The following is a 129854-nucleotide window of genomic DNA, read 5'->3' on the forward strand; positions in this document are numbered from 1 at the left end:
TACCATATCATATTATGTCCATGACATCGACCTTGATATTGTAACATGACATCGACCCGACAAAGATTTTGATCTTTTAATTGGAATGAACAATAAATGTGATTATCATTGAAATTTAAATTACCCAACATTCTCCACAATTTACGTTAATTGGTGTATATTCCCATCGTTTTAAGGGGGCACATGAGAACCAAACTCCTTTATCATGCAGGAAAACTTTCTGTAATTTAAATCAATCAATGGCATGCAGGGTCAAAATAATTAACAGAAAATAATCCAAATTACACGTGATGTACACAAAGCTTATTCAACGTTAATGAAAATGTAGGGCGTTTAAGCTTTATTAATAAGAGATATAGGGCGGGGTAATTGCTTTCCAAAAAAATAGCATAAAATTAGGAACATAATTTGTCAATGAAGTGTGGAGTAAGGATATATTTCATGATGTAAAATATGTGATGACGATATCGGGTGATTCTTAACAAAATAAACCAACATAGAGGTAGGATATATTTTATGATGTAAAATATGTGATGACAACGATATTAAAAATAGGGAAAAATTGATACTTTTCTTTTAAATTGAGTTTTATTTTAATGATGAGACAGTGGGTTCTAGAATTTCAAATCAAATTGTAGCTTTTAAAGAATTTAATCAGGTATAAAACTGTTTGGTGTTGGACCTAAAAGGGAATAAAAAAGCTTCTTTAATATACCAAATGAAAGTATTGATAAACGATTCTTCATGGTTTATATTTTTTAGATTTTAGTTAAGGGAGCATGGCTAGACATCCAGAACTTGTGAATTTTTACTAAAGAAGAACTCGAGCCTATATTGCGGCAATGCAAAACAAGATACATGAATGTATCAAATTAATTTAATTAACTTAAGCATGCTTCTTATATTAACAATTGAATGATAATTCTGTCATGTTCACAGTTTGAGGAGCTTTCCAATCACATTACTTTCGATGATGGATACATATACGCAAGTGATCTTATTGCTAAAGTATCCAACATTTAAATGACACCGATAGTTTTGTATGTTTTTTGTACTTAATCATTAAATCATTCACCGCTTCAAACAGTTGCTCAAAATTCTTAAAGAGTTTGATGAGGAACAACGTCGAGGATTTATACAGTTTGTGACTGTGATGCCTCAACTTTCTTTTGGAGGACTTACATCTCTGGACCCCAAGTTGAAGGTTGTCTGAAAGGTGTGTGAACAAATTGCAAACATGTCTTAATTGTGACTATATGAATAATGATTTTATGTTGTTTAGCTAAATCTTGTGCTTGTTTTTAACAACTTCCACCCACTGAGTTACATAGTGTGATGACTTTAACCTATTTAAGCTACCTCCATACAAATCAAAAGTACATGTCATTTTTTGTTCTATTATTTCCTACTTATAAATCATTAATTTTGAGTCTAAACATTCTTTGATCGCTATTCATTTTCAGGTAATAATTTTTCATGACATTTCTTGTTAAAATATTGGAATATTTGGTTGAAAAAGTATTTCTTTGCTTATTGGAATATTTGGTTGACAACGAAACGTTAAACTTATATGTTTGCAAGTATAATTGTTTATTTCTCTTGTTTTCTAAGGTCTTTCATTTGCAACTTATGATTGGTCTAACTCTTTGTTTGTCTCAAATTATTGCGATTAATTTTACCAAATAGCTAGGTCCTCCAAAGGTTGACGATACTTAATCAATTTACCCAAATGGTTATAATTTGCCGATTTATTTTCAAACCAATAAATCATCATATAATACTTGTCATTGCCTTTTTTTTACCTTTGGTATCTTATCTCGTGGTTTTATTTTGTGGAACTAAATTCCACAATTTATTTTTTTAGAAGTTTAATAGAAATAAGGATAATCTTCCTAACTTTAATCAACCATCAATTGGTCTAAAGTTGTAAGCAATTTGAAATCCATAAGTAAGTGATATGGGGTTCAGCCCTGACAAGTGTGTGACAAAATTTGATTGGGAGGAAAAATCTTGGCCTATCTAATGTATTTCTTTTGTTAATAATATTTTTATTTTTGATGCAATGCTTTTTTCAATTAATGTTATAGGTTAGTATTTTGTGTGTTTTCTTTTATTTATGAAATTCATCAGTTTTTAATTGGTATTTTCTAATTATACACACACACACACACACACACAAAGAGAAACATGTGATCCAAATATGTTAATGAGTTAATGTTTTGTTATCTTTGTGTTTGTGCATCAATTCGTGTAATGAACTAAAATAGTGGTTGCTTATATGGTGGATGAACAATCAATATAAGTGGGGTGGAAGCCTCGTGATTGTGCTATTTGTAGGGGGTGATCTAAGTAATCTATGTTGATTTTTTTTTGGTATCTTTTAATTTGAAATTCTTAAACCAAGTTAGTTGAAGGAATTTCTTGTTTCTTGGTAGCACAAAGCTAAATCAATGTTTGATAACAGTCTTGAAAGTATATTTTATCACCATTGAGAGAATTTGAAAGAAAAAAAATGACATACAACATGCCTCTGAAGGAAAAAATTAACTTAAAAACTTAAATGTTAATGGGAACTTCTACGGTACACTCGCAAATTAAGGTGTATTGGTATTCTTGCTTCAAAACTCTACAAATTAACCATCATTTTTATGAAATAAAGAGCTATTTGTTGATATTTTATTATAAAGTATAAACATAATTATAGCAAAAATTGTAATTTATAATCATTTTATATCCCACAAAAATCATTTTATAGTTAATATTCATTATCGTATGACATGTATGACTTCAAGAGTCATATTTAATACATGATAGTTGTGGAGAATAAATTCAAGAGTCGTGCATGTAGTTGGTTGGTGGTGTTCTTCGTGATTGATATACATGTAGCTGATTATTGGTGTTTTTTAGTGATTGATATGCATGATTGCAAAAGACATATTTAAGACATGACAACTTGGAGAAATCAATCGTATGTGATTTATCTAATAATCAAAATTTATTTTTTAATTTAAATTTGATTATATATTATTTGAGTTTCCATTATTTCTCTAATTAAAATTTGTAACGCTTATTAAATTTCTAATTTAAAATTATTAATTTTACATTAAGTTCAAAATTAAATGGTCAATCAAGAGTATGTTAGTTTGATCTTTAACTAGAAAAAACCTAGGTATATATTTTATTGGAGCCTAAATTAAATATAAATGAAGTAATGGTGACACGCGCGGGGGGGGGGGGGGGGGGGGGGTGGGGGATATAGTAACAAAAAATCCAAAGTTTTCATTTGAAATAACAAAAAATTAAATCGATCGTATGAAAGAATTGAAAGTAAAAGTATTGAAACAAAATTCAATATTTAAATTATGTTGAATTCAAATAACAAAAGTTTAGTCCGATGAGGAATCATTTAGAATTCATTGTTTTTTTATATGTTGTAAATCAAACAATTAGACTGTGTCGTGTATAATGCCACATGCGTCATTGAGGTGGCGACCTCGATGGTCCTTGTCCTGGCCTGGTTATATAACCTTCATGTGTTATTCTCAACAGACGTAGTTTGATGGTCTCTCTAATGAATAACTGGGCTGGACTTTTTCAACTCATATTGGCACACATACGTATTTATTTATCCATATTAGTTAGAATCTTAGCGATTTTTTTAAAAGCTTAACCCAATTAAAACACTAAAAACAAAACATTTCAACTGGTTCTATTTCACATAACTCAATATGAAACAAATCAATATACACCACATGCAATCCAACACATCAGGATACGAACACAAAATCAATTTGCAAAAAAAGAGGTGCATAAATGACAAGCATCGTACACCCTAGCTTGATTTTTTAAATTCTAATGGTGCATAGTTATTACTTACATTACTTACATAATTTTTTTTTTTTTAAATTTAGCATTCTATTAATGACAAATACGCATATTAGAAGATAATGTGAAATTTTCCTCTTTATAAAAAAAGAATGGAGTTTTCTACTAAATAAAATAGAATTTACTCATGGTTGGTGATATACTGTAGTTTGATTTTTGAACTATATTGTCTTTCCGACCCAATTATAAGCAAAAATTATATACTCAATCCGTTGTTAATTATAAATAAATTTGACTTTTTAGATTCATTCAATTAATGATGTATGTGAAATTTGCTTATTGTTAGTAACGAATGGAGTGCTTCCCATAGACTAGTGAATTATAATAAAATTACATACTTTCTCTGATATATATATATATATATATATATATATATATATATATATATATATATATATATATATATATATATATTCTAATTTATTTATATCATTGAGAAATTAATGATTTTTCCCACTTATAATAAAACCTGTGTGGGGAAATTCGATTGATTTCAGATTAACAACATCGCCAAGGGTTAGGGTTAAACAATGGCGAGCGGTAGTAGTAGAAAATCTCGAAGACGAAGAAGATCCGATGATGACTCTGCATCTGATTCCGACTCCGACCACCGCCGGAAAACTAGTCGCCGGTCACGCCGAGATTCAGATGATGATTCAAGTGACGACAACGATAATAGAACTGGAAGAAAGAAGAAATCTTCCAGAACAATCACAGAAGAGGAAATTTCACAGTACATGGCTAAAAAAGCTCAGAGAAAGGTCAGCTTCAATTTTCATCGCTTATTTCATCATTTAATTTCATATATTCAATTTCATATGTTGAATTTCTGATTTTTTTTTTGTTCAGGCTACGAAAGTTGCTAAGAAATTGAAGACGAATACAGTATCGGGTTATTCCAATGATTCTAATCCATTTGGTGATACTAATCTCAATGAAAAGTATGTTTTTTTTTTCTTCTATGGAAGTTATTTTTATTGTTTGTTAATTGAGTTAAATTTATGTTAGATACTTTATTATATAAGTCTATTTAAATATTTCAGATAAATACTGGTCGCCAATATGAAGATATATATGATTTATAAACCTAAAAAATGTTATTTTTAGGTTTGTTTGGCGTAAGAAGATTGAGCGCGATGTTACTCAAGGTGTATCAATTGATTCCTTTTCTGTTAAAGCTGAGAAGAAAAGACAAGTAGAAAGGATGGTATGTATGCATTTTGTTTTGCTTAACTTTACTTTTTGTGTTTATGTTTCTCCATATATGGTTAGTGTTCTGAATTTAAGAGTTTCAAATTGAAGCGGAATCGGCTATATTTTGTTGCTTTTTCTTCTTTAAGCTTTAGCTTAATAGGTGATAGGTGATATTTCATACAAGCATGACATAGGTAGATAGCAACAATAACCCGAGTATGTTTGGATTAACTTATTTGAGCTTATCTACTGGGATAAGTACTTGTGAGTTGTGACATTGTTTGGGAGAACTTATGTAAACAGTTTATAGACTATAGAAAGCAGTTTGACACTATTTTATCTTGGGTTATAGAAATAACTTATTCATAAGCGCTTATGCTATTGGCTGCAATATAAGCTGTTTATCCAAACAGGGTTTAGGTCTGTTGGAAAAAAAATAGAATTAACACTAGGACACAGCCCACTCTACTAATCATACTGCTGGACAACACTCGTTCTTTAAACCTCAGGAACATGTCCCATGTAAATTCAAACAATTGAGAAGCTTGAAATAATAATAGCATAAGTACCACTTTAAATACCTAGACCATCTATGCAAATGTTTTGACGAACTTCTAACCCCCTCAAGATTTGGGTAATAATAAGACGGTAGTTAGAGAAGTCATCTTACTAACACTACTCTGGTAGTTGAATTGTTGCACCAAATTTAAGAGATTGACTTTATTCCTACATATTTTCCAACAGTAGGAATGTTAACCTTGTCATATAACCTATCATTTAATACATGCTTCACTTTAACATTCCATGTATATTTCATGGGGAAGGGTTTGATAAATACATCTCTGCTTTGATTTTACGTTAGGACATGACAATGGTTGGTGGGTCGGAAATAATTTGTATACGGACTTGGTGCTCAATATTATATGAATCTCAGAATCTGTACTACCTTTTGAAAAAATTTCAATACTTTTTCGTGAGAATGTATAGAAAAGTAGTTAAAGAAAACAATAACGATTGAAATGTTTTTCACTTTCTACACTAAAAACAGATTATGAAAACAAGTTTTAAGAACAATCGGATGAAAGATTGACATGAATCACTTTTGTTTTAGGGTTTGAAAGTGGTACACAAACAGGTTGTATTTTCAATTTTTTTTCTTTCATTTCTGTAGTACGTGTTAGGTACTTGGTTCTTACTACCCAAGTTCCTATTAATGTTGCCTCTGGTTTCGACTGGTGTACACAAAATACTATTTTCACCATTCATTTAATCCCTGCACTTTCTGAAAACTGTTTTATTTTTTGTTGAGAACTGCCATTTTCTTCAATATCCAACTTTATCATTTTAAACTGGATAAAATATGACATGCATAAAACAGTGTTATATTATTCTGAATCAGTAAATTGTTTTTACCTTCTGCACTTATTCCGAATTAATTATTTGTATTCATTGGAGATGGTTGGGTTGGGGATCTGGTTTTGTTGAGTCTATTGAAACCATAACTAGGAATAGGTAATAATAGTTCAGCTATTCATTAGTCTTCTTTAGGTAAGGCTTTGCATGTTTCTTTGTCTTCACAATTTGACTGTCCTGTGATTTGTTGCTAATGGCCTGACAACTAAATGTTCGTTGCTATGTTCTCTCAATTACAATACAGGCAGAAATTGAAAAGGTGAAAAAGAGGAGAGAGGAAAGGGCACTTGAGAAAGCACAACATGAAGAAGAAATGGTAAGTCCTCTCTCATTATTTGTTGTTAGTTAATACGTATTATGGGAAATTTGTTATGTTGTGTTAACTGTTATTAGTCTTAGCTGTCCTAGTGGCAGTGTGTTACTATGTTCTCTACCTAATCTGACATATTAGTTTAAACATGAGTCTAAGATTGGTGTCTAGTATCAGTTTTTCATTCTTGTTAGTTAAATATACTCTATTATTTCCTTTATCTAATCCCTAAGTTTCAACTGTTATAATTTTTATTTTATCTGTTAAGAAAGTCTTCTATCTAGCGAAGGTTAAATTTTGTTGTTCTTGTCTAATATGGCATACCAATTATGTCAAGGCTACATAGCAGTTCTTGTATTTGGGGGGACATTTGCAAGCCTACAAAAAAGATTGGTGTCTAGTATCAGTTTTTCATTCTTGTTAGTTAAATATACTCTATTATTTCCTTTATTTAATCCCTAAGTTTCAACTGTTATAATTTTTATCTGTTAAGAAAGTCTTCTATCTAGCGAAGGTTAAATTTTGTTGTTCTTGTCTAATATGGCATACCAATTATGTCGCCTACAAAAAAGTTATTTTCTTTTAACCACGGGCTATAATTCAACTTCCCGGTATTTTGAGGCCCAAATATAATGGCAATGTGCAAGGGTCAAGTCAAGCTTGACATAAGTGTTAGATTAATGGCGTCAAAAACTGTGTTATTTTATTGGCGTTTGACAAATTCTTTCTTCCAGGCATTGTTAGCTAGAGAACGTGCTCGAGCTGAGTTCCAGGACTGGGAAAAAAAGGAAGAGGAGGTACTATAGTTTGAGTTTGTTTACATACGTTTTTGTTTAGTATAATGTTGTCTTTTTGTTGACTTAGACCGATTAATCTGCAGTTCCATTTTGATCAAAGCAAAGTCAGGTCAGAGATTAGATTGCGTGAAGGGCGTGCCAGGCCAATTGATGTCCTAACCAAGCATCTCAATGGCTCTGATGATTTGGATATAGAAATAAATGAACCATATATGGTCTTCAAGGTAAATATCTAGCTTTTAATTCTGTTTCATTTTATTCTTTTATTCCTAAAGCTGTTTAATTATGCAACTTCGAACTTCAATATTATTGAACAAGTTAATTAATGATTTGATATATGGTACAGGGTTTGACGGTTAAAGAAATGAGTGAACTTCGTGACGACATCAAAATGCATCTGGATCTTGACAGGGCAACACCAACCCATGTGGAATATTGGGAGGTATCACACTATTTCCCTTGTTTGAGCTCTGCACATGCTATGTAATTAATAAGTTTTACCGTATCTGAAACAACATAAATGGCAACCCGGTGCACTAAAGCTCCCGCGTACGCAGGGTCCGGGGAAGGGGTCCCACCATTTGGTGTATTGTACGCAGCCTTACCATTTGGTGTATCTGAAACAACATATTCAATATAATTTCAACATACTCCCTCCGTCCCTAAATATAAGCACTTTTTGAGAATTTTTTTTGTCCATAAATATAAACCCTTATACAAATTATCAGATGCATTTATTATTATTTTTCCTAAACATACCCCTAATTAATACTACTAACTTCTTGGAATATGAAAAGTCAATATACACCAAAGTACTACAAACAAAGGATAATTTAGTTATATCCACACACAAAATACTACAAACAAAGGATAATTTAGTTATATTCACACACAATAGACACATTAATTACACTAACAAGTTTTCTTAAGAAATGTGAAAAAGGCAAAGCGGGCTTTTATATAGGGACGGAGGGAGTAAATATTTTAGTTGGATTGGAGACCAAAAAAACTAAATGACTTTCATGATCTCTTCCGTTTATTGTTTTATGCAACACATTTGGCCATTATGGTCGGCACCTTCTTCAAAGCTTAGTTAAGATTTATTGGTCACAACTTCATGTAGGCTCTCCTTGTGGTGTGTGATTGGGAGCTAGCTGAATCTCGAAAAAAGGATGCAATTGATCGAGCTAGGGTGCGTGGAGAAGAACCTCCTGCTGAGCTGCTTGCTGAACAAAGGGGTCTGCATTCCAGTGTTGAGCCAGATGTGAAGGACCTTTTACATGGAAAGACACGTACAGAGTTGGAAGCCTTACAGGCTCACATTGAGTCAGAGATGCGTACTGGTACAGCAAAGGTGGTTGAGTACTGGGAGGCCATTTTAAAACACCTCCACATATACAAGGCCAAGGTATTCTTCATCACATTATTTTCCTTTTATTCTTTCAGATGCCTTTAAATATTTGTTCTAATGCTTTATTAATTTGCTTCAAATATAGGCTTGTTTAAAGGAGATCCATGCTAAAATGTTACGTAAGCATTTGCAACGTCTTGAGCAACCATTAGAGGATGAAGATAAACCGGAGCGTGCTCTTGACATGATACCTGAGGAGGCATATACTGAGGAGGATGAGGAGGAGGATGCTAAAGGTATATACATTTTGTTTCGGTTTAGTTGTTCATTACTTTTTTATTGGCTCCATCTTTGTCTTCATCCTTACTGAAATGTGCTTGGTGTTTCTCTATGGCAGTAGTCCGTTCTGCTGATGAATCATTTTCACCAGAGCCCATTAGAGAGAATCAAGAAGCTGAAGATGAGGCTGGATCATTTTCACCACAACTGTTGCATGATGATGAAAATGAGGAAGCTATTGATCCTGAAGAGGACAAAGCTATACTGGTAATCTTTTTACGCGTGATTATTAAATTTAATGGTGATCCTCTACTTTTATTATGAGTATATAAATTATATTTTGGTACGTATAGGAGCGGAAACGTATGGCTGTAATGGAAGAGCAGCAAAAACGAATTCAGGAAGCAATGGCATCAAAGCCAGCTCCATCTGAAGATAATTTAGAGTTGAAAGCCTTTAAAGCTATGGGAGCCATGGAGGATGGAGACGCAGTGTTTGGATCTGGAGCTGAAGTGAGCCTCGATTCACAGGTATTGTTTCTTGACCATATATATAATTTGAATTTTTCTGGATAGAAAATATGCTGTTAGATAGGTTAGCTCATAAAAAAATAGGATAGAATGATTCGGAGAAGTTATAAGTTGTGGATAAGTATCATAGAGGAGAGTATTGTGTCAACTCTATTCAAATATCATGTTGCCATATTCTTCAATTACCTCTTTCCTCCTTAAAAGTTGGCACTAGATGCAGCAAATGCACTCTGAATAATTTATTTTTATATTTGAAGGATAAATAAAAATATTACTTAAATTCTTCTCATCCTTTCAACTTTTAAGTTTTTGACAATTCTGGTAAATATTGGAGCAGGTTTATTGGTGGCATGACAAGTACAGACCAAGGAAGCCAAAGTATTTCAACCGTGTTCACACCGGATATGAGTGGAACAAATATAACCAGACTCACTATGATCATGACAACCCACCTCCAAAGATTGTGCAAGGGTACAAATTTAACATTTTCTATCCTGATCTTGTAGACAAGATAAAAGCCCCGAACTACACTATAGAGAAAGACGGCGGCAATGGGGAGACATGCATTATTAGATTCCATGCAGGACCACCATATGAAGATATAGTAAGTCTATTGTAGTTTAATTTCTTCCACCGACATAACACACTAACTATTAATATTTGCCGTTAAAAAAAAATCTTATTTCCTTGTGTCTTCCATGACAGGCTTTCCGCATTGTAAACAAAGAATGGGAATACTCTCACAAGAAAGGTTTTAAATGCACATTCGAACGTGGAATTCTGCATGTGTACTTCAATTTCAAACGCCACCGCTACCGCCGATAATTTCATATCAGGCAATGGTTCACTTTCTGTTTAGCTTCTCCTTTTGATTTGAGGGAAGCTGTAACTTGCTTCCATTTTTTTTAGCAAATACGTGTTGACATCAGAGATATGTCCACAAAATCTACTGTTTGAAATGTGGCCAAGATAAATTCTAAAGGAGCATGGAGTAGTAGTATTGTACTACCCATGATTGTGATTTGATCTAAATCTTATAAATATTTTGATGTAACCATATACTAGTTAATTAGTGCATTCCGTATGGTGTTCCTTCCTAGAATATACTCGATAAGAATCTCGAGATGGGTCTCTCCGGCGAGTGATACCTAGGGATGACGATAGGGTCTGAATAGAGTACTGTAGCATTCATTTTTATGTATCAATTTTATAGAATTATTGCATATTCGTATGGATAATAACAAAAAGGGAAAGAAAAATTAACAAGTGCCCCTGCAACATTTGTTATGGAATTATAAAAGAAAAGGCTAACGTTAACTTGTACCCTCAAGGCACATGTTAAGATACTTATTATAGAAATACACATATCAAAAGACGTGCATTCAACTTCTTAAAAGTTGTTATATTATGTTTTCCAATGTAAAATTGCTCTATTTAGGTTGCTTAACATGTGTCCTAAGGGCACAAGTTAACATGACCCAAAAAAATATTCTCTTGGAAATTGTGTATTGTACATTTTGAAAGATGAAAAGGTGTTTTTTTTTTAATGCAAAACTTGACTTTTTTTCTTACTTTTAGTTTGTTAACTAGGACCCCGAAGGTATCGGTTACTAAGAAAAAAAATAAAAAATATATGCATAAGCATGGTATGACGGTTCATATCCAATATAACAATATAACAACGAAGTTTGACCGACATTTAGGCTATATTAGGGTCAGCTATGTACAATGTGATAAAACTATTAAATTTAAATTGTTCTTTGAATTATTTGTTTTGATCTAATAGTTTAATGGCTAGAAATTCACTCTTGAGGAATAAGTGGAAAATTTGAAGTTCGAAACTTGACCCTTGGATATATAATAAAATGTCCTTAAGAGAGATTGTCCTCTATCAAAAGCCATAAAGTGTTTCGCGATCGATTATATTTTCCACATGTTTAATTATGTGATGTTTTCTATGTTTATGTGTTTTAAAATGAAATGTTTTTTCTTGTATTTTTTTATATTGTATTTTTAAACACTTTTGGAATAAGAATCCACTGAAATTCCGCTATCAACCAAGTGTAATTCATTGATTAAGGGTTGATGTTAATTTGCAACATAAAAGGAAAAATAGAAAAATCTTTACACTTTGCAAAGAAAGGAGATTTTAATGAAATTGCTAGTCCAGATGAAAAGAAAGGAGGGACGCAAGTTGATCTCAGAAGATGTCTTCACTTTCCAAATTGGATTAATGAGTGTAATCTTATGGATGTTAACACAGTTGGAACTAAGTTTACTTGGAGGGGTCCTAAGTGGAATGGTTATGAGAGAGTCTTTAAAAAGCTAGATCGTGTTCTTTGGAACGTGGATTGGAGGCTACGATACCATGAGGGGTTTGCCAAAGTCCTCCCTAGGGTGCAGTCGGATCATCATCCTATTATGGTTATGCTTAATGGCGAGCCTTATTATGGAGGTAATCGTCCTTTCAGGTTTGAAGTTGCTTGGATTACTCATGATGATTTTCATAGATTACTAAAAGACAAGTGGGGTAGAGGCTCTGACTTGATTCACACTCTCAATGAGCTCACACCTTCTTTAAAGGAATGGAATCATGATACTTTTGGGAATATTTTCAAGAGAAAAAGGGAGCTACTTGCCAGGCTTAATGGGATCCAGAACAGCCCTAACTATGGTTATAGTAATTTCCTAGAGAATTTAGAGAAAGAACTCCAAGAACAACTTGCCATGACATTGTATCAAGAGGAGTGTCTCTGGTTCCAGAAGTCTCGCAGCCAATGGATATCTGATGGGGACCGTAACACTAAATACTATCATTCAAAAACCATTGTTAGAAGGAGGAGGAATAAAATATTAACTCTTCGCGATAACGATGGAATTTGGATTGATGATCCTGCGAATCTGAAAGCATTAGTGAGAAATTTTTATGAGAATTTATTCAAAGAAGATATCATTATTCGTGATTCAATAGTGTCTTGGAATACGTATCCTAAAACCGTTGAGACCCATCATGACCATCTGAGTGCTAATATTAATTTTATGGAGTGCAAAAGAGCTTTATTTGATATGGGTCCGCTCAAAGCACCTGGAGAAGATGGATACCCTGCTTTGTTTTTTCAAAAATGTTGGGATACCATTGCAGACTCATTATACAATTTTGTTAGTCAGGTTTGGATAAATCCTTCTCTCATCTCTTCTATTAATAATACACTGATTGTTATGATACCTAAAGTTGATAAGCCTTATTTTGTTTCTCAATTTAGACCTATTTCTTTGTGCAATGTTATTTATAAAATTATTTCTAAAGTTATTGTTAACAGGATTAAGCCTTTGCTTGATAATATTATCTCACCTTTTCAATCTAGTTTTATTCCGGGTCGTAGCATCCATCATAATATTATTGTAGCTCAAGAGATGGTGCATTCTATGTCCAAAATGAAAGGTAATAAGGCGTTCATGGCTATCAAAATTGACTTAGAAAAAGCTTATGATCGTCTTAATTGGAACTTTGTGGAGGAGTGTCTTAAGGAGTGTGAGTTTCCCCCTAAGCTAATCAAGATCATACATCATTGTATATCTACTCCATCTTATAAAATAATGTGGAATGGTGACAAAACTGAATCTTTTTACCCATCTAGAGGTATTAGACAAGGGGATCCTCTTTCCCCTTATTTATTTGTCATTTGCATGGAAAGGCTCTCCCATATTATAGCTGATCAGGTGGAAGCTAATTACTGGAAACCTATGCGTGCTGGCAGGTATGGTCCCCCGATTTCTCATTTACTTTTTGCTGATGATCTTCTTCTTTTTGCAGAAGCATCCATTGAGCAGGCTCATTGTGTTTTACATTGCATTGATATGTTTTGTCAATCTTCGGGGCAAAAAATTAATAGACAAAAAACTCAGGTGTATTTTTCCAAGAATGTTGACAACCAACTTCGGGAAGATATTATTCAACATACAGGGTTTAACCAGGTTAACAGTTTGGGTAAATATCTTGGGGCGAACATAGAACCAGGTAGAACTTCAAGAGGTCATATCAATCATATTATCAACAAAATTCAAAACAAGTTAAGTGGTTGGAAGCAACAATGTTTAAGCTTGGCAGGTAGAATCACTCTTTCAAAATCTGTCATCAGCTCCATTCCTTACTATCACATGCAGTATGCTAAGATCCCTAAAACCATATGTGATGAGATTGAAAAAATTCAAAGAGGTTTTGTGTGGGGAGACTCGGATCAGAGGCGTAAAGTTCATTTGGTAAGTTGGGATGTATGTTGTCTTCCGAAGATGCATGGTGGTCTTGGTTTCAAGCGGCCTCATCATATGAACGAGGCATTTCTTATGAAGATGATATGGAATCTTATCAAGCAACCAGATAAGCTCTGGTGTAGAGTTCTTTACAGTAAGTACGGTAGAAATAATGATCTTAATAACAGTATTAGCTCCCAACCTTATGACTCTCCCCTGTGGAAAGCGATTGTAGGAATCTGGGATGATTTTAAGCGTCATGTTATTTGGCAAATTGGGGATGGAAGAAGTACTAACTTTTGGCTCGATAAGTGGGTCTCGAGTAATACTTCTCTCTTCTCTTCTGCTAATCAATCTTATGTGGATACTACTATTTCAGTTAGGGATGCTCTTAATACTTCTGGTGACTAGGATCTAAATTTTTTGATGGATAACTTGCCTGTGGACATTGTTAACCAGATTTTAGCCCTTCCAACCCCTTCTGATTTTGATGGTCCAGACACTGTAGGATGGGGAGGAACTAGCACTCTCCAGTTTACTGTTCAAAGTGCTTACAATTTGCAGCAAGAGACCTCTTTGGCTGTGAGAGGTGATTGGAAGACCTTATGGAACTGGAAGGGTCCCCATCGTATCCAAACTTTTATTTGGTTGGCCGCTCATGGAAGAATCCTTACCAATTATCGTCGTAGCAAGTGGGGGGGTTGGTATCTCCCCTACTTGTCCTTGTTGTGCGAGAGAGGATGAAACAGTCATTCATGTCCTTCGTGATTGTGTGCACGCCACTCAGGTATGGCTCAGACTTGTTCCGTCTAATTACATTGCAGGGAGTGGATCTTTAACAACCTTAATAAAAAAGGGATTGGAGATAATCCTACTACTTGGCAGACTACTTTCATGACAACATGTTCGTATTTATGGAATTGGCGAAACAAATCTATTTTTGAAATAGGATTTCAAAGACCAAGCAATCCTACACTGGTAATTCAAAAGTTTGCTAGAGAAATAGAAGACAGTACGAAGCTGGTGCAAAAAAGTCCGCATCAAAAGGAAACTATATATATCGGTTGGGTGCGACCTCAGATTGGTTGGGTTAAGCTTAATTGTGATGGTGCTTGGAAGGGATCTGGTACTCTTGCAGGGTGTGGAGGGCTTCTTCGAGACTCTGATGGCAGATGGATCAAAGGCTACTTCAAGAAGATTGGAATGTGTGATGCTTTTCATGCTGAAATGTGGGGCATGTACCTAGGTTTGGACTTGGCGTGGAGGGAGAATACCACTCATCTTATAGTGGAGAGTGACTCAAAGATTTTGGTCGATATGATTACTGAAAATTGCAATTTTGGTGGAACAACTCCTACCTTGGTCAAGCGTATTCGACAACTTTTGAGTTTGAGTTGGAATGTCAAAATTACCCATACTTGGCGTGAAGGCAACAGAAGTGCGGATTGGCTTGCTAATTTCAGCATTTCGATGGATTCTCTAGATTTTCATGTCCTGGAAAATCCACTTAGTGAGCTTCAGAGTCTTTTGTTTGATGATATTTCCGGGGCTTGCATGCCTAGGAACGTTCGTTTAATTTCTTAAGTCTTCTTTCTCTTTGGGCTTTGGCCCTCTTTTGTACCAAAAAAAAAAAAAAAGAAAAATCTTTACACTATGACCGACCATAATTCTTACGCTACGAATAAACAATCTAGTTGTCACTTGTTAGCTTTAGAAACACTAATTATGCATAGATTGGAGGTGATCATAACTAGATTATAAGTTGCTCATGTACACGGGCATTTTAGTTCATCGCTTGGAATAACTTTTTTGTCGTCAAATTTATACCTATGGTGGTGACCTAAATCTAAATCTAGTCATAACTTAAAAAAGTTCCAAAATAGTTATGCATACATGAGAGCTATCTATTCACACATATACTTACGAGGCCAATAATCCTAAGCATTTACGAGTCTATAAAGTAAAGATGCTCTAAATCAGGATGAGCATCATACTCATCCTGATTCAAGTTAAGGGTAAGACTCCTAAAATCTTCACTTTAAACAAATATGGTTTTTCTTTTGTGTCACTGCTTGTAACAATAAGTTTACTAAAAATTTTAGAATATCAAAATGTTTAGAAGGAGCTTAATTAGTCGAATAGTGTTGCCATTTTGATTAAAAGGTCTTCTAAAAATACTTCTATGAAAGGAGGTACATTGACATTTTTGGAGGAAGCCATCTCATTCAAATCTTCCTAGCAAACATTCTTAAAAGGTGATTGTTCTTAGAGGGTGTTGCTCATTGTTTCAGCAAACATTCGTAGTTTTGGTTTCTATTTCAGAAATTAGCATGATACATATGCATTCATATGCTTTTATACAAGGATTGTGCATTGGATGAAAAAAATATATCTCACTAAACAAACCTAGCTACGACCTAGCATCTCTCTACTCATAAACCTTAGCGAGACAGCTCTTCATAATAAAAACGTTCTCCAAACATAATATATAATGTTTGAAAATTGTTCTTTTCAAAATCATTATCACACAGGTCTTAGAATTCTGAGTCTAAAAAAAAAAAAAAAAAAAAATTCAGAATGAGTTTGGATACTCGTACTCCATCTTAATTTGATTTTATAGATGATATTAATTAATATTCGCAAGTCGCAACTGCAGAGATAAAACTATTTTGAGTCAATTATTGCACCATAACATAGCTTTACTATTTTGTTTCTGCATATAATAATACAAGTACCTTCCAACATAGCATAAACATACTACCTAAATAGAATAAAAAAATCATTGAAAACACTATTTGATTTCCACAAAACAAAAAAATAATAATTCAATCATCAGTAGTCCTGATAAATAACAAGAGATGGCACAACTCACCACATATTTCTATGCTGCTCAGTTATAGCACAAAAGAAAATAAAAATATTTGAAGCAAAAGATAAACTTGTTTTAATCAAAACCTCATGTGCAAGACTCCACAAATGTGATTTACCATCATGGTGAAATCAAACTCTCACGGTAAATATGTTGACCAAACCCAAGGTCGTCACTTATCAAAGGATAGTCTAGCCCACCACTATTTAAGTTATATAAGTATGAGTTGGGAAGACAATGTGTTCACTAGAAGAACAGTATTTTCGGAAATGAACAGCGGCTTAACAAAAACAGACGGCTTCTCACGAGGGATGATGATCAATTTAGTCCATGACTCAACGACTCCATACTCTTTCATCAACCACACAACCCAGTGAATTTTGTTCAAAAAACACACACAAAGGCAATCACTCAAAACATGCATATTCATATCTTTGTACACGAAGTCACTGTCACTTTGAGGCAATAACACTTCCCTGTAAGTCTGCTTCTCCAAATGAAAGGAAAGAATCTCGTTTTGATTAGAATTAACACCTCCTTTAATAACTATCCAATTTAGAGTTCCACTCACAAATTTCCCTAACGGCTTGATGGGGGTGCAGGGGAAATTTGGAATAGTTTCCCAACAATCTTCTCCAAAGGTATAAAGTTTGGTCAAATAATGATTAGTATTGTGCACAACGACTAACAATGAGTTTTCGAACAATGACTTCAAAGGGTAAGAATAGATCCTGTTGCTATCCCATATATCTGGAAAAAGCAATTATTGGTGGGTCAAGCTTGGTTCAGCAGTTGAGATTTGAAGATGGGTCGTAGCGAATTGAGGACATGAGATTAGGGTTTTCCATGATTTGGACACGCATTTAAATTGAAGGAAGGAAGTCACCGGAAGTCTAAGGAGGATCTCAAGGACGAGTTCTTCCGGCAAGACAGGAAATGGCAGTTGAGTGCTGTCCTTTGCAAGATCGTGATTGAGCTTCTTATTCCTCGTCATTGCATTGCTGCTGCTGAAACAATAATGAATGAAAACACAGCAGAATTTAATTTGAAATAATAGCATAACCAATCAAATTAAACTATAAACTATATTTGATTTTATTAAATTTCATCATGATGTTGCCACATACATACAGTTAAATTATGATTCGAACTGAAACCTAGAAAAGAAAATCGAGTTGCATGAATGAATGAATGTCCTTACTCAAATACACGGCGCTTTTCAAGTAGAAGAACAGATGCTTTAGGTTAGGATTGTCACACAAACACAAACTTATAAACTATGTCTATAACGTCATTTAGGTTACCTTAGACCAATAATATATAATGAGGTGGAAAGTCTTGGTAATTTGATATAAATCAAATAGTTATGTATTATTATTTCTTTTGGATTTAATTAATTGTAGATCCCTAAACTATTTTGGAATTTTTAATTAGGTCCTTGAACTAAACAAATTATAATAAGATATTTAAACTATTTTTTTTTTTATCAATTAAGTCATTTCGTTAAATTAGATTAATGTTGACGTGACATCTAGTTAGATCTCTAAATTTATTTGCAATTTAAAAATAGGTCCCTGAACTATTGAATTATATGAAATTTGATTATATATATAATTTGAACGATATATAATTTTTTTTATATTAACAATGAAATATAAATGAATTTTTAACACAAGCACCAGCATTTTTCGAAATCGTGTATTGTTGCTCTATCTTTTTTACTTTTGTTGCTTTCTTTATCTGAGGATTCTTAATCTGCAGGATTCTTCATCTGCTTGTAATGGCGCATGGTCTTGGAGTATACTGGCTGGTGGTGTATCTGAGGATTCTTTATCTGAATGCTTCAGCTTATCCTCAGGGGTCATTGATGTTGGTATATGGTGGTGCAGTTATTATGTTAAGAGATGGTAAAGTGTGTCGATAGCTTGCATTTTTTTGGCTAAATTTGTAAGGAATGGCTAGGAATTTGCGTTTAAAATTTAAATGTATTGCCTACGTTGAAGATTGAATTTGTGTGCTATTTATTATGGGAAAAAAAAGTTATTAATTGTATCTTAATTTGTAAAATAACCAAGACTTTCAGAGAAAAAAAAAAACTAAACAGACATACGATTAAGCACAGAGGCTGAATTCTACAAAGGAAAGGATGTGAGTTAGAAATTCAAGCATGGCGGCTAGAGGACATGTTAATTAAGTTGGAGACCACGAGACTCGAAACATATATTTTGGGGTTATTATTATAGGACCGATGCCCCCGGGACACTGGTTAAGCACACCATAAAAGGAAAGCATTACTAAGAAAAAGAAACTTTTTTAACTTTTTATGGATTAATTACACAATTTTCACTACATTAATTATTATTAAATTTCCTTTTTTAACATCCTAAACCAGTGCCCCAGGGTACCGGTTAGCATTTCCCATTATTATATTATCGGTTCAAGTGTCTATTGTGGAATGAACTTATGAGCATTTACATCTAAGTTATTTATCGCTTATACCAATCAATTGATGATGAACCCCCGGTCATAAAAAAAAATAAAATTAATTGATGATGAAATGAAACATACTCGGCTATAATATAACATTCTTTTTAACTTTGGATTTTTTTTGTTATCATAAAATTCATTTCTTAAGGTAAATAAGTGGGTATTTAGAGTTCGAATCTCGATCTCTGCATTTATTATTTATTATGCAACGTCTTTACCAATATATATGTCTCATTAAATTTATGTGTAACCCATATTGTTTGGTGAGATTCATATAAATTTAGACGAATAAAAAAATATGTGTTAGAGAATATGTTTTTTTTAATAGGCTAAAATGAAATATATTACCAATACAAAATGTCCTTCCTAGCACAAGGTGTGCCCAGGAAAAAACAGCAAAAGAAAAGCGAAAGAAATAACAACTATCCGTAGCCCAACATTGTGATGGGACTAAGCCACCAACCATGGTAATTGAAAGAGAACTGAACAAATTTCTCCTTCAACCACGAGAAGGAAAGTGACTTTATTTTGTCCACTATACACATAATTGAGCATTCTTTAACGTTGAAAATTTTGTTATTTCTTTCTTTCCATATTTCCCACACAATAGCAAACCAAATGACATTCAAAATTGTGTGTCGCACCTGAGGTCCACTACCACCAAAACTGAACTGAGTAAAATTGTGTTAGAGAATATGTTGATAACACTCCTCTTATGAACTTTGAGGACAAACAAGCTAAAAATTATGAAAGAAGCACTTAGGCCTAATTTGAATTGACTTCTTTAAGCTTATACAACAAAATAAAAGCTTATTCAAATCGAATAATACTCTTTAGAGGTGTTCGCAGTTCGGTTTTGAGGCTAAAAGTTATCCGAACCACAAGATAAAAAAAGCATGTGGTTTGAGTTGGATCAGTTAGTGCGGTTTTTTGAGACAATACAATTTTTTGTTTCCAACGTGAAAATAGAGTTAAAAAGGTAAAACACAAATATTTCTAGCAATGTTTCCAACAATGTTTTAAATTTCATCCAACTGTACAATTTAATTTTTACCAAACACCATAGATCAAATTAAAAATGTGGACAAAAAGTAATCTTATTCTGTAAGAAATGTAAAAGACTAAGATTTTTTCATTCTATAAAAATTCAAGTAGCACATGAATACATTTTATCATTCTAAAATATGTTGTTTTATAAAAGTTTGTATTGTGATTCTAAGAGTATTGGTCTAGGTGACATAGGTTTAATTAGAGTTTTTCTTATGTTGCGGTTTAGTTTGGTTTGGTTGGTAAAATAAAAATCACAAACCGAACAAAACCATGTGGTTGAGTAAAAAGTGATCCGAATACATCCAAAACAAATGCGTTTTTTGCAGTTTCGATTTGGATTGGTTCGATTTGCGATTTTTCTATTGGATTTGTTTGGTTTTGAATATCGTAACTCTTGAACTCAAGTAGCCTAATCACTAGACTTACACACTTGTGGAAAAGTGATGAATCCAAATTTTTAAAGTGAAATTCTAGTCATTAGACTCAAATGAAAGTATCCCTAATAATTATCTGCTTTAATATTATTTAATTTAACCAATTAATCCTCTCTTCAACACGGTATAATTATTATGGGTTAGAGAATCCATAATAATTATATGCATTTATATTTATTTAATTTAACTGATATATCCTCTCTTCAATACCCCCTCCGTTTTAAAATGAGTGTCGCTATAGCCAATTGCACACAAATTAAGGAATGAAATAATGTTCTCCAAAGATATGATACTTTTACTAAAATAGCCTCGCTAGTTATTGGTGCATTTGTCATCATTATAAATTAAAGTACAAAATGATACTTTGGAAGTTGTGTGGATAACAATAATTAAGGGTATTATTGGAAAAAAAACAATTAATAGTACATTGAAAAGTGAGAATAACATTCATTTTGAAACAAATTATTTTTGCTAAAGCGACACTCATTTTGAAACGGAGGGAATACTGTATAGAAAGATTATGAATCCTATGGCCATCCATCTCTTAATTTTTGTGATAATAGTGCGGGCAAATCTTCCCCAATTTTAAACCTTGTGTCGTACATTTCACATGAAGAAAAGTTATCATCATAGTTTATTTGTGTTGTTTTTGAAAAAGACAATGTAACTTATCGGAATTGAGATAAGAGAAGAATCAAACTTGAAAATTTGAGAGAAACACACATCAAAATCTCAACCCAACACTGATAGGTCACTCAAGTGGGATAAATTATTAGTTAACACGTCTACTTTGTGCAGAGATATTACTAAACTACCACTTTTAAGTTATAAGATAAATTAGTATTTTTTTCTAAAAAAAAGATAAATTAGTAATATATTTTTCTTTGAAAACTCAGGACAAATTAATAATATCAATTAGGATTATGTTCAAAATAATTAAATAATTTCTAAAAAAAAGTTGACTAAAAACATATACCGATCAAATAAAAACATGTATAGAGACATCTTAACCAAACAATTGGACTCAAAAGTTTAATGAGTTCCACCATCAATGATATCGACGAAATGTTGATGACAACTCGAGTTTGATTCCCAGACAGAACAATTTTTGGTTAAACTTTACTTACTTTCAGACCGAATTTCGAATTATCCTGGTTTCTTTTCTAGAGAACCGAAATGTTAACACAAAAATATATAAAAACAACATTTGTTTTTGATGATCCTTAAAAATAAAATAAAAAACTTTGTTTTTAATGAGTCCTTGTAATTACGGATGTAGAGAGCAAGTAATGCAATTTGTTTTTAACGGCAACATCAATTTTTTTTCTTTTCTTTTTTCATCTAGTAATAAAAAACTTTTTAATATGTGTTGGCAGAGACTGAAGAGAGAGCAATTATGAGCTTCATGTAATAAACAGAAAATTGTGATTTTATGAGTGTCATAATTGATTGTATTATCAAATATTTCTCGAAATAGTTTAATGACAGCTTCTAAAGTTACTCCATGATTCCCTTAAATCATGTGTGTGAGTTCCTAACAATAACACAATTTCTGTACTGTACTGTTTTGCATCTATGTACCAGGTACTTGTCTCACAACGTTTACCATTTTTCTCCCTCTTTCTATTTCTATCTTGAAACTGATGCACCACACACATGCATGCATGTTCTTACGTCCTCTTTTTATAGCATCCGAGAATTTTAAGTTCATGTAATTATTTTGTGCAATAATTTGCAGGGTACCAAGATGGGTCAACCAGTTTTCTCCTTGTTGGAAAGAAAGAAATTGTTATCCCTTCTTAGCATTATTACCTTTGCACTGATTTTAGCATTCCATTGCTATTTTAAGCTTCCTTGTGGCAGTAACGTTCGACAACACTCTCTTGAGAGTGTTCATAAAACTATGATGGTCAACAATTCATATGCCAATTCTTCTACCACAATCAGGCCTAATGAGACTGAAGGATCTTTGGTAAAAGTTCCGGAGATGGCATCAATTTCGGAAATGAACAAGCTATTGCTTCAAAACCATTCTTCGTATCGATCTATGGTATATGAGCAAATCTAATTTTTAGTTATTTATTTTAAATTGAAATTCACCGCGTATTATTCTTGTATTTTGTTCTTACGTTGTGAACTTGTGTTAATTTAGAGGCAAAGGTGGTTTTCAGCTGTTGATCAAGAGTTACTGCGGGCCAGATCAGAGATTGAAAATGCACCAGTTGTCACTAATGTTGGAAAACTTTATACTCCCCTTTTTCGCAACATTTCCATGTTTAAGAGGTATCATTTGATTATTATTATTATGGTATTTTTCGTTTTCAAAATTGTATACAAGTGAAACTGACTCTATTCCAGCAATGTACAAATTTAATGATATTTTTGTAATATGTGAACTATATTTTGTTTCGACATTTTGGCGACATTTGTTACTTATGATTCTGATGATAAGTAAGTTCAACTGTCTTTTCTATTGTTTCTGAAATAAATATGAAGAACTAGTGATACATGAAACAATATTCTTGTCGGCGCTGCTAAATTTTCATTTCATCTTCTTATTATCCTGTGACTGTACCTAATTATCAGGAGCTATGAATTGATGGAAAAGATTCTCAAGGTGTATATATACAGAGAAGGAGCTAAACCGATAATGCATTCGCCAAATCTTTTGGGAATTTATGCTTCCGAGGGATGGTTCATGAAGCTGATGGAAGCAAATAAAGTATTTGTGACTAAAGATCCAAAAAATGCCCATCTGTTTTACCTGCCTTTCAGTTCTCAAATGCTAGAGGAAACATTGTACATTCAAAATTCCCCTAGTTATAGCAACCTAATGCAGTATTTGAATAACTATGTTGACACGATTGCCACGAAACATCCTTTCTGGAACAGAACAGGAGGTGCTGATCATTTTCTTGTTGCTTGCCATGATTGGGTATGTTTTTCCCACTTCAGAGGATGAGTCTTTTTTGTGTCAAGTCCACTAGCTATAGTTATTTCTTATTTCACTTCCAATGCTACCTTTTGTGGTATTCAAACAAAAACATGCATCGATGAACTTTGGCGGATTCACCAATCTATTTATTCTATGAAATTACAGTAATCAATCAATTTAGTCTCTGAAATTAATGAAGTCTAAAATTTCATTGAAATTGAAAATTCTCGATCATATAAATACCTTTTGAGACAATTGACAAAATTTGTCGGTCAAAAAGGGACTAATGTGATAGCAAATTTTCAATTTCGAGATCTTTTTAAAGTTTCATTAGCTAATCTCAGAGACCAAATTAAGCGACGCCTACAATTTATTATGACCCTAAATCACTGATATATTTGGACTGCACTGCGCAGGCACCTTCAGAAACAAATGAGCGAATGGCGAAGTGCATAAGATCCCTATGCAATGCTGATTTGAAAGAAGGTTTTGTGTTAGGGAAAGACACATCACTTCCTGAAACATATGTCCGCAATGCTCAGATTCCAACCAGAGGTCTTGGCGGAAAATCAGTTTCAAAGAGGAAAACTCTTGCATTTTTTGCAGGCGGTATGCACGGTTATGTTCGTCCGATTCTGTTGCAGCACTGGGGAAATAAAGATCCCAACATGAAAATCTTCGGTGAATTGCCAAAGTCTAAGGGAAACAAGAACTACATCCAGTACATGAAGGGAAGCAAGTACTGTATTTGTCCAAAGGGATATGAAGTTAACAGCCCAAGAGTTGTGGAGGCTATCTTCTACGAATGTGTTCCAGTTATTATATCGGACAATTTTGTGCCTCCATTTTTTGAGGTCTTGAATTGGAAATCATTTGCTGTTTTTATTTTGGAGAAGGACATTCCAAATTTGAAGAGTATTCTTCTTTCCATCCCAGAAAAGAAGTATCTTCAAATGCGGATGGGAGTTAAAAAAGTGCAGCATCATTTTCTTTGGCATAGAAGTCCTGTCAAGTATGATATATATCACATGATACTTCATTCTATTTGGTACAACAGAGTCTTCACCGCAAGAACTACATAGTCTTTGTGACTTCAGATGCATTCTATTATGTACATTCTTTGAGCCTCTTGTTGTAAATATTTTTCTGAATGTTTTTCCCTTTGTTGATTGGCATTTCATTGAAATTTACCATGCCTTGTGAATCAATATGGTGTGGGTGTTACCAAAAAATAAATAAATGGCATGGTGTTTTTTTCTTCCTTTCTCAAAGGTTTCTTCTCTTGGAGATAATCATGTTCAATACACGGTCGAACACTAAATGTTAATACCTCTCTTAGTCGGGATTCAAACCAACCTTGGTTCGCTAGAGTGCAGCCTCTTTCGCTAGCTTTTTTCTTCCTACCCTTATGACCATCTAGGCTTTTACCATATAAAACAAAAATGCAAGACAATTAGACGCAATTGTCAAGAGGGATAGAATAGTAGGGTCATATTGGGCAATAGTATTTGCTCCAATATCTTAGCTTACAGTAGAACGTTAGATGCATGCTAGTAACTTTAATTTTCAATATTGCTAAACTCAAAGTACAATTAGCTTACAAGACAGTATGTTTCTATTAAAAATAAGAGTCCATGATAAAAAGTGGTCACAACAGCATATCACCTACTTATTGACAATTTGTAACAAAATTTCATGAGTAAAAAAACTAGAAATTCTGAAAATACAGTAAGGTCAACAATAACATGATACCCAAATCGCTTGTTGTTAGTAGCAACATCCAAAGACAAATACACATTTGCCTCTAGTAATTGTTCATTTCCCAGCTAAGAAAAGAAGCATAACCATACTTTCTAAATTCTAAATAGAATAATAGGATTACTGAAAACACTAATTGGATTCCAATAAGACAGTTCAATCATCAATGTTACTTATAAAACACAAGAGATGGCACAACTCACCACATATTTCTATGTTGCTCAATTATAGCCCAAAAAATATCCAAAACAAAAAAGATAAACTTGTTTTAATCAAAATCCGTGTGCAGGACTTTATAGTCCACAAATGTGATTTACCATCGTGGTGATATCAAACTCTCACGGTAAATATGTTGGTCGAACCCAAAGTAGCCACTTGTCAAGGGATAATCCAACCCACCATTATTTAAGTTATATAAGACAAGTTTGGAAGACAATTCATTCACGAGAAGAACAATACCATTTTCTGAAATGAACAACGGGTTAACGCGTGACGATGCATTCAGAGATTTCCAGATGAACTTCTCATGAGGGATGATCATCAATTTAGTCCATGACTCAACAACTCCATACTCTTTCATCAACCATGCAACCCAATGAGTTTTGTTAAAAAAACACACACAAAGAAAATTACTCAAAACATGGAGCATATTTTTGCACACGGAGTCACCATCACTTTGAGGCAGCAACACTTCCCTGTAAGTCTCCTTCTCCAAATCAAAAGAAAGAATCAATTTTTTATTAGAACTAACGCCTCCTTTATCAACCATCCAATTCAGAGTTCCACTCACAAATTTCCCAAAGTGCATAGTTGGGGTACATGGGGAATTTGGAATAATTTTCCAAGAATCTTCACCAAAGGTATAAATTTTGGTCAGATAATCATTGGTATTGCGCACAACTAGTAGCACCTTATATTTGTCATTAACTTGATCATAGCCAAAGCCATAACACCAATGCACGCAATCAAGCGATGAAGATTTTGGAGAATTTTTGGATATGAACCTGATAGAAGGGTTGTATAGTCTGAAACTACGTAGAGAGCTAATATACATACACAACAACCCATTGCATGAACCTACAATATTGTGAGACATAGTGACTGTGAAGCTACCAGGTTCAACACGGGTTAATGACGAGTTTTCGAACAATGGCTTCAAAGGGTAAGAATAGATCCTGTTGTTGAGTTCACATATATTGGAAACAAGCAATTCTTGGTGGTTCAAGCTTGGTTCAGCGGTTGAGATTTGAAGATGGGTCTTTGCGAATTGAGGACATGAGATTAGGGTTTTCCACGACTTGGATACACACATAAATTGATAGAGGGAAGTCACTGGAAGTCTGAGGAGAATTTCTAGGATGAGTTCTTCCGGCAAGACAGGCAATGGCAGTTCCATTGCATTGCTGCTTAAATAAACAATAATGAACGAAGACACATCAGAATTTAACTAAACTATAAAGTATACACCGCACACAAGCAATTAATATAAAATAAATTATGATTCCAACTGAAATATACAAAAAAGAAAAGTGAGCTGCATGAATGAATGTCCTTACTCGGAAACAACACAGTTAGAAGGCGCTTATCGAGTAGAAGAACAGATGGTTTAGGTTAGGATTGTTGTCACACAAAGTTGTTACTCCCTTTGTTACTTGTTAAGTGTCTTTTTAAAGTGATTTTTTTCGTTCATATTTATTTGTGTTTTGGTATTTCAAGGTAGGACTTTTCAATTATACCCTTTGTCAATTACTCTTATCTTTTTTAATTAATTATATTTATTTGAAAAAGTAAAGTTTGTTTTTTATAAACAAAGTTTGTTTTTTTATAAACAAAGTTTGTTTCTTGTTATCTTCAAAATTTTATTACAAACAATGGTTCTAAGAAGAGTCAAAATTCTATAAATAAAATGAGTAGTAATTATTAAAATTTTCAAGTGCAAAGTAAAAGAACAAATTTGAGAAAAGAAAAATAAAAGACTCAATGAAATATGAATGTTCAAAAGGAAGAAAAAGTGGAAGAAAGTTCATTTTTCTTAGCTTTTGATTAATGTGAAGTTGAAATAATTTTTATATTGACTTGAAATAATTAAAAAAATGTGCACAATATTTAGAAAATTGACGATTGTTTGTTATGAAAGAGAGCGCGCAAAAAAAAGGAATTTATTGGAGAAAAAGATAATAATTGACAATTGTTTGTTACGAGAGAAAGATAACATATTAAATTTATTGGAAAGATAAAGATTGTGCAAAAAAAAAAAGGAATTTATAGGTGGATTAAAATGAGGGTATAATATAAAGAAAATATGTAAAAATACACATCGCTAATTTGGTGTTAATTTCCTAAAAAGAATGAGAGGGAGTATATACTAAAGTAAGTCATACATATAACTTATATCTTGGGCCAAACAAATAGGTAGGTTACCGAATATCTTTAATATTATTAGTATAACAACCAAGTCATTGACCATACAAATTTGACTATCAAATCAATCAAATTGTAGTCTGAACATCGGTTTCACCTCATTCGAAATTAATCACATGTGACCCGAATCAAATAATTATGCTATTATTTATTTTATTTTACACGATATTTTCTTGACTTTTTCTAGTCACACCCTTTAAAAAACTAGTTACACCTTGAAAAGACCAAAATACCGCTATTATGAAATAAAATTTTCAAAACCTATCTTCTTCTCTCGTGTCCTCTCAAATGATCTCTCTAATTCCATTCATTTTCCTTTATCTTCTTTAAAAACTAACAAGAATCAATATATTGTTAATTAGATATATTCATTTTGATGGTAGGTAGAAAGAACATGAAAGAACGAGATGTTATTTCTACAGATCAATCCCAACACCGCACCACACATTACATCATCCGCCACTAGTTACCTATAAACAAGAATTGATGGCTTTCTTATGTGATTCACCAAGAATGGGTAGCACTACTTGCTATAATATCATGATTGCCGCAACGATTCTAGAAGTAGTAAAGGTGAACTTAAGTTCACGTAGTTCAAGTTTAAGTTAATTGAACCAAAAAGGGAACAACCCTAGTTATTTTAAAATGAAACCATGGTGGGTACACCGAGAGTGAACAAGTCCATTTGCAAAGCTTCTTCCGAAACATGGGATAGTTATTCATTGAATATACTATGCCTATTTCTCTGAATCAAAATAATGTTGCAGAGAGAAGAAACCGAACATTATTAGACATGGTGTGGAGTATGTTTAGCAACTCTAATCTTCTTATATTATTGTGGAACGAAGCAATAAAGACTGTTGTGTATATTCTAAAATGTGTTCCATCAAAGGTTGTCCCAAAGACAACTTTTGAATTATATAAAGGTTGGAAATCGAGATTACGACATATGCACGTTTGGAGATGTCCGTATGAGGAGAGGATTTATAATCCACAATAGAGTAAACTGAACATTAGGACTATTAGTGGATATTTCATTGAATATGTCGAATGGTTTAAATGTCATAGATTTTATTATCCACCTCGTACAACTAGGATTGTGGAGTCAAGGAATGCCATCTCATACAACACATCGTGCCGTGAAGTGGGAAATCAACAACTTAACAAGGGGAATCACAATCCCCTCAACAAGGAGAACCAACGCATTACCCACAATCCCTTCAATATGGACAACTCAACCCACCTTTTATTAATAGGTAATGTAGTTATCATTTTTTTTTCAAAGATATGTCTTTTTTAATTTTGTAGTAATATTGTGCAAAGTAGTTGCACTTTGCAATATTTTACGTGGGTTGTATGCGTTCTCAAAATTTAAGACTAGGTTGGTATGATAAACCCATGTGATGACACTCTGTCATTACTTGTTTAGTAGGCATTTTTTATGTAATTTTAGGAGATTTTCATCAAGTTCATGGGAGCTGAAAGCACAAAAAGGATGAAATTCAGATTTTCAGGAAGTCCAATTCGGCCACCGATTTTCTAGCCACAGGATCCCTTTTGCTTTCGAAAAAAATCGGCCACCAAATTCTCCAGATGGGCACGCGTTTTTAATCGCTCGGCCACCGAATTGTGGGGCTCGGTGGCCGAATTTGACAGGCTTATATAAGGAAAAGTGCGTTTTCAGAATGAGGGGTCACGATTTTAGAGAGAAAAGACATATTTTGGTGCGGAGGCATTGCAGATCTGGTGGGAGATCATCACAACTCATAGTCAATCATCCAATACATGTATGAATCATTGTTTTTATGTTAGTTATCTTGTACTTTAGCTATGAGTAACTAATCTCTTTGTGGTTGAGACTTAGATGAATCTGATGTAATCCTATGGGAACCCTAATTTGTTGAACTCCTTTGAATATCAATGAAAGTCTAATTTTTATTCATATTACTTTGTGTTTAATGCTTTTTGCATGTTTATCATCGACTACTAGCCCTAGCTTTATGAATATGCAAATTGATCTTAGAGATTGAATGACCACTAACCTTGGCTTTTGACTCTGATCTAGGTAATAAGTTTAACCTAAGTAATTAAGCTAGAGATAGATCATTATTAGGTTATGATATAGGGATTAACGGACTGTTAAAACCTTCAACGGTTTCGAATTCACTTAAGAGATTAAGGGGTTGTTACTTGCGGGGAGAATTCTAGGTCAAGATATTGGGTAGAATTACTTTGTTAATATGTCGTTAAACTAGATAATCATTGCTTGAAGTAGGAGTGCAAATTACCAAAGGAGAACTTCGGAGGATTCGAAGGTCTTAACCATACTTCTCTTTAATTTCCAGAACCAATCTTTTATCATTTTTAATTAGTTTATTTATAAAAACCAATCCAACTGCCTAGGGCAACCTTGAATTTAATACATCCTTTTTTATAAAGAAATTGCTGAGTAGAAGTTAACAACAGTCCTCGTGGATTCGATTTTTAGTATTACTTCGATAGTTTTGGTTCACTTGCCAAATCTTTATCACCATGCTATTGAAAAATATGCACTTTAGAGAGAAGGTTGGTCCAATAATGTCCATTAATAAATAAGGCTTAAAACAAACTGTTATATATGTGATATTCTTTGGTCTACATACTCCGTCTTTTAAAAAAAAAAATTAAAAATAATATTTTGTTGGTTGATCTAAAGTTAGAGTTTAAGTAGCCTTATTCTTAAGCCAATTTGTTTAAAGTATTATATTTCATCGAGAGAATGACACTATAGGTAGTAGTACTTAAGGGTTCAACCAAAATGATATCAAATCTCTTGTAAATGTTAACCCATTTCGCTATACTTAACCTAATTTTAACTTAACTTTTCCCTCCACACTTTTGCATTTAATGTTTATCTAAAGTAAAATAAAATTATGTTCCTAATTATATGCTATTTTTTTGGAAATATCTTACTTATAAATGTTAACCCGTCTCGCTATCTCTGATTTATGTTAACCCGTCTCGCTATACTTAACCTAATTTTTATGAAATATTATATGACAATCATAACATTCATCTAACCTATTTTGTTACCGATTACCTCAAATATTACCTTCGATATGACCCGTGCGTTAGCACAGGTCAATGGTCTAGTTCAGTATTATATCTATCACCTAAGTCATTCATTAAATAAAAACTGTTTTTAGGCTCTTCATCAACTAAAAGACTTTGCTTTGTTTTTTTTGTTGTTGAAGGAACTAAAAGAGTTTGCTTATATCCTAAAAATGAAAAATATATGAATGCGTTGATGTTTTTATTGGGTGCTAATTTGTTCAGGAATTTTGACCAACAAAATAAAATCACCGAATGAAAATTATTTATCCATTAGTTTTTCATGTGATTTTTAGTATTTGAAAATTGATTTAAACTTTGAATAGTTTAAATTGAGCATGAGACGTTATCCTCTAGCATTAAGGAAGAGTTAGTTGACGTTATATGATCCACATCCTATGTGTTTTTAATTTTCACTGTTAAATCAAAGTTAAAAGGCTACCACCAGTAGAGGCAAGTTTTAATTTTCATTAAATAGGAAATGATTATTAATATGGAAGAAGATAAATTAATCTTGAGAAAACATTTTAGCATGTGAAGCATGCGTAATATTTGAGTATAAAATTGTAAATATTCAACCAACTCCGTAAAGGTTGATACACATATTTAGTTGCATTCAAAATTGATGAGATACAACTTTTTACAAATGAATTGAACCACTTACAAGGACATTTTTACAACGACGGAGATAACATTAAGAAGCTTCCCGAAAATCGTGTTTTCTTACCGTCCCATCTCCACTAACACTCAATATTTTTTGCGGACTTCCTTCTAGAACCTGCAAAAAAGAACACAAAAGATGCAAGATAAGGAGGTACTTTTAATCAAGGTGATATTACTACAATGTGTTAATCATACTGCCACGTCTTAGACGCGATTCAGTGGCGTCCATATGAGGCTAATCGTACATTATTATGATTTACATCGAAAAGTTGAACATGTTCAAAACAAAAATATATAAAATTAAAGCCTAATTAAGAATTGCAATGGTAAATGAAAATCTTAAATACATTGTATTATTACTCTCTTATTTACTCCACCAGAGAGTACTCTGTTAGGTGTGTCTGCAACAAATTTTGCCGACAAAACCCTTTTACTATCAAATATGTTGAGAAGTAATGCTATAAAATTCTATTAGGATATCTCCAAATCCTCAGCTGCAAAGGCATTCAAACAAGTGAATAACATGTAAGGTATGTGTCATTGTTCCATGTAAGGGCACTATTATAAAGCTAACCCTGTATAAACCATAAGTGTTAGTAGCAATATAACAGAAATTAATTCAATGTATTGGTTCTTTATAATTAAATGAACTTATCAATAGAGTACCTTTTTCCAATAGGTAAGACAACTATTTCTTCATTTACTGTAAACCTCATTTACTGTCTCCTTAAATAATCAACAGTAATTGTTCAATTATTTTAATTTAATGTATGGTCTGATGGTAGATGTATTTTTTTAAGTTCTTATATCTACAAACCATTCACACAGACACAACTCGACACTAATAATTATTTGAAAAAAAAAATGATAGTGTTGATACTAATAGTCATTTGAAAAAAAATTGATATAACAGAATATTATTACACGTGTCAGTGTGAATAATAACATGTATGGGAGACAAAACACTTTTTCAATTAAAAATGTCGTTGTTACATAATTCTTACAATAGTAGATTAAAAATGTTATGGTTGAGCTCCATTAAAGAGTGGTTGAAATGCTTTCGAGCATGATTCTAACAAATTTTTTTTGGCATGGACACAATCAACAACAAGTAAACTAAATAAAGGTGTTACATCTATCAAATCAACTTATTTGGAGGAAAAAATATATATGTAAAATGATTTGCATCAAAACAAAGAATTTGATCATTTAAACAATTTCACTATTAATAAGATAACACAATAACATTTCACATATATAATATACATTTTCATGTTTTAATTTAATTTATAGAAAATGAGTGACTTCTAATGTATTTGTTACGCCATGTCTTCCGATCAACACATCTCGTTTGGGGATCTAACACTGCATCTCCGACTAACTGGATCATATCATCGTCAGATTAAAAATGTTATGGTTGAGCTCCGTTAAAGAGTGGTTGAAATACTTTAAAGCATGATTCTAACGAATTTTTTTTCGGCATGGACACAATCAACAACAAGTAAACTAAATTAAGGTGTTACATCTATCAAATCAACTTATTTGGAGGAAAAAAATATACATAAAATGATTTGCATCAAAACAAAGAATTTGATCATTTAAACAATTTCACTATTAATAAGATAACACAATAACATTTCACATATATAATATACATTTTCATGTTTTAATTTAATTTATAGAAAATGGGTGACCTCTAATGTATTTGTCTCACCAAGTCTTCCAATCAACACATCCCGTCTAGGGATTTAACACTGCATCTCCGACTAACCAGATCATATCATCGTCAGATTTAAACCCGAACGCAGAAGAAGCAGAAAACAGCATCAAAAACAAAGCCACCAATCGGAATACACCAGACATCGGAAAGATAAAAAATTAAATTTCGATTAACACACATCAACATCAATAATCAATTTAAGATAAGTGAAGCTTAATACCTGCATTGAGATTATGAATCTTTGACACGACGCCGGTAGGGTAGAGTTTAGCAGTAAAGGTAATTTAGTAGAGTAGAGCGTTAAAAGTGATTTTGGTTGATGACGAGTGAATTGATTATGGTGAAAAAGTATGAATGCAAATTAAATAGAGAAAGAACAAAAAACTTTGATCAACACGTACGAATGCAAATAAATAAAGATTCTTTAATTGTACAACATAACGTATAACACACATTATTAATTATTTCATGGATCTAACACTGCATGAAAAATCATAATATCGTAATCATACGACCACCAGATTGCTACTTTATCAAGTCAAACAAAGAAAGTAAATAAGGTGAAAAACTAATTATAGCTACACAATCATGAAGAACAAGAAAAAACGGAAGAGAGAGAAGAAATGAAAATCTACACTAGCTAGAGATTAGAGTGATGTGGATGTGTGGAAGTTTGAAATGGAAAATAAAATGTGAGGAAAATGTAACAGAACGAAAGGGAGAAAGAGGATAAAAAAATATGTGTATAATTTTTGGGAGATTCGGTTAGTCTTGAAATTGTATTCGTACCACTCTCTCTATGCGGTTAATACCACTACACTGCCATTTTTATTCCAATCTCTCTATTGTTATATTTGGTTTTGTTAGTTTTTTTTTTTGGTGCCCGGGGTTTTGCTAGTACTACTACATATAGAAATATGTTTCCCTTAAAGAGGTGATTTAAACTTTCATTTGATTATATCAATTAGTTGAAAATAAAATTAAACATAAAAATTTAAAATTAATCAAATATCAAATAACACCACCAAAATTATTTTAATACACCACCCACCAACGAGGACAAAGTACGGCATTGTAGGAATTATAATCACATCTCGTTATCATTCGAAGTCCTAACTATCTTTCAAAGGAAAACTCAAGAACCGCAAAAGAAAATCACAAACACACACCTTACTATGCTAAACAAAACTACTAACTAGCAATACACAACATATGCAAGTTTCAATTTTCATTAAATTGGAAATAATTATTAATATTGAAGTAATAAACTAATTTTGAGCAAATTTTTTAGTTTTTGAAACATGTGTAATATTCGAGTACGAAATTGTATATTTTCAACTAACTACGTAGAGATTAATACACATATTTATTTCATTCAAAATTGATAGGATACAACATTCTACAAATGAAATGAACCTCTTACAAGATATTTTTAAAAGCAACGGTGATGGCATTGCGAAGCTTCTCGAAAATCATGTTTCCTTGTTGTCCAATCTCCATTGGCACTCAATATTTCCTGCGAACTTCCTTCTAGAATCTGCAAAAAAGAACACAAAAGATGCATGATAATGAGATATTTTTAATCAAGGTGACATTACTACAATGTGTTAATCAACCTCCACGTCTTGGACACAATTTAAGTGGCATCCATACAATGTTAATAGTATATTATTATGATTTAAATCGAAGAGTTGAACCTGTCAAAAACAAAAACATATAAAACTTAAGCCTAATTAAGAATTACAATGGTAAATTAAAATCTTAAATAGATTGTATTATTGTTATCTTATTTACTCCACCAGAGAGTACCATGTTAGGTGTGTTTGCAAAAAAAATTGCCGACAAAACCCTTTATTATCATGATATGTTGAAAAGTTATGCAACAGAATTCTATTTGGATAGCCCCATAACCTCAGCTGCAAAGTCATTAGAACAAGTTAATACCATGTATTATGGTAACCACAAGGAAAACTGAAAAGGGCAAACCTCATCACACGCTCTGGACATTAGAAACGAGGCGTCATTGTTCCATGTAAGGGCGCTAATATAGAGCTCACCGTATATAAATCATAAGTGTTAGTAAGCAATATAACAAAAATTGAATCAATGTATTGGTTCTTTATAATTAGAAGGTAATGGAGGTTCAAAAATAACCCGGAAACCCTGATCTTACATTTTTCTTTTTGAAAATAGGGTGAAAAGGGTAAGGGTCTTCCTTTAATATTGTAAACCTCATCTACTGTCTCCTCAAATAATCAAAAATAATTGTTTGCTTTAATTTAATGTATGGTCTGATGATAGATGTATTTTTTTTAAGTTTTTATATCTACAAAGCATTCACACAAACACAACTAGACATTAATAATTATTTGGAAAAAAAAATGATATAATAGAATATTATTACATGTGTCGGTGTGGATAATAACATATGGGATACCAAACACGTTTTTGATCAAAAATGTCGTTGTTACATTCTTACAATAGTAGATTAAAAATGTTATGATTGAACTTCATTAACAAATAGTTGAAATACTTTATAGCATGATACTAACGAACATTTTTTGGCATGGACACAAATCAACAACAATCAACAACAAGTAAACTAAGGTGTTACACCTATCAAATCAACTTATATGGAGGAAAAGAATACATATGTAAAATGATTTGCATCAAAACAAAGAATGTGTTCAGTTAAACAATTACATTGTTAATAAGATAAGAAAATAACATTTCACACGTAATATACATTTTCATGTTTTAATTTAATTTATAGAAAATGAGTGACCTCTAATTTATATGCCAAACCAAGCCTTCCAATCAAATATGCATTCAACTTTTTGTCAACCTAACAAACAAAATTAAGAACAAGATCAAACATTTATAAAAAATAATCAACAAACATCCATTGAAAATAAATTTACAATGTATTAAAAAGTTTACATTGGTTTGAATTTCTCGTGACTCAAGAACCTTAAGTAAATTTGAAAATTAAATAGAGAAAAAATAAAAAAAAAACTTTGATCAACATGCATGAATGCAAATAAATAAAGATTCTCTTTATTTCTTTGAAGGAAATTGTAGAACATAACATAGCACACATTATTATTTATTAATTATACCATTTTTATTCCACTCTCTCTATTGCTATATTTATTTTTGTTAGTACTACTACATATAGAGGTATGTTTCCCTTAAAGATGTAATTTAAACTTTTAGTTGATGTTTTTTTTTTTAGATTTCTTTTAGTTGATGTTATTAATTAGTTGAAAATAAACTTAATTATAAAAAATTTAAAATTAATCAAATATCAAATAACACCACCAATATTATTTTAATATACCTTCCACCAACGAGGACTTGAATAAGGTTCTATAGGAATTATATCAACGAGATAAGCCAAAGGTGCTGATAAGGTTCCTCGTCTAATGACAATTGTTGTGCTCTCCTTAAATCAAGTTGATTAAATATGGAAATCAATAAATGAAAAACACTGACTTTAGAAAACAATTTATTGTTACAGATTTCACAGATATATGTCGAACGACTTTTTTTACAATATATATTCAATAGTGTTGGTTGAATATATAATATACAATATCACTAAATTTTGCATGTATTTTCACACAAAAAATAATACAATCTCATAAAAAAGTTTTTAATATTTATAAAGTATAAAAATGCAAATTAAATATTGATAAAAAACGAAAACTAAGTTTAAAATAAAATCTTAATGAATAAAAATATATATTAAATTAAAAAAAATTAATGATGGTGGATCGACAGTAAAAAAATTTTTTGCATACACAACCAATCAAAACATTTAAAAACATTAAAAATTGTCATATCAATTAATGTTTTTAATTATGTGACAATTTTAAATGTTTTGATTGGCTGTGTGGGCAAAGTTATTTTGAACATTTTAAACATTTTAAACATTATTACATTTTAAAAAAAATTATTACATTTTAAACATTTTAAATATTACTTTTTAATATTAATTTAAAATGTTTAAAAATGTAATAAAATCTTAAATTTATAACAGTTTTTTAGCATACCCTTTTATTTATTGTGGGTTTAGATAAATTGGACCTTGTATTTTATATTGTGTGTTTAGATAAATTGGACCTTGTATTTTATATTTATATAAGTTTTATAACTAATAATATTTTTCCCCTCAAACCCCTCAAAATAAAAATATTTTTCTCCTAAAAAAACTAATACTTATATCTTTCAAAAAATCGCTAGCGATCCTATACAGTGCCAATAAAAAAATTATTTCCTTTAAAAAATATATTTATAAAGAATAAGAAAAGGAATGAGATTTTAACCGTTAGACTACTTAAAAAAAAAATTAGAGTTAGAAGAACCAACTCAAACTAGTGGAATGTAATTTAAATGTAAAGTTAGGGGGATTGTTTTTTTTGAAAGAGGGGGGGATTGTTTTTTTTTTTTTTGAAGGGAGGGGGATTGTTTTGTTGTCGTGTTATATTATTGCTACAAAGTTTTTATCGCATTTTAATGGTGATTAATGTCCATCAGAGAATCAATCGGACGAGTTCTCCTTTTCAATTGAATTTCTTCATACATTTAATAAGGATCAAAAACCCCATCACTTGCTTACGTGTCTAAACGACAAAGTGAATGAGTTCACAAGACGGTTGACATATTTTAATGGATTTGGCTTATGTGTTTTCTGCCGTGTATTCCACTAGGCATTGCATTTTGATTGACTAAGCTTGTATTCGTGAGGCTTCCTCTCGCGAAATATAGCAATGCTCTTCTAGAAATTGCTTTAGTGGCTTCTAAGTTATTCAACCAATCGAAATGTATCTTTCGATTGGGTTATTTTTGCTTGCGGAACCTATGGAACAAAGTTATCTTCTAATAGGTGTTTTCACTAAATTCTAAGCAATATATGGGGCCTATGAAAAAATATATTTGTAATTTTAATAGTCAAAATAGCACTCAAGAGCTCAGCTTAGAAGGCGTTTTGTACTCCAAGATGGGCAACATTTGCATTATGCGTAATCAGTGCTGCCATTACCAATACAATAAGCTTTTTGTGAAGCCATAATTAACTGCCTCTCCCATCGTGAAGAAGCAGTGGAGCTTGAAAGAATTATGCAACACATTATATGAGTTAATCACATAGCTTTTGACTTATCCCACTCTTCTAAAGTATAAGATATTTTTTTCCTTAAAAAGTTTTAATTTCCACACGTAATCAAGTTTTCCACCATAAAATTAAATCATATAGTATATAGCGTCAAAGTAACTGGTTAACCATAATATGAATTGAAATAATCAAGTATTTACAGGTAGGGATGGGAATAGGCCAGACCGGCTTACAGGGGCCTAGGGCCTAGCCTACGACAGGTCAGGCCAGGCCAGACTTTTTTCTTAAATAGAGAAGGCCTAGGCTTTTTTTTAAGCCTATTTAGCTTAAAAAGTCAGGCCACATGCCTCTCAAAAAGCCTCTTAAGCCTATTAAGCCGGCCTATTTAAGTAATATGAATAATATTATTTATTATTATATTTTATACTTTGAATTAAAATATAAATTTGTAAACTTTTTCAATAATTTAAGCTTTATTAGTATACATTAATTTTTTGCATATATAAATGTATTGTTATAAAGTAGAACAGAAATATGATACAATATATAGTCGAATTCCTTAAAACCTAGTGTTGATTACCAAAAGAGAGTTTAATTTAATTGAACTATTAGTTCGCTAGTCCATTTAAACTTAGATCACATTGCATATTTAACGATGTTCACAAGATATAGGCTTTTAATCAGGCTAGCAGGTTGTATCAGACTTTCAGAAGGCCAGACTCAGGCCTAAAAAGTAGGCCTACGATAGGCCGCAGGCCAGGCTTAGGCTTTAAGAAAATATGGCAGGTCAGGCTTAGGCCTTGCAAAGCCTAGCTCGGCCTAGCCTATTCCCATCCCTATTTACAAGTCATTAGCAAAATCATTTTTAGGGATTGTGAGTAACATGGTATCAAAATAATTCAATAACCACTAATGAATTGATTAACCAAGTGTGTGCAAGTCATTAAGCATATCCTTTGTAGTGGTTTTATAAAACAGAAATTAATTATGTAAAAAAGTTGATAACTCGGTAACAATGAACTGAATTAAGTAAATTTGCACGTCATTAACCATATATTTTTACGGATTATAAAAAAAAAAATCAATTTTGTCATAAAATAACAATGACTCAGGAACACAAAATAAACTAAATCAACTAAGTATTTAAACGTTGTTAATTATGTGGCATACGTGAACAATATGATACGATGTCAACCATATAGTGTCGCTAATTCGAGTCAATAGTCCTCCAGGAGAGGGAACATGTGGGGAAAAAAGTTAGCAAGTGGTGTATATTCATGATTTATTGGTTTGATTTTTTTTTTTTTGTGGAGAATCTAGTATATATATGTAAATGATAAGTGATGGGTGATTGATAAGTATCCATGACTTTAGGTTAAATAAAAAAAATCAACCTTTGGAGGACTTTTATGTAAAAAATCGCACATAATCCTTCATGGATTAGACTAATCATAACCATGGTGGTGCTTTCCTGCTATAAGAAAATGAAATTTCCATTTTAAAACTTTGAGTGAAAACACTTTCCTAAGTTGCAAAAGGAAGACCACTTTGGAGGACAATACAAACCATTCCAAATATTCCAAATTCCAATACTTGCATATACTTTTGAATAATATAGTTCATACTTTCTAAAGAAGATGGCATATGATTCTAATGTTTCTTTGTCATCCAATCAAAACCAGTTTTGGAATCACTTTAGCTCCTTTCTCAGTGGGCTGCACATTGTCTTTCAAAGACTCCATTTGCACGTTGTTACATATCAATACAGCCAAGTTTTCAGCATAAATAACCAAGAGAAATGATATTTTCAAAGACAAGTTTGACAACAAAAATCAACAACAATTTGAAGGGTTAACGCCATTTAAATACATGGTTATTTATGTTGAATAAATGGTTAATAAATATAACAATGCATCACAACTCGTTCATCGTCAATTGAACATAATTACGATTTTAAATGTTATTAACCAAAATGTTCAGATATTGAAATATACAGGATATCCATTATTACCAACCAAAATATGTTTAAATATACATGATTTTTAGGTTTTCAATTATACATTAGCACAATTTACGTCAAATATACACTTGAAATTTTTGGTTAATGAGATTTAAAATTGTAGTTAATGTTATGTGGATGGCTGATGAGTTGCGCCAACTTGTTATTTTTATTTTTATTTTTCGGTCGAGTAGTCTAGTGGCTAGACTCACATAAAGTATGGAGAAGTGGGGAATTTGAGGTTTGAACTCCGACCCCTATATATCAATGTCCGTAGTATTACCAACTGAGTTGCACTTACTGCGGCAACTTGTTATATTCATTAGTTATCTACTAAACTTAATATAATATGTATTGGAACTGAATTTTTTCTGTCACAAATAACACAGCTCAGTAATTAAATATTAGGCTCACTATTACACAATACACTTATTATTATCAAACAAAAACCACATTATGTATACTTCACTCTTGATCTTCAATCCTAATTATGCATAGGAGGCGTTCCACAATATCCCTCATACTAGGCCTTTCAACTTTTTTCTCCTTAAGACAATCATGTGCAAGCTCCCAAAAGAGTTCTATGCTTGTGATCAATTTACTACTTAAAGGTTCCACAGATAGAAGAAGCCTTTGATCAACCACTTGCATGATTGCACCATTGCTTGCATATTGACTCACATGAATTACTAAGTTGACATCATCTTGATCACGAGAAAAGTCTATTGCTTTCTGTGAAGTCAAAAGCTCAAGTAGCACAACTCCATAACTATAAACATCACTTTTATCAGTTAACTGGTAGTTTCGGTAGTATTCAGGATCCAAGTACCCTAGTGTTCCCTGAGCACAGGTAGACACATGACTAAGTCCCGGGTTAGCCAATCTGGAGAGTCCAAAATCTGAAACTTTTGCGTCGAATTCATCGTCCAATAGTATATTTGTTGACTTAACATCTCTATGGTAAATAGGGGTGTGTGCAGAAGAATGCAAGTAAGCCAATGCTTCAGCTGTTTGAAAAGCAATTTTAAGCCTTTTTTTCCAGTCAAGAAAATTTGGATACCTACCATGGATATGGTCATATAGGGTCCCATTTGAGATATACTCATAGATCATCAAAGGCTGCTCAGATTCCACACAGCAACCTAAGAGTCTGACAAGGTTCTTGTGATTGACTTGAGAAAGTATTGAAACCTCGTTAAGCACTTGTTGTGTGCTTTTGAGGTTACCAACCCTGGCTTTCTTGACAGCTACAATAGTTCCATCTTGCAATTCACCTTTGTAAACTTCCCCAAATCCACCACTTCCTAAGATCCTGTCTTGAGAAAAACAGTTTGTTGCTTTCTTCAACTCTTTCAGTTGAAACATTTTGTAAGGTTTCTCCCCTCCAGTGCTTGATTTCAGCACAATTTCTCTTTCCTTGGCCTGCTTCTCCCTGTAGTTAGAGTGTTTGAAGGACTTTGTGATGATCACAAGAATCACAGCCAATGAAAAAAAAGCAATAACCACTATTGAGACAACCAAGCTGGTTTTCCATTTGGATTTTCTCTTGTACCTTACACAGGTTGCTGCAAAAGGGTCCCAATGGAATCCTCTCTTACAAAGACAACGAAAGAGTGCGTCTCTATCAGAAGGGGAACACTTAGAGTCTCTAGAACAATCACTCTGTGTCCTGCAGACAGGTTCAGGTGGAAGAGACCATTGAATCTCTAAGCCTTCCTCCCACTGATTAGGAGGTTTGTCTTGGTCCAAATGAAGGATGCTTCTGAATGCTTTGCAACCGGAACTGTGAAGGCGAATCTTGTAAGCTGAAGGCATGCCGCCGGCAACAAAGGTGCAACAAGGGTGAAGGCCACTTGCACACTCAAGTGCTCGATTTGCGTCAACATGACCTGAATTTTCCAAGTAACGATGACAAATACTAGAGGAAGAGCAGTTAAGAGGAGAAACCAAGAGGCGAGGGGAACAGTTGAAAATGAACACTGTGTTGGATGAAGTTATGTTGAAAGGAAGTGACTGATTTAACCAAATACCATTGCTTACAGGCATGTCTTGTGTGACACATGAACCAGGTAACCATGGTGGTGGCTGCAACACCATGCGCTGGATTGAAGACATGATTCTGAGTACAACATAGGAACTGCCATTGAGAGTGTCAAAGTAAAGCTTTTGAGAGTGAGGATCACAACGAAGTCTATAGAATGGATCGCCACAGTTTGGTTCCGTGCTCAAAGGGTATGGAACTTTCATAGAGCCACAGTTTGGACAAGTTTTTTGTGAACAAGTATAGTGACAGAGGAAAAGGCAAAGAAAAAAGGCATAGCTAAAATGAAAACAATATCTCCTAGTTGATTCAATAATCATTTTGCATGGATAATTAAGAGAAGAAAACTGTTATGCATTGATATGAATGCAATCAAAGAAATAAAAAGGCTATGCATAGCTACTGAAATAGAATAAAGTGGCTCCAAGAATCTACAGCATGGAATACCATAAAAATATAAATATCTATGGGACCAATTGATACTAGATGTATATGGTCATATAAATGGCTTTTGTAAATATACTCTCTTTTGTAAGATGCAAAGAGAAACGACTTTGAAACTTGCTAAACTTTGCAGAGTTTTTCTTCCTTTCATTTAAGTCAAGTAGCACATATATATAAAGAGCATATCATAGTGGATAAATTTGATTACAATATACAAAATGCTAGAAAACTAGACCATTATAATTGTTGCACTATTGGTAATTGAAGAGCCAATCCCAACGTTCGCCTATGTTTTGTTATGGTACCTGACACGTGATTCATGTGCCAAGTACATTACAGTTACACTGTTAATATCTGTTAATATCAGGGTTCAAACAACTAATATAATGTTTAAAACACATCAACAACAACCAAGTCTCATCCCAGTCGCACTAAGTAAGTTGGGCCGGCTACATGGTGAATGTTTAAAACACATGTTAAAATAATTTCCTTATCCATCACTATTACTACTATATGTCTCTATTGCTTGATCAGATGGCTATTAACAAAATATGCACTTTCTTAAGAAACTGTTATTACATTCCATTTGATAGTTGACATATATAAAAGTAGTATTTAGATATTCAAAGGTTCTAGAAAAGGTCCCCACAAGTTCAGCAGCACATGTTTAATATTGAATGGAGTGTCTATAGTAGATTAGATATTTCCTAATCAAGCATGATCAAGAATATGATTTGACACTATTTAAAGGTTGGAAAAAGAAAAAAAAAAGACTCCACATATACAAACATCTAGTTAGTCAAAATTTTGAATGGCATAAACTTTGTAACATAAGACAAAGGAAAACCTGGTCCTAGAACAGAATTAGAATCTGTTCTCAACTCACTTTTCCATGCTTAGAATCTAATCCTTTAAGGATTGTTTTCCACTTCCAGCTCAGATTGACTGACCTGCATCGAATCCATGGTGCTGTAATATTTAAAAACAAAATTAGAATTAAAAAAAAATTTAGTTAATATTAAAACACAGTGAAATAATCTGATTCATTCAGTGACACTATTTAAAGGTTGGAAAAAAAAAAAAAAGACTCCACATATACAAACATCTAGTTAGTCAAAATTTTGAATGGCATAAACTTTGTAACATAAGACAAAGGAAAACCTGGTCCTAGAACAGAATTAGAATCTGTTCTCAACTCACTTTTCCATGCTTAGAATCTAATCCTTTAAGGATTGTTTTCCACTTCCAGCTCAGATTGACTGACCTGCATCGAATCCATGGTGCTGTAATATTTAAAAACAAAATTAGAATTAAAAAAAAAATTTAGTTAATATTAAAACACAGTGAAATAATCTGATTCATTCAGAATTCTTAGTAGTTAATCGGTTTTTTTTTTTTGAAGAAGCTAAATTAGCCCATCGAAATTGGCACCAGAGGGAATTGAACCTGAGACCTTGAGGAGAAGCACACTCCCAGATCCCAAGCCAATACCATTAGGCCAACCCAAATGGGTTTAGTTAATGAATGAAATGAAAAAGAATTTTTTTTTGGACCATTTCTCGATTTGAATTTGAGTGTGTCATCCTTGCGCAAAGCCATGCTAATCTTCTCTATATCGTTCCAATTTTATCGGATGTCCCCAAAGGGACAAACAATGAGGTGGTGTAGGGTAATATAAACGCTGAAGATTTAAAACATTTAAGCGATGTGGGACTCCAGTAACAGGTACACGCACTTAAATTCTTTCTCAGTCTCGCCGATGCTTCTTCTGTGTAGCAGAAACTCTGTCACTGTCGAACACAGTAGACAGCAACAGAGCCACGACACAGACCAGCAACAAAGGCCCGAAAACCACCAAAAAACACGCAGAAAAAGACTATCTAAGGAGGCAATCCCTACGATCCCAACTCCACTCATAGAAAAGGCACGAGGGAATCTCCAGTCTTTGTAAACTCCATTGCCACGATAACACATTGACAACTAATCCTCTTTAGTCCATACACTAGCAGAGTAGGAGTGAGTTATTTGCTATCAGTGATTGAAGAACACAGTTATCCATTTCAATCTGTTTCTGAGTCATTACAGGGTGCTTCTGAATGCTTTGTAACCAGAATTGTAAAGGTGAATCTTGTAAACTGAAGGCATGCCACTAGAAACAAATGTGCAACAAGGGTGAAGACCACTTGCACATGCTGATAAGCTTCCTTTGACTAGCATTCCAATGATCCAAGATCGATATTGGTTCCCAAACCTACAATCAAAAATCAACATTGATCAATTGTAAAGTCAACCAAAGTCAATTCACAAATACAGAAAGAAAAAAAAGCTGGACGATGTTCAAAATAGCAAGGAAAAGAACAGTTGAATAAATTGAACTACAATATTTTGGCAACAAGGAAATATCGACAATCGCCGAGGACACGTTGAATCGGATTGCCTACATTATTGCATGACCCCATTATCCAATCTCGACTATCTGATCTAAATCAACAACAAAGATTATTTAAAAATTAAAGTTAATTTTGTAAAAATGTAATTTGAACAGTCAAATCTCTAATTAATGGCCAAGATTATTTACGGTGTCTAATAGGGGTGTTCAAAATATCCAGTTAACTGAACCAAACTACTAACTGAACTGTATCTGAACCATATTTTATCTGAACCACTTAATAAAGTTTTGAACTGAACCATTTTTTAAATACCAATTTAAATTCAGTTTAAAACCAGTTTTGAACCGGTTTAAGTTTATGAACCGTTTTTCCCTTTCCCTTTCCATATTCACCACTCAACTGTAACTTCAACCAACTAACCAAACTGATCGCCGATCACTCACTCCTCCTCCCGCAATGGTGACCTCCGCCGCCATCAGCACCACACTTACCACCTCCGTTTAAATTTCCAGAAAAAACAATAACCATCAGATTTGAAGCCGCTGTTTTCACTCTCTCCAATCCAATCACTTTCTCTCCTTCCTCTGATCCCTCTGTCGCGCTTTCAAAAACCAATAACCATAAACCTAACAACAACCCATTCTCCCTTCACCTTCATCTCTTTATCCAGATTCTATCATCAACAACAACAACAACAAAACGAAGAAGGTGAAGCTATGGTGGAGCAACAACAACACGTTCAATAACAAGATCTGAAACCTGCAATCACAAGCATAATTTACAGTATAATTAATTAATTACACAGAATTGCACATAGGAATGAAATGTTTGAAAATACATTCATATTCATACTCCTTCTCTCATTATCCATACATATTTTCTCCTTCAACCTTTCTTCCAATCTCAGGTCTGTACTCATTTTCCCCCTTTTCATAATTTGGGTTTTAATGGTATTGCTTTTGTTAATTTCAACTTTTACATTTGATTTTTTGTTTCTTACTTCACGGACAAAAAAATCAATTCAAGAAAAATCTGGTTCAAAATCGGTTAAAAATAAGTAAACCGGTTTAAAACTATAAACCGGTTCGACACCGGTTCAAAATAAATAAACCGGTTCAAAACTGTAAACCGGTTCTGAACCAGTTCTAAACCGAATTGGAACTGGTTTGAAAAATTAACCAGTTTTTTTTAAAGTGGTTTTAAAAACTGAATTGTATCCATTAATATGGTTCAGTTCCAATGCAGTTTAGAACCATGAACACCCCTAGTGTCTAAATCAGTGTTGTCAACTGTGGATCGTGACAGATATCAGTTTATTCAAATCCCACTGTGCAAAGTTCTATGGGGCCGTTATGCCCTCTATTTGACAATATTTTGTACTAAATAGCATATCCAAAACATTAGTGATATGCTCAAATTCCACAATGCTATAGTGCTATAGCGCCGCTATAGCCTCTCTTTAACAACACCGGTCTCAATGCATGATCCAGTCAAGGCATTGAATCTAGATTCTTAACGGAACCAGATTCATTGCAGTAACTGCGTGACACAGTCACTAGTTACTACACTCACTGATCTTGACTGTACAATCTAAACCAACATAAATATGCTTAAGCAGAAGTAATATGCCCTGATGGAACTTGCTCAAATTTGAGAGTTTCTCTTCCTTTCATTCTAGTCAAGCACCGCGCGTGCGCGCACTCACACTATATTACTAATTAAAATATACAAATGTAGAAGGTTAGACCAAAACAATTCTTCCTTGCACTGTCAGTAATTGAAGAGCCAATCCCAAAGTTCCCCTATGTAATGGTAAAACTTCTCATACATGGATCATGCACCAAGTACGTTACAGTTACACCCTTAAAATTGGTTACTGAATTCAAGGTTCAAACAACTGATTAAAATATTGAAAACATATGTTAGAAATCCCTATTACTATATGGATCTTTGTTGATCGATCATATGGTCAAATAATCTACGGTAGCATTACTATCCCTATGCAGATTTATTAATCCTTTAGTTATTGGTGAAGAATTGGAAAAAAAATGTACTCCCTCTGGTCTCAATTATAAATAAAAAAAAAACGGATTTACCTTGCACGTAATAAAATTCTGGAAAAAGGAAACAGTATGCTCAGGTTCAGGTGCTAAGCAACACACAGTGAAATAATTTGATCAATTCAGAATTCTTAGCATTTAATCACTTATTCAGTTGAAAATGATAAACAATAGGGTTTCGGCCGTTTGGGTTGGGACTTGTTCGGACGGAAAGAATGAGAGGAAGAAAGTCAGAAATCGAAAATGGCAAAAAAAATTGGACCATTTCTCGATTTGTGCGTGTCATCCTTGCGCAGGGGCCATGCTAATCTTCTCTGTATCGTTTCAATTTTATCGGATGTCCCCGAAGGGACAAGCCACAAGGTGTTGTAGGGTAATATAAACACTGAATATTTAAAAAATTTAAGCGATGTGGGACTCAAGTAACAGGTACACGCACTTAAATTCTTTCTCAGTCTCGCCGATGCTTCTTCTGGATGACTATATATCCTGCCTTAACCATGCATTGCTCCACCGCAAGTTTATCACTTATTTAACTTCATCTGCTCGTTCCATCTTTAGCTTCTCCAATTCATTCGCAATCTGTTTATACCCTTCCTTAGTTACACTATCTTCAGCCTCGATCTGCAAATGGCAAACATTGTAAAATTAGGATCCTAATAACTCCGCCTCAATGAATTAAATAAATAAATAAATAAATAAATAAAAGATTTAAGTATGTGAATGTATCAAAATTATAAATCAGCTCTTCTGCATTTCGTTAATCAAAATAGTCTTTCAACGTTGATATCAACTAACTTTTTTTCTTCATATGGATTGATATGAGAGTAAATACTTGTAAGAATTGATATGACAAGATGCAAGTATATTCTTGGATTAATACGACAACATTAATCAATTTTAACTTTATAGACTATTTTAACTAACGAAGATTACAATTATAAACTATTTTAAAATTCTGATACATTAAAAGATCATTACGACTATTAATTACACATTCAGAGATCAAAATTATTATTACCTCTTCATATTTTCACCCCATGCTAATGTAAGTAAACGTTACACACAATAAAATACAGCAAAATCAAACCCAGGAGTACTCACTAGTATTGTTATTGTTTATCTTAGGCTAAGCCTTTATCTTATATCTGAGACATGATTTAAAAAGTTTCATGCCTTTCATTTGGGTCATCACATCAGTATTGAGTTTGGCTTTATTCTATTAACTTTTGTGTGTTAATTGAATCTCACTGATAGATCATATAAAGTTATCACATGTGTATATCTCTCTCATAATAGTAGTATTAACAAAGAAAATTCTTGCTCTCTCGTGGTGGGGGCGAAGCACACTTTATTCATTTAAATATTTTAATCAATATCAATTACATCTTTTTTAAGGGGATGAATTAATTTAAATTTAAAAGTTGTCCTAGATTACTTTTCTCAAGGGCTAAAAGTTTCATTTATTTTTGTCATGGATTAAATTAGGTTTGGTGAATTTCCATGGGACTAAAAGAGTCTTCACTCTGTTATTAATTTATTATATTGAAAAAAAATATTTGATTGTTATTAAATATTTATATTTTATTTCTATTTTAACATTTTGTAATTTTTTTAGGGAATATTTTGTAATTTTTATCGATGGTAATGAAATACTCTTTTTTGAAAGAATGAAATACAGTACTTGTTTTATGTTGTAAAAAAAAAAGTACTTATTTTAATGTTTTTGTTATATCAAGTTTTTGTTTAAGGACATTTATGCCATTTTCTCTTGTTTTTTTTAAGTAGTCTAATGGTTAAAAATTCAATTTTTTTAAGGTGAATAAGTGAGATGTTCAAGGATCGAACCTCAGTCAATGTATATATAATACAATGTCTCTACAATTTTTGTTTAAGGACATTTATATTATTTTCTCTTATTTCAAACTATTAAATAATCTCTTCTTTTCACCTTTTTTTCCTCTATTTCTTCATCAACCAAACAAAGTGTAAAAAGAGTAAAGACTAACTTATTTCGATTTATTTTTTTCAAAGACTTGAGTTGAGTTTTGCATATTTTCTCATGACCATAATGGACCTTCATTTAAGATTTAAAAGGAGACTCAAACATAATCCATCATTGTTATTATGGAACGTTGATGTTATATTTTATATGAAACTTTTATTTTAACATGACTTTTATGATATTAGTATAAATAAATAAAGGGTCATGTTAACCAGTGCCCCCGGGACACTGGTTAAGAAAGCTAAAAAAGGAAAATTCAAAGTAAAAATAACACTTTTTAAGCTTTTGATGAGTTGACAACACAAGTTCCGAGCCAAAACTTTCTACATTTGAATCATTAACCAGTGTCCCCGGGGGCACTAGTTAACATTTCCCATAAATAAATTATAATTATAAATTAGATCAACCAAAAATTGATAGAATATCTGATATCACGATAGATATGTTAGAATTAAGATAACTCACAGTGATTTTTTAAAAACTACGATTTTTAACTTTTACAAAATCACAGTGGGTCATTGTAATATCAAACATTCACATAATGTGATTCTTCAACTTTTTGAAAAATGAGTCTTTTGTTTTTTGGTTGACAATATATTGATGAGTCATTTAAACTTAACTAAATGGCATGAATATGATGATTCAAACTTTGATTAAATGGACTGTTTTTCCTTTAAAATTGATACAAATTAATTTAGGATCAGATCACGTGAGACATGAAATGGTGACCGAACCATGGTTGAACCGGGCGGTCGAATCCACTTTGATAAGACTTTCAGTCTGCAAAATTTTATACGCTTCTCTCTTTCTCTCTTCACAGTTCCACACAAAGAAAAATCACTCGCAGCCTCTCCCCCTTGCGGCCGCGCGTGCTCTTCACATTCCGTCGCCGACTCTTGTGACGCTTCCAAACCCATAGGTATGTACTATCTCTCTTTCTTCAATGCGTAGTTCCAAATTTCTTATATCTCATAATTCTGTGTTTCTAGGTTTCGATTTCAACCCCAAATTTAAGATTGTCAAATTGCTGCTAATTTTTTTTTACTCCGATAATGTGCTTCATTTACATGCAATTTCGTGCATCTAAATTCTAAATAAAAGGGTCTCTAAGGGTATGTTTGGATTGCTGGTTTTAGAGGGTTTTTGAGGACAAAGTCTATATTTTTGTATATATTTGAGATTTTTTTTTAAAATCAAAATAATAACAAGATTGATGATCCAAACATACTTGTGATTGTGAGTTCTTTTGCACCTGTTATGGCATTATGATCAATGTCATGAATGAATTGTTGCTTTGCCCGAATTGAATTCCCTCTTGTACCCGGAGTGTTGATATATTTGTGAGTAGTCTAAAACATCCCCTCTTATTGAGTTTTAATGCATAATAGTGTTGCTTGCTAGTAATCTGGTCAATTTGCTTATGTTAGTTACCTCTTTTGTTTATATGTTAATCCATCATAAATTTCTAGTTAATGTCTTACAATGCAATTATGTTGTGTCAACTCTGCTGGAATTCAAAGTGTTACTTGTGATATGAGAGGTTTAAATAACTCTGCTTACTGCTTATAGGGGTGGCAAAATGGATGGATTGGATGGATATGGATTTGGATCCTAATGGATGGATCAAAAAAGGTCCATTAGTCCATTACAATCCACTATTTTTTTTCCTTAAAAAAAACCATCCAATCCATCCAATTAGAATAAAGTCCATCCAATCCATCCATTATTAGATTTTAATGGATGGATAATCCATCCGATCCATAAATCAAAGTGTATTTTTTTTTTAAAGTGTATTATTTTTTTTGATAGGTGTATTATTAATTGAAGTGTTTTATTCAAAAAAACTTATTTATGCAAAACAACTTATCACGATCTCATTTTTAAAAACAGCTTATTCAAAACAACTTATTTATACAAAACAACTTATTACGATATGATTTTCAAAAACAACTTATTCAAAACAACTTATTTATGCAAAACAACTTATTAGGATCTCATTTTCAAAAACAGCTTATTCAAAATAGCTTATTTATACAAAACAGCTTATTACGATCTCATTTTCAAAAACAACTTATTCAAAACAGTTTATTTATGCAAAACAACTTATTGAAAACAACTTATTTATTCAAAACAGCTTATTTATGCAAAACAACTTATTCAAAACAGCTTATTTATACAAAATAGCTTATTATGATCTCATTTTCAAAAACAATTTATTCAAAATAGCTTATTTATGCAAAAACAACTTATTAAAGTTACCAAGATTCATTTTTCATATAATATTGACACAATGCTTACGTATATTGTAAGATAATGGAAGAGAACAAAATACTTCTCTTTTGTGTCTGTCAAATGCAAGTCACAGATTGTGGCTTGTAATACTTCTCTTTTGAGCCTGTCTTATTCATATATCAAGTTACTACTTTGGATATATTTGCCAGTTGGATATATTTGCCAGTTGGATATAAATTTCACAACCTAAATTCAAGATTTAAACCTATGCCCATTCTTCATTAGGCCATTCAATATCATTCAAGAAACTGTAAGCATAAATCATAATCATTCTGGACCCATGGTCAAGGTTCTACACAGTAGATACTGACATAATCTATGATTTTATAACTGCATCCCTGACTTGAAAAAAGAAGAATAAAACAAACAGTAAGTGATATAAAACAGATGCACAACATAGCCCGTCTTATTCATATCAAGTTACTACTTTGGATATATAGGGTTTTCTGTTCCAGAGCATCTGGTTTATCAAATTGAATTTGAACTAAATTGTACTAAATTCTTCCATAAGGGTTTTACAATCTAGGATTATCAAATCAACACTAGCAATAGAATTTAAACCTCTAAAACACTCAACAATGATAACTTCCTCCTTGCAGGCTGAGAAATATACACTTTCTGGACCATCCTTAAAAACGCAGCCAAACATGGTGAAACCTTCCGGAAAAAGGCACATGCTTCATGTTAAATTCATAGAAGAGAAGCTTGACAGTTCCTCAACAAATTGAGGACCATCATGAGATATTCCAACTACAAAAGAAAGAAAACTCACTGAATTAAAAAAGGCACATGTTAAATGAAAAGATTATAAATAGCAAGTGTAGATACTAACCAGGAGTTCCACAAAGCCAATCATGTGAGCACAATAATGCTTCAACATTATCAGGCAAAAGAGCACTTCTGTATTTATCCAGGATTCGTCCACCAATACTGAATGAGGACTCTGATGCGACTGTAGTGATCGGGATGCTCAAGATATCACGTGCCATCTTAGAAACTTCTGGGTATTTACCCTCATTCACTTTCCAATACTCAAGAACATCTAAGTTAGCATATTGGTTATGATCAAGTCTCTCTTCATCCAAATAAGTTTGCAAATCAGTCTCTTTTCTCGAAGGTCCACACAATTTACTTTGATAATTACTAAAACCTTCTAAATCACTTGAAGGAATGATTGGACTACCTCTAACAGACCTTTGTGAAGATGAAACACTTGGCTCATTAGAAGACATGAGATATTCTTGAAAAAAAAGTTTCATCTTATCAAGAACCTCATTAGCAATTTTCACTCCTCCATCATTACCATACAACTTCACATAGCAGTATTCAACAAACTGTAACTTATATCTAGGATCTAAGATGACCGCAAAAGAAAGAATAACACTGTAGCAGCTCCAGTATTTGTCAAATTTGGTCTTCATGCTTTTGGCCATGCAACATATTTGATCATGATTATCAGATACATCATGAAAAACACATGCAACTTCCTCAAGTTTCATTTGAATTCTCCATACAGCACTAAAATAGAGGTTTGCTGTTGGGTAATTGCTACCTGAGAATACCAAAATAGAATTGAGTAGAAAGCTAAACCACATTTAATCCAAAACACATACCATCATCCTTGAATTCTGTCCTATCCTATAAAAACAGATGGCTAAACCACGCACCATCATCATTGAATCCTGTCCTATCTTACTTAAAGTTGTTCTAAACTAGCCATCTATGATTCAAAACCAAATACTACTATTACAGATAAATTAAGTCACCTAGTAAGCATACAAGCATGTAGTAAACTAATGTTCAAATTTTAATCAATAATGCTTCATGTCAACACATCAGCAAACGATGAAAAAAAATGACAGCCAAAGTGACTTCAGAACAATGTATTCTCATTGAGATACTTCGGCATAAACTGTGATTTACTCTTGCATCATTCATTTAGGCAAACCATTCCACAAAATTCATAATTTCATCAAGAGATACCATACAAAATGAATATGAATCTATGTTCCCCTGGAGTCAAATCATCACCATAGCATATAAAACTTTAAATACAAGGCAGTAACATAATTACCAAAGAAAATCAAACACGAAAAAGTTCATTGCTGTGTGAGGAGAAATAATTTGGAAATAATAATTGCTACCTGAGAATAAAGTTGTGATATCATAAAATGGCTTCAAAAAGTCAGCAATTTTTTCTGCCTCAATCCACTCGCTATCCGATAAACTCTCAAAATGAGGATCAATGTCTTGCAGGAGGGAAAATGCGTCCCTTAAACCAACAGAACTGTCAAGCATCAAATAACTGGAATTCTACCTAATAGGCATGTCTTGCCGAAGTTGCTTAGAACTTACGTTTGAGAGTTGGTCTAAACAACTTTTGAACTTTAACTTTCTTGCCTCCGAGCCTCTTATATACTTCACACACAATCTAATTTTGTCCAAAGAACCTTCAATAACTTTTATACCTTCATGAACAATTAGGTTTAACACATGCGCACCACATCGAACATGAAAATATACCCCATCAGCCATAAGAGAAGTTCCAAATGATGGATGTTTCTTCAAAATATTGACCATTGCATCATTATTGGATGCATTATCCAAAGTAAGTGTGAAGATTTTTTTCTCGATACCCCAATCCTTTAAGAGACTTACTAACTTCTCGGCCAAATTGTTCCCGGTATGAGGTGGTGGAAAGTGAAAGAAAGCTAAAACTTTTTTCTCTAACTCCCATCTCATATTAACAAAATGGGCAGTCAAGACCATGTATTGGTCCGTATTTATTGATGACCACAAGTCAGATGTTAAGCAAATTTTCCCTGGGATTGACTGTAAATAGCATTTTAAATTTTCTTTTTCACTTCTATATAACTTTAAAACATCAGCCTTAGCCGTGTTTCTAGAAATCCCCTTAGCATGAGGATGCAAAAAAGAGTGTAAATCGTGAATCCCGTCATGCTCAACAAAGGAAAAAGAATAGTTGTTCTTTACAATTACCTGAGCAATCTTCTCCCTATACTTTTCTTGATCAAGTGGTGGATAAGATGATATGTCCATTCCTTCGACACATTTCAACATATGCCTTAACAGATTTTTTGTCCCACTATCCCCTTTTGCTACATAGCTTGTACCACATTTTAAGCATCTTGCCCTTGGTAGTCCTTTCGCATCAAAATACTTCTCAAAATAATCCCAAACTATGGATCTTCTTGTTCTTTTTGTACTAGGAATTACATTTTCCTCAACATCATCAGGAACATCTTCTTGATAAGACATATTTCCTATAACAGAGTTTAACATGAGTTAAGATACTTCTTTATATTGAATTCAAAGATACAACTCTCAATGCTAAAGCATAGACATATACATACACACTGAAAGGATTTACAGCTCATAATTTAAAGATAATGAAGCCAACAATTCCAATAAAACATAATACCAAACATCATATATCGTATACATAGAAGACCTCAATCAGTCATGGAATGTAGAGCTTATACAAGATTACTAATCAAGCAACAGCCGTAAGCCTCCTTAGTACCATCAAAATTCCAACCATTCCAATTTAAATTTAAACAATTGCAATATACATAAAGTGTATCAAAAAACTTCCAAATGCAACTAATCCATTAATAAAGATAAAAAAAAAAAGGTAAGAGAATAGGTAACCCTCAAACTTTCCTACTAACTAAACCTAACATAACTCACATCCTGTAGCTATGATGAACTAGATTCGTGTATATTTACATAACTTACATTCAGTTTCATAAGGCAATTTGCAACACAGACAATGGTTTCAAGTTGACAAAAACTCTTAATAAAACATTCAAACTTTGTCAAACAAAAAACTAAGAAAACAAAACATTCTTCTCATTTCACTCTTATCAATCTTCAAACTTTGTCAAACAAACACAATCTAACATTTACAAAAATCAGTTGTTAAACCCAATTTGGAAAACGCAGCAAAATCAACTAAGAAAACACAAACAACAATCTCAGAAAACCCAATTCAGAAAATGCAACAAAATCACATTGTTAAACCCAATTTGGAAAACGCAGCAAAATCAACTAAGAAAACACAAACAACAATCTCAGAAAACCCAATTCAGAAAATGCAACAAAATCACATTACAGTATAATAGAGACTCACAAAGGAATAGAAGAATCGAATTCAGATTTGAAGATGAAGAATCGAATCGTCGGAATCGTCGGAAGAGAGGAAGAACGCAAGAATTTCAATCAATAGGAAGTAGGAACCGAAGATTCGATTTCAGATTTGAAGAGGAAGAATCGAATTGCTGATGATTGCTACATGATTTGAAGAGGAAGATCGCTGATGATTTCAGATTTCGATTTCAGAAATTAGGGTTGAGTTTGGGGAAGAAATAAGCTATTTTTTTTGGTTACGGGAAGAAATAAGCTATTATTTTTTAGTTACTAGAAATAAGCTATTCTGTGTTTAGCGTTTAATTTTTTTAATTTGTTATATTTTTAATCAAAGTGATCCATTGGATAAAAAATACACAATAAAAGTGATCCATTGGATCTTTAAAATAATTGGATGGACTAGATCCATCCATATTTTTTAATGGATGGATTGGATATAATCCATTAAAAAAAAAATTGCTTTATGGATGGATTGGATGGATTTTGTAACGGATGGACCGGATGGATATGGATTTCATGGATACAATTGCCACCCCTAACTGCTTAGAATGGTTTTTGTAATTTTATACAATTTGTGAATTGGTAAATATTTAATCGAAAAATTCAATTTCAATTGTATTTAATCGCATCAAATATTGTTAAGGAAGTAATACAAATCAAGCCAAGCCATGTGTTTTAATATTTATATTAGATGGCTTTTTGCCTTAAAACTGGATTGTGCCTTTTCTGGCTCACTACAAAGTAAGTCAGCCTCACAGACTCACTCTTACCCCCAACCCGTGGTGAGCCAACCAGGGTCGGCTGAGTTGCCATGTTTTGACGACTTCATTTCACTTGTTTTCTACATATTGATTTGATGCAAGTATTTTTTGTTAAAGTGAATTTCTTTCCTTTGTTGCCGCTCTCCTTTTCCGATGAAACCACTACTCCTATTTCGCCTTCATTGTGGTTCGCCCCTAGTCGCCTCGCCTAACTGCGGCATTTGGGTTGCCTTCATTGCAACCTCCAACACCTCATTGTGTGGCTTTGACGGGGTGGATTTAGTCCCATGTCGGTTAGACATATGGCCTGTGTAGTGTTTATAAAGCATGGGCATCCCTCACCTTACAAGCTGGTTTTGTAAGAATGAGTTAGGCCCAATATAAAATCTAAGAGTTTCAAACAAACTTGCATTTATGCAATGCCAATAATTTGTATTTGATCGCATAATTCAAATGATGATTGTTAATTAAAAATATTTCTTTAAACTTGTTGATTAATTTGGTATACGACATGCAGATAGAGGTTGGAGGAAGTTAAAAGATGCCTCCTTATGATTGCATGCTTCTATTCAAGCCAAATGTGAAAAAAGAAGCCCTTATCAGTTTAGTTGCAAGGATCGGAAAACATGTGTGTAAAAGAAATGGGGTTGTAACTGAGATTAAGAGTTTCGGAACGGTTCAGTTGGGATATGGCGTGAAAAAGCGTGATGGCAGATTTTACCAGGTGAGAGTGTCACATTAATTGTTCCTCGTGTTGTAATGCACAGTTTATTAATTTCTTTTCTTTTTCTTTTATATAATTTAGGTAAACTCGTTTCCTCTTTTTTCTGTTCTAATTAAAACCTTAGTGCTTTTCTGTTTTTGTTATTTGGGTTACAAAAAAAATAATGTGATGCATTGGAAACAGTCTCTTGTGTAAAAACAGGGTAAGGCTGCGTACAATACACCAAATGGTGGGACCCCTTCCCGGACCCTGCATATGCGGGAGCTTCAGTGCACCGGGTTGCCCTTTTTATAGGTCGATGTGAAAATGGTTGTGGTGGTATGTTAAAGAATCTGTAGAGTTGTTTCATACAGCTTTAGGTTTGACATAGATGTTGATTTGTTTGATATCAAAATAGTAAGATTATGGGGGTGTTTTTGAAACAGCTTAGTTAATTTAATAGACTATTTGCATATGGATATATATGTTGAAAAACTATGAGTTTTCAATATGTTTCCTGTTGTAAAAATTGATTTTTGGTTGGGTAGAATTAAAATGGAGACAAGAAATAAGCTTAGCATAAGCTTTACCTAAACTGTTTTTTATAAACTATCTTGAGGACAGAATCAATTTATGGGTATGTACTATGAAACTCTTCCACTGAAACAAGTAGTTATGTCATGTCATGTTCTTCGGATTTCTGAATCTAAATAAACTCTAAACAAGCTCTTTGGAAATTTCTGAGTATGACTTTTCCTCTCAATGTGGCTCAAAAATATGAATTCAAAGAACATCTTATTGAAAATTCTCGAAGTGAAGTGCTTATCAAATGTGCTGTTTTCCATATGTTGCTGATGAAGTTTCAGCAAACTTACATATCTTTTTAGTTTGAGATTCTGCTTTTGGTAAAACAGGATGAGTTACATGTTCTTCTCTAAGTTGAATGGAAATTATGCAATTGCAAAGTAATATGTTGCTGTATTCTGTTTTTAATGAATGTAGGGCCAAATGATGCAAGTAAGCATGATGGCTACTCCCGAAATCAACAAAGAGCTGCATTACCTAAATAAGGAAGACAAACTACTGCGCTGGCTTCTGGTTAAGCAGCGTGACACAAAGTTTGGGCTTGATTTCATGAGCGATGAAGGTGGATTGGAGCCAAGCAAATTCTCTCAAATAAATAAACTTGATGATGAGGATGATGATGAGGATGAAGATGATGAAGAATATGAAGTGAATGAAGAAGAAACAAAGTGAACTAAAACCATTCTGCCTCGTATTTTGTTTGTTTTAATTAGGAGAGGATAAAACCATTTTTTGTTGTATTCGTAGGTGCCAAACATATGCTTATTGATAGTGCTATGCTACATAACAATCAGACATGATTGGTGGCCTTCAAGATGTTGATTAGTAAACTGCATGCTGTCTCTTGATTTTAGACCAATTTTTTGTAACTTGGTGAAATAATTTATTAGCAAATGTGGTCTTTGAACATTTTAGCACTTGAGTTGATCTGATTCCCGAGGCATAAGTCAAAACAATTTGAATATCAACACGTACAACGAAATGTAATATTTCATGCAAATGAACAAAAAATATGAAGCAAAGAGCTACTAAGGATTTTATTGTGTTAACTCCTGGTTTTAGGGGAAATGAGCTTGTGGATCAGGATTCTTCTATGCATTCTACTCTCTCTTTCTCTAACTTGTATTTTTTTTTTTAATAAAATATATCAAAGGTCTTATAATAGAGAAGGCACATACAATGATGACTCAGATGACTACACCAAGTAGTGACCGCAACGAATCAAGACACATAATTATTCATATATTTGCACATAAATATGAACATTTTAAGCAAATATGACAAAATCTTTTTTAAAGTATGATGGCTCAATCTTCTTTTGTTGCTTGAAATGGATAGCTGAATGATTAGCAAATCATGATCATATTAGCTTGAGAAGGGTGCAGACTTAAAAAGTTTGGAAATTTTATGAATCAATTGGAGTCTCTGCTTTGATCGATTTCAATTAAATCACTATTAATCAAGAATTAACGATGGAAATGAAGGAAGATTTTCACAAGTATTGTTGGGTTAGTTTTAAGACATCTTTAGTTTTTATTAACTTTAAGAAGTTTGTTCAAAATTATTAGTAACAGGAGTTGATAACACTACGTTTTTGTTTTGTAATTCTGTTGATGCAATTTGATGTGAATTGCAACTTATTTTCTTTTATCATGAATTTTGATACATAACTGGACCCTCTACTCTATGTCTTCTTTGTTATCTGTGCCATTGATCAGCAGAAATTGAGTCATGCTTTTTCTGCTTTATAAATATTATGAGGGCTAAACTTGATAATTTGGTCAATCTTATTTTCTAGTAGTGTCAACCATTATTTTGTTCTCTTGTAATGACAATTCAATTTCTTGGCAAAACACAAATTCCAAAGCAACAACCAACAAAACTCTGTCGAAAGGCAAACTTTAAACAGTTTGAAGACAACAAATGGATTATACCACCAATCTGAAAAATACTAAATTTTTATTCCTACCCTTCCAACAAATGAACGATGATCATGACATCCGCTTGATTCGATCAACCACCTTAATTGGCAACTTCTTTTTTGAAAAGGATATCATTGCGATGCAACCAAATACAACAAGCCGTTGTTAGCCAAATTAAATGAGAAACTTGCTTGCTTTTCTTTCATTTACGCGTTGAATTAAATAAAAGAAAGTTATCGACTAACTCGGTGCTCCAACCTTCCGCCTTCGAATCCTTCCATTTAAAGATTGAATCCCACATCCTCTAAGACCTAGTGCAATTTAGAAACAAATGGCTTGCTGATTAGAAACAAATGGCTTGCTGATTCAATATCATCAAAATAGAGAACACAACATTTTTCCTGAAGAAGTCAAACTAATCCACTGAATCAAAATAGAGAACACAACATTTTTCCTGAAGAAGTCAAACTAATCCACTGAAATTGACACCGGAGAAAATCAAACAAAGATCATCCCCTAAAACTCCACCCTCCATAATTCAACCGAGTCGGTAACTTATAATAAACAAAGAATTCATTCATTGAGGAGACATGTCAATTGTTAAGCACCCGCTCTTTTTACTTGTGCAGTAATAAGTTGCTTGACACGCAAGCGAAGTCATAATTACCCAGTATTGAACAAAACTTAGTATTGATCGTGATTTTTCATACTACTTTTACTTCACTCATTTTTTTTTGAAGCTTTTGGTTGTAGAATGAATTTGAAAGCAACATGGATATAGCAACTGATATTACAAGAGCATTGAGTTCAATTAAAGTCATCGATTTGGAGTATTGAGTTCAATTTCTAGCTAAAAAGAATTTTTTTTTTTTTTTATAAAACTTTACTTAACTACAACCAAACTTCAAATTACAAGAGCTCATTTTCTTAAAAACTATAGAGTTAAAAAAAGTATGTACCCCCAAAAAAAAAATATAGCGACATGGATTTGGGTTCCACTTGGGTGAATTTCAAACCAAGAGTTGCTATATTTTCAGAGAACCAGCTCTTGATTTTCAGAAAACCAAGAGTATATGTATATGTTTGGCTATATCAAACGGCCCCTATATCACTTTTATATTACATGGCCAAGAATTTATGTGCCGCCCCAAAACACTAATATGTGGTTATGTCCCTCATATATGGTACCACCAAAAGATCCATACATTAAAGGGTCTTGAAGACATAAGAAAAGCATTATATTTAGCGACGATAAGAATTCCAATTTTTCCTTTATGCACTTTCTGAAATGAACTGATGCAGAAAATATATCTAACATGTAACTATCTTGTATTCATAAAAAGTCTAAAATGCCACCTATCTTAACTATGTTATTTTGTTAGACTTGTTTGGAAGTTTGGAGGGGACGACTTTGTGGAATAAGACTATAAAAGAGAATGGCGAAATCTTTCATATTTTTTGAGAAAATATATTCGTAGAGATTTTTTTTAGAATATTTGACAAAATTATACCCGTCGTCCTTTAACTTAATTTCATATATTAATTTTGTCATTATATTTCTTGTTTTGTTCACGATATTTTCGTCTTTTTAATTAATTTGCATATGAATTTTCAAGATTCAATCTACCATTTTATTTCAACGTGAGCTCTTAATGTTCAAATATATGGTTCACTCATGTGTTTTCATATAAATTTTAGATTTTATACTTGAAAAACCATATACAAGCAAATCCAAATGAGGAAAATGACATGAAAAAAAAAAGAGAAGAGAAGAAATTGTTATCTAAAATTAAGTTAAGGGACGATGTGGGTAACTTAGCCAAAATATGATAACAACATAAATGAAATTTGAAGAATACACGTAAACCCTCCAAAACCCTTCTCCCACATATACAACTTTTTAGTTACCAAAACTAGCACATTCTAAAGTTTTTTATTTCTTCCGCTTGCTTTTTTTCTTTTTCTTAAACCTTTCATCTATTCCTCTCCAAACTTGCAAACAAAGCTTGACAGACTGGTGAGTCCTTTTTTGAAAAAAAAATTATGTCGATAAAAATACTTGTAGACATCTTGGATTATTTTTGTATTTAATAACATTTTATTTTTGCATATTTTCCTTCAAGAATTTGTTCGTTTACTTGCTTATTTTTTATAAAGAAGTTAATTTGATTGAAAAATAAGTTAATTTGACTGAAAATATATCCACTTTTTCTTATGGTAGTCAAATAAGGTTTTTAAATAAAATATAAAATACTTAGAAAACCCAATTTGATTGAACAATATATTCCTCAAACAAAACGACAATTATATAAAGAGAAATGATATTCTAACAACCATTTTGTGACAACCTATGTGACAACTTTATCTCTCATACTCACATTATCTTTTTACTTTCTCTCTCTATTGCTTTGGTTTCCGTGTCACTGTCTACTTTTCCTTTGAAAATTGGTGGTTGTCACAAAAGTTGTTGATTTTTGGTTGTTAGAATATCATTGCTCTTATATAAATAGTAAGTACGCATAATTTTTTTATTAAATAATGTAGAGACAATACATTAGTAAAAGAAAAGTAATACTAAGACAAATTAAATAAAAAGGAGTACATAAACGACAAAAGCAACAACAAACTTATTAATTGAAATTTTAAAAGATAGCAACAAATATTATGAATCTAGGAGAGCTTTCTTTCCCATGCATGCAGATGATATCTGTCTGATTCACACCTCTTTGACACCAGAAGCATTTGATTTGTCTTCCTCAACTTCAAAAGCAGAAACAGGAAAAGTTCTAGAAAGTCCAGAAGTAGCTTTGAAAGTGATCTTACCAGTTGGTGGATCATCAACAAAAATATCAGCTACGTTAAGCCAAATCAAAAGCTCTTTGGCTTTGACACCATTCAGTTTCTTGATCTTACCATTTTCAACATAAGCAGTGACTTCAGTAGCATAGGAAACAAGTTTCCCAATCTTTTCAAATTTGTGTGTTATGCTTTTCTTCTGTTTCAACCAAACAAAACCTGTTTCTCTGTTGTAACCAACTTCAATGATGTCTTTCAATGGTAACAGACCATTGGGAAGTGAAATCTCTTTCAGAAAATCTTTGGATTTCACCTGACCCAATTCGTCTCCTTGGTATACCTCGGACTTTGATTTGATTTCCTCTGTTACCAATGACATTGTTTTGGTCTTGTTCTTTTGAAAACAAAGGTTTAAGACTCTTGTCTTGTTTTGTTGTGTGTTACAATGTTTGCGTTGGGATCATTATATAGTTCTTGACTTGTGAAATTGACCTTATTTCTTTATTTAATTACAATACTTGCCACTGTCGTTTATTAATGCGACATTTAATTATTTATCTTCCACAGCCACTATCTAAATTAGGATTTTGTTCATATACTGTATGTTTCAAGTAATCATATTTTACCTGTCAGAATTAAAATTATTCCTACTTTAGACGATTTGGACAAATCTTGTTATCAGAAAATTATAAAATAATTTATTAAAAGGAATAATATCTACTGCATTAATAATTTTTTTCATATATAATTGTAAAAATGGTTACAAAACTTATATGCACATTTTTTTTTATATGTACATTCTTTTATGCAACTTTCTATATAAATTTATTCAAATCAAATTATTTGTTTTGAGATAAGTATAATAAAGTCTAATAAATTTCTTACTATGATATTCCTAAAATACTTTATACTTATTTATCCTTTTTTAAAATTTGATAAAATTATCCAATAGTACGTGGATGATAGGGTGGATTATTTCTTCCCTATTAATCAAAGGTTCTGAGTATGAATTAAGTATGCAATAGTGTTTAGTATTTTAAGTGAAAATGTTGTCATCCACTGTGATACTACTACCTAACTTAAAATAATAATGTTAATTGATACCCAGTTCACATCAACAACAAAAATTAATAAAATCCCTCGAATAAAAGTGATAAAAACATTAATTGGCAACAAAAATTAATAAAATCTCTCGAAAAAAAGTGATAAAACATTAATTGGTTTTGTCAATAATATTTTCAATTGGTTTCTGCAAAGGGATAGTGTGTGCAATAATATAGTAAATTATTAAGTGTATTGTTGACAATTGGCAATAATTATTTTGTCAGAAAAGAAAATTGTCAATAATTATTTTCTACTTTAAATCGTCAATATGCATTAAATTATTGTCCCTTACAAATAAACTGGAATATATTATTTGTTTCCCTTTTTTGTCGAGATTTGATTCCCTTTAATAATACTCATTCAAAATTAAATATGTTCATATAATTTTTTTTTTTTACCAAATGTATAAGTTATCTTGTACAATTTTTTTTTTTTTGGTGTCCAGGATGTGAACTCTAAACTTTTATGCATTGTCCTTGCCAATTAAGCTAAGCTCATGAGGACGTACAAAAAATTCTTTAATTAAATAAAAAGAATTATTTCTCACACATTTATTTAATAGAATTTATGAGTCATATCATTTTACGTGGGATTCGTTTTCAAGATGTAAGACCCATATTAATTTCATGAACGAGTGTTAGAGAAAATGTTAAAACGTTTCTAGTGTTGTAAATAATACCAAAAAGGATATTACAGTTAATGATACAACTGATGACAAACACAACAGCCAACAAAAGCAAGTTCCCCATGACAAAAAAGAGTAATGATATTTTGACATCCATTTGATGACAACTTTGTTGACAACCTTGTTTTTCTCACTTCTTATTGGTCAAAAACAATGGAGAGATAAAAAGGAAGAGAGAGGATAACAACATCATGTGAGTATGAGAGAGAAAGTTGTCCAAAAGTTGTCAAAAATTGGTTGTCAAAATATCATTTCTCGACAAAAAAAAGGTTCAAGGAGGGAAGGTAGGTGAAGATAATTAACAAAAACGGTGTCTATTACACCGACCAAACAACACCTATCACTAGCAAACTAGCGGTGGCTGCGGTTCTCAAGGGTAAACTTGAGGGGTCAAAATTGCACATTTTAAACTTGGGGGGCCAAAATCACAATTGTAAAACTCGGATTAAAAGTGCAATTAAGCCTTATAAATATCAACAAAAAAATAGCTCTTATAGTATCCAAACATTGCATGGACTAAAACCACTATCAACAAATATTAAAGTGATTAAAAACAAAACAACAAAGACAAAAAAGATACTACATTTCAAATAAAAACTAAAAGATGTGTATAAGAAAAAAATAATAGAGTATATGAATGCTTTCAGCTGATCCCAACTTACATGTGCCATTCTAGTTCTAGTTTTGAAAACAAAGAAACCATTTATTTTAACGGCACAATGATCATCATTTGCATTTACACACCAGCTTAAAATAAATAGTTTCCAAAATCAACAAATACAAAAGAATCTCCATGCACTGGGATAATGGAAATTTTTGGAGTAACAACCATCGCACCAACTGGCTGTTTGCACCTAGCAGTTACTCTGTTTGGCTCTGGAAGCAACCAATTTCTTTCCAAACTAAACCAGGATGCCATTTTCTTTAACGAAAACTTAAATAGCATCTAAGAGTTTGCAGAAACAGTCCCTGGTCTAAACTTGCGGTAATATGTACTACCTAGTAGCCTCTTTGGGATATGATGGCCTGTCCCACTACCAAATGTACATGCCCGAAAACAGACACATAAAAGTGGCGCGGACAAATAGACTATTCTCAAACTCCTTGAATTAGAACTGAACTGCAAAAGATTACATGTGATTTGTTAGACCAACAGCAGCATGAAATATATGCAAATCATATGTCAGACACATAAAGACATATCAGGTAAGAGTATGACGAATGTGTGAATGAAATACAATCATATATGGATGAGTAAAAATAACCCTTCACATGCTCATTTGATTTTGTTGTGTGTATGTGACATGTCCTGTTTTATAGTCCAAATAAGAGACTAGCATTTCATTTTAGAGGACAATTAAGAAACAAGCCAAATAAGAGACAACTCATTCCAGAATCGGATCTTTGGGTTTCGAATTTCCTGTCAGAGATTATTATATATCTCTATGACCTTACTCTGAAAACACTCCCCCCTCTTATTCAGTTGCTTCTAAATGAAATAGTAGTCCCTTACTCCCTTCAGAATTGCCAATATTAACTCCTCGCTTCCATTGGCTTTTTGATTGATTGAAATAAGATAACAATTTATTCACATCTTTAACACTATAATGAGCACAGCAAAAATACAACCAATCCCAAACCAAGAACAGATGAACAGAAGCATACAAACATGTCCTAATCTAGCTGAGCATGATTTTCAAAGTAGATGCAGCAGAAATTAGTGTGATTTTATTATATAATTCAACGAAAGAATACTGACCACCTGAAGCAAATCAAGAAAGTTCAAATCCGGCATTTGAACTGATAGCATACAAAAGCTTTGCTCTCAAAGTGCCTGGCCGTTTGTATGTGGGAAGCTGTAATGATTGAGAGGAGGAAAATAAAAGCGTAAGCAATTCAAATGTATGACAAACAAGGGATTGTCTAAATGAACCAACACTTTTGTCTGAATGACTTTAAAGTTTAAATCACCAAATGGCTGTGTTTGGTAAGTGGACATCCAAAAGTCCATACATATTTTCCAAGCCTATCTAAATGACATTTTTTATTATGAGATCATAAACTTCAAGATCCCCGTGTTCCATACATCTAACTCATACCAACTGATGTATAACCTTGCTTTCCAATATCTCATTGCCAAATCCCAAATACCTATTTCGTAGATGTGTAGAATCTATCGTGCTAAATGTCTCGTAAAGTATATGGTATGTGTTCTACTATTAGTTCTTTAGTAGTACCTTAAGGGTATTGTAGCAAGTTGAAGCTGATGGAAGCCGCTCTACATCTTGTCCTCCAATTGTCGCCCAAAGAGGGACATCGCATGCAACCTAGGTAAACAAATAGACCCAAGTGATAATATACAATGAAATCAAGATATTTTAGTATTCACTTTTGGGGAATATTTTATTTCCATTATGAGATCTATGATATTTTAAAGGAAAGGAAAAATGAAAGTAAGAGAAAAGCAGAAATTCTAGAAATCTAAAGCTGGCTAAAAGTGCCACACATGAACGTCTAACATTTTCTTCCCTTTAATGGATTACTAGTTACTAAATTCTTAAAAAAATGCCGAAATAACTTTTGAAAAAGAATACCCCATCCAAGAAGTAAAATATAGTTCTTATTTTACAGTGCAAAATATAGTACTTAAGGAAGCCCTATTTGGTGTTGGTGATGCTGAAAATCTAAGCCACTTGACTATTAAATTCACAAAGAACCCCTTCTCTGAAAGATAAAAACAAAACTTTTGACCTCTTTGAAGGTGATTCTTCCATGTAAAACAGAATTCAACATTTCATCTTACTAGGTATTACTCTACTGGGAACCAAGGTGTTCCTTTCCTATATTTCCCATCGCATAATTTATTAGTCTCAGAGAAAACATCTATGGACTTTTTAAAATTATCTTTCCAGCACCATAAAGTATAAATATTTGGTTGCATGCATAGAATGTGAAAACATGGATGTATCATGGTCCCCAAAAAATGAACAATATTATGGGATTTTTGTAGTACTGAAAATTTTCATTGCCCATTGGGTAGGTGGATAACTCTTACAATTCATAGCAAGCAGTTAAATCACTAAACATTTACTAAAAAACTGCTTAGTACAGAAATGCCCATATAGAGAAACAAATTATTCAAGATAGCTTATTAGAAGAGTTTGAATGCTCTGCTTATTAACACTGTTGTTATGCTAAACAGACCACTTCAGTCAAAAAATTGCAAACCGTGGCTTATTTCATTACAATAAACAAAGCAAATGGGATAATAGAGGTGCTAGCATAAATGATCTTGAATGCCTATCAAACATAGAAAACCAAGATCATACCTTGTGGATGGTAAATGGTGGCTGTAAGTATTTGAACCCAAGTAATGGACCACGAGAACAACTGGTGACAAATTTAAGAAGCATACAACGCTCTTTTGGTTCGAAGCCTTTAATCACCTGTAAACAGTTGACATGAAGCAGAAAATGAATATTGATGTCATAAAATTGGTATCTGCGGATATGACATGCGTTAATTCTTCAATATAATTCGTGAGGTTGAAAACAACGGTCAATCACATTCTACAGCAAATATGCATGCTTTATAGAGGGTTAGAAACTGCAATTCACCAAACCAACAGCCCTTGCTTGGGGAGGGAAAGAGAGAAAACATGGGAGATCCCTGATACATTAATTAGATGATTAACTTATTTGTAAGCCACCAATCTCAAACAACAGGAAATATACAGAAACAACATTTACTCTATCCAGTGCCTATTTTGATAGGAATGTACGACATAGTGTGTAGCCATCATCTGTGTGTTAAATTTTGGAAGAACAAGCTATATCAAATTTCACTCTCCTTAAGCGCCTTGCGCACGGTTCCTTCCACGGCTAGCTCGTCTGGGAGGGGAGGTAATGCACTAGGGTTCCCTAATTTTATTGTTAGCAGGGGTGCACGTGAACCGAGCCAAATACTTAAATCTTAAGTTTGGCTTATGAAAAATATAGGTTACTCAAGCTTGACTCAATTAATTAAACAACCCTAACTAAACTCAAGCTTGAATCTTTATTTGCATTTATGATTTTTTTTATATTTTTTAACTCTATCAAATTACTATTTTAAAAACATATTTATAAGCATAAACTTCAAATCACAAGCAAAATAAAAAAATAATTCATTATTGTACAAGTCCATATGGAAATAAATTGAAAATAACAAAAAAGGGGGGAAAAAAATCATCAAATCAACAATTCTCCCTAACAAGCAAACTCAACAAGAAAGAAACCAAATCTGCAAATCGTGCTAGATATGAGTCACACATGTACACAACTGACAAGTTTGCATATAAAAAGGGAAGTAAACAATATTACATCAGTTTAAATAATTTGTTATGCATAGATAATGGATTGGGATTGCTATGTGTGTGTATGTTTAATATTGAGGTTCCAATACGTCCCAAAAGATTTTGATTGAGGCTCAATAACTCAACAAGAAAAAATCAAATCTGCAAATCGTGCTAGATACAAGTCATATGCCAAACATGCAAAACTGAGGGGTTTGCACATAACAAGGGCAGTACACACAATATTACATCAGTTTAATTAATTTGTTATCATAGATAATGGACTAGGATTGCTATGTGTGTGTATGTTTAGTATTGAGGTTTCAATACGTCCCAAAAGATTTTGATTGAGGCTCAATAACTCAAAAGAAAATAATCAAATCGTGCTAGATACAAGTCATATGCCAACCATGCACAACTGAGGGGTTTGCACATAACAAGGGCAGTGCACACAATATTACATCAGTTTAAATAATTTTTTATGCATAGATAATGGACTGGGATTGCTACGTGTGTGTATGTGCAGTATTGAGGTTCCAATACCTCCCAAAAGATTTTGATTGTCCGGCTCCCCTCACTGTAACCTCCAGTGTATCGCGTGTTACTTTTAAAATCATCAATGTCAATATCGTAATTGCCACCTGAAAGTAACTGCATTCTTGAATATCTCAGAAATCTTGCTGTAGAAAGTGAACTCAACAGATAAAATTTTCAGTATAAGTTGTCGCAAGTTGATTGTAGTGAATGAGTGAGCAACTGCCTCTTGATTCAGACATGTTTCTCTTATACAGCACATAATGTTAGTAAATGTAGAATTCTGTTACAGAAATGCTCTGTTGCACTTTGTGCAAGAGAGAAGAGGAAATATTCAACAACTCACAAAGAAAACCTTTTAAACACACTTAGGAAAGAAGATACCTGATTAAACTCGCTAGCATTGAATAATTTCAACCAGGACGGAGAGATAAGATCAGTTAGCCCTCTATAAAATGCATTTGAAAAGAGTAATATCTGCAATTTAAACATTGTTACATATATACCCATGATGCAACAATTAATACAGTACAGAAGTCAATTGCATTAGACTACAGTCAATGATGCTAAAACCTGTTGGTTGAGTTTGTAGTCTGCCATCGCATGTATGTACTGCATCTTGTTTTCATTTGTCACAGAAATATCTTTGCCACCAGACTTGAGCTCAACCACATGCCTTTTGCCAAATGATTCTTCAGTAACAGTGAAATCAAGAGAGAGCTCCTTGACATCACCATCATAGTTCTGCATGAATGAGTATGTGAACCTTCCAGTAAAATGTTAAATTGCATGAACAGACATACAAAGTAACCACCCGAGTCAAACATGGGAAAATTAAATTAAAAATGAGATAAAGACCAGTACTTGAGGAAAGAAAAATCCCAATCCTAAAATCAAACCTAACATACCAAATACAAATTGAATCTTGTTAATTATTGAATTTTTTAAGGTTTTCATGAACAATACTGTGTCTAACATCCAGCTACCACCCACCAAGACATTGGCTCTTCTAGAAAATTCATGTACATAAACATTTGTCTTTAGAAGGATTGCACATGGACCAAGCTCAACTATAGAAGGACGAACATTGTAGGTCGAGAAACAGCACCAAACCATGTAAAATTTGAAAAACATGGGTTAATGGTGCTTTACCCCCCTGTAAAATATTATTTTTTATTTACCCCCTGTAAAAGTTTTTTTTTCCAGAATACCCCCTAATAGGCCATACAAAAACCAAAATTTTTGTCAAAAAAAAATAATAATTCGTTTTTGTATGGCCTATTAGGGGGGTATTCTGAAAAAAAATATTTTACAGGGGGTAAATCAAAAAAATATTTTACAGGGGGTAAACCTGGAAATGACCTATATTACAGGGGGTAAAACACTATTTACCCTAAAAAACATTAATCCTAGCATAAAGCAAGGTGATACAATAAGGATGTATGGTCCTGATTAATTTTGACAAAGGATTTATAAGAGAAGCAACGGCATGGATATGTCTCTTAGGATTTACCTTCACATACATAAGGCTCCTGTATAGCTCTGGATCAAGTGTTGATAATTCATCAAGAAAGCTATACCGTCCCAATAGCTTTTGAACAAAAACATGCGAGAAAGAGTAATCAAGTAATATTCCTTCATAAAGAGCTTTACCAACTACTCTTCCAAGGAACTCAATCATCTGAAGACCATTGTCCAAAAATCTTGCGGATGCATTTGGAATTAGGAGGCTGTCTGAAGTTGAGGTTTGTGAAAAAAGGCCATATCTAGAGCAAAAGGAAAAAATTTCAGCTAAGAAAGTCGCCACTGGAAGAGGAAATAACCATGAAATAAAAGCAAGAAAATACAAAATGACGTCTCAAACTTACTCAGGGGAAAATGCTTCTTTTGATATGTCAGTCAAAAATTCTTTCGATAATCCACCATAGTCCAGACCAGCCTCCGTAAGGCCACATTCACTGACAAATGATACATGGATGGAAGACTTCAGCTTTGACCCAAGCGAATTTAATTGTCGAAATCCATCTTCAACAATATGACCCCGACGTACTACAATCTCAATGGCTCGTGAACCAGGTTCAGAAATTTCACCAGCCATTTTGCGTGAAGCTTTATCCATCTTGATGAATTCACGAAACATCTCAACTCTATTTATGCAGTAAAGCAAGTGATTAAGTACTTTCAATCAGAGACGATTATGTGTTACATTGAAAACAAATGAATGTGATTTTGATGACATATTGCAATCAAATATCCCTTCCCCTCAACTCCCATAATGAAAAAAATAATCCAACTCAATTACATTAATGAATACTCTCATTGACAATCTTTCTCCCTCACAAAGTTTACTCTTGTTGCTTTGCTTCATTTAAGGTTTCGTAATGATCAAGATATAGCATATCATGGATAAATAAATGAAACTACTACTCTTGTAATCAAATATATGAAATATTCACTGGTATTTCACAAGATACATGATTAATAGTATTCCCCAGGTGATTCTCCATGCACATATTAAGATAGTTCGGAAAATGAAAAGGACATATTAACGGTAATCTTCTAAGTTGATCATAGTTTTATCAATTCTCAATTTAACCCACCAATAGAAGAAAGAACAGACAAAATATTACACAGTGAAGAAACCCGTAAAAAGTTTTGCTCAAATAGGAAAATTAACACCACCAAAAAACAAAATTAAGATTAAGTTCTTTTTCTAACTCTTACTAGCATGAGAAAACTAAAGAAAACAATTCAATCGGGCTTCACCCCTGGTCATTAGCTCTTTTTCCTTATGTTTTATCCTTCTAAATGTTCAGTTGAGAGGACAATGGAAATGTCAAAAGGATATTAAGTACAGAAAGCAGAACTGAATAAAACAGAATTTATGACAAGCAAGATGCCTCATAATGGCCACAGGGAAAGAGCAAGTAGTTACCTCTCTTCAAATGGGAAAACATGGGGAGTCATGGTTATAACAGAGCCTAGACTCAGGGAAGATGATGAATCATCAGATCTCAGGTTGGCCGAATAAATTTCATGAGTTCTAGCAGCAACTGCAACTGGTGGCCGGCTTTTTCTAGCAGGAGAAAGCCACAAATCAGGAGGACAAAATGGGTGTCTGCAATCCCTTTCATACATTAATTGTAAGCATCTGACGGCACAATCCATGAGGGGCCTATTATGATGACCATTAACATGGGACAAGCCATTATATACTAGGGTATTGAGCATTGATGCAATTCTTCGTTGCTGCTCTAACTTGAATGGAACCTAACAATGTTATCAAATTCTCTAGAAAAGTAAGTTTCTTAAAATGTTAACTAATTCATAAAAAGACTAGGAAAAGAAGAAACCAAGCTGCTACCTGTTTCTCGTAAAACTCTATGTCATCAAGAACCAAAAGCAGGTGAGAATAGGCCGCACAGAAAAGATGAAGCATAGCAAACATACTTTTTGGAATGCCTTGTGGGCCATGCCTCATAGGTTCTATGTCCCATACATCTGAAAGATCTAAATTGACTCTGCTTGGTGCAGAGTGACTGCCAATTGGATCTGTGCGGTCTGTTGCAGTTTGTGACTTACCTGTAAATTTATGAAGTACGCTGACCCACTTACTGGCCCCATCTTTACTTGCCATTTTTGGAATCTTCTCAAAAGCTTTAAGTTTTCCATTTTCACTTGTGTGATTATCCGACATATGTTTGTCTCCAGAGAAAAATGAATCCTCAAGTTCACCCCACAATCTCACGAGAAATCCAGGAGTAAATGATAGCATGTTAAGAACTGGTAATGATCCACGTACTGGACTCAAGGCTGAAAATATTCTAAGTAAGCTAGAATAGAAAAGTGCAACATCGCACAGATCTAGCTTCTGCAAATACTCCAGACTGTTTGAGATCGAAGTATCGGCCTTTTTAGTGGCATCTCTATTCACTGATGACAAAAGATTGGTGAGATGCCATTGCTGACAGACAGGCCTAAATTGATCCATGTATGACATTATTAACGACTCATGGGTTGAACTTTCAGTATCAGTTTGGAGAGAGTTCTTCTTTTTGAGCCATTCAATATTATCAAGACAAGCCAGTAGGCTTTCTGCTAGAGTGACAATAACATGGACATACAATGCACCGTCTAAACCTTGACTGAAGGATCCAGAGTCTACAGAGTTATTTTCATTCCCTGTTGCTAGACATATAAAGTTCGCGAGAGACCAACCAACTGGTGGAATAGCCTTGAAAGAGACAAGAATTTCTGACTTAACCAAATCCGACATCTCCGTTAAAACATCCTCTTTCAAAATCTGTCATCACCTGTCAGAGTTTGATCAGTTCTGATATGTTTGAATCATAAAGCATAATCTATGAAGTTATACAAATCTATGATCTCATTAACTCTAGATGGATATGATGGCAGCATCTTAATACTTCAGAGAGAGGCTTCCCTTTACCAAAAAAGTAAGAATGAAATTCACCTTTGAGCCATTGTTTTATATCTTTTACGGATAGAGAAGAAAATAAGTAAAGAACCGTTACATATTCAAATTAAAAAACATCGAGTTTTTTCAGTTTAAGTAGTGTGTGTGTGTGTGTGTGTGCGTCTGTGTGTGTGTGTGTGTGTGAGAGAGAGAGAGAGAGAGAGAGAGAGAGAGAGAGAGAGAGAGAGAGAGAGAGAGAGTATTCCTACGTATAAATACAGAAAATATAATCAGACAGCAAATTAAAAAAATATTAGAACCATTTGCAATATCATACCAGTAAAAGACAGATACTAACAAATACAAAACATAGTTATTAAAAAACAAAGGCCCATCATCTAGCAAGCTTAAAACCACAATAACAAACAAATTACATAAGAATATAGAAGTAAAATGTGCATGCACAGTCATGAATAATCAACTCAGCAAGTCAAAAGATGGAACTGCTTCCATTTAATTATACACAAACACATGGGTTACATATGCATGATCCATAAGTGACATCAAAATATAAGATTTAAAAATTTCATAGCGAATAAAAACAATAAAAGAGAACAAGTCCTCATTACAACTAAAGACACGGTCAATAATTTTGCAAGTGAAATTGTTCTGCTTTAAATATGCTTACCAGTAGTGCCTGAAAACATGTGAACAAAATAGATTTGTGCTTTAAAGCAGGTAGAAGAACATGTGGGACATGTTGCACAAACCAAGGAATAGTCATTAGATATACAACATATTGCTTAGCAGCATGATTGACATTCAGCATGTCAGGTCTTTCCCCATCTAAGTTTGTCAGATAAAATGGCCGCACAGCTAAAGTTATTGCACTTGCAGTAATAAAAAATTTCTCATCTGCCTGGGTGATAGCTTTCGTTTTGGAAGAATACTTATCCAATGCAGTAATATATTTGGCAACAGAAACATAACTACCACTTTTATTACTCCCTGTGAACTCAACTAAACCTTTCACGGCTAAATCTGCATCTAAGCGGTTGTCATCTGTAATGCCTTTCCATCCTTTTAGATCAGTTAACATTACAAGAATACGCATTGCTAGAGATGTAACAACAGTAATATCTTGAGCCCCTGAATTGCATTCACTATACTCTGAAAGAATCGAAAAACCAAGAGAAGAAAGTCGCTGTGCCTGGTAACTCCAAATTCTTCTATATTCGGTTGTACCAATTGCCAAAAAGCAAAAGTTCCGCTCTGAATCTAAACAAAGAAAAGAACAGATCCGTTAAAAATATATTAAGTATGTATGTCAACAAGAAAAAGGAAAATAGGTCCATAAAATTGTAAAAGCTATGAAAAACAAAGAAATAAAAAGTATTTTGACATTCATAACTTCATGTAAGCCATCACATTAAAATGAGTAAGATGATTGGAACACTAACTTGAAGTCCAATAAAAGAATATCAAAATAAGGGAATATACCAGAAGAGTTCAGGCTCTCCAACAAGATTGTAAAGCAAATCTTCATAGAGTCTATTTTCTTGCTATGGACCTTCTGATAGTGATTTGAGAAATGGGTGACAAAGAACAGAAATGGCCTCAACAAATTATTTGAAATCCAATTTGCCGTCATCACCCCGGTATAACTGTTCACCGATGTCTCCCACTCCTGCTGAAGCTGCAGAGCAACCATCTTTGTAACCTTGAAGCGCCTCCATACTCTCTTTCAACATTAAGAAAAAGTTGTCATTTCTTCATTTTGATACAAAATGCGTTGAAAATGAATGCCAATACAAGATAAAAAGAAACACACAAACAAGTTGTTTATATACTTATGCAATAAGCTATTATTTAGAAGACTCATAGTCAGTACAAGATCATTTCAACTTTCTTTTTCCTATAAATTCAAGTTGAAAAGTTTATCCAAACTAACTCTAAATAAAAATAAATAAATAAATAATAATATTTCATTGTGTCTCAAGGACTTATTCTAACTTTTATAGTATTTATTTTTGCTTAAACGTTAGGATTTGTATTTTTATATTAATCAATTTAGTTTAATATGATGCATTGCCGATGGAATTAATTTCCACCGACATCACATGAGAACTTATCATACTACCAAATAAGTCTACTATGTAACCACATTTTTAAAAATAACTTCACAATACTGAAATGACAATCACCACTGAAACTCACACATACAGAATCAGGTTTGAAGGTGAAGGTGTTTAGCCTAACAATATCGGCATTTTCAATTTGCATCTATGTTTCATTTCTTATCTAATCTATATATATATATATGCTTCTTACTTAGCATGTAAATAAGGAGATAGAAAGTTGAATCTTAAAACCTGAATGAAGAGAGCAGCAGAAGCAGCACGTTTAGCATAATTGCGAAGCTCTCTTTCTCTTGAGACCTTCTGAAGAAGATCATCTCGAGTTATCTCCTTCGCACTCGCTCCTCTCAACGATACCTGAATCAAGTCAACAACAACAACAATTTCAATTATCATAACTAATAGTACTAATCTATTATGAAATTGATAATTTGATAGGTAAGAAAGAAGAGAGTACCTGGTGTTTACGATGTGCATCCATGGGAAATACATTAACTTAACTTCGCTGTGTTAAATTAATCCAACTTTTTCTAATCTTCTCGCGATTTACTTTTTTCCTCACCCAAAATTCTCTTCTACTCTCTTTATCGCAACTACTAATAAGTTTGATTTATTTTGAAGAAAGAAAGAAAGAACAAGGAAGGAAAAGTTCGTTTTATGTTTTTTCTTTCATGGTTGACAATGACATGTCAATTTTTCTTTTTAATTATAATAAAACTAAAATTATTATTGCTATTGCTGCAAAACTTGTTCGAAGAATGACTTCTGACATTCATCCATGTGTAAGAAAAATAAAGTTACACCAACCTTTACCTAGTTAACCATTAAGCTCTAACTAAACCATGAAACGAACGCGAAAATTGCTGTTCACATATTAGAGAAGGCTGGGACACACATGTAAAATACCTTTTTACCCCCTCGGCAGTTAACTGTCGAGGAATTCAAAATCCTGCTGCAGTTAACTGCCGAGCAAAACTGTTTCATCAGATGAAACAGTCACCTGCTCCCCCTACACACTATTTTCTCATCACCTTCCATAAACTCCAATCCAACCCAAAATCCTAAAAAAAAATTCATCAAATCTTGCTCCAAAATGATTCAAGCATCAAGCATAGGATGTATCAACACACTTTTGACGTAAAAAAACAGGTATTGTGCATTTTATTCGGTTTATTTTTTGGATATGTCATGGTTTTACAACGTCAGTTACGTAAGACTGTCATGGGGAATCTCGGTAGTATACTGCCGAGGAAAACCTCGGTACCTTACTGCCGAGGAAAACCTCGATAGTTAACTACCGAGTAACTCTTGGGAAAAAAATTTGGTGCGAAAAAATGGCAGCTACTGCCATTTTTTCCAAACTTTTTTTTCTTTGTTTTTTTTTTTGTTTTTTTTGTTTTAGTTCATTATGGCATTAATGTATATGCATTAGTAAGTTGTTAATTTATATTTTTGTGTTGTTTAATTATAGTAATGACCGAGAACGCGGAAGATGTTTCGGGAGAGACAAAACGTAATTTTGTCCAAATTTCCGGAGATGTCAAACCGCCTAAGGTTGAAGTCAAACCAAACATTGATGGAGCTTCCGTCCATGTTGAAGCTTCTAAATATGTTAGCCCCGGTGTCGTCCCACTTCAAGCCCACGAAGTTGACACGGCTAGGTTTTTTACTGACGACATTAAGTTTCAAGATAGAGAAGAATGGTGGGTACGTTGTCAAGCAAATAAGGCGGGATTTACAATTGTTACACAAAGATCAAGCTTGATCCATCCAATATTGCGCCTAGTGTGTGAAAGGAGTGGAGCTCACAAAGTGCCTAAAAAAAACCGAAGCATGCGACAACGGGCTCAAGAAAATGCGGGTGCTTGTTCATGATTAGTGGATATCAAAGTACGCAAACAAAGGAATGGGGATTGAACCTTCTTAATGGAGTTCACAACCATGCGATGGAGTCGGCTTTAGAAGGACACATTCTTGCCGGTAGATTAAAGGAGCATGACAAGAAGATTGTACATGACTTGACCAAGAGCAAGATGCTTCCAAGAAATATTTTGATACACTTGAAGAACAAAAGACCACATTGCATGACAAATGTGAAGCAAGTGTACAATGAACGTCAAAAAATATGGAAGGCAAATAGAGGTGACAAGAAGTCGTTGCAATATCTAATCTCGAAGTTGGAGGAGCACAACTATACTTATTACTCAAGAACACATGGTGAAAGTAATACAATTGAAGATATCTTTTGGGCTCATCCAACATCCGTTAAGTTGTTTAACAATTTTCCAACGGTTTTGGTTATGGACTCCACCTACAAAACCAACTTGTATAAGATGCCAATGTTTGAGGTAGTTGGGGTAACTTCGACCGATTTGACATATTCGGTTGGGTTTGGATTCTTGATGCATGAGAAAGAGGAAAACTTTGTTTGGGTTTTAAAAATGTTGCGTAAACTTCTTACTTCAAAGATGAATATGCCTAAGGTGATTGTTACTGACAGGGATGGGTCTTTGATGAAAGCGGTTGGAATTGTTTTCCCGAAAAGTGATGCTATGAATTGTTACTTTCATGTGCAAGCAAATGTTAAACAAAGGTGCGTCTTAGATTGTAAATATCCTTTGGGAAAAAAGGATGGGAAAGAGGTGAGTAATCGCGATGTTGTCAAGAAGATCATGAGGGCATGGAAAGATATGGTTGAATAGTCCACTCAAGAGTTATATGCAAATGCATTAGTGGAGTTCCAAGATGCTTGTAGTGATTTCCCACTTTTCCTAAATTATGCCATGACCACCTTGAATGAAGTGAAGGAGAAAATAGTGAGGGTATGGACAGACCGTGTGTTGCATCTTGGTTGTAGATCCACCAATAGGGTAGAATCGGCTCATGCTTTGGTGAAGAAATATTTGGACAATAATGTGGGTGATTTGGGTACTTGTTGGGAGAAAATACATAACATGTTGTTGCTTCAACACACTGCGATACAAACAGCCTTTGGTCAGAGCGTTACCGTGTTGGAACATAGATTCAAAGATGTCACTTTGTACTCCGGCTTAGGTGGTCATGTGTCTAGATATGCTTTGGACAACATTGTTATGGAAGAGTCACGTTGTAGGGAAACATTGTGCATGAACAAGGAAATTTGTGGTTGTGTTCAAAGGACATCTTACGACCTACCATGTGCATGCGAAATTGTAACTAAACTCCTTGAAGAAAAGCCGATTTTATTGGATGAGATACACCACCATTGGCAAAGGTCACGCATGGGAGAAGAAAGTAATGAACTTGGTTTTTCGGTCGATGATGAGTTGAAGGGTATTGTAGAACGTCTCAAGAAACTCCCTTTCCAAATGAAGCTTGAAGTCAAAGAGGCTTTGCGGCAATTGGCATTTCCTGAAACCACCATGATGTCTCCACCACCACAAAAAGCAACAACCAAGGGAGCCAAGAAAAAAGTGGACATTGCGAGGTCTAAAGGAAGAATTACATCGACTAGTCGGATCCCTTCTTCTTGGGAGGTTGTTGATTCCCAAAATCCGGATAGTCAACCGTCACCATCACCAACAACATCATCATATAAAAGGAAAAAATGTGTTCGTCTTGGTAAAGCACCAATTTCCCCACTTCCACCACCTTCTCGGTATCCAAAGCCTAAGGTTATCCCGGTTATGAGGCCTATTGATTATATGCCACGCTTCATGCTTCCATTTATTGATAAAGTGGTGGATGTTATTGGCGATGAACATTGTGGACTCCGGGCTATAGCCGAGTTCATGGGCTTAACCGAACAAAATCATCTCATGATTCGTACACATCTTATTCAAGAATTGAAAGATCATAGAGATGATTATGTTGAAGTATTTGCGGGTGAGGATCGTTATAACTACATTTTAAATGGCTTACATCCTCCCGCAAATACAAAAAGTTGTGCACATCTTGTTGATAAGTGGTTGACTTTTTCGAACATGGGGCACATTGTTGCTAATTATTACAAAAGGTGTGTGGTTGTGTTGACAAATCTTGAAGTTAGTAACTCTGAATCTTTTTTTCCACTAAGAGGGCCACCACCGCCGGGTAAGCAAAAAACTCCCATCATGTGCCTTGGGGTAATTCCTAATCACTTTGTGCTTATTTACTTGAAGAATGTTTGTCCACTACCTCCATCATCTACGGAGTGGCACAATCACAAGAAACAAGATGCGGTGACTTGGAAAGATGAGTATTTGGATCAACATGAGTTGTTCCGAAAGCTCATGGCTATTGAAAGTGGAAACAAACCGCCAAAACCATAAAAGGAATCAAACAAAGCGGCGCCTATTTTGTTAGACACTCCCGAAAAACCAAAGCAACAATTTGAAGTTATTGCGAAAGATGAGGAAGATTTTATGTCACTTGATCTTCTCCAATCACTTGGCCTTTAACGAGTGATTTTTTTGTCGGTGTTAGTCCTTTTTTTTTGGTAGAAATTACACCGACGTATATTTTGGGGTCAAAATTGTAATGCCAATTTTTTGTGGCCAATATATAAGTAACATTATGTAATTGATATTGATATATGATAATATGACTTTTATTGACTTGAAACTAGTGCAATACTTATTTATAGCTTATTAATGTTTACGCATTTGATTTATTCGTTATTACATTCCATTTAATTTTGTTCTAATCTATGATTATTTTGTTAAAGCTTTTGTCAAGTGAAACATGTCAGAGGTTGCAAGAATTGAAGGGCGTGTTAGGTATTGCGCGTTTAAAAAGACGGTTAAGGTTATGATAACACCGACGGACTCTATTGATGATTTAAAGACACAACTTAACACTTATTTTGAGCATCTTGGTGAAAATCAATATACATGTCACTTGTCTTCTCTAATGCCAATGATAGACCTAGGAGAAGATAGAGATGAATTCGCATGGAAAACGGCAAGCTATATGCCTTGGATTATTAAAGACGATAGCGACGTCGGATTTATGTTTAGGAACATGGTGGAAAATAATGTATTATATATATATGTTCGTTCCATATGCAATTGTAATGAATGTAAGTAGGGATTTAATTTAATGATGTGTAATGAGTTGTAATGTGTTGTTTGATTATGGACATTATGTTCCGTTTTGATGAATTTCAAACTTTTGTGTGGTTTGAACCAAATGTCGGTTTGATTTAATTATGGACAAATGTAAAAGATATTGTATTTTTCTTGTTTATGACCGAGTTTCATTGTTGTATAATTTGAATTGCCTATGGAAATGCTCTGGTGAAATTACAGGTCAAAACTGGCCTAAAAACGGCTTGGTAAGGGTTAGCATTAATGCAGAACCTGCTGTCTGCATAAATGCTTTCCTCGGCAGTTAACTGCAGCCGGATTTTGAATTCCTCGGCAGTTAACTGCCGAGGGGGCAAAAACGTATTTTACATGTGTGCCACAGCTTTCTCACATGTGTGAACAACAATCTTCAACGAACGCACGGGTCATATCGAAGATAATATTTTACGGTAATAGGTAACGAAATAGGTTAGTTGAATGTCAAAATATTAAGAAGCATGAACATTGATATTGTACCATAACATAATATTTTCATGACATCGTCCTTTTTGGTACTGTAACATAACATAATATTTTAATGGCATAGTGTAGTAAACAAAACAAAAGCGTCTTAAAAACAATACTACAAAACAAAACACTACACATTACGGAAATCTTTCCTATAGACCACATTTGACGTAACATCGGTATCTTCCCCGTCTTGATCATTTATCAAAATCGTTAAGTTGTCTCTCGAAGTAACCCTTGAGATTGCGACGTACAACTGTCCATGTGAAAAAACAGGAGACAGCAGATAGACACTAACATGCTTTAGAGATTGACCTTGACTTTTGTTTACTGTAACATGCAAATCAAACAGATATGGGTTCCTCAAACTGAAATCTCTTAGATAGAAGGTGGGTAGGTACTTATAGAGAAGCCAAATGAATCCTTAAGGTGTGTCTGCAGTCATAAATTGAATCCTTAATGTTGCTAATAAACATCATAATAATGTAATGCGATAATGACGAAGAAAGATTTTCTTTCGTTTTTGAATGACAACGAAAATATTATGTTGTAATATAAATAGGGATTCTAACTAAAAATTGTGCTGATTTATGTTATAAAAAAATTTAATCAAGTTTCAAGAATCACATTTTACTTGCTAACACATTAATCTGTTGTTCGTTATTTAATTAGGAAGGCAATATTAGAATTCTCAATATTATGAAAAAAAAATCGATTATTTCAAATATTAGAAAGGCAATCAACGAATTATTTTTGAAAATATTTTATAACTAGTATGGACACCCGGGCCAAGCACGGGCTAGAATTTCGTAATAGGAATTAAATCTCAATATTGAATAAAAGAGTGTAGGACGTTGAACAACAAATAAGTAAAAAAATTCATATACTTAAGCCTTAATTTTTGTTTATGAAGATATGGTATCATTATAACTTGTGTGGTTGCTTTTTCTCTAATGTGTCGATCCACATCAATGTTTGATCCTCCATAAGGCTCAATGGTATTATCATATCCTAATTCAACATTGTGGAAGAGAAGAAGCAGTTCTTACTGTGGATCATACACACACAGAGTCTGACACTTGATAGAGAGATATACCAATGTGTCAAATGTGAGTTAAAAGTTCACATTGTATGCAAGAGTAGATATTGAGCAAGATATAAGTGAGATGACCAATATACGAAATGGTTTAAGACTTTTTATGAAGATGTGATGTCAATCTCACTTGTGTGGTTGCCCTTAGTCTAATGTGAAGATACAGTTCAATGTAGGCTCCCACAAAAGTTACAACATCATGATGATCTGTTTTGTTAGTTTGGGGGTGTCATTTATTTAATTTTTCATCTTAAATTTTAGGTTTTGGACGTCATTCACTTTCATGCAATTTCTTATTCAAGTTATGTTATTTTCAATCTTTCACCTTTGGTATTTTGTGGGATCTTATAATAGAAACATATAGATGTGTTATGTTGAGGTGATAAAATACATGTTTATTTGACATTTTAAATTGATGTGATATTTTTGAATAACTCTAATATTTTGGCAGCATAACTACCTAGTAGTCTCCAACTCCTTCAACGAATCCATACAATTAGCAGCAACTCACTCTATTCTCTATATTCTCATGGATAAAACACACACTCCTTGTTTTTTCCTTATAATTTCTCTTACGTTCAAATTCCTTTTTCATCTTTTTTTCTTTTTCTAATTTACTTTATCTCTACTCACGAAAGAAAGGAACAAAAACATCCCCCCAAATGAAACCTTCACCAATCCACATTTTTTACCTCACTGGTTTTATATGTGTATCTCACCAGATCACGACACATAATGTCTTACACTTATGGAGAGATTTTAATTGTCATGTGTAAGTTAACCATCTATATTGGATGTAAGAGTATATATTGATAAACATATAAATGAGATGACCTATATATCTAATGTCTTAAGGTTTTTGACGAAGATGTCATGTCAACTTAACTTGTGAGGGTTATCTTAGTCAAATGTGATAACCCAACCCATTATATGATTCCTCAAAACTCCAAACATTATGGTTAACTTTTTTTTTTTTACTAAACTGTTTTTTTAGTTTTTAGATGTCATTTATTTTTATATTAAGTATAAGTTTTTGGAAGTAGTTCACTTACATGCATTTCTTATCTAACCTCTATTCTTTAAAATACTTTCATTGTTGTTCTTTAGTCAGATCTAACAATGGAAAGGAAAAATGCATATGTGCTATGATGAGTTGACATATTACATGCTTATTAGATATTTTAAAATGATGTTTTTTTTAATTGAGTCTATTTTTTGGTTAAATAATTACTCACAAATATCTAACTCCTTTTACTAACCGATAAAATTTATGGTAACTCACTATATTCCCAATACTTCCGTGGACAAAACACACAATGCTTTTTTTCCCTTATCATTTTTTTTCATGTTCAAATTCATTTCTCATATACTTTCCTTTTCTAATTTTCCTTATGAACATAAATCTACATCCATAAAACTACCATAACCCACATTTTTTACCATGTTGCCTCACCTTATATGGCTATGTCACCAGATGACAAATGCAAAGAATCTCACGCTTAAGGGAGATATATTAATTTGCCAATTGTGATTTAAAGTTCTACATCGAATGCAAGAGTAGGTGTTGAGAAACATGTAAGCCAAATGACCAATATACCTAATGTCTTAACCTTTTGGATGATGACGTAGTGCCAATCTTACTTGTGTAGTTGCTCTTAGCCTAATGTGGTGATACAATCCATTACTGGCTCCCTAAAAAATTTGAACATTGCAATGGACTGTATTGTTGATTTTTGGATGTCCTTTTTATTTTATTTTCATATCAAATTTAGGTTTTGGGACGTCGTTTTCGTATAATATTTTCTAACCAATCAATATTATTTCTAATCCATTTCCTTTTAGTCATAAGTGAACATAGAAAAATGAAGATGTGTTATGATGAGTTTATAAATTGTTAAATGTTGTGGCATTTTTTTAATTGAGTCTAATTTTTTGGTAAATTAATTACCAAAAAATATCAAACTTCTTCCACAAACACATAAATCTATCAGCAACTCACTTCATTCCTTTGTGATCCAATTAAATCTAAAAAAAAAATGAAACCTTAATCTAGAATAAAAATTAATTGAAACTTTTGTCAAAGCAAATTAAAAATTAATTTGAACAGTTCACATATTGGAGTTGTGTAGAAAATGACCTCTTGGAGTTTACCTTAAACTCTTCTATTATTGCACCAATATTGTATGTGTGTAAAAAATTATAAAAAAATATTTTTATATTTTATTTTTTTTGCTAAATTATAGTTTTGGTCTCTCACGTTATTTTTAGGTTTTACTTTGGTTCCTTAAATATTTTTTGATTTCATTTTGGTTCATTATGTTATAAATGTTATCTACTTTGATTCATTTAGTTTGTTTTGTCTCACTTTAGTCCCTTAAAGATACAAATATTAGATATTTTGTTCGCTTAAATTGACCATCTGAAGGCCGTAGTTTGCCATCACAACCAAAACCACCATCGAGATATGTTGTTATTGGGTGTTCCTTTGACCAGATAAGTATCTTGAAAGGATAAGGGTGGTTGTTTCTTCTTCATGAGAGAGGTGGCATTGTATCATGTGCGAGCCAACATCTCTAGTTTAATATAGATTACCATAATCTGTGCATATTTGAGTAACCTCTAGTCATTCAAGATATGGATTGGTCCATAGGTTGACCTTAATCTTTAATATACATTTTTTTTTAAAATTTAGTTATTATTATTATTAATATCAAAAATAAATTATAATTTATGGTAAAACTATCTTAGACCATTTTTTCAAGATTTATTTGATAATTATAATTGAAAGAGAAATAATTATCATTCATCCATATGAATAAAAAAAGAAGAGAAAAACGATGTTACAATAGAATAGTAACACACATGAAACTTGCAAAACATGGTTTCGAAAACTTACGTAGTATATAATAATAAAAAAAAAGATATATTTGACCATATCTTGACATTATAATCAACTTACTAACTATGGCGTGGATTTAAAATTATAATAATCAATGAGAATTAATTCCCTAAATAAATCTAATGAGAATTGATTTTTTTATAATTAAATTTTTATATATGTTATTAGTAACAATTAATGTTTTTATATATTATCAATCACATTTATCCTGTTAATATATCAGAGTTTATTGTAATTTATGTTAATAACTTGGCCCCATAAATAGAATTTTAGATATCATTGTTCGCAAAAAACAAAAGTTATGTTTACGATGTTGATATAAAGATTTATAAATAAAATAATATTTAATAGTATAATTATTACTCCTTGTGAATCCTGCAGAAATAAAAAGTTCATTTGCACATTATTACTAACCGACAAAATAATGATCCTAAGAATAATTCATAATGAAATAAATTGTAATTTGATATCCAGGTAAACGAATACATGAATGACACAGTAAAATCTATTAAAAACCCACAGTTCGTAAAGAAATTCATAAAAAAATATTATTCTTCAATAATTATATATTGAAAAAAATAGCACAGAAATAAAATTCTTTATAGAAAGAGTGAAAACAGGAATCAAACGCACAAACACCGCAAAATCTTAAAAAAAAAAAAAGGCAAAGAGGAATGAGCAGAAATCTTAAAAAAAAAACTTCAATGGAATATAGAATTGATCGGTACAATAAGTTTGGATGAAAAAACGCCCACAATAGACTTAACAAATTAAACATTCTTAATTTTACTCTTGATACATAAACATTCTTCAAGTTAGATGATTAGATCTATGTGATAAGTTTTTAGAACTTGAGTATCATAGGATTGATATGAGAAATTGAATATATTTTAAGAATTTGAAGCTACATGTTCTTATTTGAATATCTAAAAAGGTAGACTTAGCAATGAGATACAAATTAAAAAAAAAATCACTTAAAAAGGTAGACTTAGCAATGAGATACAAATAAAAAAAAATCAACCTAATAATCTACTACCATACAAATAAAAACACACAATACATTTTTATCGGAGAACGATGAAAATGATGAAAAACAAATCGTCTATTTATAGGAAAAAACCATGAATTAATTTACAAATGAGTAATGATCCATTTTGAAAACAAATGAGTCATGATACTTTTTTTTATTGGTTGATATAAAATAAATGTGTCATATTTCATTTTGATTGAATGATAAGAAAGCCTTGAATGAGATGAGAAATATGACGACGACATATGTACTTTTGATTTAAAATGTACATAAAACAATACTGTATATTTGATACCATTTTTTAATCAAATATTTACATAATACATAATTAAGACAACTATCTTGATCAAAGGTCTTATGCATTGCAAAAAATTTGTTTGAGGAGCATTAAATTCTAGAAGCAAAATGAGGCGCCACGTGTACTTATGCTCATAGAAGTATCCTTTTGTATTATATAAAGATTCCTTTTTTTACATAGTCAACTTTTAAAAGTAAATGGAAATTTATGCCAATTAATTACATATTGATAGTCATTAAAAGAATTGGGAAACTTGAATCCCTATTTAGTCGAAGAAATAATCCTTGGTTTTATAATAATGTGCTGCGATATTGAGAAGAAAGATTTTCTTTCGTTTTTGAATGACAACGAAAATATTATGTTGTAATATAAATAGGGATTCTAACTAAAAACTGTGCTGATTTATGTTATAAAAAATTTAATCAAGTTTCAAGAATCATATTTTACTTGCTAGCACATTAATCTGTTGTTCGTTATTTAATTAGAAAGGCAATATTAGATAGTCAAGAATAAAAATTCGATTTTTTAATCATCTATTCAGTGTGAAAAAATTCGATTATTTCAAATAATAGTTTACTATGAAAATTTATACCAATTAATCACACATTGATAGTCATTAAAAGAGAAATTATATTGGAAAATTCGAATTCAATATTTCAAGGTAATTAAAAGATTAATTTAAGGGTAAATAAGTCATTAGAGATTGTAAAAGAGTTTAAGGAGGAAAATTTTATGTTTGAGATCAAGGGCTGAGATTGTGTTTTGATCCATCAAACGGCCAGCATTCATTGCTGCCAAAAATAATTAGGTTAAAATTATGTTAAATGTTGCTAGACCAGTTAAACTTTATGAGTAAGAGATTTTATTTATTTCAAGTAATTAATCTCTAAGATTTTGTGTTGACTAATCCAACAATAAGAATAATGGAGACATATTTTTCTTATTATCATATAATCATATCTCCTTTAAAAAAAAAAAAATACAAGGTGCATCCATGACCTTTTAGTATTGACTAATATTTGTTGTAAAATCTCTTATAAAAAAAGCTTCGTCTTTGAACCACCAACCATTTTCAATTAGATTTTCTCTGTATGTAAGAGTTAGAGATCAAACTTATAACTATTTGTTAAAAACATGTGAGTCTTTTATCATTCGGCCCAACCACATGTCAATTTATAATAAAATGTTTTTCTTAAATAGATATTTTAAACATGTTACATTTATACATAAAATTTTGAAATAAAATTTCAAATAAATTGAATAAATTAAATTCAAAAGTAGTAATTTATATAGACAAGTATCAGTATAAACATTCAATAGTGTCGCAATTCACCACCTTTGATTGGTTCATAGGTTAATGTTGACTTAAAATTACTTGAGCCTAATAATCATAAGTCCATGATATTGATGATATAATATGGGTGATTGAGCAAGAAGGTAGTTTTTTTTGTGAAACAAATCAAGAAGGTACTTAGAATTTGAATTAATGAATCTTTCTAAAGAATAAACAAAAGAGAAATGATATTTTGACAACCACTTTTTGACAACTTTCTCTCTCATACTCACATGATGTTGTTATCCTCTCTCTTCCTTTTTCCCTCTCCATTGTTTTTGACCAATAAGAAGTGAGAAAAACAAGGTTGTCAACAAAGTTGTCATCAAATGGATGTCAAAATATCATTACTCTAAACAAAATTCAATTTCACTTATCAAATCTTGTAAGGACATATACTGAACCATAAATATGGGCTACTCAAATATAGTTTAGTTCTCCATTATGGATCTAATTCAGTTATAAAATAAATTTGATACATCGGAGGAAATCGTGCAAAAAGTTATATGAAAGAAGTTTGTCAAAAGCAAAATTTGGTTTGAAGATAAATGGTTACATCTTATAAGACCATGATGGGGTGAGCTCAATTCTTTAGGAGTTTTGGGTTCTTGTATCCACAAACACAAGAACAATATAAAGATGTCGATAAAAAAAAGATGTAACCTCCATCAAATGACGATACAAACGTAGTGTGGATTCGACAATTTCATAGGGTTTGATGGCTCCGAATGCACTTGACGCAATGACTCCGAAATTGAGGTTAGGGTTTGTAAACAACAAGTGTTGAATCGAATTCTTTGGCTATGATTGAAGGTTGAGTCTCAAACTATTTAGAAAAAGAAGGTAATCGCTCAATGGGTCTATTGAATTGTTCAAAATTTCATAAAAAAAACCATCGATTACTATTGATAGAAAAAACGTACAATCAAAATAGTGTAAATCATGTGCATTACATTCTAAAAACACATGACAATTACGAGTGTGATTTGAATCTCTACAAGTTTTACACTGTCTTTTACCTTACTTAGCAGGACACAGGCGTGTAACTAAACACAAAGTTCAACGGTACAATATATCTCTTATCTATCTCTAGCGCCAAATAAATAAAACCAAGTAGTACAGTACAATAGAAGAAATGCAGTTGAAAACAGAGAGAGGATACGATACATGGAAAAATGGAGGCACTCCTCCAATTCCAACTCCAACTCAATTCATCTCTCTCCTTCTCTTCTTCCCTTCACCACCACAACCACCGTCACAACTTCAACTTCAACTTCAAACCAAACAAACCACACTCTAAAACTTGTTATCATCCCCTTCACTCACTCCCACTTCAAATTTCCACTCCACACCCCCCTCCCACTTTCCCACACCCCTCCCTTCTCTTCCCTTTCCTCCGCCTCTCTTCTCACCACAACAACCCCAACCTCGCCAAATCCATCCACGCCACCCTCCTCAAAAACCATGAAATTCATAATCTCTCCACCGCTCTCATTTCAACTTACATCAACCTCCGTCTCTTCTCCTACGCCCACCGTCTCTTCCTCTCCCAATCTCCTCCCAACGTCGTTTCTTACTCCGCACTCATCTCCGCTTTCTCCAAATCAAACCGTGAAAAACAATCCCTTTTCCTCTTCCTTCACATGATAACTGTTTCATATCTTCGCCCAAACCACTATACTTACGTCGCAGTTTTAACCGCTTGCACCCGAATCCTCAACCTCCAACTTGGTCTTCAGTTACACGCTGCTGTTATCAAAGCTGGATATTTGGAATCTGTTTTTGTATCTAACGCGCTTATGTCCTTTTATTCAAAATGTGGGTTTTATAAAAACGCATTCAAAGTGTTTGATGAAATGCCTGAAAGAGATATTGCGTCGTGGAACACTGCAATGTCTTGTGCAGTTCAGGAGTTTATGCATGATGATGTGTTTCGATTGTTTTGTGATATGCTGGTGATTGATGGTTTGAAAGTTGATTATTTTACTCTGTCAACGCTTTTGACTGCATGTGCTGCAAGTGGTTTGTTGATGGAAGGGAAGCAAGTGCATGCGCATGCTGTCAAGGTTGGTTTGGAGGATGAATTGAATGTTGGGAATGCCCTTATTGGATTTTATACGAATTTTGGAGATATTGATGATGTGGTTTGTTTGTTTGAGAGGATGAGTGTGAGAGATGTTATAACTTGGACAGAGATGGTGAGGGTGTATATGGAATTTGGTTTTGTTGATTTGGGTTTGAAGATATTTGATGAGATGCCGGAGAAAAATTGTGTTACTTATAATGTTCTTTTGTCTGGGTTGTGTCGAAATGCGGAGGGTTTAAAGGCTGTGGAATTGTTTATAAGAATGGTGGAGGAGGGTGTAGAGTTAACGGATTTCTCTTTGAGTAGTGGGATTAATGCATGTAGTTTGCTTGCTGATTATAGGGTCAGCAGGCAAATGCATGGATTTGCAATCAAGTTTGGATTTGGATCAAATGTATTTGTTGAAGGGGCTTTGCTTGACATGTACACAAGGTGTGGGAGGATGGTAGATGCTGAAAAGATGTGGGAAGAATTGGAGGAGGTTAGCAGTGTGGCTTGGACTTCCATGATGTGTGGCTATGCTAGAAACGGGCAACCACGTAAGGCGTTTTCTCTTTTCCATCTTGGTCATTCTGAAGGGAAATTGATTATGGATGAAGTTGCATTAACTTCAATGCTTAGTCTTTGTGGAACCGTCGGCTATCATGATATGGGTAAGCAAATCCATTGTCAAGTTCTTAAATTTGGCTTTCATTCTAATGTGCAAGTTGGAAATGTTGTGGTTGAAATGTATTTTAAATGTGGGAATGTCGATGATGCAATTAAGATGTTCAGTGGCATGACCTCTACCGATATAGTTTCATGGAATACTTTGATTTCTGGATATCTTACACACAGACAGGGCGATAGAGCATTGGAAATATGGTTGAAAATGCAGGAAGAGGGCATAAAGCCAGATGAAATTACATTTGTTTTGATAATTTCAGCCTACAGACAGACTAGCTTGAATTTGGTTGATGACTGCCGTATCTTGTTTAATTCAATTAAAACTGTTTATCACATTGAGCCAACATCTCAGCATTATTCATCCTTCATCAGTGTTTTGGGTCACTGGGGTCTTTTGGAAGAGGCACTGGAAACTATCAATAAGATGTCTTTTAAGCCTTCTGCTTTTGTTTGGCGTGCTTTGCTTGATGGTTGCAGACTCCATAAGAATACAATGATTGGAAAATTGGCTGCCAAAAATATTCTTGCCCTCGAACCTAATGATCCATCTACTTATATACTTGTTTCGAATTTGCATTCGTCTTCTGGGAGATGGGATTGCTCTGAGATGACTAGGGAAAATATGAGAGAAAGGGGATTTCGCAAACACCCGGCTCAAAGTTGGATAATTTGTCGGAAGAAAATGCATTCATTCTATGCAAGAGATAGGTCTCATCCGCAAGATAAAGACATATATAGGGGTTTGGAGATTCTAATATTAGAGTGCCTAAAAGTTGGATATGAACCTGAAACAAGCTTTGTTCTCCACGAAGTGGAGGAGCATCAAAAGAAAAAATTTCTATTCAATCACAGTTCAAAACTAGCAGCAGCTTATGGATTATTGATGATAAAGCCAGGGAAGCCCATTCGGATTGTAAAGAACATCCTTCTTTGTGGGGACTGCCATACATTCTTGAAATGTGCATCTTTTGTCACTAAGAGGGATATTTTTCTAAGAGATTCTTCAGGATTTCACTGTTTCTCTGATGGCCAATGCTCATGTAAAGACCAATGGTGAGACGCAGGTAAAGCTGGTTGATCGAACTGGTCATCCCCATTCATATTAATGATGTAGCTATATTTTGAACAAAAAATTATACAAGGTTTTTCTTCGATACTACTGCAAATTTTAGGGCACCAGTTAAGAGAAGTTAGGTTCTCCTTTCAAATGCTTTCCTAAAAGATTTAGGAATGAGTTTGTTTTAACGTTTATCATTTTTAATGTAAAACTATATCTTCTATATTAGTTGCTCCAATGTAATTGTAGTACTACGTCTCTTTTTACACTCAAGATTGTTTATAAAAAAGGAGGTGGTATCTGTTTCCATATAGATGTAGGATTGAAGCAGATACTTCATGTAAGATAACTATATGTCTATAGTATAGTGAAGGAATTCTGAAATCCAAAATCAACTTTACTTAATAATACTTTGTTTTCCTGTAAGTTATATACTTTATTTACTTATGATTAAGAATTTAACACAAAAAAAAACATAAATTATTGAATCAACTAAGCATAGTTTTTTTTTTTTTTTTTTTTTTTAGGGAACTAAGCATAGCTTAAGAAGTACTAGGATCAGATCAATATTGTCTTTACATCTTATGTCAATACTATTCAAAACAACTGGTCGCCTGCATCATCATACAATTTTATCATAAACACAGTTTTAGTTACATCATGAACACATCCTAGTCCCTATGCTATCACACTTAGTTACCCAAAGGCTTCCACCTCTTGCTCCACACAATTCCAAATTGTTGCTCCTAAACCCTTTTCTTCGAGGGTCGCCCTTTCTTCAAGTCTTGCTTCTTATGCTTTTTCCAATGCAGCAAATATCCCAAACCACCATCCTTAATATAGTAATTCCATGTCAGTTGTACTTATTTTGTATCATGTTCTGTGTTGCCATATTGTACTACCTAATGCTTATGTGCCTAAACATTTTTGTATTTAGTTTTACCATCTCCTTCACTGCAGGCCATTATAACTATTTGATTTTAGATTGCTTTTAAGCTTTTGGGGAGATAAACAACTATTTGTTTACGGAGAAACGCCCTTTTGATCTTCTTAGTTAAATTCAATAAAATTTTCATTCATTCCATATCTGTTTTAGTAATTTATAACATACAAGCAGATTTGTATATACGACTCAAACTGGTCTCTGATTAAATATATATTATTTTTCTTGTAATAATTGGAAACTTAGTTTTAAATATTTTCTTCTCATTTTTGTTCTAATAATATACTCCATTCACTTTGAATATAAAATATTTTATACCGTCAATTTATCACAATTAATTATGTGTGTGACTCTAGGTGGAACAGTTATTGGTTGGTCTTTATCTACGTTCTGGCTGAATCCAGATTATTGGTGTCTTCTTACCCTGAAAACGGAATGGCTAACACAAATAAAAAAATAGTTAAGCTAAAACTCAAACTTTTCAAATGATGTAACAATAACGATTAATTGGTGGAAATTGCTTCTTCGGACGACACAATTACATGCACGAGAACGCACGACACACGCATAACCTTTGGATGAATGATGGGCAGCACTGCATTAATTCTCTCTCCTCCCATGTATTGTATGCCATCCGTCGATTCGAATCTCGTGTGTTGTCGTGGGTGATTGAGTCGTGCTAAATAGCACTACTCTTAATTGGTAGTGTAAAAAACATCACATTGTGAGTATATATGAATTAAATCCATAATGCAATATCATTTTTGTGAGTGGAAATTCGTCATAACCCGAACCAATAGATGAAAGTTGGAAGAGTTGTTTCTTTTCTTGTTTATGAATATGAAGAGTTGTATTTTAGACACAAAAATCAACATTATGTAAAATACAACTTGAATGTGTGTTGTCATCATAACCAAGAGAATTGAAGAGAAAAAAATAATATAAAAGTCATAAACTATATAATCAAACGATGTTGATGTTGAACAGTGTGTTTATAAAACATTTTTTAAGTGGGAAAGATGGCCCTGAGTTTTGATTGGGACTTATGTTAGAGAAGCATAGGGCTGCTGAAAATTTGGACCACAAGGAAAACAATTCATTTCATAATTAAAACGGAAAAGAAAATTTCGTATGGTGTCAGTGCGCTCTCTAGATTTCCAATTTTGTTGTGGCTAGAATTATACAATTCAAAAGGTGTTTTGAATGTTTTGAATTATAGAAACTAAAAGACATCAAAACAGAGACGACACAATTCTTTTCAATAAATCATTTACACTCTACCTGAACAACCAAAAAAATATGCGTTTTATTGGTTTGACATATAAAATCCTAACAAATATTTAATTAACTTTTGTATATGTTTGAGATTATAAAATTTAGGATTAATGGTGTTTTACCCCTATAATATAGGTCATTTCCAGGTTTATCCCCTGTAAAATATTTTTTTGTTTTCCCCTGTAAAATATTTTTTTTCCAGAATACCCCCTAATATGCCATACAAAAACCAAAATTTCTGAAGGAAAAAAAAAATAAATTCGTTTTTGTATGGACTATTAGGGGGTGTTCTGGAAAAAAATTATTTTACAGCGAGGTAAACCAAAAAAAATATTTTACAGGGGTAAATCCGGAAATGACCTATATTACAGGGGGTAAAACTCTATTAACCCTAAAATTTAAACTATGTTAAACTTCGTTGTTATAACTTAACATTAAAACATGTACTCTAAAAAAAAATAACAACACAAATCAAAACATAACAAACTTTAAGATAATGGCAACACATCAAACCCATAGTCATATTTTTCTCAAGCAACCAAGTTCTAATGTTGGTCGGGCAAGCTAAACTTTTTTTTGATTCAATTGAATGCACTGGTGAAAGTGATTGTATACTCACTAAATGATAGAATGCAGCCGCACAATAACCAATTAAGTGTAATTTGTACTTTAATTAACACGTGATCAAACAAATATCCATTGTAATATTATGATTAAAGTTATCACGAACATGAAAAAAGAAAATTAAAAGTTGTCATGAGAAGACTATCGGTATGGAGTTATGTTTAATGTTTTACTCTACCTGTGAACGAAATAAAACGGAGTTCCACCTCACCGTACCACAAGAAATATAAACATGCTGAGGGTTGACTGTAACACCATATTTTCCAACGATAAATCATTAAATAACGAGAATATATTTAATAAAAAAAAAGTTACGTACAAACTTAACATTTTATCACTTAATAACGTAATTAGACGCCATCATTCTCACCGTCAATATAAGATAGACATCATCATCATCATCAATATAAAATAGACATCATCATTCTCATCATTAATATAAAGTAGACATCATCATTACACAATAAACACCATCTTTTCTCATTGTTTATCCTAAAATATACATCGTCTTTTCTCATCAGATGTATTTATATATATGTATATGACATTACTTCTCATTGCTCTTGTTTACAGTCATAAAATTCTTCATCATTACCCCATCAATACGTTTATATCACTACCATATTCTCTTCATTAATCCAATTCATAAACACGACTCGTTTCTACGTCAACATCCCTCTACTTTATTTTATTGTTCATCTTACAGTCATGCTCTATCTTCTCGTCTATTCTAGGCTATCTAGATACCTTATTCTAATAGCATACCATATTCTTCATTCTTAATTTAAGATGTTTACTTCTCCATGAACATTCCTTATAACATCTTCCATCCATACAACTAGGTTTTACCGCACCACCGTCATTACCTCTTTTATAATTATTCCTCTCATTAAAACAACTTTATATCATATTACTTCGTCTCACGTTCATCGCCATCTATAACATCGACCATTCCCCTAATTTTAACCATGTAAAAAATAAAGTAATAAAATTATAAGGTCAATAATTATGAAAATGATTTTACAAATTAAAATATGTGAATTATGTATAAGAATTTTATATTTAAGAGACAAAAAAATATTGTAGAATACAGTATATGGTGGCCTAGTGGTAACACTACCGTATTTTTTTCCTAAAAAAAAGTTTTATGAGAAATGAATAGGAGTTACATCGTTCCTAATTAATATATGCATTTACATGTGAAATTATTTAAATGTGATTGTACCTAAAAAAACGAATAGAACAAATATAGATTCTCTCTATTTCTCAAAAGAAATTAGTGATAATAGTAATTTTTTTAAATAGATGAAATGACAACATGTGTTAGAAATTTACACTCATAAGTGCAGAAGTTTGAGTTGATCACGATACATGACCTATCAATTTTAATATTTTTATCAGTTGATCTAAGATCGATGGATATTAATAGAGTTCTATTGAAATAGTGTTGTGTATATAGGCACCCATAAAATTATAGTGATTGGATTTTTCATTTCTTTTGAGAAACGGAGAGAATTTCACCCAAAAAAGTGCGCATGATTTTAACTATTCAATTTTTTACTAATAATTTATTATATTAATATATCGTTTTTAATTTGTTTTCATTGTATAGATTCTGAAGACGAAATTCACACATTAAATGTAATGACATAGAAATTATATTTTTTTCTTGAAGAGGGAATTATTATAGTTTTAAAACCGCACTTCACAACATACTAAATGTGTTGTATGCAAGTGAGGTATATGTTTCACATCGAATATAAATTGGACGTTGAACATTTTATAAATGAGACGACTCCTAAATCTATTGTCTTTAAGATTTTGAATAAAAATGTGATGTCTTTCTCACTTGTGTGGATGGTCCTCTTAGCTCCCCTCATGACCCAATAAAATGCATATGTGGTTTTTTCCAATATGAGTTGTTTGCACAAGATATTTTAAAATGACTTTTTAATTTGTGCAGAAATAATTTAAAAAAAGAGAAATTATATTTTGACAACCATTTTTTGACAACTTTTAGACAACTTTCTCTCTCCTACTCACAAAATGTTGTTATCCTCTCTCTTCCTTTTTCTCTCTCCATTGTTTTTGATCAATAAGAAGTGAGAAAAATAAGGTTGTCAACAAAGTTGTCATCAAATGGATGTCAAAATATCATTACTCTTAAAAAAAAGTGTCCGCAGAAACATAGAAAATTATTGCAATTTGGCAACTATCCGTTTCTTTCCATTAATTTGTATAGAATCAATTTCAGAGCAACCTTCACGCCACGCAGGACATGTATTTTTGGGCCCTAAAGTACATGTTTGCTACGAGGAATTAATATTGTTTAATTTTAGCAATGGTTGCAATCCCCATCTCAATATTTTATTTGTCGTCAAAAAGGAATACATGAATGAATGCTTAAGAGAGGTATCGTTCTTGTAAACTCGGATGCGGTGCCGTTGCAGTGTTAATGACTCAAGCAATGAATCACACACTACCCTTAGTATTAAGGGTTTGTCTTTTCATGGGATAGTAGTCTCTCACCGCTACACCGTAGAAACGTTGCTTTCTTTAAACACAAAGTACCATAAATAGAAAACTACAACGAAGAAATAGACTAAAATAAACAACTAAGGAATATCGTATTGCTAAAAAAATTAATAATAATATAGATAGATTATATAACGGTAGTTAATTGTTTGGTCTTTTATTTATGGTTTCTAAATTGACGTCTAACTTATGATTTTCAACGTGTTAGGAGCGTCCTTTATAAGAGCATAAATTGTTACTTCAGACTACTTTTTGCCTTTTATTTTCTCATGTAACCAAAAATACCAAGTATTACAACTTCAAAAAAATACTCCTTCCGTTCCTTTTTAAGTGTCATTTTTGGAGAAATTTTTTGTTCTTATTTAACTGTCACTTTCAAAGTTCAATGCAACAATAAATGTTGTTTTACCAACATTACCCTTAGTTATTTATTGTGGAGAGAGAAATATATGAAATAAGATATTAAATGATTAAGGCTATTATAGTAAAAGTATAGATTATTGTATAAGAAAAAGTAACATTTATTGAGTGTCTTGGTTTGTGTAAAATGTTAAAAAGTGACGCTTAAAAAGGAACGGAGGTAGTAAAAAATAAACCAAGTATTACGTAAAAAAAAAGTAGCAGTAGTGCATGTAATTTTACTCTTTCAAGCTAATCCCGACGTTTTCGTTACTCAATCTTTATTGAATTGTTTGAAATTTTGACTTGCCTACTTGGAATTAATATCCAACTCTTCTTGTTTATTGTTTTTTAATAAAAAATAAATAAATAAAAAAGGAAAACCCTCAGCTATGACTAAAATCCAATTCATTTTTTTTAAACAAAAATCCAATTCATTTAAAACAGTGTATAAAACAAAGAAGTCGTCTCGTTTGGTTCTATCTAGGGGACCTTAAAAAAGCTAGAATATACACTTGTTGAGAGAGCAAAATCCGAATGGTAAGGGTAACGATTGAGACCTGGCTTACACCACTTCTTATTTTGCTCATTGTACCGACATAAAAGGAATTTATATATATATATATATATATATATATATATATATATATATATATATATATATATATATATATATATATATATGGGGCTGTTAACTTGCACTCACATAAAAACACTAAGGTGCAAGTTAACAAGCTGCACCTACTTGTACTTTACTAAAATACCATTTTGTCTCTATTAAACTTTATTTTAATTAAAAGGACATTTTTGTAAATAACTTAAATAATATTTGTTTATAATAGAAAAACATGAGTGTTTTGGTAAATAACTAGTAGGTGAAGCTTGTTAACTTGCACCTTAGTGTTTTTAGGTGGATGCAAGTTAACAACCCCCTATATATATATATATATATATATATATATATATATATATATATATATATATATATATATATATATATATATATATATATATATACTCCCTCCGTTTCAAAATGAGTGTCCTTTTAGGTGTTTACACACATATTAAGAAATGCAATGATTAAAAGAAAGAGAATGGTTATTTTACCAAATTATCCTTATTAGCTATTGGTTAGTTTTAAAAGTAATACTTTGGAAGTAGTGTGCAGAATATTAATTGGAGGGTATAATTGAAAAGAAAAAATTATTATTGCATTGGAAATTGAAAGCGACATTCATTTTGAAACAATTTTTTTTTGGCTAAAGCGACACTCATTTTGAAACGGAGGGAGAGTATATATATATATATATATATATATATATATATATATATATATATATATATATATATATATATATATATATATAGGGTTTTGCTAGAAGACACCTTTTATGAATGTATCTTTTAGCAAGTTATTCTATGAGCATTTGCTAAAAGACACCAACTAATTTTTATGAAGGTGTCTTTTAGCAAAGTTATAGCTAAAAAGTGGAAATCACACCTTGAGGTGTGATGATGACATGCTGTCATTACGTAATTTTTAGGACTTATTTTGACAATTTGATAGAGTTCTCAAGCAAATATAAGGATCCAGGAGTGTTAAAGAGCAAGAAAACATCAAAAGCTGAATTGGCCAAATCGCGGCGCGTTTACAGGCAGCGTGACGCGATTTTGGCAAACAGAGAGCCATGTTTTTGAGCTATCCACAGCGTGGCGCGATGTGTAAGCAGCGTGACACGATTAAGAAGAAGGATCCAGAATGACTCGAGGTTTTTAAGCCATCGTGACGCGATTGGACACTCAGAAAAATATTTCCTATTTAAACAGAAGTCAGTCTAAGGAACAGGGGTTACGATTTTGGAGAACAAAAGTGCGATTTTGAGACGTGAAGGCTACTTGAAGGGCGATTTCCTCCTCCTTTACCCAGTTCATGTATGTTTTAATTATTTCATTGATTATGCTATTTGTAAACTCAATTATAAGTAGCTAAATCTCTCAGAGATTAGGTCAGAGATGAATCTATGTAACCCTAATTGATCTATGTTGCTGTGAAACTCTATTACTTATTAATGATATTATAGTTTTTATTCAATTCAATTGTTCTTAATGTTTTTTATATCCTGATCAAATATAAACATGATTTAGTGAGAACGAATGACTACTGACCATAGCTTTCGACTTAGACCTAATTGAATTGTTCTAATAAACATGGTTAGTCTAGGAATGGATAATCGTTTGTTAGTGATATTAGGTTAACGTGCTTAAACCTTTGATGATTATTAGACCACCTAAGGAATTAGGGGCTGTAGTTTAAGAAGAGGGTCCTAACTCAAGGGATTGATTAGGGCTAATTTGTTAACTATCGTGAAACTAGAGAATCATTAGTAATAATAGGTGCAGTATACCAATTAGGGGAACCATAGAGGATTCGACAGACCTGATCTCATCTCTCCCCATATTTTCTTAATCAATCTTTATTTTCTGTTATTTGATTTCATAAAATCAAACCAAATCTACTGCCTAGTGGCAATCCAAAAATAACTTTTATACATCCTATTTCTATAACGCAATTGAATTATTGAGATTAAAACAGTCCTTGTGGGATCAATATTTTTACTACTTCGATAACTACTGGTACACTTGCCAAACGACTATCATGTGACTTGCTAAAAGACACCTTCATGGGTGGCTTCTAGCAAAACCCATATATATATATATATATATATATATATATATATATATATGTGTGTGTGTGTGTGTGTGTGTGTGTGGTTTGCTAGGATACACCCAGTAGTTTTTATGTGGGAGTCTTTTAGCAAAGATATAACTAAAAAGTTGTTAATTATACCTTAAGATGAATGTTGTTAAAACACACCTTTTAAAAAATAAGTGGATGTATGTTAACAACTTCTATAGCCATTTGCTAGAATACATCCACTTATTTGTTAGAAGGTGTGTTTTAACAAGTTATAACTAAAAAGTAATTAAATGCATCTTAAGTTGTAGTTTGCTAAAAAACTTGTACGGAAAAACTAGTGGGTGTGTTCTACCAAATCTCAATTTTATATATCCATTCAACATTTTTTTTTAGAAATCCATTCAACATCTTATGTTCTCAGGATTCCTCTCTTCTTGTTATACGAACAACATATTATATTTATCAATCAATTTATCTATCTTTTCCCTCTTAAGATATCAAAGAGTTCCAGATATTTATCAATCTTTTACGATTAAAAAAAGGAAAATGGTAACCGGTGCCCCCGGAGTACTGATTAAGGATACTAAAAAGGAAAATTATAGGTTAATTATTGCATTGAAAATTATTTAATTAATTCATAAATAAGTCAACAAAGCTTCCTTTTATGGTAAAAATTTCCTTTTTTGTATGTTTAACCAGTGTCTGAGAGCACCGGTTAGCATGACCCTTAAAAAAAATAGCCTTCATTCAACTATCAATGCATCATGCATAATCTGACAAAAAACCGTGGGATTGTACAATATTTTTTAATAATGGTTGAAAATTACACTATTCATAGACATTAATTAAAAAATAGAAATTCTTGCATGCCTCCTCTTATGACTACCGGTGACGAAACAAGTGTGTGTTAATGGCGGGCGGTATGTGGCATGCCTAACAAATAACCCGAACCCGAATCCTAAGCTTCAAAGGGAATATTAAACATAAAAATACCATTTTGTCCCTCCTTAGAATTTCTATTTTCTTCTTCTTAATCATTTTAATGTTCTTAGAAATATATAAAAAATAAACCGTCCAACTTACCTCACGTATGATGACACCCCTCGTTTTTAGTTTAATTGAAGCTTTGAGTTTGAGTTCAATATTTAAAGCTTAAAACTATAAATGTTTTGAAATTAAATTGGACATGATAGCTCTTTATTATAAGTAGGAAAATGTTAATTTGTGCCCTCAAGGTACAAGTTAAGAATTCAAATATAGAAACATTTTGTTGAAAATTGTGTATTCAATATTCTAGAAATTTAAAATCTTATCTTTTCAAGATAAAATTTATGATTTAATTCCATTTTTAGATTCTTAACTTGTGTCCTTAGTGCATAAGTTAACACTATTCAAATGAACATTTTTAAACATACAAACCCCAAAAACAACTGCAAAGAGGAGATTATAAGTTCACTAAAAAGGGTTTTGAAAAGGAAAAAAAAAATCCAAAAATCCATAGAAATGTTAAAATTAACAAATCAATGATCAATAGGTATTTTGTTGCTTTTTTTGCCAAATACTATAATGAACCTCAAAGCGTTGACTTTATTGCTACCAATTTAATTGTACTTAGGACACACACGGCACAACTATATACATGTTTTTATTTTAGAGTCGTGTTAGAATACTAAAAAGGAAGTTATAAATTGAAAAGGAATTTTTTTTAACTTTTTATGAATTGATTACACATTTTTCAATACAATAATTATTATATAACTTCTTTTTTTTACATCCTTAATCAGTATTCCGAAACACCTGGTAGCATTTTCCTTTATTTTATTATTACTATTGTAACAATTTTATGAACTTACCAAAATGTTACTACTATACCCATCTTATTAAAAACAAGTCAACCTTAGCGAGCAATTAACTAGCTATAAATTCGTAAACGACACGATGCATTCGTCTTCAGTTTTGTCTTTAAAATTTCCTTAAGGACACGTCTCAAGTGAAAACAACACTTGGGGACCAATCAAAATGTAATCCTTGTCTTTAAAATTTCCTTAAGGACACGTCTCAAGTGAAAACGAAAAATGCTTATTGTTATGGTATAATTTTTCCAAATAATAATAGAATTGGATATTAATTATAATTAATTTTAATATTACTAATTTTATATATGAATTTCATTAATCATTACTCATATGACAAGGATATTCCAATAAACAAAATATGACGAGGACATTAAATAAGGACTCGTTTGTTTTTCATTCTTTGAGGCACAATAATGTCAATCGGTGGGGTATAATGGTATATAAAAGCTGAAGGGTAAAAAAGGAAATCCAAAAAATTGCATGCAAAGAAACTCGAAGTTTAAGGGGAGAATATGAAGACGCATGTCAATGAAATAAATCACACCAATTTATTACCAAGATTCTTCCTATAAATACTATCCCACCAAAAACTTCTCTGTTTTAATCCTCCCTACTTCTACTCTTACCTCTTTTTTAATCTCTCTTACCATATTAATAAAACTCTACTATATGTAACATTAATATTATTATTATTACAATGGCTTTAGAATCATATTCATCTTCATCCATGAAACTCTTATTGTTTATGGTTCCACTCATAATAGTTGCTGGTCTAGTTTCTGTGTTGGGTCCTAATCCTTCTAATTGGACTTCTATTCCAAACCCACCTCTAAGTGGAGATGATGTTACAACAACAACTATGGAGAAGGCTCAAGTTGTTGTAGCTGCTGTTGATTTTCATAACAAAGAAGTGAAAGCTATCTCTGATGATTCTCTTTTCAATCAATCTTCTACACCTCCACTTTCTATTCAGGCCATCGATGAAATACCTCAACTATTGGTAAGGGAGTAATTTTTTTTCCTTTCTATTTTGATTCCATACTTAAAGTTTGGATTTTCCTATTAAAAAAAGTTAAATTTTACAGGTGGAATATTAATAACTGTGGAAACTTCTTTGTTGGAATTTTTCATAAAATTTATGATTTTTGTTGTATTTACAAAGGAAATAAAGTAAAAAAGGAAAGAATTTATTTTACAGGTGGAATATTTATTTTTTGAGGGATTTTACAGGTGGGATATTAGAAACTTCTCTGTTGGAATTTTTCATAAAATATTCGATTATTATTGAAAAAGGAAATAAAGTAAAAAAGGATAGAATTTATGACTGCCATAAAGCGATTCACGTTTCTTTCCATTTCCCACTTTTTATAGGAAAAAAAATATGCTATTCTTTTCTTTGGTTCCACGATGAATGACTAGAGATAGAATCTTTAAGATTAAATGTTTGAGAAATTTTACAATATGGTTTTATATTTTCTTTCGGTTTAATAAGATCCTAAGGAAAAATATGTATTTTTGCAAATAATGAAAATATATTTTTAGTCCGAATGGGTTTGTAAACTTTAAGTAAATTAGCAAGTTTCTTCGTTATAAGTAAATTAAAATTCCCTAAAAAAAAGTAAATTAAACGGATGGAGTAATATTTTCATTTTCAAGGTAATTTTTGGTTTGTGAAATGGAAATATTTGAACTTACGCCAATTGCTGTTTCAAGCTGGATGTTACCGTGCTGTTGCCGTAATGCAGCAATCTTAAGAATAAATTTCTTGATTATTCCACACCACTAGTAACTAGCAGCAAAAAAAATTTTGACCCCCTTTTTATAAAAAAAAAAAAAGTTGACCCCATTCACCTTGGAATCTACAGTTGGTTTAAAATTAATTATCTGTCCCCTAAATTTACCGGAGTAAATTTGATTTCTGGATGGATAATATATTAATATTGCTAATAGTAGTAGTTTTTATTTTGCTTTATTCTTTAGATCATATTCACTCTACATTATTCATAATTTATTTTCATTTTGGAAGAGAGAAAAGGACAAGAAAGGTTACATAAATTTCACGTTTTCTTTATAGAATTGGATTGAAACAAGCCACTTGTTAGGGAGTTCATATTTTTTTGTTAAATATATTTTTAATCCTTACAATAAATTTTTCAATTTAGTCTCTACAAGCATTTTTTTTTTTTCTTTCAAACTACCGCCTATCACTCGTTCTAAAATAGTTAGAATTAACATATGATCAGTATTCTAGACTTTAAATAAAATATTAATCACCGGTAATTTTTTTTTTACCAGAACAAAGATGAGGAAAGTCTCAATGCCTCCCAAATTTTGCCAAACATAACCAACTCTATGAATGAATCTCACATTCCTCTAGAGAAACCAAACCTACCAAGAAAATTCAGCATCTTAGACAGAACCGAAGCTGGTCTACTACAAGCTAGAGCTGCAATAAGAAAAGCAAGAAACGAGAATCAAACACAAGACATGGACTATGTTCCAATAGGACCAATGTATCACAATCCTAATTCATTTCACAGGTAAATATTGCTTAACATTTTTTTTCCTGTCTAAAACATTCTACTAACATAATTACATTTGATTGGTTTGATACGATTCACTCACCTTACTTCGCAAAATTGTTATTTGTTATATAACAGGAGTTATTTAGAAATGGAGAAACAATTCAAAGTATTTGTGTACGAAGAAGGGGAGCCTCCGGTTTTCCATAATGGTCCTTGCAAAAGTATATACTCCATGGAAGGAAATTTCATCCATGCTATCGAGATGAATGATCGATTTCGAACAAGAGACCCCGAGAAGGCACATGTATTTTTCCTTCCTTTTAGTGTGGCAAAGATGGTCCAATTTGTCTATGTACGCGATTCTCATGATTTTAGTACCATAAAGAAAACCGTCGCAGATTATATCAATGTGGTTTCCGAAAAATATCCCTTTTGGAACCGAAGCCTTGGAGCTGATCATTTCATGCTTTCTTGCCATGACTGGGTGAGTATATCACTATCTCTTAAAAATGTTAGTCCATGCATTTTCTATTTTGAGAGGAACAATCACTTACCAACAAATGTTTACTATGGACGTGATCTTCAATATTGAGGAGAATAGCGATCAAATATTGCTGATATAATTGTTAGAATCCGTTGAATATTGTTTGAGAAAGTTACAAGTTAGTTATGATTAGTTTGAAATTGTTTATAATTTGTTAGCTTAGTTAAGATCACTCTAAAAAATGTACTCATTATAAAAGGTTTTCCATTTTATCAATTTTTAACTAGTAATAACTAACTTGTAACAAAGTCAAGTTCGATTTAGAGAAAAACATGTGTTCTTTTTCAAGATTCAACTGTCCTACAAGATAACAAAGTTAGATTCAACATGTGTTCTCTATTTTTCAACCTGCATCTTGGTCTACAATTATTTCAACATTTTTGTTGCTTCTATTTTCAGGGGCCAGAGACATCAACTTCAGTTCCAAACTTGTACAAAAATTCAATCCGTGCGCTTTGCAATGCGAACACATCAGAGGGATTCAAGCCTGCAAAGGATGTATCTATTCCAGAAATCAATCTTCAAACCGGTACAATACATGGTATTGTTGGCGGGCCATCACCATCTAAGCGATCAGTTTTGGCTTTCTTCGCCGGTGGGGTTCATGGGCCCGTTAGGCCTGTTCTACTTGAACATTGGGAAAACAAAGATGAAGATCTTCAAGTTCACAAGTACCTTCCAAAGGGTGTGTCTTACTATGATATGTTGAGAAAAAGCAAGTTCTGTCTTTGTCCTAGTGGGTACGAGGTTGCAAGTCCAAGAGTGGTGGAGGCAATATACACAGGTTGTGTTCCAGTTCTAATTTCAGATCATTATGTTCCTCCATTCAATGATGTTTTGAATTGGAAATCATTTTCTGTTGAAGTCTCCGTCAATGATATACCTAATTTGAAGAAAATTCTAACGAGTATATCTCCAAGACAGTATATAAGAATGCAGAGAAGAGTAGGACAGGTTAGGAGACACTTTGAGCTACATTCCCCACCTAAGAGATTTGATGTGTTTCATATGATCCTTCATTCTATATGGCTTAGAAGATTAAACTTCAGACTCCACGATGATCAATAACATACTATAAGATTATTAGTTAATTAGCACGTATGGTTGCCAAATTAGTTTCAATAGTGTTTTTTTTTTTTTTGTCAATGTTTCAATAGTGTTTTATTGGCAGTGTATTTTTTTTTTCCTTGGTATGAATCGAGTATTTTCTGCGCGCAACTACGCTCAAGTCGGGTAATGTAAGATGATGGTGTGAATGTGATTCTTTCCCTTTATTCTAGTGTATAAAATTTGTATGTAGTAAAATTTGGGTGAATGATATTTTACTGTCCCATATTGGATGCCATTGTCTATTAGAAAAAAGTGTAAAATTTGTTTGTAGTAAAATTTGGGTGAATGATATTTTACTGTCCCATATTGGATGCCATTGTCTATTAGAAAAAAGTGAACACTTTAAATATGCAAATTATCCCAACAATATTTAGAGGTTTGGTTTTTTCTTGTGAAAATTATTTTCAAGTCCTTACAGATATATCGATTTAATATTTGATTTCAATCTGTCAAAATTAGGGATGTGGATATCTTAGACTAAATTAGGGCCTTCTATAGCAAGTCATATTTTTATCTTCTAGGATTGATTTTGACCTTTTGAAAGTCGAATGTAGTTTTGTTAGTCTTTTAAACGTCTAGTACATATGAATGTATTTAGATAAGCGATTATATCTATCTTTAAATAAATTATCTCTGTATTTCATATGCTTATTAAAAAAAACTGTTTTAGTAAAAAAAAAAAAACTAGGCAAAATTACACAATTAGTCCCTTAACTTAATTTTAGGTAACACTTTCGTCATTTATCTTTTTTTTTTTTGTAACGATTTAGTCCTTTATGTTATAAAATAACAACATAGTTATCATTTTTTTTATGAAAAAATAATCAAAAACTCCAAAAAAAAATAATCAAACTCATAGACAAACACAAATCTTCATCATACAAGCCTAAAAAATCAAATTTCATTGAAAAAATCTCATAAAAAATGATAAAATATTGTCATTTTATAACATAAAAGGACTAAATCGTTGCAAAAAAAGATAAAGGACGAAAGTGTAACCTAAAATTAAGTTAAGAGACTAATTGTGTAATTTTGCCAAAAAACTATGTTAAAAAATACACTATATTTTAACATGACATTTTAGAGAATTTGAGCATATATGACATTATATGTTAATTCAAGTTTATAATAATATATTTAAATATTTGAAAATTAATGTAGACTAATAAGTTTAAATTACTGAATAAATTAACAAATTTATCATGGGGAGGTCGAGGGAAGTGTTAAGAGAGGTCATCCGAAGGCGTCCTTATAGTGGAAAAAGTCGTGTATTATTGGGGAGGCTGCAATGGAAAAATATATGTCTGATAGTTATTTAGTCAAAGATGTTTATCAGATTCTTATGTTTTCAGACAATTTGGATGTCATGTATTTGAATTATTTGAAAAGAGCATAATTCAAGAACTTTTTGCAATAATGAACTTTTGTTGGACCAGTTTTTGGATCGTATCGTACTCCAATCGCGGTGGTGGTTGAAGAATATAGACTGATTTTCGCTGTAGATTTTCATTCTTGGTAGATTAATCCATTATTTTGTTTAGGATTGTGGACTTTGTAATCTTGGCTTAGCCTTTTTTTTTTATTTTCCCTTGTTTATGTATAGATAACTCTTGTTAATCTCTTTGCGGCACATCTTGTGCTTCAAAAGAATGTTAGTTATTATTGTTCTTTTTTTTGCCTCTTAAAAAAACGTACTAATCAAAATGAATATTACAATAACAAATTTATTTCAATATGAACAAATTTTGCAAGTAAAAAAAATTATATTTACACAGATTAAAAGCATAAAAATGGTATATTTGCATATACTATAGTAAAAAAACCATTAAACATATTGTAAAAAAAATGAAACCAATAAAGGAAATAAAAAATATTGCATGCAAAAACTCGGAAAAGATTATGAGGAGAGTTTGAATACTATTGGCAATAAGATCACACCAATTTATTACCATGATTCTTCCTTCCTATGAGTATTATATATCCCACCCAAAAGATTTCTGCTTTATGTTTAAACCTACTCCTCTGTTTCTACTCTTCTCTCTTCTTTTCTTTTTCACTAACAAAATCATCATGATTTCTCCTACCATATAACTCTACGTACTATATGCAGCATTAATAAGAATAAGAATACGATGGCTTTTGAATCATCTTCATCAATAAAACTCTTGTTGATTATGGTTCCACTCATAGTGATTGCAGTGGTTGTTTCTGTATTGGGTCCTAACCCTTCTGACTGGGTTCCTTTTCCATACCTACGCCACTTATGGAGTTCACAAAGTGGTGTTATTCAAGCTACTCCACCACTTTCTATTCAGGCTATTCAAGCTCCTCAACAATTGGTAAGAGCAGTTTTTTGTACAATATTTTTCTTTTGTTATATCCTTAAATTTCGTGATTTCTAAGATAAACTCAATATCTTATAGGTGGAATATTAAGTACTCTATTGGAATTTTTCATAAATTATTTGATGATTATTACTTTTAAAGAAGGAAAGAAAGTAAAAAAGAAAATAATTTAAGACTGAAATAAAGCAAATGAATTTTTATTTTTATTTTTAAATCGTATCTTTTCTGCACGCAAATATCTTGAGTGGTCTTGTCGACTCAATGAGTGTCAAACTCTCCCCAAAAGTTTTTGCATTGTTAGTGTCAAACTCCCCCAAAAGCTTTTACATTGTTGCATGTCCAATTTCGTGTTCAAACTTGAGATATTGACTAAAGACTAGTGCCATCACAACTAGACTCTTTGGTATGTATGTTTGGTTTTCATTTCACACTTTTTTTTTTTTTTTTTATAGAAAAATATATCCGATTTTTTCCTTTTAGAATACGAAATGACTAGAGATAGAATCTTTATGATTTAGTAAAGAATAAGATCGAGAAACTTTTTTGAGAGGAAGATTGAGAAACTTGAATAGTTTTTTTTAGAGCATTTTCTTTCGGTTTGTTTGCATCCTAAAAATAAATAAGAAAATATATTGCGGTACATATTTTTTTAGGTAGATGAAACAAGGCATTGAAAGTTCACAATACATAAGTGGAGGAGTTAGGACTCGAACTTAAATCACATTATTTAACCTAATAATTTCATCATTTTCACCGGTTTAGCTAGAACCTATAAATTATTTTGCTACACACTTTTTTGTTAAAAATTGTTCATATTTTTGGTACCATTTTTTGTACCTTGTTTCAATGTTTCTAATAATATATCTTAATTATATTATATAATTTAGTCTAAATGATGATTTTGTAAAGTTTGTTTGGTTTCAAGGAGAAGTTAATAAGAGAGAAATAGATGAGAAAGAGTGTGAAAAGAGAAAATAAATGAAGTTACTAACAAGTCTTTCATTATCACAGATTCAGAGGTAATAAAGTTTTAACTATGAGAAAAGATTTTGTAATCCGCAAAAGAAATGTATTTTCATAATCTTATAGCGATTCAGATGCATCTAATGTGGTACTGACATTAAACGTCCATCAACAACCTTCCACCTATGTCGAATCTATATTGAGAATTGTATTCATTTTAATGTCTGGTTTCATAGTTTAAATTTTTTGTACATTAGACGTGAGACCAACAAAGGTACCCATTATTTAGCTAAATATGATCTTCATAATAAGGATTGAAAAGACTCCATCTTATATTTTTTTTAGTCTTAACCTTTGATTTATTGTCAGATTTTCGTTAATGAAATCATCTTAATCCAAAAAATAACAATAGTTCTTTCTAATATAGTCAAAAAAGTGAACATAGTCTTTGAGACATTTAAATATGGGGTTTGCTAGGATACACCCACTAGATTTTATTAAGGTGTGTTTTAGCAAAAATATAACTAAAAAGTTGTTAAATACACCTTAAGGTGAATGTTGCTAAAACACACATTCTAAAAAATAAGTGGGTGTATGTTAGCAACTCCTATAGGCATTTGCTAGGATACACCCACTTATTTTTTAGAAGGTGTGTTTTAGCAAGTTATAACTAAAAAGTAGTTAAATACACTTTAAGGTGTAACTTGCTAAAACACTCCCACATAAAAACTTGTGGGTGTGTTCTAGCAAATCCCTTTAAATATACTACTGAGCCAACACAACTTCTATGAATATAAATCTTACGGTTTTCAGCATAAACCAAACCTGGCAAGAAAGCTCAGCAACTTAGACAGAGTCGAAGCTGATCTACTACAAGCTAGAGCTGCAATAAGAAAAACAGTAAATGGAAATCAAACACAAGACAAAGACTATGTCCCAACAGGACCAATGTATCACAAACCTAACTTATTTCACAGGTAAATAATACACAACATTTTTTTTTTTCTAATCTAAATATTCTACTTACATTTGGTTGGTTTGATATAATTCACTGACCTAATTTTGCAAAATTTTTTATTTAACAGGAGTTACATAGAAATGGAGAAACGGTTCAAAGTATTTGTCTACGAAGAAGGGGAGCCTCCAGTCTTCCATAATGGATATTGCAGAGATATATACTCCATGGAAGGAATTTTCATCAATGAAATGGAGATGAATGATAAATTCATCACAAAAGACCCTGAGAAGGCACATGTATTTTTCCTTCCTTATAGTGTAGCAATGATGGTCCATTATGTCTATGTACGAGACTCTCGTGCTTATGACCTCTTAAGGATAACCGTCAAAGACTACATCAATGTCCTTTCCGAAAAATATCCCTATTGGAACCGAAGTCTTGGAGCTGATCATTTCATACTTGCTTGCCATGATTGGGTAAATCTATCACTATCATTTTTTCTTAAAAATCTTAGTACATGCATTCTACAATAAGTGGACACTTGTTAGCATTTTCCTAAAAGATATCATACATTTAGTGTAGTCAATATTGCACATGTTCCACAAACGCTTTTTTAAAATGTTGTGACCTACACTGTGGTATACAATTTTTGTGCTGCTTCTATTTTCAGGGGCCAGAGGTCTCAAATGCAGTTCCAAACTTGTACAAGAATTCGATTCGTGCGTTTTGCAATGCCAACACCTCAGAGGGATTCAAGCCAGTAAAAGATGTATCTATTCCAGAAATCAATGTTCGAACCGGCACAATTGATGATCTTCTTGGTGGACCATCACCATCTAAGAGATCAATTTTGGCTTTCTTCGCTGGTGGGCTTCATGGGGATATTAGGAATGTTCTACTTGAACATTGGGAAAACAAAGACCAAGATATTCAAGTTCACAAGTACCTTCCAAAAGGTGTGTCTTACTATGCTATGTTGAGAAAAAGCAAGTTCTGTCTTTGTCCTAGTGGGTACGAGGTAGCAAGTCCAAGAGTGGTGGAGGCAATTTACACAGGTTGTGTTCCAGTGCTGATTTCTGATCATTATGTTCCTCCATTCAGTGATGTTTTGAATTGGAAATCGTTTTCTGTTGAGGTTTCGGTTAAGGATATACCTAACTTGAAGAAAATTCTGATGAGTATATCTTCAAGACAGTATATAAGAATGCAGAGAAGAGTAGGACAGATTAGGAGGCACTTTGAGGTACACTCTCCACCTAAGAGATTTGATGTGTTTCATATGATCCTTCATTCTATATGGCTTAGAAGGTTGAACTTCAGACTCCACGATGATTAATAACATTATAAGGTAAGATAGTTAGACTTAGTTAATTACCATGGTTGGTAAAATAGTTTTGATTGGTAAGAGTGATGATATTGTACTTTCCCATATTGGATGACATTATGCAAGAAATTTTATTTGTGGTCAATGAATATTAGATATCATGAGTATGTTTGAATAGTATTACAAATGGTTGAATGAATTTATGATGGATGAATCATTGAACTCTTCGTGAAAGTGTATGATTTGATATTTTATGACTATTTATAAAAGAATTGGTAGAACCATTGTAACCCTGCATAAAAGTGTACGTTTCCTCTCAAGACCCATTGAAAACCAGTCAAGCACAAAAAAAAACTGGTAACTCGACTGTTTATGCAACTAATAATTAAAACATAATCTTTTTTTTCTCTCTAAATGACCGATTGGTGTTCTCTCTGTTTTTTTTTTTTTACAAATAATGATTAGTTGTTCTTTGGATACTTTTTTTTTTTTTTTACAGAATGTTCTGTGGATACTTTTAAGTTCATAAACTAACTCTTTTTTGTAATTGTAACATATATATATATATATATATATATATATATATATGAGTTAGGATCCGTTGACACCAGGTGTCAACGAATTCGTTGACACCAAATCTCAACCGTCTATCTCATTTAATCAAAAGGCTCATATTATTTCACATCTCTATTTGACGAGTATCTTTTACATCAATCACATGCTATTATTTTTTTTTCCAATTATTTATGTTACAATCATACGGTTCCAGAGACAATTTATTGCGAATTAATGTTCCAATTAATTTGGTGTAATTTCCTCCAATTCCACCAAAGTAATTTGCTGTAATTTCTTCCGCTGCCACACATCCTCTTGGTTTATTACTCATACAGTTTCAGGGATATTTATTCCAAATTGATGAAAACAATTGTAAATGGAGAGGAAGGTATTGAATCCAAGATTGACAATTGAGTTTTTGAAATTTTATTCCAATTTCATAACTATCCCTAAGTAATAGAATTCCCAAATTCATTACCTAAAATACATTGAGAAGGAGAAGAAGATATAATTTTTATTTGGAACATTGATCGATGGTAGAGAGGGGAAATCTGACCGACAACAATAAGAAAGAGGAGAGAGATAACAAAGAACACTTAAGCTAAAAATGGGGTGATGCAAAAATTTGGTAAGAAAAGATCCAAAGAAGTAATGATCATGTAAGATTTTAAGTAAATAAATATGAGCCTTTTGATTAAATGAAATAGACAGTTGAGATTTGGTGTCAACGAATCCATTGACACCTGGTGTCAACAGATCCTAACTCTCTCTATATATATATATATATATATATATATATATATATATATATATATATATATATATATATATATGGGGTTTGCTACAATAGACCCACTCATTTTCATGAAGGTCTATTTTAGCAACCAACACCTTTTCACTTGGACACAAAAACCCTTGTTTTTATTTTTTGGAAAAACTAAAACTAAAGGGTGCAAATGTCATTTTGATTTAAATGTTAGATTTTATTTTTATTTCTATTTATTTTTACGAGAAGCTTCAAAGTCCATTCTTTTTCTTCCTTCATTGTTTTTTTACAGACTTTCTTCATTCTGTGTTTTTTTTACAGATCTTTCTTCAAATTAAACAAATTGGTTATTGGAAAATTTCAGTTGCCGATGATCCGCGGCAGTCTAGTTCTCCCAGTGGTTCTTCTGGTCCAAATCCAATGCATAAGGTGCCAAGTTTATCGGAATTTCTTAGTTCCGTGGGATCATTTTCGAAATTGAAGTGGCAAGGGAATGGTTATAAAAAACTGAAAACAGTGGATCATCATAAAGAAACTGATAGTGCTACTAATTCCAATGGCTGAATTGAATAGGTTGAGCCCTTATTCTGCTTTTGTTGTTTTGCTCATCGTTGAAACTTCCTTGTGTGATTTTTATTGCAGTTGTTGAATTACTAACATTGTGTTTCTCTATTTAGTTTTTTTTATTGAAAAAAGGGAAAGAAACAATGCATGTTACGAAAGAAGTAAAAGTAGCCTCAGTTCTGATGAATGCTATGACAAGCATCTGTATAGATGGTGTGGTGCTATTCAGAGACAGCTTCAAAGATCTTAATGCCAAATGCAATACAGTGGGCCTGTTCGAATAATTATCCCACAATGGTTTGTTTAATTTGAAGAAAGATCTGTAAAAAAACACAGAATGAAGAAAGTATGTAAAAAACAATGAAGGAAGAAAGAGAATGGACTTTGAAGCTTCTCGTAAAAATAAATAGAATAAAAATAAAATCTAACATTTAAATCAAAATGACATTTGCACCCTTTAGTTTTAGTTTTTCCAAAAAATGAAAACAAGGGTTTTTGTGTCCAAGTGAAAAGGTGTTGGTTGCTAAAATAGACCTTCATGAAAATGAGTGGGTCTATTGTAGCAAACCCCTATATATATATATATATATATATATATATATATATATATATATATATATATATATATATATAATGAGCTCATGTTTTTAATTTTTTATATTTCTAATTTAAATAAAATGATCTTTAATAAAATTGTTTGTTTGCAAATATGTGTTACAAATGAAAAATATTATTTATTATTTATTTAAATATGGTATACATTAGTTTAGGTATAAAATATACTTATTAGGTTAATTTTGATGATTTTTGATTTATGAGATTTCTTCTTTATATTTCTTCTTTATTATTTATGTACATTTGTGAAAGAGAAGACCACAAAACATCACATGAGTGACTTGGTTCTTTTGTAAAATTTATACTATGAATCACATTGTTTTGTTATTTACAAGATCAATTAACTTACATCATATAATATCAATATATTTTTTAAAAAACTGGCCCATTCTTATTACAATAATACATAATATAATAAAATTACCTATATACATAGAATATAGAAACTAAACTCACAAACTATGCCCTATAGATATTCTCAAACACATCACATTACAAAATTAGAAGATAGATAGATGTCATCACCAAAGAGCTTCTTAGGCTACGTGTAACACTTACATTTTCTTTCTCTAACAGAAGTGTGACACTTACATACATAAATTCTGGTATCCAGAAAACATTGAAAAGTACCGACTGCCATTTTCTTCCACGTGTCACAATCTTAAACTCATTTCCTCCACGTGTCACTCTCCTAAAGCATCCTTCCCTCATTGTTTTGCTTTACCATATTCAACACCGACTCTGTTTCCTTTATATATAAACCCATCACCACAATGCATTTATACATGAAAAGAAAATTCATTCAGTGCATTCAATAATTCACAGCAATATTTTCACACAAATAGTTACACTCACGTCTGAAATTTCATTTTCTACGATATTTTCAAGTCTTAAGATCAATGGCTTCAAGGAAAGTGTTCAAGGAAGACAGAGCTGAAGCAGCTGCAAAGCTAGCTGCAAAAGACATTGGCGACGTAAACCGAACAAACGAAAGAGAAGAAGGTTACACACTTAATTCAGAGTTACAGTTCAAACAAGCACGTGCAGAAGCAGCTTCAAAACTTGCTGCTAAAGATCTTGAAGATGTTAACCGAGCAAGAGAAAGTGCATTCAATGCTACAGGGTATCAACAAGAAGAACAGAAACCAGGTGTTCTTGGTTCAATGTTCAAAGCAGCAAAAGAAGCTGTAGTTGGAAAGAGTTATGAAGCTGGTGAAAAAGCTAGGGATACTACAGATTATGCAGCTCAGAAAACAAGAGAAAATGCTGATTATGCTGCAGAGAAAGCCAGAGAAACGAAGGACACAACTGCGAATAAAGCTGGGGAATACACAAACTATGCTGCAGACAAAGCGAGGGAGGCGAAAGATACTACTGCGAATAAAGCAGGGGAGTATACAAACTATGCTGCAGAGAAGGCGAAGGAAGCAAAGGATGCAACGGTGAACAAAGCTGGGGAGTATACAAACTATGCTGCGGATAAGGCGAAGCAGGCGAAGGATGCGACAGTGCAGAAGGCTGGAGAAGCTAAAGATGCTACTGTGAACAAAGCTGGCGAGTATAAGGATTATACTGCTGAGAAAGCTGTAGAAGCAAAGGATACTACTGTGGGGAAGCTTGGAGAGTTGAAGGATTCTGCTGCTGATGCTGCTAAGAGAGCTATGGGTTTCTTGACTGGCAAGAAAGATGAAACTAAGGAGAAGACAAAGGTTTGTTACCTCAAATTTTCAACACTTCAATTTCATAATTTAATTAGGTCAATTTAATAATTTAATTGTGTGTTAGCAGGAAATGCTGGGTGGAACGGAAGAAGATGCAAGGATGAGAATGGATGATTTAAGTGTGGAAAGAGGAGGGAGAGGGAGAGGTAGAGAGAAGGTGGTTGTGAAGGTGGATGAGAGTAGGCCAGGAGTGGTGGCTGATGGGCTGAGAGCAGCAGCAGGAGTAGACAAGGCTGATACGGGATACTTGGAGGAAGAAGGCACCATTCATGTTGAGCGTCGTCGTGAGAAAATGTGATCATCATATGCTATAATATATATGTGCAATGATGTTGCCGGCCATATGACTACTAGTTTTTTGTAATCATAATGTGTTCTGTAATAATAATATTTTGTGTTGTTCACTGTGTTTAATCTCAATATTGTTGTTAATCAATCAAATCCCGCTTTACCTTTTTTTGGTTTGGATATGTTTTGTTTTCTTGAGAGGATGAGTTAGTGGTTCATTTTCTGTTTTAGTACAAGCAAATAGATGGCTTGAGGCTCTTTGTATGTGGAAAAGGATGATGGATCAAATAAATATGCCCTTCAAATTGCTCAAAACTCCGGTTGGAAGTTACAATTTGATCGCTTGAGTCTCGTCTGAATGTTCAAGGGTCTATTGAGCAACCAAGCAAGTAACAAGGCTAAAATATGGTTTTAGCCCCTCCAAATATGCCTCGTTTTGGTTTTCGTCCCTGTAAAAAAAAAAATTGTTTTTAGTCCCTAGAGGGACTATTTTCAAAAACAAAAAAATTTGCAGGGACCTTTTTTAAAAACAAAATATTTTGCAGGGACCAAAAACTACAAAATTGGTTCAGTTGTAATGTGCCACGTATGCAAATCATCATAAAAGTGGGGTTAGGGACTATTTTCAAAAACAATATTTTACAGGGACCAAAAACTACAAAAAAAATTGATAGGGACTAAAATCAAAACCAAAACGAGACATATTTGTAGGGACTAAAACCATATTTTAGCCCAAGTAACAAATGCATTGGGCTTTAGTTTGTTTTCTATGAACTACAATTTTTTTTTTAAAATTGGACTTAAAAATGCAATTCTTTGAAAATTTCCCCTTCCACTCCTGCATTCTCAAACGGCAAACCCCAATATTTCGATTCATTTTATCCCTCTCCGAACAGAAACAGTATTACAAGACATAATCACCATATGTTAACAGAAACAACATAATAAGACATAATCATTAAGTATGTCGCACCATATTTTGAGTTATTGAGTGAGTTTAAAAGGTGTTTTATTGGATGGGGGCTTCTATGGTGAAGTTACTTTTGTGACTTTATTGGAAAAGTCGCTTATGTGGCTTAATTGGAGAGTGCCACGTGGATGTCTTTTTAAATCGGTTATTTGGAAAAACGATTTTAAAAAGTTTTTGTTTTAAGAAAAAAGATATTTTTAATTTCTTTTTTATTATTGTTTTCATTTTTATCCCTTAGGATTGTGTTCCTGGCTCTGATACCAGATTTGAAATGGGGTTTTCTGCGGAATTTTCTCGAGTTTCTTTTAGAAGTTTCTCGATGTTATCTAAACCTTGAAAAGGTTGTAGAAGTATTTTTGCTCTTTTTCTTTGAATTTCTATCTTTTGGATAGAGTTGTTAGCGGAATTTTCTTCAATTTCAATTTCTAGATCTTCAATTAGATCTATATGCGTTTTCATTAAAGATTGAGCTTTATACATTATTTGTTTGAATGTTATTAGATCATAATACCATTCTATATCACTTACTAGATGTTGCAACCTAGTTTTAAATAACCTTAATTCTTCTTTTAATGTTAAACCAGGCATATTTAATTGTTGATTCTCCAGCGGAGGTTTTCTTGTTCTAACATTTGTTCAGTTTTTATTTGTTTTAACATTTTTTTGATTTTTGCTAAACCTTGAAAGGGTTCTAAAAGCATTTTTGCTTTTTCTTGCTGAATACTTGTAAGAGTATTCAAATCTTCTATTTCTTCTAATTTTTTCTTATAGAGTTGTAACTCTGTTTTTAGATTTAATCCAGGCATTTTGACTTTTTATAGTCTTTGATTAATTTTATTAACCTGTATCGATAAAGTTTTTATAGAATCATGCAGATCCTTAAGCTCTTTTTCTCTGCTTATTTCGAAATCCTTCCTAGGAGGTTCGAATGAAGTGTTATTTAAGGATGAGGTATCATCTTCAAATATATTTTGAGAACTTAATGGTTTATTAAAATCTGTCATTCGAAGACTTTGGCTTTTGAGCAATGGTTTTTCTGTTTCTTCAAACAGATTCTTTTCTGCTTTTATTAAGGAAAAGCTATTTCTTGCGAAATTTTTATAGATTGGTGATTCTAGAAAAACTAATGGTTTAAACAACTCATCAATATGAATTGTATCTTTTCCTAAGAATTCTATGCTATGATGTGAATTACTCAGAGCATAATTAATTCTATAATAAATTGTAAAAGGATGATTACCTTCTTTCATGAATTTTGGATTTTCCATTTTATAATGAAAAACTATGGATCTATCTAGATCTATATCTTTTAGGGATAATCCTATTTGTAAATTTATGTCAAATTTTATTTTTCCATCTTTAAGATTACATTTTCCTTTTGCAATCATTGCATGGTTTTTATCTAAAATCCTAGAGTCTTCTAGGGCTATTTCTAAAGGTAAATTAATACCTTTCATGAAGGTACTTTTGATTAAGAATTGAATGGTTGATATATGAATATAACCAATTTTCCTTCTTTCGTTTTCAGAAAACGTTTCAAGTCTCTTTATGATTTGTTCTTTGTTTATAGTAGATATAGCTATTTTCCCATTAGTTGTTTCAATAGGAATTGCTTCTTCTCCTGTTACTATTCCAAATTTCAGAATATTTTTTCTTGAAAGAAATTCTCTCAATTTACTAAATTTTCGTTTAAAATTTTCTTCAGCAGTTAAAGATAAATCTGCTTCTTCTATTTTATTATCTATTATGCTATCAGCATAATAACTAGATGTTCCTTCAAAATATGAAATTTCAGTCAAGTTTAATATGCAATAAAGTCATACCTGATTATTTCTTCAGAAATATGGTTGATTTTGCTTCAGCAATTTGATTTCTTCAGCAGTTTTTTCTGCTTGTGTTGAGTTTTTCCCAACTCAGGGCGAATTCCTCCAGAGTATTACCTCAAGAATTCTCAACTATAGTGTTTTACCACTATAGGACCACTAGTTCTTAAAACTAAGAGGCAAGCTCATATCAAACTGATATAACTTATATTGCTTCAATTCATGGTGATTACAAATGAGCTTCGAGGCTCTTATTTATAGGATGAGAGACTCACAAGTTGGCCTTCATAATTGGCACAACGTCCCTTTCCTTTACAGCACACGAAAAAGAAATGACATGACAGAAAGAAGAAAACGACAAAGAAAATTATATTACATAATTGCCTTAGAGATAAGGCTTATCTCTAAATGGGTCCCATGCCCACTAATTTTCTACATTTTCTTCGTTGTTTGGTGAAACGTCACTATCATACAGAGATTCTTTGTCTACCACGTTATTCATGTCTTTTGCACACCACTTGCATTGGTGTCCTTTGTATTTTTGAAAGTGTCGGCAGCACTCCTGTTGGATTGGGTCGGGTAGACGGCCCAAGTCTGTTTCAAGCCCACTAAAGTTTTCTTCGAACTTTAGAATTTGCTGAAGGTGATCTTCTCTTGCTTGTTTTCTTGAGTCGCTGTAGACTAGAAAACTTTCTTTTGCAGTGATTACCCTGAAGTTAGGTAATTTTACTCCAAATCTGATGAGAGTATCATAGAATTTTTCCATTTGATACAGAAAACATTCTGGTCTTGGATCTACATCTCTTCCATCATTTGATGGATATGAATGATTTGAAATGCCAATCTTGATTAAGTGTCTGGCTTTAATAACTTCATCGTCTTCAAACCATGGATAAGTTGAAGTAAAAGATAAAAAGAACTCTTTACCTTTTGCGAAGCTATTGTTGAATTTGTAAGCGATTTCGCCTATATCTTTTGGAAGAAGTTCTAGTTCATGAATTTTTCTTCCTGCATCTTCTTGAAGATACATTGTTTTAATCATTCCACAATCATAGAATGATCTGACCAATTCCTTGCTTACGCCTGGGACTGTTACGGCCTTTACTTCTATCCCATTGTTGCTAGGATAAAAACATTATGTTTTTAGTTCTTCTGAGTAGTTGGTTAACCATCTCCAGTTTTTGTAGTAGTCTCCAATGGTGACTTCTTTAACAAATTTGCTTTCTCCATAGATAATTCTATCTACAGATATTTTCTTCTTAGTCTCCATTTTTAATGGCTGGACTATATTGCTTGCTGTTGTAACTTCCTTGTAAACAGCGTTGTAAGCTGTCTTTGCTTCTTCAAGGGTCTCATAACCTTTGTATCTGACATCTTTGCCATTTGTATGTAACTTTGTGGTTTCCCAGTTTTGGTAGATACCTTTCATAGGTCCATCAAAAATCACATAAGCTTTCTTTTTGCCTCCAAGTTGACTGTTGATAACTATCTGGCAAGTGTACCAAAAACTATCGAAGTAGTAATAAATATCGATCCACAAGGACTGTGTTAGTTTCCATTATAACAAGTACGTTATACGTTAGGATGTGTAAAAATTATATTTGGTTGCCCTAGGCAGAAAAAGTTTGTTTTAAATCAGAGTTGATTAAAGTTGAAAGAGTTTGAAAGAAAATTATATTGAGATGAATGGTTAAGCCGGTGAATCCACTATTGCTTTATATGAAAAAGTCTTCCTCTCTCTACTCTCAATTACTACTCAGTTTTTAAGATAAATTAACTAAGTGACTTTGATCAATCTCTCGCATCAAAGCCCTTTCCTAAGTTATAACCCTATTAATCTCTTAACGTGATTGAATAACCGCGGAAGCAATATTGGAACGTTAATTCATGTATCATAACCCTCAATTTCCTATCTCTAGGTTCCTAGTGTTGAGTTAAACACAATTACTATTTCAGGATTAAAAGCTAGGGCTAGTAGTCATTCAATTCCTAAGATCAATTCATGTGATTGCAAGAAGCTAGGGCTAGTAGTCATACAAAACAATAATCATGAAAAGCAATAAACACAAGTAATTCTGAATAAAAACTGAATAGCATTGATTATAGAGAGAGTTCAACTACAAAATCATATATTACAAGAGTTTCATCATGGCTTAACCAAACTAAAGGTTTAGCTACTCATAGCTAAACGATCATAAGAAATAACAAGAGAAAACATACATAAATCTCACCAACGGGGTGTTGATATGAGATTCAGGGCTCGTTCCTTGGTCTCCTGTCGTCCTTGTGCTCAAAATCGTAATAATAATCAGTACCAAAACCCTTGCTAGCAGCTGGATATTTATAGAAAGAAATTAGGGTTTCAGAAAAGCCCATCATCGTGCCACGTTACGGGTTGGTCGTGGCACGATGCTTCATTAATCCTACGTGGCAGCAGACAAAATCAACCATCGTGGCACGTTGTATGTTGCTTCGTGCCACGAAATTTCCAGAGATGAATCTTTGTCCCACGCTTCCTTCAACGTGCCACGAACATAACCAAACGTGGCACGATGCTTTGAGTTTTAGGCAATTTTCCTTGGTTTCTTGAAGTTTCTTCTCTTGAGCTCTTGTTCCTGTTTTGGCTTGATTTCACCATGAATTCATTGCAGTTGACTCTCTAAATGCTATAATAAAGACCTAAATATGACTAAATAACTAGTGTTGATGCACTGTCATCACAACCCCAAACTTAAACCATTCCTTGTCCTCAAGGAATCAATTTGCAAAATGGAAAAATCGCAGTGAGATGACAACTTACCAACCAATGATATGCTTAAAAAGTTCACTCCCTTCCGGTGTAATGATGTACCGGATGCCAAGCTCTTTCCTCCAAATCCACAACTCCATGCAATTGTTTGAATAGGGTCACACAATCATCATGCAGGTCTGCTGTATTACCATAAGCTTGAAAAATTTCTAAATTGTCAATCAAAGTCAGAGTCAAGTACACACTTTAAGGTCTTTCAGGGTTATAACGGGGCTTAGGTGAAAGGTGGATATAATTTGGGAAGTAGTGTTATAAAACAATGAAGTCAAGCTCATACTACTTGGGTATCCTTGATAACACACAGAAAACCAATCCTTCCTTTCAAATTTAACACAAAGAGTACTAGAGAACTTATTATTTTTTCTGAGACATATAAACATTGTTGGTCTCATACACAAGATTCTTTTCTTTTCATTCATAATTTTTTTCTCTGCACCATTTCAAGTGCTTTTTATTTTCAAGAGATAACATATAAAATTGAATCATATGAAATTGAATCATTTCTCTTTTCTTAGTTCTCTAGTACCCCCACCCCAAACTTAGTAAGTTGCTAATTCCAAAAGCAACCCCAAACTTGAACATTTCACAACCTAAAGAGCTTCAAACAAATAATTGGGACATTCATTCCTAAGGTCTTCTAGGTTTGTAATGTGGCTAGTCACCGAACAAAAGTGATCTATACCTAATGGCTCAAATTGGCTTTACAAAGGATAAATAATTCATAAATCAAGGTAGGCTCAAAAAGGCTCAAGGTACCAAGCACTTTGCCTTAGTGTGTACAAAACAAGACCAATCAACAAATAGAGAAATATCGCAAGTTCTAGAAACAGCAGTTGCATGGAACACTCATATATGTAAAATTGGAAAAATAAAAATTTGGCTATGGACCTTACAAGTTGAGATATCTGGGAGTTGTGGCTACCTACTTCCTTTGCCGTACACTTCCCTTTGAATCAATTAGGCATCATCCTCCTTGAACTCTTTGGCATATCATTGGTATAACATTGTTATGAGACTGATAAATTTCCACAGGCAAACAGATTCATTAATAATAAACAAAGGAAAGCATCACAAACGGTGGGGATTAAAGTCAAACAACGACACACCAACATAATGTTCAAACGGAATAAAAAGTACATCAAAATAAAAGAAACAAAAGATAGAAAGCTGAAAATAAAATTGGACTCTAAGTCCATCACTGCTCATCCTCATCAGTGGCCTCCGGATCACCCTGCAAATCAGCATAAAACTCATTCACGCGCTGATCGCTAACTGCCTTCCCTCGAGCGAAGTCGGATCGAAGACGACCCTCTCTCTCACCAGCACGTCTCCTCTGCTCCATAATGTAGTCCTCCATGTTGGCCTCAGTGCCAAACCTATCAAAAGTATTGCTCTGAAGGGACCTCTGACGGTGCTGATCAGTAGCAAGAGAAAGCTCCGCTCCAAAGTAAGGACCGTCCACATACAGCTGTGATGATGTATCCTGGGCCCAGCAAGCCATACCTCCTAAGTAATCAAGCATCATCGGGTGTAGTGGTGGGTATTGAGGCGCATCCTCCTGCATGGGCTGTGCCTGAGATGGTCCTCCACGCTCTCGCTGAACCGGTGGTCCTTCACGACCTTTCTTCTTCTCAAACTTCACCATAGCAGTATCATCAATAGCTCCCTTTGACTTAAGCATGATGTCTCCAAGCTCCTCCGGGACACCTTCCTTCTTACACAAAGCATTAATCAAACAAACGTGCCCCAAATGCACCGAAGTCCCGCAATTTGCCATTTCCTTAAGACTCAAATTGATCAGTCGCCCAACATTTATCCCATAGCCAAAAATAATGGCCTCCAGAATATACAGCCTCTCCATAGGCAACTCAGATGTAGCAGAAACACTTTCCAAGGTAGAATGAATGAATGAAGCCCAAGCTTTGTATTGTGGCTTGAGGTCCACCACATCCATCCTAGTAGGAAACCCAGTAGCTTTGGACCTAACATAATCAACACCCTCTTCGCCAATTTCCTGCAAAATCTGCTGAAGCACATCATCGGAAGGAAAATTATTCGAGCTCCTTGACCTCCTCATTTCTACGTGACATTGTCTTGGAGGCTTTAGCCCTAGAAATGCATTGATGGCTCTAGGGCTATAATCTATCTGCTTTCCACGGACATAAACCACATTATCCTCATCTCCAAAGGCATTAGCAAAGAACTCAAGAGCAATGGTGCGATTGCTTTCTTTTTCAACCATGTCGTTCAATTTCTTCCACCCAAGCGTTCTTACAGTTGTTTCAAATTGAGGATACCTCTGAAGGTAGGTGTAAACACGAAAGTTGTAGGTATGGATGTTAGCTTTCTAATGCCGTTGGTCTCACGTCAAAACGATTTATAGAACTTGAGTTATGGTCAAATTACTGCATGTAGGTCACAGTGAATTTTTATGGACTTTCAGCATAACTTTTCCGAATTTAAAATGAAAAATGGTATTGATCGGTACAGAATTGGTCTTAGGCGTAAACATGAAAGTTTTAGATAATTTTGTTAGCTTTCTAGTGTCTTTAGTTTGACGTGAAAATGATGTTTGGTCTTTGAGTTATGATTAAAATACTACAGGGAGGTCTTAGCGAAATTGTACGGTGACAACATTCTCTGTTTCATGTTTTTGCATTTTGTTCATACGTTTCTGTTTTGAATTGATCTTTGTTGTAAACATGAAAGTTGTTTATATTTGTGATATCTTTCCAGTAGCTTGGGTTTGATATGAAAATATGTTGTGGATAATTTATTATGTGTTTACAAAGATACATAGTGAATTATTGTTGATGTTTAAATACGATGTTATATGATGTTGTCTATGATTGATGAATTATTGTATGATTGTTTATGATTGATGAATATGATGTTATATGATGTTGTTGATGATTGATGAATACTGATATTATCATGCGAAGATGTTGTTGTCGTCAATGAAGTCGAAGTTGTTTAAGTTGAAAGTTGTCATGAAGCCGAAGTTGTTAAGTTGTTGAGTCCATTGCATACTCATATAAGTTGGTTGGGGGTTTGATGCCCTGGAATGCTTAGTCATTCACACGATGGGTGAGGGCTTGATGCCCTGGAGCTTTTGCTCACTATGTTGGGGGCTTGATGCCCCGAAGAGCCTATTTACGCTCATATAAGTTGGTTGGGAGTGATGACATGCTGTCATTACGTAATTTTTAGGACTTATTGTGACATTTTGATAGAGTTCTCATGCAAATTATACTGTTCTGGAGCGCAAAAAGCTGAAAAATTGAAGTCAGTCTGAAGCAAATCGCGCCATGCCAAATTCAAGCCTTGCCGCGATTTAAGAAGCGAAATTTCACATCTTCCTGTTTTGAGGAAATCGCGGCGCGCCATTATACAGCTGCGGCGCGATTTTGCAACTTCAGGCCCAAAACTCTATAAATACTGCACTCTTTGGTGAGAACAAAGGGGTGACGATTTTGGAGAGCAAAGTGCGATTTTGAGACATCGGAGACGGCTAGAAGGGCGATTTCTTCAACCTTTTACCAATTCATGTATGTTTTAATTATTTCATTGATTATGCTATTTGTAAACTCGATTATGAGTAGCTAAATCTCTTAGAGATTAGATCCGAGATGAATCTTTGTAACCCTAATTGAACCATGTTGCTGTGAAACTCTATTTTGTTTATGAATTCAACTCTAGTTTATTCAATTCAATTGTTCTTAATGCTTTTTATATCTTGATCACATATAACCTGATGTTGTGAGAACGAATGACCACTGACCATGGCTTTCGACTTAGACCTAATTGAATTGTTCTAATAAACAGGGTTAGTCTAGGAATATGTAATCGTTTGTTAGTGATAATAGGTTAACGTTCGGTAAAACCTTCAAGAATTATTAGACCACCCAAGGGATTGGGGGCTGTAGTTTGAGAAGAGGGTCCTAACTTAAGGGATTGATTAGGGCTATTTTGTTAATCATCGTAAATTAGAAGAAGATTCATAACAAATAGGTGCAGTATACCAATTAGGGGAACTTAGAGGATTCGAAGGATCTGATCTCATCTCTCTCTATATTTTCTTAATCAAATCTATTTTCTTTTATTTGATTTCATAAAATCAAACCAAATCTACTGCCTAGTGGCAAAACAAAATAAACTTTTATACATCCTATTTTTATAACGCGATTGAATTATTGAAGTTAAAAACAGTCCTCGTGGGATCGATATTTTTACTACTTCGATAGTAATTGGTACACTTGCCAATCTTTTATCAAGTTTTTGGCACTGTTGCCGGGGACTGTTGAATTATTTCAACAAGGCAATTACGTTATTATTTGGGATTTCTGTCTTTTATATTTTTGTATATATATATATATATATTTTAAAAAAATATTATGCTCTTTGTTTTCTTCTCATTGTACTGTGCTACTGAAAAGTTTATCCAAGTTTTGCAGCTATGATAGACAGGTACTCCTCTATGACACAGAAGAGATTGCTAAGTTGCAGTATGAAAAATATATGCTATCTTTTAAGATCAAAATTTTGGACAACAAAATCTCGAGTTGTGGTCATTATGAGGCGAATCAACCAGGTAGTGATGGTGAAGGGAAGAAAGAGGTGATCAACATCGATTACAATACTCAACTTCAGAATATTTTAGATGATTTCTTGGTGTCAAATCAAGTTTCATTTGAGAAGTTTGATCTTAAGTGTGGTGATCTTGTTGAGAAAGCACATGAGTCTCATAGGAAATTTGTTCAGATGAAGAGTGAATGTCACAAGGTTGTGGTGGAAGAAAAACCCAAAGTAATGAGTGTTGATATTTTCCCGAAGTCTGGACCAATGGAGGTTAAGGAAATCACTCGTGTGCAGATGGATGCACGTCCTTCTCTAAGGTGGGAGAGCTTAAATTCCAAAGGTTTAACGGTGAGAGCATGGGAGCATCTACTTCTTTGCTACAAATTCATGGAATTCCTACCAAACAAGAGGAAGAAGAATGATGATATATTCTTTCTATCATATTTTCCACCCTAACATTGGTTGAAGCGTTAAGCTCAATGACGTAAAAGAAAGCGCTTGGTGGGAGGCAACCCACTATTTATTTTTCAGGTATGATTTTATTGCTTTCAAATACAAAAATACAAAAATATTTTTCTTTTCTTTTTAATACGAGGCAGGAAAGTTTGGAAAAAATTGTTCAAGTATACCTCTTGCTAAGAAAATCATGCAAGGTACTGATGTCTTGCATGATTCTCTCCTCAAAAGTTTTTCAAAAATTCATTGACCTCAGGCACTTTTCAAGAAAACCAAATTTTTGGCCTGAGGAGGCTCCCTGTTTGATCAAAATCGCGCCGCGCCTATATATGGCCACAACGCGATTTTCACAAGATGCCAAGCAAGACTCCCTATTTTGCCAAAATCGCAGCACGCCTAGCCTTAACCGCGGCGCGATTTTGGCTGGTATGTGAAAAAAAATAGCCGTTGGAACTATCCGTTACTAGCCGTTACAATTTTTGCCCGTCCACTCAAAATCGCGCCGCGCCTATATATTGGCGTGCCGCGATTTTGACCAAACAGCCTATAAATCCCTCACTGTTCATCATCATTTTCATTTCATTCTTTCTAATTTTCTCTACCAAAACTTCCCTAAACTTCCCATTCACGAATTTTTCCCATCTTCATCTACTTTATCACTTCCTAAACATCATCAAACCACAATCCTATCACAAATTCATCAATCCAAACCATCATCATTCACATTCATTCACACCTTTCCCAAACTTCACAAAATTTCCCTTTCACCATCTTCCTTAAACCACAAATGGCCTCCAACCAACGAAACACCCGCTCAAAGAAAGCCACCAACCCCAAGCCATCCACAAGCAAAGCCAAACGCCCTCGTGCCGCATCCGAACCACCCGAAAACGCCATTCATTTCATCAATGACCAAGCCCAAGAGTTCCATCAATCTATAAAGAGTTTTGAAGTCGTGGGGGAGAGAAAGTTTGACTTCACAAGGCTTGTGAAGTATCCATTCTTTGAGGCCGAATTACGAAGGAGAGGGTGGACGAAGTTGAATGAGATGATCGATGAAGCAAACAACAAAACCGTGATCGTCGAATTCTTTGCAAATGCACGGGTGTCCGATACACCCTTCCAATCTTTTGTTCGAGGCAAGTACATTGATTTCAGCCCTGATGCTCTTAATGCATGGCTGAATGTTCAACCACTGGAGGAGTGTTGGGTTGAGAAATTGAGGAGGGAGAGATTAGGCATTACGGAGGATACTTTTGATGAGATCATTACAACAATGTGTAGGCCTGGGTCGACTTGGAAAAAGTCTCGGATGCTTACTTATGCGGAGATGTTACCGATACCCAAGGCGTGGGTGTCTTATTTGGTCCAGACTCTTGAGAGTGCCTCTTGCACTTCTGACATTCCTCTCAAAAGGGTGCTTGCTGCATATGCTATCATCAAGGAGTACCCTATAGATATTGGCCGCCTCTTGGCCAATAGTCTTCATGATCTTGCAACCGGGAACACCACACAATTGGGGCATGGAAGCTTGATTAATTGGTTGTGTGAGCAAGAGTTGGTGCCGAGATATGATAGTGATCTCAACACCAGCAACATGAAGCTGATCACCGACTCCGTTATGGATGGATTCATGAAGAAGTATGAGAGCTACATGAAAGAGAGAGAGAAGGAGGCAGCATGGCAACAACAAATGGAGCAAGCAGGGAGTAGTAGCCAAGGGGGTTATGCTCCTCTTCACCCAAAGCTTGAGGAGTTCATGCATGTTCAAGCTAATTGGATGACAGAGACTTCGGACCAGCTGTGGGTGAACTGTCCTAGGTTCTCAGCTGCGTTTGCTGCGGATGCTCAATTGAATATGGGTCCGATTAGTGGGTCCTATGAGAGGTTTGGGGGCTCCCGTGAGCGCATGGAGCAGTATTTTACACATCAGGAGGAGTATGGTATGCGCATGAGGAGAGAAATCACTGATGATTTCAATGCCACCGAGCAAGATCAAGGGGATGGCATCTTTGAGGGATTGAGGACACCGGGAGCTGGACACCCGGATGATGATGTGAACATGGGCTGATCTACTGATGGATTAGCATGTCCTGCTTTGTATTTTATTTTCAGTTATTTTTCTTTTTTGATGTATTTTCTTTATTTTCTTTTTATGTCGAAGTCCATTGAACTTATTTCCCTATTGTAATTGCTCCTGCACTTGTTTAATTAATGAATTTGTTTTGTTTCATGTGACCTATTCCAGTTTAGTAACAGTTGTTTGATGAAACGGTATTCCAAAAGTTCTAAAGGAGGGGTGACTTGATTCAAAGGCGAAGTGTACGGCGTTGCTAGGTAGTCACATACTCCCAGAAATCTCAGCCATAAGGTTCATTGCCAAATTTTGTTTTTCAATTTACTTATATTTAGATTAGTTTTCCATGCAACTACATTTCTAGAACTTGCATTGTTTCTCTATTATTGATTGGTCTTTGTTAATTACACACTGAGGCAAAAGTGCTTGGTCCTGTGAGCCTTTTTGAAGCCTACCCTGTTTTCATTTGTTGAATTTATCCTTTCTTAACCAATTATGAGCCGGTAGGATTAGAACTTTTTGTTCGGTAACAAACTACAAATGAAGCCTAGAGCCTTTTTAGGATGATTACCTTGAAATTTTAATTT

General features: G+C 33.0%; 10 protein-coding genes, 1 long non-coding RNA gene, 2 other non-coding genes and 2 pseudogenes across 17 annotated transcripts; 7 read left to right on the forward strand and 8 right to left on the reverse strand.

Annotated features, from left to right (window-relative positions):
• The first annotated feature begins 4374 nt into the window (after positions 1–4374).
• On the forward strand, positions 4375–10861 carry LOC146910631 (splicing factor Cactin-like). The gene is made up of 13 exons (XM_085725617.1): positions 4375–4646; positions 4735–4826; positions 4993–5092; positions 6737–6808; positions 7537–7599; positions 7683–7823; positions 7946–8041; positions 8723–9007; positions 9096–9246; positions 9348–9496; positions 9583–9759; positions 10097–10363; positions 10465–10861. Exons 1-13 carry the CDS (start codon positions 4416–4418, stop codon positions 10582–10584), a joined length of 1944 nt encoding a protein of 647 aa, XP_085581743.1. The 5' UTR covers positions 4375–4415; the 3' UTR covers positions 10585–10861.
• Positions 10862–16930: 6069 nt separating this feature from the next.
• On the reverse strand, positions 16931–17873 carry LOC146910632 (F-box/kelch-repeat protein At3g23880-like; annotated as a pseudogene).
• Positions 17874–18659: 786 nt separating this feature from the next.
• Positions 18660–25042, forward strand: LOC146910633 (putative glycosyltransferase At5g25310). The gene is made up of 5 exons (XM_085729452.1): positions 18660–18791; positions 22589–22900; positions 23003–23133; positions 23437–23785; positions 24202–25042. Exons 1-5 carry the CDS (start codon positions 18660–18662, stop codon positions 24865–24867), a joined length of 1590 nt encoding a protein of 529 aa, XP_085585578.1. The 3' UTR covers positions 24868–25042.
• Positions 25043–25329: 287 nt separating this feature from the next.
• Positions 25330–27794, reverse strand: LOC146910634 (F-box/kelch-repeat protein At3g23880-like). The gene has a single exon (XM_085725618.1). It carries the CDS (start codon positions 26937–26939, stop codon positions 25857–25859), a length of 1083 nt encoding a protein of 360 aa, XP_085581744.1. The 5' UTR covers positions 26940–27794; the 3' UTR covers positions 25330–25856.
• A 13148-nt stretch (positions 27795–40942) lies between these two features.
• Positions 40943–44031, reverse strand: LOC146910635 (wall-associated receptor kinase-like 20 pseudogene; annotated as a pseudogene). Its single transcript, XR_015018818.1, has one exon. The product of XR_015018818.1 is annotated as a wall-associated receptor kinase-like 20 pseudogene (transcript).
• A 554-nt stretch (positions 44032–44585) lies between these two features.
• LOC146910636 (U6 spliceosomal RNA) lies at positions 44586–44686 on the reverse strand. Its single transcript, XR_015020989.1, has one exon. It is a non-coding gene; the product is annotated as a U6 spliceosomal RNA (small nuclear RNA).
• A 14-nt stretch (positions 44687–44700) lies between these two features.
• On the reverse strand, positions 44701–47758 carry LOC146910637 (uncharacterized). Its single transcript, XR_015018819.1, has 2 exons — positions 47524–47758; positions 44701–45288 (listed from the first exon to the last, which is right to left on the reverse strand). It is a non-coding gene; the product is annotated as an uncharacterized LOC146910637 (long non-coding RNA).
• On the reverse strand, positions 47738–47840 carry LOC146910638 (U6 spliceosomal RNA). Its single transcript, XR_015020934.1, has one exon. It is a non-coding gene; the product is annotated as a U6 spliceosomal RNA (small nuclear RNA).
• A 2446-nt stretch (positions 47841–50286) lies between these two features.
• LOC146910639 (uncharacterized) lies at positions 50287–58917 on the forward strand. The gene is made up of 3 exons (XM_085723940.1): positions 50287–50411; positions 57233–57439; positions 58421–58917. Exons 2-3 carry the CDS (start codon positions 57257–57259, stop codon positions 58673–58675), a joined length of 438 nt encoding a protein of 145 aa, XP_085580066.1. The 5' UTR covers positions 50287–50411; positions 57233–57256; the 3' UTR covers positions 58676–58917.
• A 3515-nt stretch (positions 58918–62432) lies between these two features.
• LOC146910640 (uncharacterized protein At5g01610-like) lies at positions 62433–63143 on the reverse strand. Its single transcript, XM_085723939.1, has one exon. It carries the CDS (start codon positions 63098–63100, stop codon positions 62642–62644), a length of 459 nt encoding a protein of 152 aa, XP_085580065.1. The 5' UTR covers positions 63101–63143; the 3' UTR covers positions 62433–62641.
• Positions 63144–65074: 1931 nt separating this feature from the next.
• UPL7 (ubiquitin-protein ligase 7) lies at positions 65075–76549 on the reverse strand. Of its 4 annotated transcripts, none has more exons than XM_085725622.1 (15): positions 76390–76549; positions 76167–76289; positions 75295–75535; positions 74483–75072; positions 72742–73680; positions 72313–72647; positions 71246–71524; positions 70891–71143; positions 69951–70121; positions 69762–69854; positions 69387–69494; positions 67840–67956; positions 66748–66837; positions 66273–66366; positions 65075–65625 (listed from the first exon to the last, which is right to left on the reverse strand). In XM_085725622.1, the coding sequence occupies exons 1-14, from the start codon at positions 76411–76413 to the stop codon at positions 66283–66285; spliced, it is 3447 nt and encodes a 1148-aa protein (XP_085581748.1). In that variant the 5' UTR covers positions 76414–76549; the 3' UTR covers positions 65075–65625; positions 66273–66282. The 4 variants fall into 4 exon arrangements, with proteins under 4 accessions (XP_085581748.1, XP_085581746.1, XP_085581747.1 ...); XM_085725620.1 differs by having other exon boundaries at positions 65075–65630; XM_085725621.1 differs by having other exon boundaries at positions 66270–66366.
• Positions 76550–89267: 12718 nt separating this feature from the next.
• EMB175 (Pentatricopeptide repeat (PPR) superfamily protein) lies at positions 89268–92372 on the forward strand. The gene has a single exon (XM_085725212.1). It carries the CDS (start codon positions 89313–89315, stop codon positions 91944–91946), a length of 2634 nt encoding a protein of 877 aa, XP_085581338.1. The 5' UTR covers positions 89268–89312; the 3' UTR covers positions 91947–92372.
• A 10501-nt stretch (positions 92373–102873) lies between these two features.
• On the forward strand, positions 102874–106442 carry LOC146910643 (Exostosin family protein). Its single transcript, XM_085722827.1, has 4 exons — positions 102874–103276; positions 104572–104816; positions 104937–105285; positions 105745–106442. Exons 1-4 carry the CDS (start codon positions 102974–102976, stop codon positions 106411–106413), a joined length of 1566 nt encoding a protein of 521 aa, XP_085578953.1. The 5' UTR covers positions 102874–102973; the 3' UTR covers positions 106414–106442.
• A 2145-nt stretch (positions 106443–108587) lies between these two features.
• LOC146910644 (putative glycosyltransferase At5g03795) lies at positions 108588–112196 on the forward strand. The gene is made up of 4 exons (XM_085729453.1): positions 108588–108794; positions 110577–110740; positions 110849–111197; positions 111392–112196. The coding sequence occupies exons 1-4, from the start codon at positions 108588–108590 to the stop codon at positions 112055–112057; spliced, it is 1386 nt and encodes a 461-aa protein (XP_085585579.1). The 3' UTR covers positions 112058–112196.
• Positions 112197–115329: 3133 nt separating this feature from the next.
• LOC146910645 (uncharacterized) lies at positions 115330–116734 on the forward strand. Its single transcript, XM_085726586.1, has 2 exons — positions 115330–116254; positions 116334–116734. Exons 1-2 carry the CDS (start codon positions 115445–115447, stop codon positions 116562–116564), a joined length of 1041 nt encoding a protein of 346 aa, XP_085582712.1. The 5' UTR covers positions 115330–115444; the 3' UTR covers positions 116565–116734.
• The last annotated feature ends 13120 nt before the right edge of the window (positions 116735–129854 follow it).

This window comes from Medicago sativa, chromosome 7, assembly GCF_051527215.1.
Source record: "Medicago sativa cultivar Bolivia chromosome 7, Bolivia_mono, whole genome shotgun sequence".
Taxonomy (NCBI): Eukaryota; Viridiplantae; Streptophyta; class Magnoliopsida; order Fabales; family Fabaceae; genus Medicago; species Medicago sativa.

Bases quoted from the DNA above. Each gene is read 5' to 3' on its own strand.
- LOC146910639 (XM_085723940.1), top strand. From the start codon at position 57,257: ATGCCTCCTTATGATTGCATGCTTCTATTCAAGCCAAATGTGAAAAAA. The intron at 57,440-58,420 runs GTGAGAGTGTCA...TAATGAATGTAG, and splicing joins GTGATGGCAGATTTTACCAG to GGCCAAATGATGCAAGTAAG.
- EMB175 (XM_085725212.1), top strand. From the start codon at position 89,313: ATGGAGGCACTCCTCCAATTCCAACTCCAACTCAATTCATCTCTCTCC.
- LOC146910634 (XM_085725618.1), bottom strand. From the start codon at position 26,939: ATGGAACTGCCATTGCCTGTCTTGCCGGAAGAACTCATCCTAGAAATT.
- LOC146910633 (XM_085729452.1), top strand. From the start codon at position 18,660: ATGGCGCATGGTCTTGGAGTATACTGGCTGGTGGTGTATCTGAGGATT. The intron at 23,134-23,436 runs GTATCATTTGAT...CCTAATTATCAG, and splicing joins AACATTTCCATGTTTAAGAG to GAGCTATGAATTGATGGAAA. The intron at 23,786-24,201 runs GTATGTTTTTCC...TGCACTGCGCAG, and splicing joins TTGTTGCTTGCCATGATTGG to GCACCTTCAGAAACAAATGA.
- LOC146910640 (XM_085723939.1), bottom strand. From the start codon at position 63,100: ATGTCATTGGTAACAGAGGAAATCAAATCAAAGTCCGAGGTATACCAA.
- UPL7 (XM_085725622.1), bottom strand. From the start codon at position 76,413: ATGGATGCACATCGTAAACACCAG. The intron at 70,122-70,890 runs GTAAATCCTAAG...TCATTCATGCAG, and splicing joins GGAGCCTTATGTATGTGAAG to AACTATGATGGTGATGTCAA. The intron at 69,855-69,950 runs GTTTTAGCATCA...TTTAAATTGCAG, and splicing joins ACTACAAACTCAACCAACAG to ATATTACTCTTTTCAAATGC.
- LOC146910631 (XM_085725617.1), top strand. From the start codon at position 4,416: ATGGCGAGCGGTAGTAGTAGAAAATCTCGAAGACGAAGAAGATCCGAT. The intron at 4,827-4,992 runs GTATGTTTTTTT...TGTTATTTTTAG, and splicing joins GATACTAATCTCAATGAAAA to GTTTGTTTGGCGTAAGAAGA. The intron at 6,809-7,536 runs GTAAGTCCTCTC...TCTTTCTTCCAG, and splicing joins CACAACATGAAGAAGAAATG to GCATTGTTAGCTAGAGAACG.
- LOC146910643 (XM_085722827.1), top strand. From the start codon at position 102,974: ATGGCTTTAGAATCATATTCATCTTCATCCATGAAACTCTTATTGTTT. The intron at 104,817-104,936 runs GTAAATATTGCT...GTTATATAACAG, and splicing joins AATCCTAATTCATTTCACAG to GAGTTATTTAGAAATGGAGA. The intron at 105,286-105,744 runs GTGAGTATATCA...TTCTATTTTCAG, and splicing joins TGCTTTCTTGCCATGACTGG to GGGCCAGAGACATCAACTTC.
- LOC146910644 (XM_085729453.1), top strand. From the start codon at position 108,588: ATGGCTTTTGAATCATCTTCATCAATAAAACTCTTGTTGATTATGGTT. The intron at 108,795-110,576 runs GTAAGAGCAGTT...TACGGTTTTCAG, and splicing joins TTCAAGCTCCTCAACAATTG to CATAAACCAAACCTGGCAAG. The intron at 111,198-111,391 runs GTAAATCTATCA...TTCTATTTTCAG, and splicing joins TACTTGCTTGCCATGATTGG to GGGCCAGAGGTCTCAAATGC.
- LOC146910645 (XM_085726586.1), top strand. From the start codon at position 115,445: ATGGCTTCAAGGAAAGTGTTCAAGGAAGACAGAGCTGAAGCAGCTGCA. The intron at 116,255-116,333 runs GTTTGTTACCTC...GTGTGTTAGCAG, and splicing joins AAACTAAGGAGAAGACAAAG to GAAATGCTGGGTGGAACGGA.